This window comes from Cydia amplana, chromosome Z, assembly GCF_948474715.1.
Source record: "Cydia amplana chromosome Z, ilCydAmpl1.1, whole genome shotgun sequence".
In the NCBI taxonomy this organism is placed as follows: Eukaryota; Metazoa; Arthropoda; class Insecta; order Lepidoptera; family Tortricidae; genus Cydia; species Cydia amplana.
In genome coordinates, this window is record NC_086096.1 from 10,590,582 (window position 1) to 10,734,760 (window position 144,179).

A 144,179-nucleotide genomic window follows, 5' to 3' on the forward strand; every position below is an offset into this window, starting at 1 on the left:
TCACGTTTGGCGATTTGTCCTCTTCGTTATGTTTGTTAAGCAAGTTAAGTTTTTAAGCCACATTTTTGTCAAGCTCGAGTTCTGATGATGGGATCCATGAGGAATCGAGGGAACTCCTCAAATCTTAAAGGCGTGCGTATAGAGATTTTTGTATTTTCATCAGAAGATCAAGCATTTTTATTAAAAACTGTCGCATTTGATGAAGTGGAACTGCTGATGATGATCAGAACAGAACTCTTCAACGACCTATAGTTCACGTTTGGCGATTTGTCCTCTTCGTTATGTTTGTTAAGCAAGTTTAGTTTTTAAGCCACATTTCTGTCAAGCTCGAGTTCTGATGATGGGATCCATAAGTGGATTAGGTTAGGTTTGAACTGCTATCCTCACAGAACCGAACAAAAGTGGGTTAGGTTAGGTTAGAACTGCGAGCCTTACAGAAACGAAATGCTACTAGAAAAGTGGGTGGTTTTACCTCCTTTTCTACATAGCGCACCATCTACAATAATCTTTCACCGGGCCGCATAGAAGTCGGTTTTTTTTCTTAAAAATTATTAAAATGTGTTTTTCAATTAAAAGACACATCAAGATTGTTTAGTTATAGGTGGCGACAGCGCCACGCGCGGCTTATGGCTTTCCCCAAAATTGGTGTGGAACCATGAATCTAGTATTAAACTGGATTGGCCATGAGTGGTGGGGATAACTGACAGAACGGGATACTCTTATGTATCTTTCAGTAGGAGTAGCAGCGAAAGCGCTATTATTGTTTGTCCTTGTCACAGTATCACTTTTTTTTTAATTCCCCACCATAAATTATAGCTGGTCAACCAAATCTTGACAGTAAAAAAAGGCGCGAAATTCAAATTTTCTATGGGACGACATCCCTTCGCGCTTACATTTTTCAAATTTGCCGCCTTTTTCTACTGTCAAGATCTGGTTGACCAAGTTATAGTATGATGATTGGTCGAATTTATTTGTTGCCCACCATAACAAATAAATTCGACCAATCATATACTTGGTCAACCACATCTTGACAGTAGAAAAAGGCGGCAAATTTGAAAAATGTAGACGCGAAGGGATATCGTCCCATAGAAAATTTGAATTTCGCGCCTTTTTTTCTTACTGACAAGATTTGGTTGACCAGCTATAGCGTCGCACTGCGTATGTTTTGTCCCTCACGGAGGCACGCGTAGACCACTTCTATAGGATGCTACCTTCTATGTGTGGAACGGATGTACTTTTAGCTACCTGTACCAAAGCGACGAAATCGCGGAGTGAGCCACGCCTGATAAAACTTTTAAATCTTGAAGTCAACACATAGAAGGTAGCATCCTATAGAAGTGGTCTACGCGTGCCTCCGTGAGGGACAAAACATACGCAATGCAACGCTATGATTGGTCGAATTTATTTGTTGTCCACCAAAATCCATACTAATTTATGGCGGGGAATAAAAAAAAATGTGAGACTGACAAGGACAAACAATAATAGCGCTTTCGCTGCTACTCCTACTGAAAGATACATAAGACTATCCCGTTCTGTCAGTTATCCCCACCACTCATGCCCAATCCAGTTTAATACTAGATTCATGAGTCAACAGCATTACTTAGTCAAGCATATCATGTCAGTAGAAAAAGGCGCGAAATTCAAATTTTCTATGGGACGATATCCCTTCGCGCCTACATTTATCAAATTTGCCGCCTTTTTTTACTGACAAGATCTTCTTGACTATCTTTACTCTAAAATACCCCAATATAAGTCAGCTGTGTATGATTATTACGTTTTTCATCGTAACAGACTTGAACCCAACCCCAAAACCAACTTGAAACAAAGATGTTAACTTTAAGTTTCAATAAGCCTTTAGTTCACAGATTGACATCCATTTTGTTCAAATATAACAATTTAAACCCAAAGTAAACTCAAAACTCGGATCCGCCTCTCTTGACTTTGTTCATTGACTCAAGTTTTCTAAGTTGTAAAGTCGAATACATTAAGGAAAATATATTGCGAGGCGCGTCTTTACGGTAGCGCCTTTTATTTATAGGTAGGCTTCAACGCAATATTATACTCTCTTACCTATAAGTACATTAGTAATCTATAGATGGTCAACCAAATCTTGTCAGTAAAAAAGGCGCGAAATTCATATTTTCTATAGGACGATATGACGATATCCCTTCGCGTTTACATTTTTCAAATTTGCCGCCTTTTTCTACTGATAAGATCTGGTTGACCAAGTATAGGTGCTATACGTATAGTACGTACCGTATAGGCGTATATATTTTATTTATAGAGTGAGCACTTCATACGGGGCAGTAAGAGAAAACCTGTAAAACAGCTTCCTGCTGTGATAAGACCCTTCCACCATTTAATACAGTTAATGCCCTCTCCTTTCTTTTTTATAAAACTCCTAAACTCTAAAAAATGTAGGCACGAAGGGTTTATCGCCTGATAGAACATTTGAATTTCGGGCCTTTTACTACTGACAAACTTGTTTGACCGACTATAATAACCCCTACTATTATATACTTGGTCAACCAGATCTTGACAGTAGAAAAGGGCGGCAAATTTGAAAAATGTAGGCGCGAAGGGACATCGTCCCATAGAAAATTTGAATTTCGCGCCTTTTTTTACTGGTAAGATTTGGTTGACCAGCTATATTTAGCGGAAACATGAATCTAGTATTAAACTGGATTGGGCATGAGTGGTGGAGATAACTGACAGAATGGGATAGTCTTATGTATCTTTCAGTAGGAGTAGCAGCGAAAGCGCTATTATTGTTTGTCCTTGTCACAGTCTCACTTTTTTTTTATTCCGCACCGTAAATTAGTATGGATGATTGGTCGAATTGATTTGTTGCCCTCCATAACAAATAAATTCGACCAATCATAGCGTCGCATTGCGTATGTTTTGTCCCTCACGGAGCCACGCGTAGACCACTTCTATAGGATGCTATAGCTGGTCAAGCAGATCTTGTCAGTAGAAAAAGGCGGCAAATTTTAAAAATGTAGGCGCGAAGGAATATCGTCCCATAGAAAATTTAAATTTCCCGCCTTTTTTACTGACAAGATTTGCTTGACCAGCTATACCTTCTATGAGCGGAAAAGGTAAACCATAGACAACAGGTACCTGTTTAAATATAGAATTCATATGATAAAACCTATAATATTATTATCTGTGGGCTTGTAACCCCATTCAAGGTCATGTCAATGTCAGTCATGTTTCCTTTGATTATGAAACGTTGTGGACACAAGGACCCATAAATAAACAAACACTGTATCAACTAAACTGCAGATTCGAGAACGTCCTGTGACGGTCGAGGAACAGAGACGACACGTAAATAAGGGCAGGCTGGCAGCTATCAATATCTTTATTAAAATCAATAAGTTGAAAATCAATAACGTTTTGTAAACATTGCAGTGAAGTGTAGCCACAAAAGCGCATCTTGTGGAAAAAATGATTGTAAACATTAATATGCCGCCTCCTCAATCATGTGACACCTTTGTTGTGCTCCCGCCTCATACAAGTGATAATCAAGTGATATTTGGCAAAAACTCTGACCGACCTCGTCATGAGGTGCAGGAAGTCGTGCACTTTGCAGGAGGAATCAGACAGGGACCTTTAAAGGTAACAAAACAATATCGTAACTGAAACGCAAACATGATTAGTTTATTAGTGGTATCCGAATTTTATATACTGAATGTTGCATTTAAATTTATTGATGTAGTTTAAACACTAAATCGTATTGTGGATCATGTTATCAGTGCACATACATTAAGATTGAGGAGAGTTGCAAGCCACTGAATGCTGTCATACTGAGCAAGCCAGGCTGGATGTGGGGAGCGGAGATGGGAGCCAACGACAAGAGCGTGGTCATCGGCAATGAAGCGGTGTGGACTAAAAATGACAAGGGCCTTGGAAATGCACAGGAAAAACGCTTGCTGGGAATGGATCTTGTTCGGTAACTTGACTTGCTGCCAAGTGGGAATGATCATTGATTTATAATATAATTTCTCTTCGGGTTATTCCCACTAGTTACCACCAAGTTGTTACCAGTGGTAACTACTGGGAATTTTCTTCCCACCTTTTACCACTGAACCGAGTTGGTTGTAACTACTGGGAATTTTTTTCCCAGTAGTTACCACCAAAATTTTTGTAACACTAAACCGAGTTGGTGGTAACTACTGGGAATTATTTTTCCCAGTAGTTACCAGTGGTAATAGGTGGGAAAAAAATTCCCAGTAGACTTTGTGGTAACTAGTGGGAATAACCCTTTCTCTTCATATATTTTCTACCTGAATGGTTAATTGTTTGCTAGTAAATTAGATAAAGTGTCATTCAATAGAACTTGCTAACTATGTAAACAAACCGCCATACTAAAATTGACACTGAATGTCAAATTACTAGTAACTTTTGTTTACATAGTTAGCAAGTTCTATTGAATGACACTTTAATGGCCCATGCTCGACCCCTCCCTGAAAGGAATTATTTCATCCTACTGTGGCTACACAGCTTATCAATAATATTTTTAAATAAATATAACCTAATGAAAATATATAAACTGTTGTCAGTTTACTCTTTTTAACAGTATACATAGGTCTTAAATAACCTCTTGCCTAATATGCCATTAATCATTTTAAAAATATGATTTTATTTTGCAGCTTGGGCTTAGAACGAGGTAATACCGCAGAAGAGGCAATAGATGTTATAACAGCTCTCCTTGAAAAGTATGGACAAGGTGGTCCCTGCAGTGAACATGATGACAATCTCTTTTACCATAACTCGTTCCTTATTGCGGACCCCACTGGAGCATGGGTGCTTGAGACGAGCGGCAATCTGTGGGCTGCAGAGAAAGTGTTGACTTACAGGAACATCTCTAATGGGCTAACCATTACTACAAAGATTGACAAAATGTCTGATGGATTAAAAGAGAAAGCGATGGAGCTAGGACTTTGGGATGGACAGGTTACTTTATCTATTCTATCTATTACCTATCTATCTATTAAGCCCTTTTATTCTGAGTTAGAATATGTCTCTTAACTCGGTGTGCCGCTTGGCAAAGGCCTCCTTCAGCTCTTTCCATTGGGGTCTGTCGTGGGCCACTCTTCTAGTTTCTTCTTAATTCTAGTTTCTTCTTAAGAAACATTAAATAAATTATGTCTTAAATTTATGGCTAAAGTCCATGTAAATCAATGTCACAAATACCTTAATTAAATATGAAGTAATTTACACACTTACTCCACAACATACAGACAAGCAGAGTGACAGATTTAGCAATACGTCATGCATATCAAAGTACACAAGTGGTGAGCCTTTTTTCTGTTATAATTGTTTCCTCTATTTTAGGGTGAATTTAACTTCATGAAAACTTTTTCATCTGGCGGGGATCTCCAACGCCAACTCGACGGGGAAGCACTTCTCAGAAATGGTTGTAAGGATTCTCAATTCACCATAAATGACATGTTTTATGTCTTGCGGCACAAGAAAAGCCGAATATGCAGAGGATGCGATGATGGTTTTCCCACCCAAGGAAGTCAGGTAAATGGAATTGCTAGTCTGTTTCCACTGAGAAATTAAGTGAAGATGGAATTAAAACTCCTATTAGCTACCAAGGTACCAATATATATGTCATAACAAACTTTACCTTTTGGAATTCCATTTTAGTTTTCCTAGGGGTGTTCCATTTTAGATTCTAATGAATTCATTCAACAACGTCTCGTTTCTCGAATTCTGTGGAATTATCATTTACCAACTTTTTTTAGGTATCTATTTTAACGGAGAACGGAAGGAGTGTCCATTGGTTCACGGCTACACCAGACCCTAGTGTTTCTCTTTTCAAACCTTTTGTCTTTACTCCGAATTGCGAAACTTCGTGCTACACAGAGAGTCTCCAGGAAGTAAGTAAAAGTTTAGACCATTTTTGGTGCACAATTTAAGGGGCTTATTTTATGATTTGGCGCCTATGAAGGTATCGCCCCAAACATCCAGGTTCGTTTGAAGCACCCAAGCCCCTTTCGCCACCAAGATATATAAAATGTCCCCTAGAGGCACAGAATAAATAATAGTACTAAGTACAGAAGACTCACTCTAACAAAACGCGTCTGTTACGATCAGCACAGATATGGCCGCTAGGTGGCGACAGCGCCACGCGCGGCTTATGGCTTTCCCCAAAATTGGGGCCGGATGTACTTTTAGCTACCTGTAGCAAAGCGACGAAATCGCGGAGTGAGACACGCCTGCTAGAGGTTGATATTCCACCTGTCCAATTTCTTTGTGAGAGAGTGAGACGCATGAGATGCAGATTGGACAGGTGGAATGCCACCCTTATGGACGCCGAACTAAACTGACATATAAGACTACCGGGCATTGGTCACTGAATTGTTATTGTGAAGTAAATCATCATCGTTAACAGATAAGGGGATGGACACATACTTACATATGTAAAAGTCTGTATTAATAAAAACCGGCCAAGTGCGAATCGGACTCGCGCACGGAGGGTTCCGCACCATCAACAAAAAATAGAGCAAAACAAGCAAAAAAAACGGTCACCCATCCAAGTACTGACCCCGCCCGACGTTGCTTAACTTCGGTCAAAAATCACGTTTGTTGTATGGGAGCCCCACTTAAATCTTTATTTTGTAATGTTTCTAGTATTTGTTGTTATAGCGGCAACAGAAATACATCATCTGTGAAAATTTCAACTGTCTAGCTATCACGGTTCGTGAGATCACGGTATCACGGACGGACGGACAGCGGAGTCTTAGTAATAGGGTCCCGTTTTTACCCTTTGGGTACGGAACCCTAAAAAATAGACTTAAGTTGAACCAAAGCCGCGACACGTCTCGCCACACACGGTTGCCACGGGCACCTCAAGACTCACTCCTATACTATTAACTGCGTGTCGTTTTCTATTTAAATATATCATTGGATGCGTTAATGGCCATTGATAAAACAAAATGTTCGTTTTCAGCCTAAACATGAGAGTCGTCTATACAAGCTACATGCAGATCATATAATTCGAGGCACCAAAAGCCAAGAACTGATCAGACAGTTACAAATACTGGAAGCTGAGAGTATCCAGAGAGTGGAATCGACCCTGCGTCACTATGATGCTGGAGAAAATTTAAACATAGACAATCTGATGGAAGACTACGTTATGAAGGAAGTTAAACTTTACATCGTTGACACCGAAAATGAGTAGATTGTAAGAATAAATACGTGTTAAGAGTTAAAAACTATTTAAAGGGCCATTACGAAAAAATTAACCAAAGATTTTAGAAATGTTTCAAAGTACTATACATAGTTACAAATTTTTATTGTTTATGTTTTTGCTGTTTTCTTTTGTTGAATAATAGTAAATTTTATTATATTTGAATGAATATATAAGATCAAAGTACATACATGACGAAACCTTCATACCGTAATCACACTTTTTTTGAATGATCTCGATATCAGTAGTGTGTAGCGAATGCGTTATATATATATAACATAGTATATATATAAATATGTAGTGGATATAACAGAAGCATCTAAGATAACTTGTAATGATATGAATATTTCGATAAAGCTTGTTGCGAGAACACAATTCCGGTTTCATTTTAATCAAATCTCCACTACTTTTCATACCCAGTGCCATATTGACAGAAAGTAGTTGCCTCCATTTGATAATTGAGAAGGCTGTCAACATCCTTCCTCGAAATATAGCAAGATACGACATATATGGAGCATTCGGAATGCAGCCAACTCATCAGATAGCAAGAATGGCACTGTGCGAAGTGCATGGTGAGGGTAAATAAAGCGGCCATTCCCAGTAGTTTTAACAATTAACTTTACCAGTTGAACTACTGTGTATTTCCGTTCCCAATAGACTTAATGATAGTAACACTTCACGGCTGTCATTTTTATCCCATTAGGTTTACTTTTTCAAACATAGATCTCGTAATTAGTAGCATTCCGTTCGTACTCGTATAGATAGTTTATTTCGCAATAACTTCAGTAAATTGTCATAATGGTGGCGCCGCTGCAGAGTAACACACAAATGAAGAGGATAATTCGAATAAATTGACTTCATTAAAATAATGTATACTTCAAAGAGTGAAGGTTCTTTAATTCCATGTACTTATACAACTTAGTCTGAAGTATCACATGAATTCGTAAGATTAGGGAAAGATAAATATTTAAGCTACCTAATGCAATAGTATTACAAATAAACGGCTAAGTTGTACACTTAAACGTAGCACGTTCTTTGAGATTTAATAAATGCCATACTGTTATTATCTACATTAAGTTAAGTTTGTATTCATATGTTGCAACGCATAAACCAACTAACAACACTATTATGAGGTACCCCATAAGTTGCAGCCTAAATGTAGTGTAGCCTTGTAGGTATACAAACTTAGCTTGATAAAGTGTCTTAAATAAAGATAACATAGGTAATGTAGAGGAACAAATAATCCTCTTAAATTAATCCTTACGGCACTAACAGTAATTAGACAAAACGGCATTTTAGTTAAGTCACTTGATCATGCGAGCCTGTGCTTAATACAAACTTCCCAGTACTGTAGAAACCCAGGAAATGATATGTTTGTCCCGCAATGCTTCCTACGTCATGAGACGTTGCATTAACATTGTATAAATTGTACCTACTTATCGGGTGTGGCGCTTGAAAGTACACAAAATGACTATCTCTACTGTTTCATTATAGTATTCAATTATTAAGAATAATGAGATCCTTATTATTTATAAACCAGTGGCCAGTTCATTGGTGAAATCAAGGCCTATCCACCGACTAAGCGAGGCAACTGCTGCCTGCGATGGGAATCTACCGAGTGCAGAATGTGTTGCGCCGCGCAGCTTTTCAACAGGACGTACAGTTCGCAGCAGTATGTTCATTTGGACTTGGAATAAATGGAATAAGTTTAACTGTGCCATCGCACTTTTCTGACACTGTGACAGCGCTCAAGTCTGAACCAAACTTCAGTAAAATAAGACATCCGATCAGACGTGGACTTGAAGTTATAGTGCCTTACTTGAGCGCAGTTCGTTAATATGCGTTTTATTATTAACCTATAACTGTGGCTCGGACAGAAGTTTCTACCGACAATCTTACACCCGGCGAACAATTGGAATAAAAACACCAACATATATCACAATATACATATATTTCCTTTTTACCATACTTTTGAAAGATCTGCTTTTACGCACAAATGGATAAATGTATTTCAGGATGCAACACGGTGTACAGACGCATTAATTCGAGGTGCGTAAACTATTAGTAATGATTTAATGAAACAGACTAGAATGCTGGTAGTAAGTTCCGTAAGCCACTAGTACGTAGGCAACTCTGAAAGTTCTTAGAAAAGGCTACTTAGAGATCATATAACAAAAAGAGGCATATTATTTATGAAAATATAACTCTATACTTTTTTTTCTACTCCAGCACTTAAATGTGTCAATTAAATGACTGACAGTGATATCTAAAGCAATGTCATTTGAATGATTTGTCTATAGGCTCATAAGATGACTGCTAGCAGTCATCTTATGAGTATAATACAACTGCTTTATTTTTTTTAAAGATACAAGTTCCGATCATCTTGATTGAAAGAGGTATGTTTTCATTTACAATAATAACTCTTTTTTTTTTAAACAATAACTCAATTTTTTTTAAATAATAACTCTTTTTTTTTAATAATAACTCTTTTTTTTTTGCTGCAGCTGTCATAGAAAAAGTAATGTATGCAACAGCTCATAATTGGTTCTTAAAATTCTCGGGTCTTTTTTTACAAAACTCGACTACGTCTCGTTTTGTAACTTCGACCCTTGAATTTTAAGAACCCTTATTATATCACTGTTGCATAAACTACTATTTGAGGTATATGCAATTTGGTCGTTATCTGTGTTTCAGGATTGATGGCAATTTGGAAATTGTACGTCGAGCGTTATTCCAATTTCGACCTAAGAATGTTTTTGTATTACTATTTATAACGATTTTCATTGTGGGCTCAGCCAACAACAGAGTTACAGTAGGCTTCAGTTATAGTTTCATAATGAAGCCTAGTTCTTGTACGTCTGTTTATTTTTTAAATTACACATTTAATCGCTTTTGTAGTTATTCAACGGATGATCATAGAGAAGCATGTGATTCAAGAGTGACGTCAAAAGTTTACATCGCACAGTTGTGCGGTTAATAAAAAATACTGGCAAAAAATTGTATATCAGTAGTTTTTTATATCCCTCAGTATTCATATGACACTGTTAAAAAAATTTTGCTTAAATTATTTTGTGTCAAAAAAGCTTGAATCCCGATGGGTACCTCATGAATTTCATACAAAACCTCCGAGGACCTAAAATCGCCATACAAAAAAGGCATTGGAAGAGTGAGCTGTGTGCGCTTCAGGGTAATCCTATCCTAATGAAAATTGGTACGCGTGGTCAGAAAAAGATAAAGCACGCATTAAAATAAAGAGTAACGTCCTAATTACTTCAGCTTTTTCTATTCTAAACACTTTCAGTTTGCCCCTCGTACACCACTCACTACATTATTTCATTAAATAAATATTTACAACTACTTATTCCATATCTTGACGATGTCCTATCAGCGACGTTTATTTTATTTATAAACTACATAATTAAATGTTATTCATGAAATATGCCATAGGTATTATCAAACAACAGAGAGTAGAAACATGCTTGATAACATATTACCTACTCGTCTATACATTAACGGAAATCTCTAAGGATTAGATTAAACTAGGGCACCGTTTCATGAAAAATACATAGTGTTGTAATAGTATTAAATAAATCTTATTATGTACGCGTAGGTAAGGTACCACGGCTGCACGCTTGTAAAAGAGTTGCACGATTCCTGAAACGGGGCCTTGGGTGCTATGTACTTACAGGCGAGCTATGTACATAGATCAAATAACCTTATCTGAATACATTTCTATCACACAACAAGGTCGTATGAACTATTGAGTTCGACTGTTAAGGTACACTACTCAATTATTGGCACTTTAACACTTAACATTGATACTCGTCCTTAGACATATGGGTGAATCAACTTTTAGAACACTGATTTCGTGTCCCTAGACTTCCTTTTGTTCCCATATATTATGTCTAGCCTGCAATGTTTTAAAGATAGAAGTGTTTGTGCCAATATTACTGGGTGGCTAACAGAGCTGTTTACTTACAATTAATCATACTTAATGGCATAATTATTTGAGTACATAATGCAAAATAACGGGATAACATTATGTAGTTATATATAAAAAAATATCATTATTTAAATTATATGCGAAAATACAGTCGTCAAAATGCTAGGCAAAACTAATAACTAGTAAGTGTTACTTGTGGCCTTAATGATTCATTTTATAATTACAGAAAATATAATACTACGATTAGAAAATCAAAAACAAATTCTATAACTTAGTTACATCACTAACTTAGTTATATCACTAGGCACATAAAAATATTACATGTCGACCAATAAGATCTCGCAAGATAAAAGTAAAAACATTTTTATTTATATACAAACACCTAAATTCTCCAGAAATCTTACAGATTTGCAAAATTTACAAAAACATTAAATGAATTTCATTATAAATGGGGGGACGCCACATTACATTGCTTAATAAACACCAATAGACCTGAGAAAACGACCGGATAAACACCGTAAAAATACAACATTCCACGAACAAGACAAACAACCAAAACTTACGATCGGACAATTCAAGTACTAGTTATACTGCTTGCGGCAACTTTGCTTACGATAAAGGATAAAAACGTTAAACATTTACATCCCGTGTACATGGATAATAGTTTCAACGATGGTTTTAATTTTTATTTTGCTGCTTGCTTCTGAGTCATGAATGTAAAATATCCTTATTTTTAAGAAAAAATATTTGTTTAAAAAATGTCCTACGTACAACAGTAACTTTCCATCCCCCGTGCATACAAAATATTAGAATAACAGATCACAATAATTGGCTACTATATCATTGAATGTGTGCGACCGTATGATGATGATAGGTACCTGGCTAAATGTTCACGTCGTGCCGGAGGTGCAAGGGTTGAAACATGGGCCAGTCTCCGCTCATAAACGAATGCGATGCTTTATACATGTCGGTCAGAAGCCGGAGAACGTATTATCATACTTATTTGAATTATCATTATATTCTTAAATGTGCTTCACTACATGAACAATTGATAGTCAAACGCTCAAAAGCGACATGGATGGACTATGGAGGGTAATGTATGAACCTCGGTCTCGGGCGATTACTTCTATTAGTTCTATTATGTTTCGGGTGCCATCAATGTAGGTACAAACTAGCCACTTGGCTATATACACTGTTTTTTAATTATGTGTATATCGTACTTTTTGTATTTCGATAGGTATTATTACATTATCTGTAATTAAAACATATTATTTACAAATATTAATTTAAGTTTAAGTTACTTGTCATGTTTAAAACAACGATAACAAAGAGAAAATAACAACACGATAACTATGTACACACTCATAAACATTGATCGATTATTCCATCCTAAATAACAATTATTTTTTGGCAGAATAAATTAATTCAAATTATTTACCAGTCATTATTAGGCCGTGTACACTTGTAAGTTTTACTTGCGTAGATAAGTAAGTAGGGACACAGAGCTATTAGTTAAATGAGATAGTGATATTAATTTCTCATCTTGAACTATAGCTGTGGTCTTAAGTATTACATACAAGTGAAAACCGGCTTTACTGCTTACATTTTACTCTGCTGTTATCTAGCATAAATCAGCAATAATAGCTATGGATAGATCGCTATTTGGACATGAAGACTGATATAACAATATTCTCAGTAAGCGCACTTTATTCGACTTTATTAATAATGGAGTCAAAGAGCTGGCGCAAGATAGGGAATGCTGGAAGGTACTCCACCGACAAGAGAATAACTCTCAAGTTAATGATGATGATTAATAATGGAGTCGAGTATACTAAGATTACTAAGTCATTATTGCAGGTTTAATCATTAACATTTATATTTAGATGTAGTATATCACGTATAAAAAAAACGCAAATTAAGATGAAAAATATTACTACATATATGAAGGATGAAGGTATTTGAATCGGTATAGGTCTGTAAGTGTTAAGAATATTTTAATTAAGTATGTTCGTTTCGCATGGCCACACCACACACAACTATAAATGGATCTATTGGCATGTTAAGATCTCGTTTTAAAGCTACTTCAATATTTCAAAAGGAGGGTCTCAATTCCGTTGTATGTTTATTGTCTGGTCTCTTTTGAAATGTATGGGAAGATCCGCGGATCCGGATAATTTCATACTTTCAGATCCGGATTGCAACCCCTACTCAAGTATTTACAAAAGACTCAGGTCTCAAGAAGAACGATTCTACTCAATGACTAGTCTAAAAAACTGAGTTGAGTTTTAAAGCAAAGAACTCAAAGGACTTAGTCTTAACCAACACTACCTACGCTAGGTCATTAACCTTTTCGACGCCGTGTCAAACACAAAAGCTGTCACGCTGACGCCACGTCACCGAAGTGTCAAAACTGAAATTGAACTTTATGCATATGCACGTAGGTCTATGCTGTTCTGTGATATGTGACCGATTAATCGGTCTTTGACGTTGAACCTACGGTGCGGATATATCGGTCATTGGCGTCCAAAAGGTTAACCTTTTAACCGCCGTAGACTGATATATAAGACATACAAAATCGTGCTCATTTCGCCGCTGTCTGATAAATAAGACAAAACTTCGTACCCCCCGGCGACACGAGCACGCTCGATGACGTATTCTATGGCAGTTAAAAGGTTAAAAACTGAAGGGTTGATGTTGATCGAATGATTTAATGAGAACACCGAAGACTCGAAGAAGAAAAACAAAACTATAAAAGATACGAGGAAACCAATGTATTGTAGCATCAATTTTGATATTGTTATAATTTTTATTCAAATATTGAAATAAACTAAACTAATGATTTAAGATGGAAAACCAAACATATATTATACAACTTAAGTGAGATATCATATAAACGTAAAGCGAGTAGCGCGAGTCTTCTGTTTACAATGGCCATCAAATTGCCGCATGTTAGTTAACCTTTTGGATGCCAATGACCGATATATCCGCACCGTAGGTTCAACGCCAAAGACCGATTAATCGGTCACATACTACAGAGCAACATAGACCTACGTGCATATGCATTAAGTTCAATTTCAGTTTTGACACTTCGGTGACGTGGCGTCAGCGCAACAGCTTTTGTGTTTGACACGGCGTCGAAAAGGTTAAAACACTTAAAAGAACCTAAAAGGACCCCATCCCATAGACAGAAGAAGTATCGCGTCAGGCGCAGTATGAATGCAGTTTAAATGATGGAATAAAGCCCCGTCTCCATATTACGCGGCAAGCTATCGAACATTGGCTCGCGAGGCAGCCGCGCGCAATCGATACCGGGCTGGCTCGCGAGCCAACTCGATCATTCGCTCGCTCGAATGCGGCTCGCGACGAACCATTCATTGTCGGTGTTTCAGCGCGCGGCAAAGGAATGTTCGCGCGCAGTTGGGACGGATGTGTACATATTTCAGTTGGCTCGCGAGCGCGGCAGCAGACATGGATAATGAAAAGTGTCGTACTTTAATTAAATTATACGGAACTAAACAGTTTCTATGGAATAGTAAATGTAGTGATTATCGCAACAGATCATTAAGAAGTGATGCATGGAATTAATGCTTTTAAAAGTTTGTAATCTTCTGATGTCATTCTTGTAAAATTTTGTAATGTAAATAATTCTTGTGAAACCACAATAGAATACCTATTCATAAACATCTTTTTCATCCACCATAGAACTTTCCGTTTAGGTTTCTTGTGAATAATATGATAAATAATTATAAAAGCGGAAGCTGCACGACGACGTACGTCCAGGGTTCCCGAGTACAAACTGGTCGATCGTCGGATTCGTCGGATCGCCTGCCGCGCGAGGCCGCCGCGCTATAGTTCAAGATGGCGACGAACTTGGCTCGCGAGTCAAAATACAGGTTTGCCGCGGTCGAACATTGCTCGCGCGGCCACCGCGCGATATCGAGACGCGGCTTACAGATAAAGATACCGTAGCGCAGTTTGCTCATTGACCCCATGGCAGTCAAGAATTAACACAATCAGTGCCGAAAACCCGACTATCGGGTATTTTATGATTTCGTTCCCAGGCCGGACGACCCGATAGTCGAGATCGAGGTACTACAGCGAAATTTTTGTGGCCTGGTGCGGATGTCTTCTTTGGCTGGGTGGCAATGAATGTGTTAAAGTTTGATACATAGGTCCTTGGTTGGTTAACTATTTTTAGTAGATAATCTAGTATTATATCATCAAGTTACGCTGATAAAGACTCGTGCGCAGTGATAACTCTAAGCAGGGACGTTAACAAAATTAACATAATTTGAACTTGGCTTGTGCCTACATAACCTACCATTGAGGTACCTACTATTCAATATCGTTTCAGGATAATACTGTGTAATAACTCGACTTAGTAGGGTACTTACCATTAACCAAGATACATAATAGTAGTTTATGCAACAGTGATATAATAAGGGTTCTTAAAATTCAAGGGTCGAAGTTACAAAACGAGACGTAGTCGAGTTTTGTAAAAAAAGACCCGAGAATTTTAAGAACCAATTATGAGCTGTTGCATACATTACTTTTTCTATGACAGCTGCAGCAAAAAAAAGAGTTATTATTAAAAAAAAAGAGTTATTATTTAAAAAAAATTGAGTTATTATTTAAAAAAAAAAGAGTTATTATTGTAAATGAAAACATACCTCTTTCAATCAAGATGATCGGAACTTGTATCTTTAAAAAAAATAAAGCAGTTGTATTATACTCATAAGATGACTGCTAGCAGTCATCTTATGAGCCTATAGACAAATCATTCAAATGACATTGCTTTAGATATCACTGTCAGTCATTTAATTGACACATTTAAGTGCTGGAGTAGAAAAATTATTTTATTACAAACATGAATCGGAACATACCCACAAGACAAATTATTGTTTTTATTTATTTATAAAAAGAATGTTCCTAAGTGAAATGGCATCGTATTACTTATTTTCTTTGCAAACCTTATAGTAGGTAATAGTTGCATAATATAGGTATGGTTATTTTTTTACTTGTCATGACAGCCAGCCTATTATGGATAGCTTTATCCATCTTTATCCACGTGATAAAATAACTGTCACTGTTTAACACCGTGGGAAAGAAAGTGACGGACACCGTTTTATCACGCTGTCACGTAGACAAGAACGACCATCATATCCGTACAGTATCCCAACATACACCTCAAATGGAAACAGGCCTACACAACCCGGAAATACACTCACATCGCAACGTAAATCTTAACAAGAATGCAGTAAACGTGACAATACCAAGATATTCGTATCACATTGCAAATACAGGGACCCGAGAGGAACCTGAAAGATTTTAACCATGCATTTCTGAAGCCATAAGAAACAAAATATAAACACACCTAAAAAAGTCAAAACAATAAAGTGGCAAAATCACAAAAGTTATTCAATAAGTCATCATATAAATATATAAAAAAAGGCCCTACCTATGAAACTAAATTACCTACACGAGAGTCTCTAAATATGGTTACATCATTAAAATCATTCGGTTTCCTTTCGAGCACCGTATACAGGTACTCGATACACCCAATACCCTTTAACTAAGATCTACTTATTACTCAGTCCGTACCAAAATTAAAGCACTATTTCAGATAACTGTTTCGGTACAATAATAATCCTTATTGAAATTACGTCATGAAATAACTACAAGCGGACGATAACATTCAAACGCGTGGAGACTTTCCGTTATTGCGTTACCTAAGTATCGCGCCGCTTGTGTAGCTAGGCAAGCAAGTTATTAGAAAATTATTGTACCCAAAGACCTTATCTATATATATTTAAAACGCGAACATTGTACGCTTAACATCTTATCAATAAATACAGTGTCATATTGCAACATAATAAGTCGCTGTATTTAATGACAAAAACTGTGAACATACAAGATAAGTGACAAACCATCGTTATCGTGTTTAGATTTAGCGAACTCGCGCGAGTAACGAACTTGCTGCGCTGTTATCTTCACAACGACCCGTCACAGTGAGCTCTGATTAAATCATAACACTCCCATCATACATTGTATTGCTTAAGTGGGACTCCTTGTCGTTACCAATTCATATTGTAATAAAAGTTTTTAACACGCTTTAAAAGTCTGACACTTCAATGCAATGTTTTGGATCTTTTAGATCTCTTCAAAGCCTTTGAAGACCTCACCCATGGTAACACGAAGTCTCTGAAAAGTGGAAAAAAGTATATTTATAAATAGTATTGCATCAACAGTTTAACAGAGGAGGTAAGTATATAGAAGCCGAATGGACATTTTAAAGGGCTGGGAGTAGAAAAGAAAGGCATGCACTTACGCCGGAGGTATGGCGGGGAGTATCTCGCCGAAAGCCATGACGGGCAACGTGTCGGTGATCTCGATGAAGCGCACGTCGCGCTGCGTGTGCGGCCAGATGGTGAAGGTGGCGGGCGGCTGCGCGGGCGACGCGCTGCCCCACGGGTCGCGCTGCCGCTGCCGCAGCCGCTCCACGTGCCGCTGCTCGCGGATACGCCTCATGTGCCATCTGCGACATACAATAGGCTAGATGGTGCCGGCATCAGAAAAGAATAGCACCACCCCTTCTCGTCCCGTGGGTGTCGTATAAGGCGACTGAGGGAAAACTGGCGACAGATATGCATATGAGCAAGGCTCGCCCGTATCCTTAGCGGGGTCCTTGCTCACAAGAGCTGTGCGCGCGCCATATCGAAAAAAAAAAAAAAAAATAGGCTAGATGACAAATTTTCATTTATGGTATCAATCAATCAGGTTTGTTTTTAGGATCAAATGTCTATATGGGACCCATTGCATTAAAGCAATACAAAACTCAGAAATGATAGTCAAAGTCCGACAGTCGTACTTCACTCGCGAAACGCCCCTAAGAAATCGCTATGTGAACGTGACGTCAAGGTCACTGAGATCGCATCTTGAAATATGAACAAAACAAGAAAATTGCATTTTTGTCGGTGAAATGTTGCGTTTATGTATATACATAGATGCTATACAATCTTTTTTGGGATAAAATGTGAGGAATCAAATGGTATCCTTACTTATTTCATTTTTGAAAGTTAAAAAAAACTTAAATTTTGAAACTTTCAGGTGCTGTATTTTTCTATTAATTCAATATATTTTTTTAATAATTACAATATTGTGATAAATTGCTGATCTATCTATTTTACTAGTTAGCTATCTATTTTGCTGGTTAAAGAGTCGAGTACAAGGGATGCCACTATTGTAAATAAAAGTGTGAACCACTGTTTACCTGAGCTGCCGCCTCTCCTCGGCTTCTAATTTCTGGTGTCGTTTTTCAAAAACCTTGTCATCTAAATTCTCCGTCCCCTCTAAGGTATACGTGCTCGTGTAGGGCTTCTCTCTCCATCGCGGCACCTACAATGTACAATGAAAGTCAAATGATAAAAGGTACCGGCATTAACCCGACCTATGAAGAAATCGAAGTCAAATCCGGGTAAGGGACAATATTTGCTCTAAAGCGGTAAAGTTAGTATGAGGAATACCGGTAATACTTGTTTACCGGTAATTTCTATACATTTTACTTTACTAAGACCTAAATAAAAAACCACGTTTATCGTACCATAATGTTATTCGAAACACCTAAACAAGGTTGATTTTTGATTACCTAATATTTATTTTGCAATAATGTAGTGAGTGTTGGCTGTCACCTGACGATATCATTGGCCGGATTTACCAAATCAACTGCTTTTTTGTGTTTTCATTAATTAAGCGATATGAGTAGACCAAGTATATATTTATATATTGTATGTATTACGTCGTCGCTTAAGAGTGATAGTGGCGCCATCTAAAAAATTACCTCTACAGTGGAAACTTTGCTGTCAGGAGGAGGATCCACGTCCTCAGGTTTGACCTCGGGGTCCAACCCGAGGTACCACGAGATATCCGGGTCGCCCACGAGCGTATGGTACGGTTTCTTGGTCACCATGCCTGGCAGCGGCGATTTCTTACCACGGCAAGCGGCTGGAAATGTAAATTAAATACTTTATCGGACTTCCGGTTCGAGCGCCATCTTGATAGTCACGCCTCAAGTCTTTCAGAGGGCCTACCGCGAACCACGTTCGACGTGTTGCCTCTCTATCGCACTTGTGAATTCGTACGTAAGTGTGACAGGGAGGCAACACGTCGAACGTGGTTCGCGGTAGGCGCTCAGATATCAATTATAAAAACCAAAAAGTATTAAGGAGTTATAAAATTGATTACTTACATTTTCCCTTAACTAACTTTGGTTTGGAGGCTGTACTGGTCGGTGGGAGTATGGCGGGACCTTTCGGTGGATTTTCACGTTTCGTTTTGAGTAGTCCGGTGGAGAGGGCTCGTTTTCTGCCACGTTTGCTGTCCCCTCCACGTTTACTCGCAACCGTTACTTCTTCCTACAATGCATTAACAAACATTTATAATTAGTTTTAGTATAAGTAAGAATTACAATAACAGCTGGTTATGCACCGATCAGCCGAAGCGCGGTACAAATAAGGAGGTGTTGGGAGCACTGGATCTTAGGAGTGGAGCTCGAAGGATACCGAGTGGGTTTGGAAAATTAAAATTCGCGGAGCAATTGACGTTGAAAACAGATTCGCGTCGAATACTTCTGATACTGTGCGCTGTCAATCGCAATGGCCTAGTGGGACTAGTTTTGCGTAGCTTGAGCCTAGCCGTTTAGAGGTAAAACGGTATTAGAGTGGCAAAAAAAAAAGTAGGAAATAACGAAGGTTCTAGTGAAAATGTAATAATATAATTGATACACACCACTGAAGTATTAGGTCCCACGAGACTAGTAGTTCGACCCGCTCGTCGTTTTGACTTATCGGGTGAGCTCTTGTCGGTAGTAGAAGTTGTAGGGCTAAAGTCTATCGGGTTCAGACTGTCCAAATTCAAAGATGGATCCGATGAAAATAAATCTTGAAATTCAACAGCGTCCAACGTGGGCAAAATATTAGATGCTAAATTATTGGAATTCTCGCCATAGGAAAAATCACACAGGCTCGTCTCGTTTCCGGGCTTGTTGGGGTTATACATCCGCCAATCGATCTCCGGCTCCGTTTTAACTATATCTAAATCTGGTTCGACCACGATGAGCGTCTTCGGCGACGTTTCCGCTTTCAATTCGGAGGGGTGCATGTAGTTGGTGTTGGCGAGGTTGTACCGGTTGTCCAGCTTCAGCTTGTTGGTGAGCTTGGCGGCGTGGGGCGGCGGCTCGTAGATGCGGCGCGCGGGCGCGGCGCCGGCCACGGTCTCGGTGCAGATCTTGATGCGGCCGTGGTTGGTCTTCTGCAGCATGAGCTTGGGGATGGGCGACTGCTCGCGCATGTCCGCCTCGCCCAGCTGGTACGGGTCCTCGCCGGTGGGCGTGGTGTCGATCAGCTGCAGCCGGTCCGACAGGGATCCGAATTGATTGGCTCTCTTAAAGTTACTTTTGGATTTCCCGTATGTGTTGATCATTTTCGATTTTTTATTTACACTAAAATTACGCTCGAATGGCTTTTCTTCTTCCAATACTTTTGCTAGAAAATATACAAAGTGTTGAATAGTGTGGAAACAAAAATTACAATAAATAACACAATGTCAGTATTACAAACGTACCACTTTCTACAGGCTCTACTTTAGCTCCAGGACTTTTCATTCGATTTAAGCTGCTAATTCCAGAAGTAGTTCTTCTTCTATTCCTCTGTATTCTTTGTATAACCGGATTTCCACTGTGGAATACAATGAGGTATTTAAAAATAGTACAAACGGTGACTTTGAAACTATGAGAAATGGGGAAAAATGTAATCTTGATAAGTAGAATTTAAACACGCAATGTGATCAATGATAATCCAAACAATACAATGTCTCTTCTTACATTTGTTACTTTCTAAAGTAAAATAAGTATATTATTTAGAAATAATTCCAGTGTATGTAAAAGTGTAACCAAATTATCATTGCATATTTCAATTTTGGCGCGAATTCCACTATAAGTTCTTCTATTAACACATACAAACATAACTTGCCAAGTTTTGTATCTACACCAACTATCTATCTATTTATCTATACTCACCTATTTGATGTAACTGTGTACAGTGGTTCAGGCCGGTTTTCAGTCTTGATTTCTTTTTTGACAAACGAACGCTTACTTTCAATCATTGTGAAGTTTTCGCAGCCGAGGTTTGCATCCAGGAGTGTTGGGACGCCCAAATTATCTGGCAAATAGCTAATTACATCTGTAAAAAGTGTTAGTCAGCCTAAGAAATGTTTGTGAAATAAATCAATATCAAACAGTGATCTTTAAATAAAAGAACGTGCGTATCTATCATGAATGAATACGATATGATTGATATAAATATTTTTTTAATTTACAGTTGAAGAGTTACATTTTAATACAAAAGGCCTAAGTATAAAAGCACTTACATTATAAAGGTATCGGCACCAGAGTTTAGGTAACATATACAACACTATGCCATAAGTAATTTTAAAACATAACTATTTATTATAATTTATAATATTAAAATTAGGTATTTTATTTGTTTACCTCTTCTGCCGTTTTTAGTTACCAAGCTCAAATATATCTATCGTAAACAGAATAGTAGGTACCTTACCTGCTTCTGAAGTCCTCGCAATTTCAAAAGGCTCCTGGGCAAAAGGTTTTGCTTTGTTAATATCACTCTCAAATATAAACGAATTTGTTCTACTATCTGTCAACAGGAGCTCCGTAAAACTATTGAGCATTATCTGAAAATACACATCATAATTATTAAATAGAGGTTACTGCTTCAACATGCAAGAACTTCATGTAAAATATAATTACAACAACTATTTACAACTCATATTTCATTTGTTAATTACGTCAAAATACAAATGAATTACAATTTTGCATAAGGTAGAGAGATCAATAAGTACAGTCAGCAGCAGAAGTTGCTAAGCGGGCCAGGTGTTCAAAATGATCTTGACGAAACTTTATTGTTAAGATAATAAGAGCGTGTACAGGTAATTTTGAACACCTCGCCCGCTTAGTAACTTCTGCTGCTGACTGTACATTAAATAACTAAAAAAATTGTTGGCATCAGAATACCTATACCATTATTATTATTGCAAAAATAAATTGAAATAGCGTTGGCTTATTGAAATTAACGGACTTTTAAAAAACACCGTGTACAATCTGATTCTTAAGTTTATAAACAATGTCCATTATACTAAACTATTCTCTAAATATTTAGCTTAAAATTATGTTTGATATGATCAACATGACAATTTGTCAAATTTCAAACTTTAAGGCTCCGTCACACAGGCGCGTTTTGCTGGCGGGGTGTGAGCGGGGCGCGACGCGACCGCTACGCGCGCGCGATTTGCGGGTGGCCGCAGCGCCCCGCCGGCGCGCCGCGCGCTTCCCCCGCTTTGATCACGCCCGCGCAGTCACACACAACACAGCGCGCGTTGCGAACGGTTTGGGTTGTGAGCGCAGCGCTGGCGGGCCGCGAGCGTGACGTTAGCGCGACGCGCGCGTTCTGCCGGCGTCCTCAAGGCGCGATGCGGGCGGGAAGCGCCGCGCGCCGCTCTCATCGCGCCCCGCTCACGCCGCGCTCGCAAAACGCACCTGTGTGACGGAGCCTTAATTGCCAGTTTATCTGCTGTTACGACTTTTATATAAATTAAAAAGATTATATGAATGGAGCTAATACCTGCGATGGTGGGCTGGGTTCACTTTTGACAATGGTTGAGGTCACACTGGTCACGCTGGAAGATGGCACATGCACCAGAGGCGGGGGGTTAGCAAAGTGTCTCTGATTAACCGTCAGCCGCCTGTCCATGCGACTCAGCTTGGACTTAAGCTGGAAATTATTTAATACAATTTATTTGTACACATATTTAATTTTTATTGAGGTCAATAAAAAAAACCTGATATTCACACAGTGGATCAGACCAGCAAATTTGTAAAAATTTTTTGGTATTCTGTCAATGTGGCCAAGTTATTCCCACTAGTTACCACCAAGTTGTTACCAGTGGTAACTACTGGGAAATTTTTTCCCACCTTCTACCACTGGCAACTACTGGGAAAAATTATTCCCAGTAGTTACCACCAAAATTTTGTTACAGTTAAATACTAATAAAAACAGTATAAATAGTATAGTATAAATATAGAGTGATTTTGAATTACCTAATAAAATCACTTGAAAAATTATTTGAATGGATTATTACATTTATCCTTACATATATTATAGTTTTTGTACTAGTACCGGTTAAACTGTTTCAATAATTTTGGTCACTTTTAAGGCAGTTTACTAAAACACTAATCAACTTATAATTATTTATTAAATCACTCTATATTTATACTATACTATTTATATTGTTTTTATTAGTATTTAACTCTAACAAAATTTTGGTGGTAACTACTGAGAATAAAAATTCCCAGTAGTTACCACTGGTAACAACTTGGTGGTAACTAGTGGGAATAACCCGTCAATGTTGTGTACTAACCATCTCATCTCATAAATTTTCTCAGAGAGAGAGAGAGAGAGAGAGAGAGAGAGAGGCAAGATTGAGAATGCAAGAAATTAAGGTTTAATGCCAAAAACAACATATTGCAATAGCAGTCTAGTGCGTTGGAGCAAAGCTATTTGAGTTAATTTTAACTACCAGCAGTTTTGCTTAAAGCGGAACTGATATAATGTGCCAAGTCCATGTTTGTGTTCTTTTGCATGATAAAAGCTAATGCTTCATAAGACAATACATTAGGGACACACAATGTTTTCCCATTTCAGAATCTGTGTGTATATCTGAATTCTTCTATTATATATTTTCAAAGAATGCATTTTTAAATTCTAGATAAATATGAAGTACAGTAATGTACATACCATCAGTTATCCCACATTTCAATCAATTAATTAAAAATCTGGCTTATTGCATCCATAACAAGTAAGACAGTAAAGTGAAGTTCAATAGAAAAGACAAATAATGTAAACAAACCAATTTAAAATAATTTCTTCATATTTCACTTATTGTGGACAACCATGATTTTATCAACAGTTTATATACTTAACCTTTTATGTATATCAATTTCAAGTTAAAATATATGTTTATTATTAATATTTCAATGAAAACAAGCACCGTAAAACTTTTAGGTTATACGTCAATTGCTAACAAAATATGCCATATTTGTTTACATTATTCCTCTTTTCTATTGAACTCCACTTTACAAAAGTCCATCAGATTCATGTAAATTAGTATTGTCATCTCTCTCTTTTACATAGAAAATAGTTGAGATAATAAATCTGAAGAACATAGACATCTCATATTTTGTATAAAATAGTTTATGCATATAAACACATTCACTGCAGCATAAAAAAGAAAATTCAAAATGAACGAAAGGAAGTATAAATGGTAATTGAGTTAACTATATTTCTTTAGTGAAGGTGCCAAATGTGTGTCTTAATCATGAAGTGTTTATTTATGTATATCAAATCCCTCTGCACATTATCATTCATACATATAGGTATTATAGACAAATCTGATTATTCTGCAACCTCAGATATTATTAACATATGAAGAAAAATAAAATTTTAAATTGTAGTAAATAAAAAGTTATTTTATACATTTTATAAACAGAAAATTACATCATTAGTATAGAATAAGCAATAATTCATTAAAGCTTATTGCTTATTATATGAAATTAAGTAGCAATGTAAAAAAGTGCTTTGCAGGTGGTTAATCAATAACTAACTAGTGCACAGCGCCATCTATTAATTACACTTAAAATTACATAGCTATAGTTTGTTTGCAAACAAGTTGATAATGTTTGCCACTGTGACAATATTCATTTGTCAAGATTAACATTAATCTTATTACATCATTTAATAATGTAAAAAAATGTCATGTGTATGGATTATAGAATGCTAACCGAATATATCTAATGTATTTATTGGTGTTATTTAGCTACATGTATAATTATTATTTAGTATAACAAAAACATATAACCTAGCAGTTTAGCTGTCAACATTATTCTTCACATGATATTTTTTATGAATAGGCAAATTGAATGAAGATTATAACTACGATCTAGCAAAAACACCTATTTTTACACGACTGCCCAAACAAAAAGAGTGTATTGTTTTCAGCGTTCATGTTTGTATGTATATATTTATTTATCTACATTTATAAGTACAATATCTCACAGGCACGCCGCACAAACATGAATCATTCGCACAGCACATTAAAACTAACAATTTTAACACTGTTCATGTTGTAACAATATGAACCTGGCCAGTATTTGATAATATTCATATCATTAATTCAACTTGACAGCTACTGGGAACCAGTATAAGATGGTAAGTTAATAAGCAGCGCCAGTAGGGTACTCACTGTTTCATTCTCTTGTTTTAAAGCCTGGTATAACTTGTCCCTTTTAGTGATCAGCTCGTTCTGTTGTTGTATGAGATCCAAGTGGTATACAAGGAGGTCTTTGAGTCTCTTGTTTTGGCCCTCAGAAGCTGACAGCTGCTCAGTGAGTCTGGTCACATCTGGGCTTCTACTGTCGACCAGTTCTTTTTCTTCAGCAACCACACAATGTGTCGTGATTTCGACCTCCTTGTCGAGCGTAAGGGTCGATCTGCGATCCGAACTTTCAGAGTGACATGCGTATATATGATCAAAAGGAAAACTCAGCAGGCCGTCTTTAGTTTCCAATTGATTCAATGTTGAAAGATCCGCCGAGAAATTCACCAAATTCGTTTCATTTACACTACTACGACTGTTCATTTTTATAGGAAGCCAACCGTAAGTCACTCTCGACGAGCCTGCCGGCTGTCAAAACCTACCTACCGACACTACACTTTTGTTCGTTTCATTACAACTGAATTGCAAGTTTGCTTCGCGGTGATGTAAAACTAAATCTTCGCGTTGACGCGGCATTACATGGTCAAAACAGTAAGAAATCTAAGTAAACGCGTAATATTTCTGACATTTCATTCACGCACATGTAAAATTATAAAAGACGCACATAATTGGTATGCTTCTGCTCCGATCACTATCTTCATGCTCTAAATTGATTACGAGGTAAAGCATTTGTACAATTCATTCAGAAATAAATTATAATAGTTGAAACATCGATCATAATTAGTTTGAATGGTTACTAAAACGATATAAAACCGTAAATCTTAAGAAAAATCTACAACTAGCGTCAATCAAGGCGTCAACCATAGACAGTTATTTTTTTTTCTTGTTTTTAACCTCTGACGTAGTGTAGACATGACATTAGTTGCCAGTTGTAAAAATGTAAACTATACTTGGTCAACCAGATCTTGACAGTAGAATAAGGCGGCAAATTTGAAAAATGTAGGCGCGAAGGGATATCGTCCCATAGAAAATTTGAATTTCGCGCCTTTTTTTACTGACAAGATTTGGTTGACCAGTTATACTTTTCTGCGTTTCTGAGCAAGCACCAAAGAGTCGCACCTATACGTGAGAGCAAGAAAAAGATATCTCTGTGGCTCTCCGTGACCTTGAACGGTGCGGTAGTGTGTTATAGCCGGTTTAAACTCTCGCGCGAGCCACGAGATGAGACGCGAGTGTAAGCGGTGGGCTCGCGGCTCGTCTCGTGGCTCGCAAGCTCGTCGAGCTAATATAATTTAAACACTAACGGCACGGCATAAGGTTTATAACCGAATGACAAGCCAAACGCGAGTGTAAGCGGTGGACTCGAGTCTCGTGGCGCGGCTCGCGGCTCGTCTTGTGGCTCACGCGAGAGTCTAAATTAGCTATTACGGGTTTAATCTTTGGCCACGACTCCAAGCCACGCCCACAACTTGGATACGATTTAAACGTTTCGTTTCACGACGTTTTCAGCCGGCAACGATATTTTTGTTAGTAATTTATAAATAAAATTGTATGTTTAAAGTGGTAACACACTATCGCACTGCACCGGGGACTTGGTGCGTCGCACCCATAAGTGACAGCGAGAAAGAGATATCTTATGGGTGCGACGCACCAAGGTCGCGGTGCGGTGCGATAGTTCGTTAAACTATACTTGGTCAACCAGATCTTGACAGTAGAAAAAGGCGGCAAATTTGAAATTTGTAGGCGCGAAGGGATATCGTCCCATAGAAAATTTGAATTTCGCGCCGTTTTTTACTGACAAGAATTGGTTGACCAGCTATACCACTTTTAGTTGCAAACTCAAATAGGTATATAAAATATAGCTGGTCAACCAAATCTTGTCAGTAAAAAAAGGCGCGAAATTCAAATTTTCTATGGGACGAGATCCCTTCGCGCCTACATTTTTCAAATTTGCCGCCTTTTTCTACTATCAATATCTGGTTGACCAAGTATACTTTGTTAGTAGAAAATAATAGATGGTAGGATCCTAATAGATGTGGTATACGCGTGCGTCCGTGAGGGACAAAACATAGGCAATGGGACACTATGATTGGTCGAATTTATTTGTTGCCCACCATAATCCATACTAATTTATGGTGGGGAATAAAAAAAAAGTGAGACTGTGACAAGGACAAACAATAATAGCGCTTTCGCTGCTACTCCTACTGAAAGATACATAAGACTATCCTGTTCGGTCATTTCCCCCACCCCTCATGCTTGATCCTGTTAAAATACTAGATTCATGAGAAAAAGGCACGAAATTCAAATTTTCACTCAAACTCTACGCGCCTATATTTGCCGCCGTTTTCTACTGATTAAGTGAGTGAACCAGAGGTATTTCTGGAAAAAGATTTATTGCGAGTAAAAAGTTTTTTTTTATTCCTAAAGTAATAATACTTAAGTATTTCACTAAAACATTGCAATCCGTTCTAGGGGCTCAATACAATTTGATTGCCATTCACCTACTACATAACTACACGGTCGGTCGGTGACTCGGTACACAAAGCTCGCAGTGGTCGGAACTCGGAAAGCCTCGTTGACGACCGTGAAGTACGGGCTTGGTTGCCAAACAAATAAATGAGTAAGTTAACGCGGATATAAGTAAAGTGCGAAAATGGAAATTAGAATATATGTAGGTTACGAGTATTTGCTTCAACAAGGGTGCAAAGTTGTTGTTTACCCCTCCTGCTAGTATTGTGGCCCGAGGAAGCAAAAGATCCCAACATTAAAAACCACGAGTGTAGCAAATGGTTGAAAAAGTGGAATCTTGAGCTTGCCGAGGGTTTCAAGGCACGAAGAGGTGAACATACTTTGGGGATAAGTATGTAGATATACTTATCTCCAAAGTTTTTATCCATTTCTAACGTGTAGCTGTGTCGTGCCCTGTCGTCAGTTACTGAATTAATTAATGCCCATCCTCATGTTGCCCCAGCTATTAAATACCTGATCCAATTTTGAGGAATTGTGTCGTTGGATTTGTCTTTTCCACCGATTTTCGAGTGACGAAATCGAGCGATCAAAATTCAAAAATCGGCCCCCTGGTCTCCACAAGTTCATAGCCATAGTGAACCATATTAGTACGAAAAGAAGGTTGATTTTTGTTTAAATATTTTATAGTAATTAGTGACTTTTGCTTGTCACCTGACGATATATTCAAATTATAATATATATTAAAAATGTATAAATATTGGTCCCCGCCTCATGTATGGCGGCTCGGTCACGTGGGGCGGGGACGGGGACATATGGGAATACACCGAATTTTGGCGACAAAAAATCTAGAGCACTAGTAGGGTTACCAATTTAAAATAGAATTGTTTTTAACTCGGTACCTACCCTCGGGGCGAAGGCGAAACCTACCATTAGGTAATCATAAAACCTAGTACATCAAGTAGGATCATTTATAAATAAGTAAATTTTATTAAAACTACTTGGGTAACACCCCTTTCACCTTCACGTCTCTACAGCAGAATGTTAGTGCCGTGAGCGCCATTCGTACTAGTAGGTTGTCACTAGACCGGGCAGGTTGACCTGATTTTGCACACAGTAAAGTTCTAACAAAATCAAATTTTACTCAACTCACAGGTCACTTATGTTTAATACCCGATGTTTGTCCTTGAATCTAACATTCGGTTACTTTGCCTCGATCGTAAGATTTCGGCGGCGACGTGTTTTGGACCGTTGCCAATACAGTTTCATATAGAACTTCACTGCACATAACCATGAAAATAAACATCTATGAATAAATTCTTACGGTTTATAGATACGCGATTCAGTCAACTCCGTGGATTGACCATAGAGCCACTGCAGAGTGTTTTGGTGTCAACTATTCGTGGGACAATTGTGTAAAACTGGCTCACCAATTTTGGATTTCGTATCATCCGCCTACCGGTAAGAATAAGTTTAGATGTTGGTTTCGATGATGTTTCGGTGAAAGTGTGTATTTTAATGAGAAAAGAAAACTCATTATTTTGGACTTTCGAAGCTATTATTTCCAAAAGTATTCGTTAATACAATGAAAAACCGGCCAAGTGCGTGTCTGACCACGCATTATGAAAGGTTTCCGTACTTTCATACTTACGATTTAAAAAAATAATCAAATGAGCGTCGACAGCTTTGAAGCACACGTACGTGCTTTCTGTAAAAAAGAGAAGTTTACATGTTCCAAATAATGCAGTCATATTTGTCCGACTCGACCATACTATACGTTCTAAGATACGAGATTTAAATTTCATTAAAATATACCTAGCTTAAAATACCTAGTTTTCGAGTAAAATAGCGTGACTTACGGACGGACATGGCAAAACTTTATGGGTTCCGTTTTATCCATTTAAGCTATAAAATGGAACCCTTAAAATAGATTACTTCAGCTAAGAATCTTAGCTTCTCTCTAAGTAGCAATACCTGGTCTAACTGAATTGATCGTAGCCTATAAGATGCAACTTTTAAACCTCATAATAGATGACATAGCCACAAATGGGATGCAGAGTTATTCTAAGGTATCATAGTCCACTCTACCTTACACTGACCTTACATATCTCCATTCTAAGATACGAGATTTTAGTACGATTTTTTGTTTGTTTTTCTGATTGCCATGTGATATACTTATAAAGCCTAGTGTATTTTTTTTCATACTAACCTCATTTAGTTACTTTGACATAGTTCTATAGCGTCACATAATGGTCCCACAGTGGTAACCCATAGTACCATTTTGTTTAAGTTAGGTACAGTCACCACACTGGATTGTGGCGCCATTTGTGGTCCTAGCTAAATTGGTTATTCCATACTTACGCTATGGAAGGTCCAATTCCCTAAATGGCGTAACAATCACGGAGCGTGACAGTACATAAAATTTTATTTAAGTTAGTTGTAATTTATGAGTCGCGGGTTCAAATCCTGGCTCGTACCAATGAGTTTTTCGGAACTTATGTACGAAATATCATTTGATATTTACCACTACCTTTTCGGTGAAGGAAAACATCGTGAGGAAACCTGCATACATCTGCGAAGAAATTCAAAGGTGTATGTGAAGTCCCCAATCCACATTGGGCTAGCGTGGGGACTATAGCCCAAGCCTGCCCAGCAGTGGGACGTATATAGGCTCAAATTATTATTATTAGTTATAATGATATGGGCGGGTTGTATATCCTGGGTTTTTAATTTTTGTAAACACCTGTCTGGAATTAATAAATGCTCCGTAATTATTAAGTATTTTCCTCTTCCAGGGGCGAAGCATACATCTAGCGGTGATGAGACTCCGCCAATACCAGAAGAGGAATTGGAGCAGCAGAAGATTGAACACGAACGTCAAATGCAGAAGGTTATCCATAGATTTCGTACATTTCGTCCATACATTTGAATTTAAGTACAGTCAACGTCAAAAATATATTTTCATTTTTCGCCTAGGAGTAAGGTGCAAAAGTGTAAACATATTATTTTTTAATTTCCAAACAACGAATGGACAGCTTTCTTTCTTTCTTATCGAACCGAGCCAGGTCGGCATTAAGTTCGACAGTGTGTTGACGCTTTTAAGATTCGGCTTGGCACCGACTTCAAACATATCCGTTGCTAGTGCATATATACTTGGTCAACCAGATCTTGACAGTAGAAAAAGGCGCTAATTTGAAAAATGTAGGCGCGAAGGGATATCTGACAAGATTTGGTTGACCAGCTATAAATGGGATGCAATTTTATTTTATTCTTTTTTTTTAAAGGTTGTTTTAGTTGCATAACTTTTTTTGATCAGGAAAAGGAATGCCAAGCACGGGAGGCTGAGGAGGACCGGAAGCTGGACATAGAGTTACTGCACCAGCGGGCCATTGAAGCGGAGGCAGAACAAAAGAGGGAGGTGAGTTGTTTTCCTCTATCCTTTTCCATTTTCTAAATACTTACGTATTTGCACCATAGGAAAAAAGAGCTTTAGCCTTACACAGGAAGTAAAAAGGGCTGTTTTAAGTAGTTGTAAAGCTTTAAATGTTTAGTATAGGTACACTTGTACGTATTCATTTCATTAAAATGAGCACCTGCTTATCAATGTAAGGGCTGCGTCTACCCTTGCAGTCTTGCTTTTAGTATTGTATGTGTTAAGGATTAATTATTTAGATCGCCGACGCGTCAGGGGCGGTGCGTGGCATGAACACATCGTGGTCGCACCACGGCCTGTGTGAGCTGCCGCGCATGGCGACTAGGTGGCGTCACAGTAGACCGTCCATACCGGACACCCATTATAGAGTAAGTACCTACCCTTAAGTGAGTGTGTTTCTTGGTATCTCTGAACTTAATTATTGGGAGTGATGCATAGATCTAGAATGTACAAGATTGCCTGTCAAATATCAAAAGTGCGACTAAAATCGGTATTACCTAATATACTTAAGTATAGCTGGTCAAGCAAATCTTGTCAGTAAAAAAATGCGCGAAATTAAAATTTTCTATGGGTAGATGTCCCTTCTCGCCTACATTTTTCAAATTTGCCGCCTTTTTCTACTGACAAGATCTGCTTGACCAAGTATACTTTAGTATTTGATCGGAATTAGTGTTTTGAGTGTCATTGGAAGTATTGAATTCCGGAATAATAAATATGATTGCGTAATTTATAAAATTTGCTGTATCTCCTGAATACAGAATTTCGTATTTTCCAGTCCGCTAACCTTACGTTGTGGTACATTCTAGCTGCAGATATGACGCTTAAAAAGTGGAACTCCTTACGTTTTTTCATTTGTCGGAGGCCCTTTTCGCAGTTTATGAAATATTCATATTCGCGATGGCTTCCCTTTTGCGCACTTTAATTAAATACGTTTCATTCTATATCTGTGCGGCTCCTTCTTTCTCTCTCGCCGTTGTGTTAACACCTGTCTTGCATCAGCTACTTAGTTGGAGACCAGAGTCTATATACTTTTTTATTTTATTTACCTACTCGGCACATAATTGTCCTTAATGCTGGCTACACACGTAACTATAAATCGTAGCGATTAATCTGTGTATGACTATACTTTTAACTACATGTATATGTGGTGTGTTGTATATGTGTAGGTAGGTATTCAACTATATCTACATAAATTACGTGACCTATACTATATACGTGTCATATACTGTAGATTTAGTATTTTTATTCCCGATAATATGAAGAAATAGACACTTTTTCATCCGTCGGGCCCTAGTTAAGCCTAGTTAGGCCGAAAGCCTCAAGCGCCGCAAATATGCCGCCCTAGAAACGAGCTACGTATTCGCGGCGTTTGGCGTCGAAACCTTGGGGCCATGGGGGCCAAGCGCGCGTTGGCTGTATAAAGATTTGTCGACGCGCCTAATAGAGGCTTCGGGCGACCAGAGGGCTGGCCACTATTTCGCACAGCAATTAGTATCGCTATACAGCGAGGAAATACTACCAGCCTTCTGGACACCCTGCCCGTTGACGGCAATTTAAGCCAAATTTTTTACCTGTAAATTTCCCGAGAGTTGATTATACTCCGTTATTATATCTTCGGGAGATTACGTCCTGATCAGTGTTTGGAATGCAATTCAAATCCAGAAACTAAGTTTTCCTACCTTTAACTTTCGAGTAAAAAATAAACATTTTTGTTTATTTCCGTATGATCCATTGATTCCAAAAGAATAATGATGAAAATTTGATGGTTTTTGGGCATTTTTAGTTTCTTTCACAGAATATAATTGCGCAGAATATGCTGAAAAAGGCGTGCAGTGCACAGTTGACCACGCCTCACTCTATACAAAGCATCACGGAATGTGACAACTGGATCAACCTATCCCGCCTAGGAACTCGTAGAGGTTAGTATTATCCGTTTGTATCTCACTGCATATACGAGGGCTGTTTAATAAGTACCCGTTTTCCAAATGTATTAATATCACGGGCCGAAAATATGTATACAATCGTTTTAAGCCATTTTTCAGAGGTGGGAAAATTTAAAAAAAAAACAGCATTCTTTTGTTTTTTTCTCATTTGACAGCGATTCAGTGAAAGCGTGAACTTAAAATTGTGAAAATAGAGAAAGAGCAGTATCGGTCTGTAATTAGATTCTTGTTTTTGGAAGGAAAAACATGTGATGAAATAAAAGTAAGAATGCAAGCGGTTTACCATGAATGTGCTCCTTCTATGACAACCGTCAGATACTGGTTTAACGAGTTTAAGCGGGGGAGAACAACCGTCTTTGATGAGGATCGCCCAGGCCGCCCAATTGAGGTGACTACAGACGATATGGTTAAGAAAATTGAAAATATCGTTTTAGCCGACCGCCGAATTGAACTTCGAGAAATCGTTGATGCTGTAAATGTTCCAATCGAGCGGGTACAAAACATATTAGAAGAAAAATTGGGTATGAAGACAGTATCGGCGAGGTGGGTGCCGCGTTTACTCACGGAGGAGCAAAAACGGAACCGACTGACTACTTCGGAGCAGTGTTTGGCCGTGTTCAAACGTAACCCGAAGGAGTTTCTGCGTCGTTTCGTGACCGTAGACGAAACGTGGGTCACCACTATCCCCCGGAAATGAAAGGGCAGTCGAAGCAGTGGATTTTACCGGGTGAACCTGCGCGAAAGATAGCAAAAATCGTTCCATCGGCTGGAAAGGTCATGGCGACCGTTTTTTGAGATTCGCAGGGTATTATACATATTGAGTTCTTAGAAAAGGGGAAAACGATAACAGGGCAGTACTATGCCAATTTATTGGATGAATTTGACGCTGGGTTGAAGGACAAACGACCCCATTTTAAAAATAAAAAAGTACTGTCTCATCACGACAACGCACCAGCTCATTCGTCTAGAGTTGTGATGGCTAAATTAACACAATTACGCTACGCCCTATTGCCTTACCCCCCGTATTCTCCAGATTTGACCCCATGCGATTTATTTTTGTTTCCCAACCTGAAAAAATGGCTCGGTGGTAAGCGATTTGGATCAAATGACGAAGTCATTGCCGCCACAGAGGCCTATTTTAATGACTTTCCGAAATCATACTTTTTGGATGGTTTATTGAAGCTTGAATATAGGTGGAACAAGTGTATAGAGTTAAAAGGAGACTATGAAGAAAAATAAATGCATATAAACAAAAACAACTGATTATTTTTTTCATAAACGGGTACTTATCAAACAGCCCTCGTACCTATGTCACGCGCGACGCGCGACTTGAAGGGCTCGCATGCGACAACGCAAACCTTACTAAGCGGTCGATCTGGTTTGTGTTTTTTAACCCTTTTTCAAGCATAGTACAATACAACATAAGTGTTCAGTAATAGAATTTCAACCGTTGTAATCCAATGTACGGTTCAAACTAAATACCTACCCGGAATGAACTTGCGCAAAAATTTACTTAGTTATGTAACATATGTATCTTCAAATGTCTAATCTAAACCTATCTACTTATTTCGAGTAGATCTTAATATTTGGACTTTATTGGTAATAATAATTGGTGCGCCCAGGAAAAGGGCTAACCATGAAATATACCTACCAATATGTATACATATTAAGCTGCACTGAGCATTAGCTAACTCAATGCTTAATTAAATTAAAGGTGAGGTAGGACCAAGCCGATTTGTTCATTTTTTTTTGTCTTTAGTTATAATATTTATAATATATGTAGGCACTTATCTAATCTTATTCGCTGTTAGAGTCTGTGGGAACCAATAGGTACAATCTATGACTCTTCTCTTTCCGCACAGACTCTATTGAAATAACCAAGACAATAAATAATATAACTTTTTTACTTGATTAAGATACGATTAAAACAAAAGCTTAATATGTACAGGTATCAATGTTCAGTAAAAAGTTTTTCTGATATAGCTATCGAATGTTCCATAGATGACTCCATAGACAGTGACGTGTGCTGCGAAGGAGCGGCGTGCGAGGCAAGCGCGGACGCTCGCGCCTGGCGGTCCTCGGCAAGCGACGTCTGCCCTCAAATGCGAATCGACAGGGATCGAGCACCCTCATGTCCAGGGCAAGTTAACCTGTACATATTCTTCTCTTATACATAATTAATGTAGACATATACAGCAACTACAGGGCCGAATAGGTTGTGACGACTATGCTGTCGCCCACGCCGGGGCTGGGTATGTGAGTGGACGCTCTACGCTACACGTCCCGTCGAACACTCCGCTACGCGCTCGCTACGAGGTCGTCAACTTAGCCAGCGGCATAGTCTGTTCCCAAATGCGCGTCGACATTGAGCCAGCATTATAAAGTCTAGGGCAATTTTTATTTATTTACACATTCAGTGACAACCACGTTGTCGTTTCGCATCTGCAAATCAATTTCGATTCGTATCAGCAAACTCATTATGCGACTGCGACTGCTTAGCAGTGAATGGGGTTCAACACAAATAAACAACAGCAACATTTACGAAGTGCAGACGGTCAATTTCCGTCAGAAAAGTTGGCTCCTTTCTAATCATTTGACGACATGTCTCCGGCCATATTATTGAAGTGAAAACTTCTTTAGCGGCACTGGGCACTTTTTGAGGTGGGGAAAAAATGATAAACTCGAGACAGCGTAAGGCGATCACGTGACCATAAGGGGCGTAAGGCGATCACGTGACCGTAAGCCCCATAAGGTGGCCACTCGTAATTTAAACTTTGAGTATATGGGGCATTATCTATGAAAAGGGACCTTATTGTCGATGGCGCTTACGCCGCACAGCGTCGCGCGTAGTGATGGGTGGGACATCAATTTAAAATGAGTTTGTATGAGTACCTCATTTTCTAAAATGAAGTACTACAATGTCTTACTTCAAATGAGGTGAGGTACTACAATTTTTTTGCATCGACCGTTCCTCCGGCTTCAAAAAACTCCAACGGCAACAAAAAATATTTAATGTATAGACATATTTATGAAAGACATATTTAAGATGTATGAAAGCCTGCAGCGCTTACGCTTGTTGTCCTTCGTGTGTCATTTTCGGCGAGGCGACATTGAAGTTGGGCGTGTGTCTGTCTCACTCCCTCTTTGGATAAATATAATTCATTGTTTCATTTTGAAAGGATTTTTGAGGGAATGTCCCAGTCAATGACGCGTGAGGCGGTGAGCGAAACTTCAACGAATTTCTCGGTGGACCTTTTGTCTTTGCAATAAGGTTTGTAGTTCGGCAGTTAACACACTCATTTGAGACTCAAATGAGGATTTGAATGTCGGCGAGTACCGAGCTTGTGAGTACTTGTGCGCATCGCGCGCTCGCGCGCCTCAGCCGCGAGTGGTTTTTTCAAATGAAGTGTTTGAATGATTTGTGTGGTAAGACCTGTTGTGATGCGCGCGAGTAAATGAGTTAAATGAATAGAGGAGTGAAGTAAGACATTTTTGCGGTGTGAAGTACTGCGACGATTTAACAAAATGAGTGGTACAAAAGAGGTGCCTCACGAGTGAGCAACTCAACACTAGTCGCGCGGCATTGTATTTATATCGGAGCATCGTTAATAATGGCGTAAGCGCCATCGACAATAAGGTCCCTTTTCATAGATAACGTCACATATAGCCTAAGGAGATGTGATAACGTAAACTCTTCGAACAAATTTTTTCGCCACTTTTAGCGGGGGGCGAGGTAAACACCTACAGCACACCACCAAAAGATAAGTAACTCAACAGACACAGATTATGCTGTTGCGACAAACGCACACTACAAACAAATTCAACACATCAAAAATTACACGCACACAAACAGAGTTTTCACATAACTATGCAGCATACATACGAACATGATAGTGATGGGACACATCTGAAGAATGAGTCAAATCAGTTTGATGAATGAACTGAATTGTCTTATACTACTACTATTTATTATAAAATTGTAAAAGTGAAAATTCTGTACATTGAAGATATTAGGTAGCCAATAAAATGATTGTTTGTATGTATGGCTGTCTGTATTTATGTGTCTTTGTGTCTTAGCCAGCACGCACAGCTAAACTGTGGAATGAACTGTCGCCCGCAGGTTTTCCGGGCTGATACATAGGTAAAGATATCGTCCCATAGAAAATTTGAATATCGCGTCTTTTTTTACTGACATTATTTGCTTGATCAGCTATATTAAACAATATATTCAAACCAGTAATTAACTAGCAATTTGCTTGAACAAAACTCTCTATAGAAGTGAGAGCGTTTTGTCACTTTTCAGTACCGTAAAATGGGGTGAGTAGGTTTCGCGGGGAGAGGTGGGTTATGAATGGGGAGAGAAGGTTTGAGAGGGGGGTGAGAAGGGATTTTAAGGCTACTGCTACAAAAAAAATGTATTCCAATTTAAAATGGAGCTATAGTAATAAGCATAATAAAAAAAAATGGATCCAACATTCTTCCAAAATCACCTTTGTATGAAAAGCCCTCTCACCTCAAATACGAGGCACTACGGGGTGAGGTGGGTTTTCCTCTTTATCGTCAAAGTTATGAAATGGAACTACCCAAAATAAGATAAAAACTAAAATACAAACGTCCGGAACACTTATTATATACACCATTCAGTTTGCATATGTAAAAATAAAATGTTATCGAGGTTGATTGAATGAATGAATGATTCATTCAATCATTCAAATGTAGAGTCGCTTTTTTGACTTTGTCACATCCCTTAAGACCGATTCGTTCCCGTACCACTGTATTTATGTTTACATTTTTCTGTCGTTTATGTATCGCAACGGTTTTTTCTTTAAATGGAGATTGTACTTCAATATACATTTAATAGTTAGTATAAATACTTATATATGATAGGAAACGCGATCTTGTTGCGAATTTGAGCTATCAGATCGCCTTTTACACGATAATACTGCACAAGTCATCATTTTTTAAGAGAAACGTCTCGCGACACGGAACGATGTAAAATGGCGGTGAAGCGACTTCAAGTAGTTTTATATAACGTGTTTGAACAGTTGACCAATGTACTTTGCCGGAGGGGGTCGCCCGTGTATCACATCTCCTTAGGCTATATACTCAACGAATTTAAATGGCATTTAAATCAATAAATAAAAACCACGGATTTAGAGTTAATAAACTGGATCGAGTACATTGACCAAAAAGTGTGTCCACATGAGAAGTCAAACTAGAGCCCTGCATCTCGTTCTAATTAGGGTGACCATAAGACATCTGTATGTGGGATATTAGGATAACATGAAATATATCAGTAGGGTGTGACATTTTCTAAATAAAGTGAAATTTTAAGTAGTCGGGTTTTTTCTTTCATTTGTAGTCGGCCTCTTTAGCACTCACTCATGGTATGTTCATAAAGGTAGGCTTCCCTTTTGTCCACTTCAGCTTTTTTTAAGTGTAAGCGTCATTGAAGATCTGTTTAGCAAATATGACGTTTTTTTTAAAGGTGGTGCCTTTTTTCTATTGACGGAAATGTGTCCTACCTATAAAGAATCGATTGCATATATATAAACAGTTTGACACACCTTTTCCGTAACAAAATATTATGTATAAATGAGAGTCTGTAATGTTTAAGGAGTTAAGCACTTTGGTTTTTAATTTTGGCAATTGAAGGGATGTTTACAAAAACAACATAACTGACTACACTGGTTGACACCTGAAACGATTAACATGTTCTTAAAAAAAAATGACAACCGCTCTAATCAGTTATGTTGTCTTTGTAAACATCCCTTCAATTAGGTATTCTATAACAAATCTTAAATTAAACATGCCGAAATAAAGACATACCTATTAAGTTAAACTTACTTTTATACTGGATCAACCAAATCTTGTCAGTAGTAAAAGGCGGCAAATTTGAAAAATCGCGGGTTAGCAACACTGTGTTCGAATAATTCCAAAATCGCGTGTCATCTGTGTGTTATCTGTGGAATGTGGATCGTGAATGACAGCCATCATCTTATTGTTTACATTCTGAATCGTTTCTATTTCAAGAGAAATTTCTGCTGTCACCATTAAATACCAAGATTATGCATGACCTCAAGCAAAGCTAAGGTGCCTGCAATGTACAATCATACTCGTTGACGGTAAACATTACTAAAATTTGAGGTTATGATAATTCCATAGATGGTAGTATTAAGGGCGGAAAATAAACACGTTTTGGTTCGATGTACATTGCTGCTATTCCTAGCGCAATTCTGCTCTTTGAGTGTTACATGGTGTTACCCTACTTTAATTTGCAGTACATTGCTACTGACAAGATTTGCTTGATGCACTATACATTACCTACGTTAATAATAAGAATTCTGTGAGACCGATTCACAACGTGCCGACATCATAGTCACCCTAATGAGTTTGACAATGTTGTCTTGTATTTTTATAGTAAAATGTAATAATTGTGGCTTTCTTGTGAAACAATATTCCACAATTAGCAATTATTTCACTCCAACAACCTTTAACATAACATTTCTTCACAATTTTTAAGAAATTTCGCATTCACGTGTTTTGAAGAAATGTCATCAAGTTGGGGATACCAATTAATATTTAAAGTTACTACAAATCCTACCATACTAAAATTTAGGTTTTTTTTGCTGTGTATGCATGTATGTATGTATGGTTTAATCAGTTAATAATATTGGCATCATAATTATTTACAAATTACTTAAAATATATCAGAACTGTAATCTGAATATAGCACTAAAATTGTATAAGAAGGTAATTAAATTCAGTAGTTTAATGATATAATTTCTACCACAATGGTATCTTTTTAACATTGGCAACATGTGCGAGTGAGACACAGGGCTCGGGTTTTTCTATCTCAAGTGGACCGTTTTCTCTAGTCTGGTACGAACAACTTTCTGTCTCGGTGATAAGGTTCAAATTAGTATGGCAAAAAAAGTGACAACTCGCTCCAGTTTAAAAAATATAACTTCATGATAAAAACTCAATGTTATTTGACATTTATGTTGCGGACTCCTTTTCAAAACTCTTTACTTATTTTCAAATAATTTGACGTTGTCATGGCAGTATGTAAATAAACATATCAATGAAAAAGTGTGATCTTATTTGAGAATGATAATAACATATAATTAATAAATAGAATACCTCCGCTAAACGTATGTATCGTGTTACCGTGCGTCGGTAACATAGTGAGGTGAGTATTCACTTCTATCGGCACTCCCGGAGTGCAACCGTTGTTGCTTGTTTTTTCGTAAATAAATATTTAGTAGGCACACACTGGCTATGTTAACCATGTTTCTGCCGGATAGAATCGTATCAGTACCTGACAGGAACGCTTACTATCAGGTATGATCGTAGTTCGCAGTAGGTGACAGTATTTTGCACTTAGCTGACTTCTGTTGCTGAACTAATTGGCATTCATGGCGTGAATTCATAATTGCATTAACACTGTTCGCCTGTAACGTAATTTTGTATCCGTAGGTGGTTTATGGATAAGTTTTGATTACAATATACTTAACTTTGGTGAGCAAGTTCTAGTAGGTACTGTAACTAAATAGTTGAAGGGCAATCAGTTGTTATTGTTACGAAACTTTTAAAGCAAATAAACGGTTTTCATTTATTCTTGTAAGTTATTCTTATTGGTTATTCTGCTTTGCAAGTTAAGTTATAAAAGTAAGTTGAGATGATTGCGGAGATTTACATATGCATCACAAATAATGCGAGCGTTGATATCCGGGCCGAATGTCGAAATGGGTCAGTAAAGCGGGTTATCTTGCAAGTGACAAAGGCTGTATATGCCGTTGTTGGTAAGTTTGCACGCGTCTTTTACCGAGCTGTCGGTGAGACAGTGCGCGCATGTGCGGAGAGTAGAGCTCGTAGAGCGCAGGGGTTGTGCCCCGCCCCGCGCGACCCCCGCCCTCCCCGCGCCGCAATACAGTCAGACCGCTGCTCGACGGCTCGTCGCAGCAATAACTAATGTTCAGTACGTAGACCACCAACCGCTGCTCCGGTGAGTGCACCCACAGTGACCCGCCGATTGAACCCTTACGTGTCAACCACTAATAACTTAATACCTACTTTTCCTACTTCATGATCTTAATTGTGGATTTTGAGAGTGCTTAGATGTAAACGATGTGACGTCACTCGAATTCGTGTACCCTTAGCGGACTAGCGTTAGATGTTAGCGGTAGGGCATGCATGCTTCTCTATGTTTACCTTACTATCCTTGAGTGTTAAGAAAATCGTGCCCACTACGTCCTTTCCGAGGGTCGGTTCGAGGCTGCCGTGGGAGTCGTATGACGTTTCATTACAGATAAGACGTTTGTAGGGTGTTGAGATGCTGTTGCTAAGCGTAGGAGCAGAATGAGGCGGCACGAGATGCAGTACAAGGGGGCGGACGGCGGCGGCGGCAAAGAAGGCTCGCAGATGTCACGCAGCGAGTCCAGCTGCACGCCGCACACGCCGCTCGGCCCGCCCGACAGCGCCTCCGTCGACTCCAGCCACATGCCCACCATCTATCGGTAACTCCACACCACACCAGACCGCGACGCTGCCCCGCACGGGAGAAGACATACCCTTCCGACAAACACCTAACAAGAAAACTCGTCAGGGTGTAGCGGAAAAACCGCCAAGTTGCACACGGCAATACAAACAAAACACCATTTGTTTACTCATTTTACGACACACGACGAATTTTCTTTTGTGCATTTATACAATCGATTCAGTCACTAGCCTTTTCCGGGCTGCAACGTTTACAGTGCAACTAGGTAAAGGTAATGCAATTTTCGCCTGCTGCATGCCTAATGAGCGCACGGCACGGCTGATATTGGATTGGGACGGCAAACGTTGATGCTAATGTTTCCATTGCCTCGTTTTCATTACGACCACGGGAGCTAAAGCAATGTTCGAGCCTTTGTTATATATTCTCGTAGGATTTGTATGCAGTATAATTTGGAAGCGTATTCAGATTCGTATTTCAGGAATATTATTTATTTAAATCTTATTATTGCATTCGACATGACAATACCTATCTACTCTATCTAATCTATCTATCTATCTAATCTAATACCTTTAAACGAGCAAATCTTGTTTATTTACTTATTTATATGTATATATATTTTGAGGATCTCGTAAACGGCTGTAACGATTTCAATGAAATTTCCTATATGGGGGTTTTCGGGGGCGAAAAGTCGATCTAGCTAGGTCTTACCTCTGAGAAAACGAGGATTTTTGAGTTTTTGTATGTTTTCCGAGCAAAGCTCGTTCTCCCAGATATTTTGGTTAAAGTGGGGCTTACTAAAAACAAAATATAGTTGGTGTCATAATAATATTATAATTTGTTTACAGTGCCCTACATTTTAAACTCTTGCGGAATATTTAAAACCTCTTTAAAACTTATGTTGGTAAACGGTAATATTTATTATGCTTTTACCCTATCAGATAAAAAATAATATAAAACTGATCTGTACTTATTATTCAAAGTTAGTTAAAACAAAATTGAAATGGTAATACAAAAATACAACAAAATGTATTTCCTACAATTGTAAAGCAGCTTTACTTCCTGCGTAGCTGCGCTGCTAAGTGCTACACCAATCTTAGCAAATAACTAATCTTAAAGATACATTGATTGAGTGAGATGTACCTACATATGTATATTATTAAGTCAGACAATATCATTAGGTAACAACCAAAAGTCACTAATTGCTAAAAATAATAAAACGAAAATCAACGTTGTGTTGTTACTAGTAAATTACTAGTAGTAATACTAGTACCGTTTACTATGGCTCTGAACTTGTGATAGTAAATTAGTAATTTAGTGAATTGTGGTTGTCACTTGACGATGTTGCGCAGTACTTACAGCCCCATCTGTTTCTGTCAGACTAGAGGGCACGTTTTTTTATTCGATTTTATCATTCATATCAATAACTCCTTGCTCGTATGTTGTATGCATGCATACTACGGGTTCGTATTATACGTTTTTTTTAATTTATTTTAGAGGTCGTAGGACTCTGAACGGAACAGTCCTTTTTATCTAGGGCTAAAAAACTGAGAACTGCCTACAATAATTCTTTATTAAGTATACTGTCTTCGTCAGTGCGTCGGTCAGACCAAAAATCACAAATAACCAAAAAATCATTAAACAAAAATCAACCTTATGTTTGCACTTTTACGGTTGACTATGGCTATGAACTATGTGGTGGTAGTGAGTTTTGGTTATCACCCGACGATATATACTCATTTAAATAAAACAATAGGAAGTTATGTCTTCTCCTACACGTAAGAGGCCCGTAAAGCTGACAGCGCACTCCGCCACATCGCGCACCGCGATCGTCGCATGCCTCTAGGTACCTTCCAAAACGCAGTATCTTTAATCATGTCGCATACTACAATTTAACCATGTGTCAGGAAAACTGTTAAACGCGCAGTTTTCAGTAATGTAAAGACAGAAGAGATCGCAGATTAATAGATACTGTTGTTTAGATAAATGATGATGGCTTGGCTTGACTCATGCTGTTCATTGGGGAAGTTGTCAACCACAACACAGGTAAGGTGATCTCCTGTACTCTTCGCACTGATGCATCGACACCGTTTCTTACTTCCTCCTCGCTATCTGTGACTGCAAGCTTCTTGTGTCCGACTTGCGGCTGCCATCTACTTTACTTATGTAAACTGCTTCTTAGCTTTTTAAAAGCGCGAAATAACATCCGTTTTATTCAAATCTAAGTGCTGTTAAGTATATTTAACAATTCCTCATGATACTAAATTAGAAAATCGACTAATTGTTAATGTACGAACTAGATAATTAGATTTAAAAGTCAATGTACCTAACTCGCTCTCTAAACGCCATAGTACCTACTTCACTCCCGGCCGGAACAGAAAATACTGAAGATGTAATTTTAATATTTTAAAACATACGCACGCGAAGTGAGTAATAACTAATAACAACAACCTACCCTTTTTCAATTAAATTTTTAAATAAATATCGCAACAATGCTACGTTGTAAATTTAGTAATTCATAACTTGATCTAATGTTTAAACAAAAAAATCGTTATATTTTGCGTTTAAATAATTGCTACGTGTCATTTTACCATGGTGCATAGTGAGCGTTATACATATATGTAGAAATAGAAATTAGTAATTAAAAATTAGGGGCAGATTAGGAGTAGATAACTGCCTTTAGCACTAGAAACAGTAGGTAACTAATGTCAGTAGAAACATATCGACATCATCATAGTTATAGCGTAGTTCTGAATAGTTCTGATCACGACTTACATTTTAAATTGCAAACAGCGAGTGTACCATTTAATTATTTAGGCTTATTACCAATTTATGTAGGTATGTATTTTAACAGACGTCCACGTGTTACGAAATAATGTAATGTAGTTAATTCGTAGTATTCGTACATAACTATTTCAATGTACTAACGCTGTTTTGTTTGGATTGTTCAGATGTCGTGCTCCGATTGCCTCCCTGGATTGCATGGATGATTTCAGCGCAAATTCTCAGCAGATGCTAGATCAAGGCAAGCAAATTTAAAAAAAAAACCTCTACCGTCGAATTTCATTTACAAGTACATAGTTATTTATGCGAATTATCTGAAATATTTTGCAGCTGGAGAAATCAGTGTGTCTCGGCATATGTCAACGTATATGGGAATTCACGCCAACATGCCTTCGGTGGTAACTCCCGGATTAAGGTACAAAAACCTAGGCAAATCCGGTCTCCGCGTGCCCAATATTGGCGTAGGCATCTGGACTATGCTTAATGAAGATTACGCGGAGGACATTATACTGACTGCTCTGGAGAACGGTATAAATCTGTTCGACTTGTCGGAGGCTCATTGTGGTAAGTTAGAATAACCTACGACTACTTGATTCTTTTGTAAGCTCCAAAAAAGTTATTCACGGATAGGGTTACCAGATGACAGGAATTTTCCTGACATGTCAGGAATACGAAAATGTCAGGATTTTTTTGAATTGATGGACTTTTTATATAAGTACCTTTTTCTTCATCTTCCTCGCGTTGTCTCGGCATTTTGCCACGGCTCATGGGAGCCTGGGGTCCGTTTGGCAACTAATCCCAGGAATTGGCGTGGGCACTAGTAATAAAGTACCTTTTTATTAACTTAAATTAACGGAACGGATAACTTAAAAATTACATAAATTTATTCGTTTTTAACCAACGTTAAATATAGCCAGTAGGTAATTATCGATACTTCTGTGACTCTTTTTAAAATGAATATTTGTTAAAATAAAACTTTACTTTAACCTTACATTAATAGCAAAAGGCGAAGCTGAACTGGGGAGGATTCTAAAGAAAATAAACGTTAGACGAACGAGTATTATTATTACGACAAAGATTTACTGGAGTACCAAGTAAGTGTTGCATGTAGTGGTATACCTACTTTCAAATGGTATCATGGTTGGAATGTATGTTGGATGTTTAGGTAACGTTTTGGCAGTTAGGTATTGAATTGTTTGAGTAAATGGCATCTGTGATTTAAGTAGTAGTAGGTACCTGTATACCTGTGTGTGTAATATAATATGGTTCTAAATATCTTGATCTTGCCCCCAACAGGCTATAGTAGTACCTACTTAAACAAAGTGTTCTATCACACTACTACACTTGAGAACAATGTAAATGGGTCGGTTGCTACTGAAGTTTACATACTTAAAACGTGTTCCGTTTTCATTGTTCTCTGCCTAAATATGGATGATATTCACCACCTGTTTATCGATAACGACACAACCAACCCAGGGACCACTATCGGTAACTGTAATTTAAAGAGATAAATTCACTCACAGATTCCTTAAGATGGAGAGAAGGGAAACTTAATTATCTTTGCTTAAGATAAGCACTTTTGATTTGTCACCCAAAAGCAATGAAAGCCCTAAGGTGGTCTTCACATTGGATGCGGACTCGCACACCGCCGCTCCGGTGTGCTAGCGGGACACCGCTATTTAAGTGCACAACGTTGTCTCGCTCACACACAGGAGCGGCGTGCTGTTTAAGGTACATCAGTGTGATAAGTGATAACCGCGTAAAATCACGTACCTACTTACAAACACACCTGTTTCAATTTCTTACTTACACAGGGCTGCCAGATCGTAGAATTGGATACGAAATTCGTATAATGGAAATTTTTTCTTATCCATTACGTATAGGTGGTCAATCGGTATAATTGGATACGAAAAAAAACACCGATGTCAAACTACTGACAATAATTTCAAAAAACAGTGTGTCAATATTTTTAAACCATTTAATGGAACCGTACGTCAACGGCTATAATTGCGAAAATCGAAGATCGTAAATTGCGGGCGTCCCTCTCTGTCACTCTTATTACGCCTTCATAGGAGTAAAAGATAAAGACCCCCGCAATTTGCGAATTTCGGTCTTTGCGGTAAGACCCCCGTTTTTAAAATATCGACTTAATAATAATAGTTTTTTTTTATTGTGTTCTCGTATAATGCAATCGAATTTCGTATAATTGCAGGCACTGGATCGTATAATAAAAAATTATGTACTGGCAGCCCTGTACTTACACAGTAGGTACAGTAAAGGAAATTAATTTCCGTACCTTTTACTAGGGACGTCATACTATTATCACTGTGACAAGGTACGACATGGCACTGAAATTAAATTCCTTGACTGTATCTACTGACAGGGCATAATCTGAAAAAAATAAATTAAGTAGGTAATTGAAACTAAGACAGTTGATAGTATTACCGATAAAGTCCCTGCGTTGATCTTCTGGCAAAAATCTACCCCAGGAATGCCTCCACCCTGCACGCGTCCAGTATTCCTATAAACGTACCTATATTTATGATCTGCAATATATTCTATGTATTTTGCAAATTTTTTTTCAAGCGTAATTCGTAAATAAAAATAAAATTCACGACTTAGGTCTTAATAATCATATATACATCTTGGGGCACGTCCTAGGGATTATCGATAAATAAGATGTATATTTATATTATTTATACATGTGCTCATTTTAAATCCTCTACATTTTTAAGTCGTAAAATATTTTGCTGCATCACAAGTACTCGTGCCCCAGTTAGCACTCGTATGTTTACAATAAATAGCCACAATTAGACCCACAGTCAGTTCAAAACCTGGACTGAAAACTGCAAATTTATCCGCAAGTCAATACTCGTAGTTTGAAACTGGATTAAATTAATAATTATGTATAATTTCACTTTTTTCCCGTTTACTCGTTGGGAAGGCTTGGGTGTGTAGTTATTTTAGTCCTTAATATGGTTATGTGTACCTATACATCGTGTTTTTTTTACTTTGACAAATTTAGGAATTGAATTATGTCCATTTGATTTGTACTGAATTAATATATTGATTACTCAATAAGTTATGGACACTTAATAATTTCGACAAGTTTTTTATAAAAATGTACTACATACATTGACAAAATGTTGAAATGCAGAAAGCCAGATTAATCAATTATCGTTAATTAATAAATAGGTGATTTTCTTTGGTATAACGTGCCATAGGCTCGTCATTGAGTCGTTGCGCTAGATGTACATCATATTATGACGTATATCTAGCTTCGGGCTTCTAAATATCTTTGTTATAATTTTATAGAGTCTGTGTTGAAAGAGAAGTGTCTTAGAATGTATTGATCCCATACATTTCACGACTCTTCCCGCACAAACTTGATTAAAAAGTTTCTTACACAAAATACAATAAAATTAAATAGAAACGAACTAAATTAAAACGAACTTTATTTTCTATCAAGTAAAATTAACCACGTCGCTGAGGCTTGTCCTCTGCGCAAGGGTGCCCATGAGGCTGGCTATATTCCACCCTGAATGGCAATCCTTTTCATTGGCCGAGAAATGAGCCAGCCCGACGGTCACCCGATGTCTCGAGTAGTCTTTTTTAGAATTATTGAATTATTTTATACATAATATTGAAATCGTGAAAAAACACGGTGTATACGAATTTATCGATATATTATGTATATATGTATTGACAACTTAATTATATATGTATGTACCGGTATATGTAACTGTTTGCATTTATTTCAATTGCATGTCACCTATGCTAATGAGTGTCATGTGTTTCAATAGCTTCCACGGATTTGAATTATTTCTTAAGTACAGATGAGTGATTAACGCTTTAACTAGCTCTTCAACAGACTTGCTATCACTTATTACACTCGCTTTTATGTGCTTTTTGCTTAATTGTTGATGTGTTACCAACTGTTTATTCATTAGGTTTGGTAATGACAGGTCGGATGAGAGAGGTCTATCTCGTAAGCATATAATCGAAAGCATCAAGGCCTCGCTGGCGAGACTACAGGTGGAATATATCGACGTGGTACTCTTGCATAAGGTCGATCCTGTTTGCCCGATGGAAGGTTAGTATTTAATGAAATTTTGTTATATTTTTTAGAACGAGGACATTCGTGAAGTGACTGTTTATTATTTACAGAATTGGTACGTGCTATGAATTTTGTTATAAACCAAGGATGGGTCATGTATTGGGGGACGGCTCGTTGGTCACCTGCTGAGGTAAGACTAATTGGAAAGTTGTCGTACAGTAAGTAAAATCCGCATAAGCGCGTTTTCGTAGTTATTTGTGCGCTTTTCCCTATCAGCCGGCCTAGCCAAGGTGACAATCGCTATCGCTTCGACAACGAAACGCTTGGTGTCTCTCTATCACTCTTCCATATTAGTGCGACAGTGACAGTTGCGTTTCGATCGCTACGGAGCGTAAGCGATTGTCATTTTGGCTACGTGGCCTGGTGCATAAAACCCTTACCTATCTTTAAAAACTATCTTTCCCTACAGCGTGCACAAAACCTAGATGAACAATATGCAAGATTTTTTTCCTCTTGGAGTTTAAAGAACCTTTGTTATATAACTGTTTCATAAAATAATATTCAATCATGACAATCGATATGTCGGAAGTCTATTAGAATAGCGTAGAATATAAAGTAAGAGATGCAAGAAGAATATGAAAGCCAACTTCATCTGGAGTTGGTTAAAGCCTCAACGTAAACGGTCGTAAATCGAACTAATTTCTTCCACTTTTGTAACTTTTAGATAATGGACGCCTACACAAATTGCAGACAGTTTAACTGTATTACTCCGATAGTAGAACAAACAGAATACCACATGTTCTGCAGGGAGAAACCAGAATTATACATGCCTGAGTTATATCATAAAATAGGAGTAGGTGAGTAGACATTATTGTGATGATTTTACTTCAATGTACATTTTAGTTTTTAGTATGTAACAAATGTGTCAAATACGTTCAGGAAAACGGACGTCTTTTCTAAACGACTTGGATGGGTTTTTTTTTAAGGCTTATGCGTGTTTCAGGTATGATGGCGTGGTCGGCCATAACGACTGGCAAGGGGCTGGGCCGCGAGGAGATCACGGGGCTCTTCGCCAAGTCCCGGTTCAACAGGAAGTACAGCACGTTCAGTTGGTGCGAGGAGGACCTGGCGGTACCAGACGTAAGTTTTACCTGCATTTATTTGCATTCTTAACGTGTTATTCGTCATTTAGAGACGTACACATCTCTATAATAAATTTTCTAATATTTAATTGATTCGCTATTTGTAATTGTATTATTATTATAATTTTGTTTATTTTTATTGCTTGTAAAAATTGTCATGTTAAAGTGCCCCTGTGGCCTGTTTGCTGAATAAATGTTTGAGTTTTGAGTTATGGTTGAGTTGTGAAAAAAATTTTACGCACACTCCCAGCTTATAGGTACTCGTAATAAACTCATTGCTTAAAAGCTGTTAACTATTGTTCAATATGTGACAACTTTTGTTGACCATTACGCAATAAAAATAAACATTTATAATTTTAATGATTAATTGTAAAGAATTCTTATATTCTAAAAAATATATTATTTTATAAACAGAAATGTGCGTTTTTTAAATAAAGGAAATAGTGTTCCCAAACGGTCTGCCATTTGGGATATGAATATATGCCACTCGTATCATCCCGCTATTTGGGAGAGCTTTTATTATTTATTCTGTCTCTATGTGGTCTCTACAACAATTTCTAAAAGTGCTGTAATACTGTTGCCAGATGAGAAGCTCCGGAAGTAAGGAGCAGGTGACAGGTGAAGAACCTCGGACATACGGAGACAAGTTACGTGACCTATCGAATCTCGCAAATTCACTGAGTATGTAACACTATGTTGATTAACTAATCCTTGGTAAATGAACGGTCTGATCTCGTATCAGACTGTCAAAGATGTGTCATATCTTAAAACACATTTAAATGATCACAATTTTTTAGATTGCTCGATGAGTCAACTGGCTGTGGCGTGGTGCTTGAAAAATGAATCAGTCAATTGCCTGCTTTTAGGCGCCACCAGCGTTGAACAATTTAAAGAAAACATTCACGCGTTACAGGTACGATAACTATGAGACTTAGAACTTTCAATAGTTTTATTGTTTAGAGTCTAGTTTTTTGTAAAATTCGTACAACTATATACGTACTACAGATTTTTGATTAAATTTTAGGAATTTGGCGTAGGTATCCTTTAACGTTTCTTTGATAATTTTAGGTTGTCTAATTGTCTATACCTCTTAGGTGATTTGAGTTTCTAGATAACACATATATGCGAACATATTTAAAAGTACTCCAGCTTCGTCTTTTATTAACTAGACTCGAGCTTAAGCTAATACAAAGACTATGCCTCTCGCGCCGAATGATGGTCTCTAGCTCTAAGGCAGATCATTCATAACTAATTTGGTTGGGTTTAATTTAAAAAATAATCTAAGAAATATGTTTTTATCATATCTTTATTACTTAAATGTTACATATCTAAATAAATAAATATGCTAAACTCCAAAAAAAAACAACAAAGGTTTTACGTGGCAGCTACTCCATTTTAAAATGAACTGTCATAGGTACAAACCTTCGACGCCAAAGGTATAGTCGTGTGAGTGCTAGTTAATGTCAAATGTTTGTTTCCACTTTTGGTACAGATTGTCCCGCAATTAACACCCTTAGTAATGGCTGAGATCGAAAGGTTGTTAGCGAACAAGCCACAACGGCCCCCCATGGTGTCTACGCTGGCCATGCGGAACCAACAGAACAATAACACTGTGCGAGTAGATATGACGTAAGTACTAAAAACTCTTCTAATAATAAATTACTGATTTAATGAAACCGAATTATCCAACATTATATTGTGTACCTATATTAAAACATTTTAATGGAAAATACAAAATTGTTTTGATTAGCGGCGCAACGTCTGGAACGGGCTCGCCTAAGCCCGAGGGCGAGACGATCGAGGGCGAAGCCTCCACCCCCGGCAAGGAGCCCGGGAGGGGCTTTTGTGAGATTCAGTGACCGTGGTGGCGCGGAAGCACTGACTCTGCTTCCAAATCTAGTAAATCAAAGGTACACGTCAAAAACTTATTTCTTTACGTACCTACCTAGTAGGTAGGTAGGTACCTACTACCTACCATACATGTTGTTACTTCTATTTTTTCTAAACTATTCTACTAATTATACAGGAATCGCTTAAGGAATCGAAGCCAAAGTTCTTTTTGAATAATGCGGGCGAAGTCATCAAGCGAACAGGTCGGTACCTAGAAGCAGCCTTACATTTAACATATCATATATACATATGTATCTAAAACTGTAACACGTGTAAAATGGAAAAACGAATGTTTGTGTTTCAGAACAAGACGGTATATCAACTGACGTGGTTGTGTCGGTGTCATCGCTGAAAGGCAAGCAACCAGCGAGCGGCGGCAGCAAGGTGAAGAAGTCCAAGTCGGAGCCGGCGCGCGCCCGCTCCTCGTCTCTGCAGCGCTCGTCCTCGGGCCAGCTGGCGGGCGCGCGCGACCGACGCCGCTCCCGGCTCGACCTCTCCTCCCCGGCGGACATATAACACGAGGTGAACATGGCCTGCATCACCTCTAACATGCCTGGCTTATTCTATGAAAACGAAAGAGAAACTGTTGCGAAACCACCCCGCCGGCATTACCTGTTCGAGAGCGACACCCAGGCCCCGGCGACCTCCCAACAGATGGGGTGTGCGTGCGGCCAGTGCGAATCGACCTCAGAAACATATACGAAAATTTAAACTGGAAGTGATTTAATAGATCTGTGATGAAGTTAACCAATAATGCAAATCTTGTACGGGATATAAACAATCGATGGATATATTATCTAGTAAAGTGAGTGTTACCAAAATCTTTATTGTAGAGCCTACCTTGTTTCGAATCGACAGATTCGAATCGAATCTACTTGATAATTAGATAGTATACGTAAGGATGTAAACATCTAGATTTGTAAAAAAGGATTGTCACTCTTGCACATGTAGGTAGTTGTTTATATATGACCAGCCAAATAGGGAAGTAAGGCAAATAAATACTTTTCGTACTGTTTTCGTAGTGGGTACGACTCGAAGTCCTAATTAGATGGAATTTCAAGAAAGTAAGCGATTAATCCAGTGCATTTTAGAAGTGTCTTTTAATACTACAATGTAATTTAATATACAGAAATTGTGATCCAGGTGTCTCGAAAGCGACACGATCGTCAAATTCAGTAGATTCCTTTGAAAATACTAGGTTAGGAAGATTATTTAAAAAAAGTCATAACCTATAAATGCTTTTTCTGATACGCAAATATTAACTTGGTCCGTCTGGCTTAAACAATTTGAGAACTTAATTGGTCATATATGCAAGCCACTCACACCACCTGCTCGAAAGTTAAGCCTTCTAGTGTGCATACCAGCATATTTGTCATGCTTCCGCCGAGTATTTAAATTCGCACCTCCGTTCTATAGAGTCCACTTTATAAGCAGGCATCGTATCTTATAACGTGATACGATAGTAGGGCCAGAGCTGTGCCCTGGTTTCAACAGAGTACCTAATAATAGTTTACTATTATCGTCCTATCCGGCAAATCACTGCCGAATTTAGTGCGCGGTCCTTAAGAAACCTAGATGTACATTCTTTGTCGGTATAGATACAAATTTGGTAAAATCCTATATAAATAGGTGATTGAATTTAGAATTAATAGGATCACGTAATTGTACATGAAACAACTGTAAAATCTCTTTTGTAATGTAAATTTAAAAACATGTAAGACGGATCCATTAGCTCGTTTCCGGAACCGTACAAATGATGTACTACAATATTACAAGTGTTTTCATCGTTGTGTTGTAAGGTTACCATGGCAACACACTCGTAATACAAGACTGGTAGGTACTGTTTCTGAAATGGATCCCAAGTATATTAAGATAAGTAGATATTTCCCCGTCTAACGTGTCGTTTCTTTATACGAGCCGTAGGCAGGCGCAGGTGTGTATTGGATTGGGTCTACGTAATGCATGCCCAGTTAAACTTTTTAGACAATATTATTGTTAATTGCAATCAGCGAGTAAATCAATTAGTTATTAATAAGTGTAGAGGTAGCTCAAAAATATAAAGGGGGCGAAAACCGGAATAATTATATATTGATTGTATATTAAATTAATATGAGTTTCGAAAACTCTGTTTTAGGTTAGTGGGGATAACTTTCAGATTTATTGCTAGACTTTTTTATTAAAATTAAAATGGTAGATTCAATAGAGTCATGTACCTGTTACAATAACTAATCGAGAAGTGAAGGTAATGAGTAAATAACAATAATTCTTGGTAATAATAAGTTTAGATTGGTGATTAAAGTTATTTTTACAGAACTATAACTAAAAGGGTTGGTTCCTGAATTCATCTGTATGTCTTCGATTGGGCCTTATGATTGTCTACAATGTACCTTAGTAAGTGGAAATGTAGCATGGTACAACTTCTTTCATTTCATATCACTAGGCATAGGGTCACACAATTTTCGTACCTATTGTTATTAGTCATTGAAAGTTTATTACGAGCATACATCAAGCGCAGCTTGTATATATTTATATTATATGTGTTATTAATTTTTAAGCCAGATTATTGTACTTAAATCATCCTCATGATTAAAACTGCTATAAACAATATCATGTATTATTGAGACGGAAATATTATTTACCTATATGCTATAAAAAAAAATTACATGTACGTATTACAATTCTGATTACAATTTATACGGGTAACGGTTCCAGCATGGTGGCAGACTTTAATGACCGTCCATGTACGTGTGGGACCACTCAAAATGAAGGGTTCTGTGACATTACATACATACCCTTGGTCAGATCTGTGTTTAACTACTACATATGTATAATCCGCTAACAGAAAACGCCTACCTTCACCTTAGCATAGCGGCTATCACGGTTCAGAAAATACAACCCGGTAGACACACGGACAGCGGAGTCATTGGGTACCGATCCCTGAAAAATCAGACACATACGTCAGTGGATAACGTTCATATGTGACGGGGATACCTCAGGTAGGTGCCAGGCAACGTTCACTGCGCGATCCGAGAGACGTGCGCGCGGGTCGCATAGCGGCCGCCGACCGCCGCGACACCGGTAACTAGCCAATTAACATCCTCATCCCTCCGTGCCTGTCCGAGATCCTTCCAAGTATAAATATAGCTCGTCCAAGCTGTAAGATCCGCTCGGTAAATACCCATTCTACTCTGAGATGTAGTTTAAGTGCCCCGCTGATCAGACGTGCCACTGCCGGAACGAGATCTGTGCAATATGTCGTCGGTGGTATACTTCGACTGGCTGGACTATCTGGTGTTCGGGGCCATGTTGTTACTTTCAGCACTAATCGGCATTTACTTCGCTTGCTTTGCTAGCAAGAAACAAAATACCACGGCCGAGTACCTGATGGGAGGCAAAACTATGGGCATGTTCCCAATTTCTATGTCGCTGATAGCCAGGTAAAATAGTGTTTTTAAATAAGTTCACTAGTTTTATATTATACTGATTTATAGGTTATACTTGGAAGTTTTTTATTGCAGTTATGTATCCGGCATCTCCCTGTTGGGACTGCCTGCAGAAATGTACACATACGGAACACAGTTATGGGCTGTAGTGTTTTCAGAATGGGCAGTATCTGTTGCCATTGCTTTCATTTATCTGCCTGTTTTCTACAATCTTCAAATAACATCTACCTATGAGGTCAGTTATGTCGGGTACACATTACTAAATAATATATAAGAGAGAAATTCCAGTTTGGCAATATTAAAGCAATTTTACCATGCACGCAATTGCGTTTTTAATCAGTACATGATTTATGTAGATATTTAATACAATACAGTGTTTTTGTTATGAAGTATTTATGCGTGAAAATAAATAAACACTCAATGTAACTGCAGTTTCCAAGTCTCCTTTGTTTTCAGTACTTACGTCTGCGATTTTGCCACAACGTTAGGCTGCTGGGATCAATAATTTTCATTGTGAAAATGATGCTTTACATTCCAATAGTAATATATGTTCCGGCTCTGGCATTTAGTCAAGGTATCCATCAATTGTTTTATTTTTGGCAAAAAAAAGCAAATATAGTTTGTCAAAGAACTGTCCCATTTCAAACAGCCAGATAGAATCATACTATCTTTGTTTTACACTAGAGTACTAGCACCCAAAAGGAAAGGATGAGTAAACTATTTTTGTTCTTATTTATTGACAAATTGGTTTGACCAACTATAGTTGGGGATTAGCAACAGAGACTTCAAAAGTAAAAGCATACCTAGTTAGAATGCGCATTCCTATACACATGTGCCTATGTAAGGATTGTTTTTTTTTCAGTTACAGGAATCAATCTTCACTTAATTACACCGATCGTATGCATCGTTTGCATATTTTACACCACTGTAGTAAGTATACCGCACAATCTCACGTTCGATCCCTCTACAATGTCCTTTATTCAGCGGTAACAAGTCAATGCGAATATCATTCAAATTTACTGGTTTGTTCGTTCACATCGTTTAGTTTTCGCAGGCTTGCGCTAAAAACGAGCGAGTGCATGCAATCAATACGTTTTCACTGGAAAATACTCTCAGTAACAAAGAAGGGCGGGCGCTAGAAGCATAGGGTCGTCCTCGCATAGGTATCTTCCTGCTTGTAATAAAATAACTACGACTGTATATATATTACAAAAATGTAAGCATATTTTGTAGATATATATTTATTACATAAATAAAAATAAAATGTGGAATAAAAATAGCCTTTATTCCACCATAATTACATTTTTTTCCTTTGCATGCATAATTACATTTTTTTTTTCTTTTTTTTCTTTTTATTACATACATCCTATGTTATTTTAAATGAACTTTTATCATTTAAATCACCCTGTAGAGAAATGAGTAAGCTTAGAGTAGGTACTCACTCCAGACATAGATAAAACTCATTTATAATAAGTTTTAAGCAAGCTTTATGGAAACTTATATATGTAGTTTGAAACGTATTATTAATAACTTTTACCATACATACCTACCTCCCATCCTACTTACTATTAATAAGTAAGGATACCCATGTAGCTTACTTATTTCTCAATGTCTAAGAGCAGCGCAGTACATAGGTAACAAAGATATTAAATATATAATAGATAGGTCTGTGATTAAATACGAGTGCAAGTTCGTGGACGAAGACGCGGACAGCTAAATAGCATGTGATAAAACTGATAAATAAAATTGTTGCACGTTTTATAAGTAAGACCCATTTATTACTTATTGGATGATTTCAGGGGGGACTTAAAGCAGTCGTGTGGACGGACACCTTTCAAACGGTACTCATGTATTTTGGCGTCATATTCGTGTTGATATACGGAACATGGAGACTCGGCGGGGTGAAGAATGTCATTGCTATAAACGAGGAAGGGGATCGACTGGAGTTTTTCAAGTAACTAATATTATATTAGTACGTCTGCTGTTGCTGCTAACTTATCGATGAAAAACACTGATCCAGAAAGGCCGGTCTTTTAATATATCCTAAACATATCAATGTGATTACCTAATTCTGTTTGTGTGTGGAGCGGCCGCTCTAGGCGCCGGATGGCAAGGGGGCACAAAATTGGCAAATGAGAAAAAAAAAAGTTTTGAAAGACGCGAGTGTGGCGAGGGAGGGGGGGGGGGGGGAAATACGCTTGAAAACTTCAACGCAGGGCGCCAAAACCCGATTTCGCTCTACCCTGATCAAGGGCTCGGGCCGGCACTGGTAACAGTTATACTATTCACACAAAATAAAGCGATCACCTACCTAAACTTTTGTCAGAAAATCAAATCTTTACATGAACATTACCTTGTTTTAGTATGGATCCCGACCCAACTATAAGGCACACATTCTGGACAACGGTATTCGGCAATTTCTTCAGTTGGCTCGCCTCATGTTCTGTCAATCAGGCAATGATGCAGAGATGTCTGGCTTTATCGTCATTGAAAAGGGCGCGAATGTAAGTTACCTTTAAAAATTCAACACATGTTCGATACTCGAACTTTGTGCATTTTTAATCAGTTAGAAGGAGTTAGGTAATGAAGAGAAGAAGATTAGGATGCCTGTCTACAAAAATATTCGACAAATTCTCTACTGTATATTATGAATTATCTCAGATGATATTTTCGGACTCGAGCACTAATCTGTTAAACAAAAGCCTTTGTTTCTTTTAAGAGCGGTCTTCAGCACGTGTCAAAGTAACCATGTCGTTTAAAAAGCAACTATCGTGATAGTATTAAGGTTCAAATTTATGTGACAGCTCATTCTGAGAACAATCAGGGTGGTCTTTTCTTTGGAGATAACAAAACATGTTATCTCCAAATGTGTAATAAATAATATCATAATATTTACTTATATACATAACTAGCATGTAATATTAATAGCGAATATTTATAACACTAAACATAAATAATAAAGATACACATACAGTAAATATAAATAAATAAATACAATATATATAAATATAAATACATAAATAAATATATAATAAACATTCACTTTCACTATAGTAATTGGAGATAACAAAACATGTTATCTCCAAATGGGTTGTTTCATGAATTTGAACCATATAAATAAAATGATAAATTTGCTTTTTAAACGGGTTTGTTCCCGTTACTTAAGTAGGGTCTATTAGCAGTAAACAGGTGTAAGCACTGCATAAAGGAAACAATACCTTTTGTTTCATAGACTAGGGCCCGAGCCCGAAAAAATCATCTCAGATAATTCATACTACATATAACTAAATAGCTTCAGTCTCTTGTATTAATTATTTTAATCGATACTGAAATGGAGTATAGGTAAATTGTGTATAATGAGTTTAAAAATACATCCTGAACCGTTACAATCCTTCGTGGTCAACGGGAGACTGTATTTTATATTCAACCCGATATGTTTCAATGGTTTTCTTTCACGAGTACCTCGCGGTAACCGATGAAAATATAATCTATCCGTATTTTCGTGCAGAACTATATTCATAATGGCCGCTGGTATCTACATGATTGTGAGCCTCTGTTGTTACACCGGGCTAGTGATTTACGCCACGTTCGCGAGCTGCGACCCGCTGCAGACCGGCGCGATCAGGAAGAGCGACCAGCTGCTCCCATACTTCGTGATGCAGCTCACTGGAACAATACCGGCGCTGCCAGGAATTTTTATGAGTGGGGTATTTAGCGCAGCTTTAAGGTATGTATTTTTTTTACTATTTTTACTACATACCGGAAACCTTTAGCTATATGTAGTACTACGACCTTACCCTAGGTAACGGTATGTTAAAATTTTGATGTTGTTATGATACGACCTTGACCTTGACGACGAAATAATGTTTAAATTTTAATGCTATCCCTGTAAAGATAAAAAGCCTTTGCAAGTATTTATTATTATTGTAATTATATTTTAGTTCAATGTCAACTGGATTAAACTCACTCTGCGGTGTAATTTTTGAGGATCTTATCAGACCCACCTACAACAAGCCAATATCAGAAAAAACTGCAAGCTTCATCATGAAAATCATCGTTGTAGTAATTGGTAAAAAACTATTTCACTATTTTTGAAGATTGTAGAAGAAAATTATAAGAAACAAAATAAACGGTGTTTAATTATTTGACAGGTGCCATTTGTGTCGTGCTCGTGTTTTTGGTAGAACACATGGGTGCTTTGATTCAGGCTGGTAAGAGCTTGGCTGGAATCACTGCAGGCAGTCTACTGGGACTGTTTTCTATGGGTCTGTTTTTACCCTGGACTAACTCAACGGTACGATACCTTTTAATGTTAAATTATCATTAGTCGCCAGGTCAGGTGTGTTTCACTCCGCGATTTCGTCGCTTTGCTACAGGTAGCTAAAAGTACATCCGTTCGGCCCCAATTTTGGGGAAAGCCATAAGCCGCACGTGGCGCTGTCGCCACCTAGCGGCCATATCTGTACTGATCGTAACAGACGCGTTTTGTTAGAGAGTGAGTCTTCTGTACTTAGTACTATTATTTATACTGTGGCCAGGTCTGAATTCCCTCATTTCTCAATTATTTGAACGTTACAGGGGGCCCTTGCAGGTGGGCTAGTCTCTACTATGTTTGTCGGTTGGATGTCCATCGGCACGCAGGCCGCGATGATTAGAGGAGACATCGTGTTTCCAACAAAGCCCGTGTCGGTCGCTGGGTGCGAGGCAAACGTCACACTGCCGATATCACCTGTATCGATGGCGCACACCGTGGAATTTGACCGGTAGATACCCACTTTAACTTACCTCGTATTCTAGGAGCATTTTGTAACAGTAGGTGGCGAAATGGCGATAAATAATAACACGACCGAAGGGAGTGTTTTAAATTGACACGAGTTTTAAAGTAGGTACATACATATGACCCTTAAAATTTTCGACATAGTCATGTAATGTGCTAATTATCGCACTAGTGCGGTAAAGTAGCACCATATGTATGTACTGTAAGTAAACAAATTGATGAACTTAGTGTGTCACTGAACTTATTGTTGCCAACAGGTCGGGGACATTCTTCCTGTACAGATTGAGCTATTTATACTACACGTTCGTTGGGATGATTGTCTGCGTAATGGTGGGCGTCGTGGTATCATATTTCACGCAACCAAATGATCCGGCGATGGCAAGTGTCTTCAGACGTTTATCCTATTTAGTTAATGCAAGTGTAGCATCCAGAAATATAAGTTTAGATTTTGACTATTTAAGGACTAGGACTGAAGTAGAGTAGGGGAATGCGAACAAAGGCATACAAAAAATATTTCAGTTCCAAATGACACAAATATAAATCGATTCTCAAAGATATTGCCTATGCTATCCTAGGAAACCAGAGCTTAAGAATAATGTCCACCCATGGTTACTTAAGAGGGCGTAAAGCCAATAAATTAAAAAGTAACAAAAGATATGGCGTACCGCGCCAAACTTGCGACGGAAGATATGGCTATCGTGCAAGTTTTTACCATTTATCTCGTACTACTCTCAAAGTATGATACGAGGGGCGACTGAAAAGTTCGCAGCCGAAAAATGAAAGAGAATATTAAAGTAATATTTCAGCCTCCCCTCGTAGGTATGCAGGGTATACAACGATATACAATTTTTTGAAAAGAAATGAAAAGTAGACATGTCTTCCTGATTTATTTTTATCGAGCCAACCCTTTAAAGTTTTGATTGGAGTCTGTTCTTTCCGGGTGTTTTTTTCTTCATGGTATTTCCCGTTGATTAAAATGTGTAAAAATTAAATATAAGATTTTTCCTTTCTTATAAGTGTTGCTACGAGTATCATTAGGTTATTTTGATGTTATAAATAATTAGGTATGTTATCATTAGGGAATGAATTGTTTCCCCGTTGTAGGTTCACCGGGACCTCCTGACGCCGCTCGTCCACCGCTGGCTGCCGCCGCAGCACCCGTGCTGCCGGCGGCCGCGCCTCACGCAGCACGACATCGAACTCAACGCCCGAGAGATGTCTCACCTGCGTGCACACGCTTTTCCGGTGAGTTCTTCTGGAATTCTTATAGAGGCTGTGCGGAAAGAGAAGAGTCGTGGAATGTATTGAGCCCCATACATTCCATGACTCTTCTCTTTCCGCATTTCTATACTTAATTGCTAGTATTGACAGGTATTATTTATCCTTATATCCTAAAATAAATGGATCTTGTCTTATTTTATAAAATAGTACTTTAAAGGGGCCCACTGATTACCAGTCCGCCGGACCGGACGATATCGGCCTGTCAGTTAGAACAAAAAGTTGACAGCTCCAAACAACTGACAGGCCGATACCGTCCGGCGGACTGGTAATCAGTGGGCCCCTTTATTCTGATCAAGGACTCGTAATATTGGAAGAGCAGTTGATAAATATCATCAAATTAAAAGCTTTTTAAATAATGTATTGTATTTTATTGAAGATATTTGTTACAGAAGGCGACTGATGTTCGAGATCCGGGGTTTTTCTCCAACAACAACTCGGACCCAGCTAGGTTACGCCCTTCTTAACTCATACTTACTTAGATTCATTTAAGTATATTAGTAATATGTAATGTAGTAATAAGATTCATTGTACCGTACCTACTGTATGTAAGTAAAATTTAACATTCCATGTTTATTTATTATTGGCGTACCTATGTTTCTTGAGCATCTAACAGATCAATTTGTTACTTACCTAATTATTTCCGCGAATTGTGGAGAGTCAGTTATATGTACCGCCAATTTAATCCTTCAACATCTAGATTTCCCATTAAACAACATGTTTTATTTACATATTACCCGCAACAATCTAATCAGGGTGCGTAGCCAACATGCCTATCGTGTTTTATGCCCCGTAGCGAACGAAACGCTCTGTCCCACTAATATGGAAAAGTGATAGAGACACAAAGCGTTTCGTTGTCTTAGCGCAAACGATTGTCCCCTAGGCACCCAGAAATTTTATCCGGCTAAAAATGAAAGAAAGAGGATAAATGTGATAAATGTGATAAGTTGTAACAATATAACTTGTGATATCCATTAGTATTTATATCATACAAATTTTAGGAATTAAACTTATTAATTCAGTTGCGCTCACAGAAATAGCTAGTTTAAGTATGTAAGTTTTAAATTGCGTAACTTATATCGCGGTAGACCCGTTTGTGTAATTAAATATGTGTACAAAACGCGAGAGTTTAAAGTGTTATAACTTAACGCGACGTTAAATTAATGAAATTTAAATTTTACCCTAGTTATCCTAATGTTAAAGCTGTTTGCAAAGTAACACAAAAGAAAAAAAATAGGACGCCGGGTAGGTGTCCCATTTATGTTACTCGTATAAGCAATTTTCTGCAGCTTGTAACCCACAGTTACCATAGCGGAGAATTCCGAAAAATAGTCAATTGCAGCACTAACATTTTGAACAGAGAGTCTTCTGCCATGATTTATGAAAAATAAATAGTCAAGAAACGTATACCTCCTTTTTTCACGCTTCCCAGATATAAATAATAGTAGTTGCTTTCGGAAGATCTGAAGACTATTGCAACACCGCATATTAGTTAACTAACCATGATGCTAGCTAATTATCTCCTAGCACAAGGGTAAGTTAACTAGACGGGGTCGCAACTGGTACTGAAGAGGCACGACTGACGAGTATCGCTGCAGGCAACTAGGCCGCTGCTGCTATTTCCACGCGAACATTGCATTAAATACCTAACTACTACTCGTAGCACTTACTTCCTTTACCTGTCACATCGCTCAATAATCTTCAATCGATATCAAACCGCAGCCCAGGTTAATAATAAAATTTCCACGTATTCGATACACATGACAATAAAACAATGCTGTAAAATGATAAACTATATATTTAGTTACTCTAAAACTGTTATAATTACGTCGCATAATTATTTACAACATCTTGCTTGCCAAGGTTTATTAAATAAAGTGCATTATTATATTAAACTTAGTGATTTATAAGTAACACGAAACTAATTCGCCAGTAACGAATTAAGTTAATGAGATTCGATAATGTTGAAGAATATTATCATAATGTCTTGTGTTAGTCAAACTATTTCGATTGATTGAGATTCTGATTTAAGATATTTATTTACTTAGTTGATATAATGCAGAAACTTGCAACAATTAACACTAATTTCTTGTAGCAATAATATTCATCATAGGCAAATCTTAATTCGTAATTCACAATTCTCAAGGAGAATGTTGGAATGAGTCTATCTAGGCAATTAAAATATTTGCACTTAGCAATAAAAATGATGACCCGGCGATTTGACTTCTCGAGTGTTTAGCGAAAGAACTCCCGTAGTCGGTCGGCACGCATGATATGTTACTTAGAATAGTACAGTACAACACACTTGTTAATTATCGTTCGGTTCGGATTCCGACACTGGTCTAGGACTTGAGTTCCGCTCTCCTGCAGGTCCGCACGTTGACCGGGAAGAAGACATTCAGCTCGATGAGAGTGGCCAACACAAGGAACATGGCGTACATGGCCAGACAGGCGCGCCCCACCGCCGCGTCGAGCTTAAACTTGTTGAACCAAAACGTCAAGTACAGCATCAGCAGCGTTGAAAGCAATGATATGGCAGAGTACTCCAGCCCCATTGAGTTAATTTTTACCTGGTAACAATAGCCAATTTTAAGATACATATTTTCTGATAATCAAAGAAATAACAAAGAAATCGCTTCGCAATACTAGAATTGACGCTGACGCATAGCTACTTTCGCACAGACAATATTTAAATAAATTCAAATAATCGCTTTTAAATTGACTTTCGCCTTAGCAAAAATATTTTAAAATTCTGACCAGATAGAGTCCAGGTTCGGCAGGTGTGAGCGACGCCTTAATGAGCCACGGAAGCCCCAGGCACAGAAGGATGTCGAACGTGTTCGAACCAATCGAATTGCTGATCCCCATTGAACCGTGACCTGCGTAAATTAGATCTTCGTTGTATTGTATAGTACAATTAATGGTAGCAATTTCGTAACAGCGTTGGTATACGAATGATATATTATGAGTTATTCGAAAGACTTATAGTTTCTAGTTTTACTTTCTGTCCCAGAAATGATTTAAGATCATTTAAGGGTAAAAGTTAGTACATACTGCAGCACTAATAGGGTTGAGGAGGCGGACGAGAAGCAGCTAATATATTACAATATTATTGCTTACATACCTATCTATTATGTTTAGGTATTTGAAAAACTTAACTATCATCAAAAAGGTATACGTCCTATGGCTCCTATTCGTGGTGTACCTAACTGTTATGCAGTATTAAAATTTAAAGTATTTAACACCTAATAAATCACATACATATTAACATAAACATTATTAATTGAAGTAGATACACCCCTTATGTTTTTTACTTTTTAGAATGAATTTTCTGAACAAAATGCAGAAAGTAATAGATAATAATATTAATCGACCGAGCGTTAGCGAAGTTCTCCTTTTCAGCTTGAACAAAAATGCTTTCGTATGTCCGGATCCGGTAGTTCTTTCATAATTTTTTTATTCGGTAGACTGAAATGACAGTTAATAGTATGAACATGAAATGTCATTTCATACTATTAACTGTCATTTCAGTCTACCGAATAAAAAAATAGACTTTAGGTCCGGTAGTTTTAATTGTGCCAGTTTTATCCTTCAGTGTGCAATTGCGCATTTAGGGATAAACGATTCGCTAAATTCAGATAAATTTACTAAATTCAGATAATGGACTTTTATAATGGACATTCATTAAATGACGAAACAAATGCAGTAATGTTGCCTGTACAATTGGATGTACGTAGGTACAAGTTGGAGCTAAGTAGTTAGCTCTTCGAAGTTTTTAACACACCATATTAAGTAGATTGTTAACCAATGGAATAAAAGGCGCCCATTATACTTTAGCGCTCGAAGCAAGTGAGAGTTAAAACATTCTACTTTTCATCTCGAATACAAGGATAGTATTTTACAAAACATGAATGATTATATATTGTTTTCAGAATTTGTTGAGAGTACATTCAATAAACAATATAGGTAAAGGGATAGTTGTTTATGGAATCGAGGGTTAAATATTAGAATAGAAATTATACAAAAAACCCATTTAGAACCGAATTTTCATTGCTTATCGTATTATCAGTAAAAATGAAGAAAAAAACGTAGGTACTTGGGAAGTAAAACTTCCTAGGGCCGAAACGTATTATCACTCACGTTACATAGATAAACAATGACTCCCTTACAGAGCTTGGGAAATGAAAAATCATTAATTACCTTGCTTAGCGACAATAACACTCGACACGGCCTCAGGCACTGAGGTCCCAGCAGCGAGGAACGTTATACCCATCACGGAATCAGGTATCATTAATGTATCCCCTAAATATTAATAAAAAAAACGTAATTATTTTACATTATGTCCATATTTACGTTAAATAAAATAGCATATTATGAATGAAATGAATGAAATGAATGAAATGAATGAAATGAATGAAATGAATGAAATGAATGAAATGAATGAAATGAATGAAATGAATGAAATGAATGAAATGAATGAAATGAATGAAATGACTGAAATGACTGAAATGACTGAAATGACTGAAATGAACGGAATGAACGGAATGAACGGAATGAACGGAATGAACGGAATGAACGGAATGAACGGAATGAACGGAATGAACGGAATGAACGGAATGAACGGAATGAACGGAATGAACGGAATGAACGGAATGAACGGAATGAACGGAATGAACGGAATGAACGGAATGAACGGAATGAACGGAATGAACGGAATGAACGGAATGAACGGAATGAACGGAATGAACGGAATGAACGGAATGAACGGAATGAACGGAATGAACGGAATGAACGGAAAGAACGGAATGAACGGAATGAACGGAATGAATGGAATGAATGGAATGAATGGAATGAATGGAATGAATGGAATGAATGGAATGAATGAAATGAATGAAATCGTTTATTTATATTATGTGCGAAGTTGGTGTTGGGAGAAATACATAAGCGTTTTCTCATACAACGAATAAAAGTTGTTCTCTTTTTGTGCTTATTTATTTTTACGCGAACAACGGAATATACCAAATATTAATCAAAAAGTGAAGTTTCAAACTTTTGCTGTGGAGTATAACACAAAACTGTGTGTTTCCAAATTAAAGCTAATAAAAAGAGGTCTTTATTATTCCATTCAAAATCATTCGTTTAAAGTCCAGCTATCATGAAGAAGCAACTCAAGCTTTACGTGCTGGCGGCGATAAGAGCCTAAATAACTTTTAAATACAAGATGACGAACTATACCCTCTCACATATTAAGTTTGACAATTTTGACATACGCACCTACTATAGTTATCATCCAAGCGACTACGTAGGACAGTGATCCAATCCAAACGATACACATAATGAACGTTAAAGGAAACCAATTTTTGAAACGTGGCTTTTCACAATCTGGAATTGTGAATAAAAACACCAAGTAGATCGGCCACGTGACGAACCATGTTGTCTGAAAGGATAAAGAGCCTTTAATCTTAACGTCCTGACACAATACTATTCATCATAATCCTGTTGGGCCAATGATATATGATAATAAGTTTCGAATATTTACATTTTGGCTGTCTTAATCAGTAACATTATAATTATTATGAATAATTGCAGCGAATGTGCTATGGACAAATGTATTCCAAGTACTAAATTGAGAACTGTAACTTGTAATTACCTGCGTAAACCAGCTCCTTTTGAATGGGAATTTCCATAAAGAGTGTTCATATTCATCAGAGACGGATTTTGCTGTATCCGGGGGCACGTGGTGCGGGCTATCATCCGCGTAAGCAATATCATCACTTGCTTTCTCAATCTCTACGCTGATTACTTTATTCTGTTCATCAACTTCTAGTGGGTTTCCACTCTCTTTATCGTTATTGTAAAGTGGTATTATTGTTTTGACATTCCCATTGTGCTGGCAGTGCTCAGGTGATTCAATTTTGGTCGAACTTGCCGTTTTGGAATCTTTTATTTCTAAAAATGAACAAATATGTTCAATAACCCGCTTACTCTTGGTAATAACATTTCCTAACAGTCCAAATTACTTTTTATTTCATATCATTCAATTATTTCCTATATTCGTTTACAGCTTACAACAATTACATTGAATATATATAATTACATTTTCAAGAATATGCCAGCAAACCTAAACCGATATTATATTTGATGACGTCTGATTTTATTCTTATAATTATTAAAATATTAAAATATTACCTATAATATTATCGGACTTTTCATCAGTTTTATTCATAAAATTCTTCAAACACTTCCAGCTACCTGGAATAATAACATTATCGCAATGTAAATAAATACAGATGAATGTACCTATTTATATTTCAAATGCAATCGTATACGAGAGGGTAACTTTGTAACGTACTTGACTTTGAATAGCACTTTATCATAAATACAACTAAGATTCACGCTATCTGTTGGCCTCACCTTTAGCAAAGTTCTGTATGGATTTGTCGTAATACATAATACAGATGTAGACTCCATACAAGAGAACGAGGAGGAAGGCCTCGTACCAGAGGACGTACTCGTCGTGCATGATGCAAATGAGGATGGACACCGTGATGCCGTACGCGAGGCAGTCTCTCGTCAGCGGCCACCAGTCGAGAGGCACAACCTGCAATTCAATTATGTAGCCTTTCAAATACGGTTACTCCATGCGTCGAAAAAAAAGGCAATTTGCTGGGCCCTATTACGAAGAACGAAAGTACGGAATACGGGGAATACCTGTAGTGTGTTCTCGCTTTATCAATATCAGCAAACAAAAGTCATATTGTATGTATAAAGTAAGGCAATGAAAATAATAACAGATTACAATTTTAACTTTGGGCAAAATCTCAGTAAACGTAATTATTATTGCACTAGTATATAGAAATACATTTCTCGCTACAGTGGTGAACAATATACTTATTATTATAAATATAGTTCATTAAAATAAATGCAAAAACCAGTTTTCTACTTTCGGAGTCAAGAAGGAAAGGCATTTTCAGCGCATGTCAAATAAGTCTTCCTTACTCGATGGGTGCGATTCCAAAAAATCCAAAGTCATGCGACTTGACATAACAAGTACCTACATTATGCTAGACGTGCTGTATAATTTTACTGTTCGAATTTATACGGAGAATGCAATTTAACTGGAGCTGGCCGAAGAACGCATATTTCGCAGTTACTGACGACCACACTGTCACCATAAAGGTTAAACTGTGAATAATCAGACCATTCCAGCCCCGATGCCGCAGCAGGCGGCGACGGCGAGGATGTTGAAGACGGCGGAGCCGACGATGGTGCCGACGCCGATGTCGCCCTCCGTGATGAAGGTGCCGATCACGTTGACGAACAGCTCCGGCGCCGACGTGGCCGCCGCCATGAACGTAGCGCCCGCCACGTCGTTGCTCATGTTTAGTGCTGAAAAACAACAACGCCAGAGATTATTTTCGATTATAGAGACAGTATTCCATAGGTAACAAAAATTATAGCTACCCCTTTTGGCCTGACAAAATTCGGAGCGTACCGTACGACAATTATTAAAATATTATTTCGTTATCAATATTTTTATTTCATCTCCGCTACATGTGAGAATAAAAAGAAAACCGACTTCATTAGGGGTAAAATAATAGGGGCATTTCACGTGAAGCGGACAGGGTAAAATGGTTGAGGTTTCCGATTTCGATTATATTCGAGTATGTTACACATGTATGAATTCTCGACACAACCACAAAATATTTGTACAATTGGAAGCCTATTTCATAAATTATGGGTCTTAGAAGATTTGACTTAAGGCGAGATTTACACTTTTTTAAATGCCACGACTCAGTTAGAGGAAGTATAGTGAACCAAACTAACTGCTACATTTAATTAACCCTTAAATTGCCTTTATTACCTCATATTTAGATTTCGTTAAAATATTTTTTTTTTTTACTTTTTTACTAAGTTCGCTTTTTTTAATTTTTGCTTGTTATTTTGAAAGCCTATATTAGTCGGAAATCACCCAAATAATAAGACATAGCCATTAATAACAGTATTTAAAATGTATGTGAAACGAAAATGTGTAGTCGTAACTATGGACGGAGTGATGCTACTATGGGGCTGACGCCGCACTTTGGTATTGTTATTCGTATAGCTCCTAAACTACTTTGCAGCTCACTATAAAATTTTGTGTAGAGTATAAACATAATATAAGCTTTCAAAATAATAAGCAAAAAAAAATTTTTTTAATGCTAAATTTTGTTAAAAAAGTAAAAAATATATATTTTACATTTTTTTCAATAAAAAAAAGTTATAAACGAAATCGAAATATGAGGTAATAAAGGCAATTTAAGGGTTAATTAAATGTAGCAGTTAGTTTGGTTCACTATACTTCCTCTGAGTCGTCGCATTTAAAGAAATGTAAATCTCGCCTTAAGTCACCCTTCTAAGACCCATAATTTATGAAATAGGCTTCCAATTGTAAAAATATTTTATAGTTGTGTCCAGAGCTCATACATGTGTAACATACTCGAATATTACCGAAATCGGAAACCTCAACCATTTTACCCTGTCCGCTTCACGTGAAATGCCCCAATATGCCCCCCCAATATATATCATAAAAATAAATTCTAATATAAATAGGTACCTACAATCTCGATTCATATTTTTTGATAGGTTTATTGACATTTGTATAAATTACTTTTTAATTTAGTGTAAGTTATGTAATTTTAATTTTATTTTGGTATGGTTAATTTGGCATTAAAGAATGAATTGAATATATTTTGAATCAATGTAGCCAAATTTGTAACGAGAATAACCATAATACGATACTGACCGTGACATATCCTGCCGACAGCAGGCACGAAGAACTTTTCGCAAACGACCGCGAGCGCGATGAAAAGGTACAGCGATATGAGGATGTGTATGACGACGGCGCCGTGTTGCCGCTGCGACTCCGTGAACAGCTCGGCGGGGAAGTCATCGATAGCCGGCGGCGTGCAGTTGCGCCCCTGGAGGTACCCGTCTATAAAACATTAGGTAGTACGTTAGAGTAGACAATATCGGTGTTTTATAAATATAGGCTGTAAATATCGTCAAGCGCATACTTGTTTTTATTAAATTTCTGCACTGCGCGACATAAATGTACAGTAAGCTGCAGAGATAACTGACCCTTCCTGCAAACATGTTTCTATATAAGGGGAGTCAGTTATTTCTGCAGTTTCTGCAGCTTACCTACTGTATAGTTGACGAAATATAATTTGCACCGATTGGTCATCAACATCATAAAAATGTATCTTAACGAATACAAAAGGTCAAACAAAAGAGGTGTGAAGATCTTTGCCGCACGCCGCATGGAAACAAAGGTAATTTGAAATAGAGGCGGTTTGTGAAAGTAAACTTTGTAGCCACACACTCCACAGTAAATTAACTGCCATCTTTCGACACATGATTAAAACTTTTAGAACGCCATTTGACTTTGATATTTCACTGATATTGTGTTAAATTTGTTAAATATCAAAAAGTAGCGCCATCTTTTCGAGCGATGGACTTCCTTGGGCTCATTCTATTCAGAATCGTCCGCATTCTCCATCCTACCATAAAAAGAATTACCCAAAATGTCCGTTCTATTACCTACGTCACGTTAAAGTGAAAAACTTTTTCACTTGTATGTGCATGACGTGGTGGAAACAAAAATTTACATAACACATTTTTAGGACATTTTTTAGAAAAAAAAATACTTATAAAAATTCGGATCTGTGAGAATCGGGTTTGCAATACATTTTTTGAAAACGCTCAGATACAAAATTTATTTTGAATATTTATTTTTTAAATTACCTATCGTTGATACTCACATAGGTACGAGTATTTATCCGAAAACCGTATCGTTTGAATCCTTTACCTGTAGGTACTTAAATGTAATTATGTACTTCTATAAAACAATGGTTACATTTAACAAAACTTACTGTGAGTTAACACTTGTTGGTTACGGTTCTTGACTAAGCAACGTCACACTTATTAGTAACTGGAATGGATGTAAGTACTTGACCCGAGATCGTCAACTGATTGACTTTATCAAATAGAATCATAAATTACTTTATTTCATACACATCGCAAATTAACTGTTTTTATTTCTATGACCTACTTATAGACATATAGATGTATTATTATATTTATTATAATAATGTAACATTCGAAATCTACTGACATTTTTAATAACTACACCTTGTGGAAATAAAATTAAGTGGTAATTTTCTATACACAAATTTACCACTTGATTAATCAATTAATACTGATTAATTGATTAGGCAGCAAATATAATGTTTTGACATTGAGATCTGCTGGAGGCAAGTACGCACTTTAACAGACTGACAGTCTTAAAGATACAATGAACAGTAGTAGCATGTGTACGGACAATTCATGTTGCTCATAGTCGAGTTTACCATCAATAACACTTCCTGCTGTTAAGAACCGACTCCAGCGAAGAGCAAACGAGCCAATCGTGGACAAATTGTCTCAAATTACCACTGCACTATCCTGCTTAACCGAATTAACTGATTTTAGGATTCTTCGTGCGAGTCCTTATTTCCACGAGGTAAATACCTTTTATCTCATTTAACACAGTCAATGTAGGTTGTAATTGTAATAGGCAGTAGGTATGTACGGTCAGCCTCAAAAACAGTGTTAGGTACGATCAAACTGATATACTTCCCTAACTTCAGTGACAATACAATAATATTTAATAAAGAGCCCGTTAACGATTTTAGAGCCAAAATGTAAAATTGATAGATTTCGTCGTTGAAATTATACTCCTTTTGTTGCGTAATATCTAAATAACAACGTATTGGTTTCTATTAGCACGTCTTCTCATCTTGCCTTTTAATAATCAGGTCCCAAGCGTGCGTCACCGGCAATATATAAAGAGAAAGTGCAGTTTTTAAAAATTAATCAAAAAATTATAGTGGTACAATTATACAAAATGATGTATAAGAACAGTTTCAGGAAATGATATAGATTGTTTAAGTATCAAAATAACGTTGAAATTAAGTCGATTTTCACGAATAATTGTCACTATTTTGAAGTATTTTCTGGTGAAAATTGATTTCGTCTAACTTTCATTTACTCTTGTTCAATATCATATAACAAAAATGTAGTCTATTAAAGGTGAAGTACAGGATATACTGTGTAATACAAAATTATAATTTTTAGCAGTCCAAACTTTACGAAATTTATAAATAAAAGATCGACAAAATCAGTACTTTACGCGCGTTAACCTAAACGCCCATCAGAAAAAAAATCATTACTAATTTAGTGAGTCTGTTTTCAAAAAAATAATCTGTAAAAGTGCAAGATAAGAAGACGTGTGCTAATAGATATCAGTACTTTTTATTTCTATTACGTAACAAAAGGTGTACAATTTCATTGACTAAATCTATCAATTTTACGTTTTTGCGACTAAAATCGATACGGGCCTCTTCATGTTAAAGTCGGAAGGCAGTCATAGGAACTTTAACACCTAGCTACGATAAAGACAACCATAATTATCGTGTTGGCTCTTTAGAATGTCTCGCTTGAGGATTTATTGACAAATGTAATGTGCAAGTTACGGCAAATTGGCAATAGAAGAGTAATACATATTATACATACATATTTGACATATTGTAATTAACAACATAATATTTATGTATAATGGCTTCGTACATGCTACGGTCACTAGTAATAATGTATTAAATTGTATATTGGCTTCCAAGGCGCGGTCCGTGGCGTGCTTGAAACACGGTGTTTACGGGGAATGGGGATTGTATTTTAAGTTGTTTAATATTAAATCTGAGGGATAGTAATGCAATAATTTAGTTTGCAAATTAATTCAACTCTTATACCTAACGGGTTGGATGACTTACCTACTTAAAAGATTCCATAAAATTATTTTGCAACTTTATCTAGAACGAATAAAACAGTTTATAATAAGTAGTATTCAGAATTAGGTAACTTAATTTAACGGAAATAACGGAATGGCGGTAAAGTTGCTGTTTAACCGCTCGTGCTAATATTGATACACGAGCAAGCAAATTCCAAAACTGAACCACGAGCGTAGCGAGTGGATCGAAAAATTTAATCTTGAGCGTTGCGAGGGTTTCATTGCACGAGGGTTAAACAAATTTTGCTCCCGAGTGAAACACAACATTTTTCACCACACCAACCCGAAGAAAATATAAACTGTAAGATATCGAACAATATCAAATCCAAATGAACGTCAATAAATATTTATCATTCAAAATCATCATTTTAAATATCAATTCTACCTGCTTACACCACACCAGCTGGGGCTCTCTTGACTGTTCAAAAAGTGATAAGAAAGTTTTATCCACATGCGGTGAAATAAGTACCTAATCAGATTTTGAGTTGTTTCCTTATATGACTTAAAAATTATGTTTTGAATGATAAATATTTAATAACATTCATTTCGAATGCATGAATGAATTAGTATTTTCCTTGCGTAGGTGTGGAAAATTTTGTGTTCACTCGGGTACAACATTTTTTAACCCTCATGCCTTAAACCCTCGCAACGTTCAAGATTCCACTGTTCGAACCACTCGACGCTACGCTGGTGGTTACATTTTTGAATCTTCCTGTTGCTCGGTTATCAATATCAGCACGAGAGGTTAACTGGTGCAACTTCTTTAGGTGACGGTTTCATATTAATTGACCGAAGCGTAGCGAAGGTCTACGTTTTGACTCGGGCATTTTGCTTTTGTAGGTATGTCCGGATGTTCTCCTATACAGGTCGCAATTCTTAACCGATTCTCGTGAAATTTTGTGACCGAATTCTATGACTAAATTTTTTTTTGTCAATCCGGTTTTTGGAAATTTTCCAAAATGGCGGAGTCGTGATAGCTCCCGCCTAAACAAATAGTCGTATCGGTATCATAAGAGTTTTTTCTTTTGAGATATGTTTATAGATTAAATGGCCAAAAATTCAGAAAATTTGTATCGCTGACTTTGGCGGTATTTAGATATTTACTTGAGAATGAGTAGCTAAATTTCGTCAGCTTTAGTAAGAACTATAACATAATTATATATATACCTATATATTCTCAACGGTCAAAAGTAGGTACTTACTCTTAATTCTAAGCAAATAAACTAGTGGCTCTGTGAGCCACCTCACACCTCCTTGGTGTAGACCTCGCGAGCAAAGCTTAAAACTGAATAAATGTATGGCTCCGTTGTTTAGAAGAATTTAGAGAATCTAATTTGACAATAAAAACTTAACTATCGAACAAATTTCGGGAATTGGTTTAGAAATGCGACCTGTAGAGTAGAACAGATGGACATACGAAACAATTTTTGGCTAACAGGCCAATTCAAACGTACACTGATATCAGAAAGACATCTGACTGATGTCATTTAGTTATCGTGCATTTCGCTCGTTCTTGTCCGTACATGTATTGGTGCAACCGAAACGCACGATGACTACTAAATAACATGATAAAAATATCATTTCGATGTCAGTGTACGGTCGGTGCCCCAACTTAAGTATCCACGTCGCCATAGTAAAAGTATAGAATTAGAACAAGAAAAGTCTGCAGAGATTTTGACAGCACACGCACGCGCGCATGGTCCCTATAGGGGGCGTGCGTGAACTACAGGGGGCAGTATAGGAGCAGTCAGATTTCAATAAATGTATACATGTATTTTTGTTTATGTACTCAGTGAGAATAAAGTTTATGTATGGATAAATGATTTTAAATTTATTTTTAGAATGCCATATGACTTTGACCCATGTTCTTTCACTGATATGAGTAAAAATTGTTAAATATAAAATGGTGTCGCCATCTAGACGAGCATAGGCCAAAGGTATGGCGGCGTATGTTTTCTTTAAGGCGCAAAAAGCCATCATCTCTTGCAAAAATATTTATTAAAATATAGGTATAGTACATGTAATATAAACAAAAAATTATAAACTAAAATTAAAAACTAGGTACATAAAGCTACAAACAAAAATTAAACGAATACGCTTAACCCGCGCTTGATAAATAAAAAATACGATTTTTTTAATTTTTTCAAAATAAAAAAATAAATAAAAACAACTCTACGAAATATAAGTATTAAACAAATACAAAAAGTTATGCAGCTATACAAATACTGGGGATGGAACCAGAGACCTCCCGATGCAAAGAAAAAAAGCGAACGTTTGCAAAATACGCCATTATAGTTCTTACTAAAGCTGACGAAATTTAGCTACTCATTATCAAGTAAAAACTAAATATCTAAATACCGCCAAAACCAGCGATACAATTTTTCTGAATTTTTGGCCATTTAATCTATAAACATATTTCAAAAGAAAAAACTCTTATGATACCGATACGACTATTTGTTTAGGTGGGAGCTATCACGACTCCGCCATTTTGAAAAATTTCCAAAAACCGGATTGACAAAAAAAAATTATTTAGTCATAGAATTCGGTCACAAAATTTCACGAGAATCGGTTAAGAATTGCGACCTGTAGAGGAGAACATCCGGACATACAAAAGCAAAATGCCCGAGTCAAAACGTAGACCTTCGCTACGCTTCGGTCAATTAATTCATACTGTACATTGTACATGATTTTGAATATAAATCTCGAGCTGAGATACCTATACAGCCAAAGGGTAGAAACAAAGAAACTATTTAAGGGTTTCGTTTTCGACTTTTTGGCTACGGAACCCCTCAAACCGAAACTGCCTACTTATGTAGTAAGGACAATTCCATACGGAGCCAACATATGGCACCTACATATACATTGTTATGAACCCAATTTTATATTCGAACTTTAACCCTTTATAAGACATAAGAGTGTATGCAAAATTGAACCCTATCACATTGTATTAAAGTTCTAAATCATGTGGGGAAAATGTTGATATACATATGACATATTCATATCATTATTGAATTGAGATCAAAATAATACTCGCAGTGCATTTTGTTCCAAGCGCAGGCAAGCAAGATCAAGTCAATGTCAAATTAGGATATTATTTTCAAACCGAATGATTCCTCCTGTTTAGTCATTTACAAAGATTTTTTTATTGTATAAGATGTGTAATGTCTAAGGGAAAAACGTGCCCCCGAATTTGACAGCTGAAAAACATGGCGCTGTACGGCGTCATATGTTTTGCAGTCAATGGAATTGTCAAACTGACTTTTGACAACTTTTGGAGCAAACATAAACATAAATATCTGGGTGACCGAACTTCGCTCGGATAACATATAAAAACTCGAAAATGCGCGTTTTCCCAGAGATAAGACCTAGCTAGATCGATTTTTCGCCCCCGAAAACCCCCATATAGCAAATTTCATCGAAATCGTTAGAGCCGTTTCCGAGATCCCCGAAATATATATATAAATAAATAAATAAATATATAAATAAACAAGAATTGCTCGTTTAAAGGTATAAGATAGATAGATTAGATAAAAATAGCCCCGTGCGGTACAGTCAGCAGCCGAAGTTGCTAAGCGGGCCAGGTGTTCAAAATGATCTTGACGCGACTTTATTGTTAAAAGAATAAGAGCGTGTCAAGGTAATTTTAAACATTTCGCCCGCTTTTCAACTTCTGCTGCTGACTGCATCTTCAACTGTAAAGGGGCCCACTGATTAACAGTCCGCCGGACGGTATCGGCCTGTCAGTTGTTCGGAACTGTCAAATTTTTGTTCTAATTGACAGGCCGATACCGTCCGGCGGACTGTTAATCAGTGGGCCCCTTAAAAGGTGGCTAAGCTCCTAGTCCTACCAAGAACAAATAAATTGATGTTCAGGAAACTAGCGGAAGTTGGCATTAAGACCGCGTAAGGCATAATTCGATTGGATGCTCTTTATATTGCTTACACTTCAACTAATGCTCGATCGAGTCAGCATCCTTAGAACCTTGTCATTTTAAATTGAAACGTCACCTCAGTGAATGCCATTGGAGGACACTATAATGTGCCGTTAGTGTCAGACCGTGAGTAGTGAACTGTCTTAATTTGATGTGAAGTTGTTGTAAAACAAACTGTTGTGAATAACAACGGGAAGAACGACTGATCATTAAAGGTATGACAGTATGTAGGTATTTTCAGTGCAATTTTGGTCTGGGTAAGTTTGTGAAATATGTTTCTAGTCAACTGCTTTATATGAGTATAGAGCAGTAGTGGGTGGTCTCCGTGGTCTTTAACGGTGCTACTGGCATGTAAATTCTGGATTTTGATGTTTGATCTTTCTAAATCTTGAGCAGGTCACGTGAGGACAGCGGAGCTCAGCATTGCGCGCTGACAGCCCTGAGGCGGCGATGGCCAATTGACAATTTGCGCGAGTACCGACCGGATGAGGCTCCCCTTCTGACTTTAGGAGCGTCGGCCTAATCGCGCCAAATACATTTACCTTACTGAGACATTTACCACCTCAGACACGTCTTCGAGTTAAACTTAACAAACATAATTATGTTATATCTCGCTCTCCATCCATGCCCGAAATCCTTAATTCATTTTTATGTAAAATAATTGCTCCCGTTAGATATTTCCAGTGAAGAATTCTGTATATTTCTTGTATTGAAAACATATAATTAATAATTAATACGACCTATTTACCATAGCCCGGAAATTTGGATCTTGAAACCTAAATCGTAAAAGATAATATACTTAAACCGCAAATGTAAGTACGTTAAGGTATGCGGTAATTAACGTAACATAGGTCCCTATTTAAGAATGAAAAGTTATGAGAGTTTTTACAATAAAAATTCAATTTACCGCATGGAAATTCCGTTTAATTGTTTGTGATGTAATTGATATTGGGTCACGGTCGGCCCCAAGAACCACTAATGGAAGATATTAATGACTATTAGAGGTATAATTGGAGAAGTCAGTCATCATCGATAACTACTCGAAGCGAGCCTGGTCTAGAAATAGCGGCGGCGGCGGCGGCGGTCCCCGACGCGGCGGGGCAATTAGGAGCTGGAGCAGGACGCCAGGCTGCGGTCTGCTCGCGTGTCAGTGATTGGGAAAACAAGAACTGCTCCAAAGTAGGAAACAAGTAATCTAATCATAATCAACTTTATACAGTTAAGATGATGGATGGTCAACAAACGATGCTTCTGTTCAGTGTTTACCAATGCTGCAATGTTAACGCTTATTTTTTGGGCGCTCCTCTTTATCATCACAATAAATAAAGCAAGTACGCTGTTAAAAAAAGGTGCGCCGGTAGACCTACGGTAATGTGTTGATTTGGCTGCCACGCGATCGTCAGCGCTAATTCGTTTACAAAAAGGCCAACCCGCATGGCCGCATACGATAGTAGTTGCCCCACCCTTAGGTAGATACTTAAGATACCTACACCAGATCAAATTGCAAATAGATCTATTGCACATCTTTGTTATTATTAATAATCTTCTCGTAATAACAATATTTACTTCAATTCGCCAACTTCGTATTGGACAATGTAAACAAATAGGTCGCTTGAGATAGGTTGATTATAACGTTTACATTTATTTTTAAGGAACATCAACCTAGTCCGTAGTAGCGTGGCCCTTAGTTTTTTGTACTTACTATCATCAAAAGAGCATCAGTACCCTCGAATCCCCTACATACCAGCCGCAAAAGGCGACGGCGATTGCCCTCAGCAGGAGCCGGCAGGAGTCACGCACGAACCACTATATACACTTTCAATAACCGCCACTCGGACAGCAGGTGATATATGCTTCTCCAGCTTCATTTAAGTAATTCACTCCTCTGTAGTAAGTGCCCTAGCTATTCACGAGGAATTGGACGCACTTCCGACCTCCTTCCATATAACCTTGTATGCGAAGTAGAAGAACATATGACCGGCTGGTGCTAGCCACACAAGATGCCGTCGCTGTCGAAGTCACCCCTCGATGATAAGATAAGAGTCGTACCTCGATCGGAGGTATTCATGTTGACGTGGTGTGGAGCGCGGCGCAGGCGACCGAGGGCGTCGCCACTAGCGTCCGAATGCCGGCGCTCACGTTCGAACGGACATAATGGTCCCGCCGCCGGAGAGCTCGTCAAAAGAAGAATACGGGGGCCAATTATTTATTTCCATACAATACACGTACGTCGGCCGGCGTTCGGGCGCAGTCCGGGAGTGACTCCCTGCGCGAGCGTGAGCTGGACGCGCGGCTGTATCCGCAGCCACGCTGACACCACGCTCCTATCCGCTCTTCACACCACAAACTTACTCTCATTAACATTATAGTCGTGAATGAAACATGTATGTATTTAAAATTATTGTATTTTTATTTCGCGTCAAGATATTTCGTTACTCTTTATTCTAAAATCTAAAGCAGTCAGGAAACTCGAGCTAATTTAACACAATTAAGTCCGCCGGAGCAGTGATACCAATAATCCAGTAGGTCAAATGTCAATTTGATCGGCCCTTTTTCTTTGTTGTCGGGTCATGTCTTGTGTCGTGCTGACACGCACCTTTAAGTAGGTATTGGTATAATGATTAAACTCACTTATGACATATGAGAACAGGTACGATTTCGCACGCATGTAAAGGAATAGTTATTTGTGTGACGAGGGGGCAAAGTTGTTGTTCAATATTGATACCCGAGCAAGAGAAAGATTTCAAAATCGAACCATGAGCGTAGCGAGTTGTTCGAAAGTGGAATCTTTAGCGTTGCGAAGGATTTCAAGGCTTTCACCACACCAATGATTTGTAATGTTTTACAGTTAGTATTTTCGTCGCATTAGGATTGCCCAATGAATGCTGTTAAATATTGTAACATTCAAAATCATCACTTAAAAACCTTAATATAGCTGTGTCCTAGCGGTAAGAGCGTGCGATTTTCAATTCGGAGGTCACGGGTTCAAACCCAGGCATGAGTTACCCGAGCAAGAGAAAGATTTCAAAATTGAACCACGAGCGTAGCGAATTGTTCGAAAGTGGAATCTTTAGCGTTGCGAAGAGTTTCAAGGCAAATCTCACCACACCAACGCGATGAGAATACTAACTGTAAAACATTACAAATCTAATCCAAATGAATGCTGTTTAATATTGTAACATTCAAAATCATCACTTAAAAACCTTAATATAGCTGTGGCCCAGAGATGGGCAAAATTTATTCGAATGACGAATAACGAATAAGAATAACAAAATTTATCGCGAATGACGAATAAAAATGTCGGCTGATTATTCTTATTTGAATAAATTATTCGTCGAATAATTTATCCGCGAATAATTTATTCGTCGAATGAATTGCCACGAATAATTTGTTTATTCGAATACCTTATTAACTTTTCACGGTTTAGAAAGATTGGCAGCTGTAATGTGCAATGCAACTACCTAAATAGTAACTGTAAAAATAAATGCGTTGTGAGATTCGCTCTGAAGCAAACAACTGCTAAGAAAATTTGGTGTTCTCACTCTTTTATTATACAGCTATCTCTTTCTAGGTCAGGCCAGAAAGTTACTAACTTTGTGTGTGAGTAATTGATTGTTCACGCTAGTCCTTTTTTATTATACTAACTTTTAACCCTTAACAATCAATAACTTCTGAACAAATATACAGTAAAAGAACAAGTCATATGAAACGTGCTATTATTATTCGTGTTGTTTATTTGAATGGAATAAGCCAAAAAACTTAAATATTCATCGTGGATTTATTCGAATAAAATAACGAATAAATCATTCGTCATTTGAAAAGTGTTCGAATGATTCATCCGCGGATGAATTATTCGCGAATGAATCGTCCGCGAATAAAAAGGTCGTGAATTATTGTTTATTCGAATGATTATTCCGATAAAAGTTTATTCGAATGATGCCCATCTCTGCTGTGGCCTAGCGGTAAGAGCGTGCGATTTTTAATCCGGAGGTCACGTGTTCAAACCCCGGCATGAGTTTTTCGGAACTTAATGTACGAAATATCATTTTATATTTACCAGTCTCTTTTCGGTGAAGGAAAACATCGTGAGGAAACCGGACCCCAATAAGGCCTAGTTTCCCCTCTGGGTTTTGGAGGTCAAATGGTAGTCGCTTTCGTAAAAACTAGTGCCTACGCCAATTCTTAGGATTAGTTGTCAAGCGGACCCCAAGGCTACCGAGCCGTGGAGAAATGCCGGAATAACGCGAGGAAGATGAAGATGATGAAAATCATCACTAAAAGTCAATTCTACCTGCCAAAATGAGGACGCAACTTAAAATTCTTATCTAAGTAGTAACTGCACTCTTGTGGATAAAGTTCAACTTTCTCTGATCTGTACATGTACAGTGTGTCTGTCAGTTTCAGTACTTTTTTTATATTCTTCTCATGCCGTTCTAAATGGACTTGTTTGATTTCCAATCTGGTATTTAACTCCCGGTTCCATAAATAAATCACGGGAACCCGGTTATTGCTGTTTAAAAAAAAACTAAAAGCCGTTGTTTTGCGATCCCTATAGTTCGTTTTTTTTAGCATTAGAAAGAACTTGAAAGAAGGTAAGCGATTTTGACATGTCTTTTAATTGAAAAACACTTTTTAAAAATCAATAACTATTACTTATGAAAGCAGAAGACTATAAAAGATCGTATTAGATTCATAATTGTTACATATTTACTGTAACTTATTTTTAAAATGTGTTTTTATGTTTATGCTAAAAAAAACGAACTATAGCTAAGTACAGTACCTAAGCAGCCATTATGGTACCTACGTGCGCCTAAGAAGGACAGATTCTTAAGCCTGCCTACTTTCAAAATTACATACTTTTATAAGTAAGAACGGATTTTTACGTGCGTCTACTCTTGCCATAGACAAAACGGAAAATTCAAATTAAACAAGAAAAAAGAAACCGGTCAAGTGCGAGTTCGTTTAACTCGTCAATATCCACTGCATAGCTCACTATCTTACCGTGGGATGAAAACTCCGAATCCTATAAGATTGTTTAGATAAGAAATACAAAATTACCAGACCAGTATTTCCGAAAAGCGACTGCTATTGTAATTATAACTAAACAGTGAATGGGTATCGTGTAATGTGTTACTAACTACATGAGTAAACTTTTCAATCAGCGGAAAGTTCCTTGCCCACTTCAAGTTTAATCTACAGATAAGCTTCAATGTTTTGAGTGGAATTTTTCATGTAACTGATAATTACACTTACAGCGTGTCTTTTAAACAGGATTTAAGTTCATCCTTGACACCATCAATTAAAAATGTCAAATAACGCAGTGGATTAATGAGATTATTTTATAGGTAACATCTAATCAAACGTAATATTAGTATTTGGTCAATGAAAATATATATTGGATTAGCAGCGAAAGTGACATCAATCGTGACTCAATCTAATGTGCAATTAATAAATTAGCACACTAGTTTGCTTGATATATTTGTGCAGAAATGATATATATATGAACTGCATTAAGTGAAACACGATTATGATTAATTTTGGTGACAAAACAAGAAAAGCTTTTTAATAGGTTCGTATCCGACTCGGGCGATAGGGGGAGTTAGGTTCTAAACACGTTTATATTAACTTTACTTAAAGGTAACTAAAATTCAATCTTGCATGTGGATTTCAACCAACTTTGAAATGAAACTTACAGATACAGATATATAGGTATATAAATACACCATTGGGTTTTTAGGATTTGGTACTATCGAGCTGATCTGACATTTTTCGGTGGCTACTAGTAAATACAAATACATGTCGACACTAGGTTTAACCGCCTACCTATATATCTGTACATAGGTATTTCTTAACTGTCATCTAGTTTTTCACTGTCAATGAGGTTGTGTTGCTTTATCAGTTTTATCTCCTAACTCCTGTGATCATAAGATCGGTAATTATGTTTATTTTCACCGGTATTTCATAAATAACATATCAAATTTCCCACGCTTCTAAAGTTGAAGACTACTCTTACATACCTAATCAGTAACATATTTCGTATGTTTTAGTTTTAGTATTTACACTGCCTATTATTTAAATTAATTAATTAATTATTGTTAGGTATATACCTAAGTCTGACGCATCTAGATACGAACAACGTAACAGGTAGCTATTAACCAGCAACATTGCTCTTACCTAAATCGACTATTTAAGTAAGTAAGTACCTACTTATTTACCTGTATGAGAATATCCTCGGTTCTATTGACTTTGGAACCGATAACTACGATAGGGATACGTGAATCAAACTTGTAATAATACTGATGTTATCGATATCAACACTTGTTTACTCGTTCGGTGGCTTGAAGAAATTGTTCTCAGTAACACTTCGCCTCCAGTGACAGTCACACATCAAAATTAGTAAATACATTTTAACCCTTTCCTTACCAATGCAGTTGCGCTGTAAATGCAACAAACTCTTTGAATTCTTTATTTGACAAAAGCTACAAACTAAATAATTTATTGGATCGTGACGTGATCACCAAAATTTTTATCTAGTCGAAGATCTAATTTTATATTAAGATTAAATGGCAAACATGTTAATAAGGACTAGACAAGTGCGTAAATTTAGAGTTGCAATAATTATAAGAGTGGTTCTGTTCTTTGGTTTGCCGTCCTGTTATTTCCTGGCTCGCAATGTTACGGGCACTTCACCAGAACTTTCCATTAAACAATTCAGCGTAACTTCAGGTAATATTAGTTCATTTTAGCACAATACTTATTTCTTGATAACCTATAGGTAGCTTACTTAAATGTATTTTGGGTAAGTAATTTAATTTCATGTAATGATGGAGTACATTGAAAACAGGGGTAAGACAAATAAGTCTTCCGTAACTCCGATTCACTTGTCATATTATTTTCCCCACAGCAGCTCGCGAAGGCTCTCCATATCTATATTCTTAAAACTGATGAGTAATTTGCATTATATCCACAAGAGGAGTTGTTTCTTCATGTTGGCTGGGTTGACCTTTAAATGATGATTTTGAAAGATAAATATTTAAAAGCGTTTTCATTCAGATTTTAACGTTGCTTTTTCCCTCTATATTGTGAAACGTATTATAATAAGTAAGTAATCTAAGTATGTTGTATATGACTCGATGTACCAGCTAAGTTGTTTACAGGGTCCATCAGCAGCTACTCGTCCCGCCACTTGCTGGCGGTGGCCGAACCGCAAAAGAACTGCACGCGTGCTGCCATTTTGGAGTTCCCACCAGACGGGTTCACCCGACCTCAAAGGCAACATGTATGTGTGTGTTCACGATTAAGTTACCTACCTACAAAATAAGTAGGTATCTGTGACTACAATATTGACCAAGGAAATTCTTTTTATTTTACAGTTCGGAAAGTTCACTTTTTAGGGTTCCGTAGTCAACTTATAGTTTCGCCATGTCCGTCTATCTGTCTGTCTGTCCATTCGAGGCTTTGCTCCGTGATCGTCAGTGCTCGGAAAGCTGCAATTTAGCATAGTTCAATTAATCATGCGGACGAAACGTAAAGCGGGACTGTTTTTTTTTTTACTTTAACCCCATGGTGGTGATGTGTGAGGCCAATCAAATTAGATAAAAAAAACGTTTTCATGAATTAATTCCCAGCAAGCTGGAAATCAATTTATATCAATTTTTATCTTAGGTAGGTAAAGCAAATTTTCCGTCGGACGTACCGTTAAATTGTTGTAGCTACCTACAACAATTTGGTTTTATAATTATACATTATGCTACCTAGAACTGGTATTTCCTCGATTTCAATGTTTTAGGCCTCTAATAATTCATAATTGCATTTAATAAACAACATTACTACAAAGTAAGTTTATTGACGCATAACACACAATTTCCATTAAATCAATGTAATCTTTACTTGCAAGACTTTAGTGTATTTGTACATAATATATTACGGCTCGGTCTAAGTCCGAATAAATAAACCGGCTTGGCGGTTGTTTACGTATGATGTGTTGTAGATTAGTTCTCATTGTAACCATTGTAGGTGTTTCTACTTTACCTACCAAATACATAGTATGATGCCATATTAAAATAATATTGACATACCTAGTCATCGTAAAATATCGTACTAGATTCAGATTATTACAATTATGTTACAGGGTTTTATAGCAATACATTGTGTTCTGGCGATCTATTGCTTTCTCCTGCTGGGCGCGGTGTGTGAACAATACTTCGTGCCAGCGATCGAGATCATATGCGAACGTGAGTACCGTCCACAAAAACGCCAGTTTAACAAACCTCGTTGAACTGTTGAACAATGACGTCGCTGTCACATGGCGCTTATATAACTTTACTTGTGCTCAGTTGCTGCACAGCACAGCTGCAAGCTTTTGTGTGGCCCACGAGTAGGTACAACTATGTACCTACTGTAGGTGTCTACCCATAGGTAAATCGACTGTTACTTTAAACCATCTTTAAACCGCTAATAACGCCAATAAGTAAAGCGCTCTAAGCAGAATAAAGAAACCGAAAATTCGGATTCAAAATCGCACACTGATCTTTCGCGTAGTAGGTAATTATTCCAATCCCTATATATATTACAATGACATACAATATTACAACATCGTCATATAAATAAATAAATGCTTATTTATCTACCTATCATTGATTACGTCCACAAATATATCGAAGGGGAAGTTAATATTTGACCAGTCATAAGTATAAGTATCTGCATACTGTTTACCTGATACCTAATGAGTATATTTTCCCACGCACGCCGCTAATTGCAAAGGGGCTGTCATAGGTACTTACAATTAGCTTTATTAAATCCAAACGCAAAATAAGATAAATAATACAAAAACTCTTAATTTAAGATTGAACTAAAATAAAATTGCGGTTTGGTACGAGACGTACAGCTACGAGTACTTAACTTAGGGCTCATTTAGACGATGCGAGAACTCGCATGCGAGTTTCATTACATTGCGGGTTTTGATCGGTCGGTTGAATTGGACGTAACCAACAGTCCGCAATGTAACTAAAATCGCATGCGAGTTCGCGCGCCATCTAAATCAGCCTTTAGTCTTGCCAGCTATATGGAAATTGGCATCGCTGCGCAATTGCGCCAACGCTTCGTCGAGCAGCAGCTATAGAGTTGACTAGAGGCCGACGCTATTATGAAGTTGCCTTATATGTACGTAACGTTTGTATGTCAGGACTGGAGATGGTGGAGGACGTGGCCGGCGCGACGTTCATGGCGGCGGCCAGCTCCAGCCCCGAGCTGTTCATCAACTGCGTGGGAACGTTCGTCACCGAGGGCGACCTGGGCGTGGGCGCCGTCGTCGGCTCCGCCGTCTTCAACGTGCTCGCGGTGCCCGCTTGTTGCGGCTTCATCGCCGGGAAGGTAGCACATCATTTTATAATGGTTGTGGTTCTTAATTCGATATCACCAAGCTTACTGTTTTCTTACTTACTGGAATAATCAAGCAGTTCTTATATTGTATTAGTTCCTGACTCGATGTCTGTACTTAATGAGGTTAAAACCCGCAGTTGGCACCATATCGCATGATGAAGGTGACCTGGGGAGCATTTTTTACTTATAAGTTTTGTTTAAGATAAATTTGTTTTATTTTAGTTTTAATTTTAACGTTTAGTTTCTTTTTTTCTCCATTGTTTGTAATTAATGTCAAATAAATAAACCCGCAGTTGATAAAATGTTTCCGACTGTCTTGGAACCACACAAAAGTTGATAGTACCTATCTATATATTTAAAAGATATCCTATGTCCATCCCTATCTCTACGCCAAATTTTAATTAATCGGCCAAATTTCCGAATTTCGCTAAATCGGTTCAGCGGTTTAAGCCTGTAGAGGCAACAGACAGACAGACAGACACACACACACTTTCGCATTTATAATTAACTTTCACATCAAAGTCACGCAGAAACATGCTTTAAAATCCTCGAAAAGGATCAAAACATAAAGTCTTAGCTATTGCCATAACAAATTACTTAAGGCCCAGAAAGTTCGTGTTCTCACTCTCACTGAGCGTAAGCGGGAGCGAGATGGAGATGCGAGCCCTGGAGCGCGGATGTCATGTTTATTTTATTTAATTTTTTTTACTCCGTTTTTTGAACCTATTTACTGCACCTTAACCTTTTCCACGCCGTGTCAAACACAAAAGCTGTCACTCAGACGCCACATCATTGAAGTGTCAAAACTCAAAACTGAAGTTGAACTTTATGTATATGCACGTAGGTCGATGTTGCTCTGTGGTCTGTGACCGATTAATCGGTCTTTAGCGTTGAACCTACGATGCGGATATATCGGTCATTGGCGTCCAAAAGATTAACAGTGCTTTTTTAATACTTGTAGGCTATCGAGCTAGACTGGTGGTCCGTGTCCCGCGACTGCCTCATGTACGCCGTGGCCGTGGTGGCGCTCATCCTCACACTGCTCGACAACAAGGTGATCTGGTACGAGGCGCTGATGCTCGTGCTCATGTACACTCTTTACATACTAGGTAAATAATATATTGCCTTTTTTACCGATTGCTATATTTCAAAAGGAAAAGGTGGCAAGGCAAGGCTATACGAGTATGTTTTTTAATTAGTATACTCGTTTTTAATTTTCTTTCTTAGGCTAGGTTATTTATAATGTTTATACCTACATTTAAAACACATACTTGCACATTATCAAACACTTAACCTAGGCTGCCGCCGGCACGGCCTCAAAGAGAGGAACCGACGCACTACACGCGCGCCGCGTCCAAGATTGACGCCTACTGCATCTGACCCTTGATCCAGCCACATAGCGAGAGTCTCTCTAGGTGTTTGTCGAGACTTTTTGCTATAAGACTGTCCGCTGACACGACTAAGTATCTGAATATTAACTGTCGTCGAATCAACGACAATGGCCCACATATGCCGATTTATTTTATTTTCTTCAACAAATCAAGCGTAATGCATTCAAAAAGTACTATTTGAGTGCTATGATGAATTCAGATCCAAAACTTGAAACTTGAAACGTAGGTACCCGAAGCGCGAAACTTTTTAATAACATGACTGTTTGGCCAGACATTAAACGAGTCTTGAAGAATGCTGCGTCACTTATATTTTAACAAAAACTTTAAACTAATAATCTTTAATAGAAAAAAACCGACTTCTCTAACTACTAACCTAATAACCCACTTAACGGCGCTTATACTTAATTTGGTAATATGCATACGTTTTATGGTAATGGTGGTTTATTTAGTTTTGGTATCATAGTGGTTTATTTCCGGGTCAAGGTCCGGTTTGGGTCCCAGTCCGAGTCCGGAGTCCGGGCCCCAGCCCAAGTCAAAATTGAAATTCAAAATCACAAAACGTGTACCATGCGTCGTTGAAGAGTTCTTTTCTGGTCATCATCAGCAGTTCCACTTCATCAAATGCGTCAGTTTTAACCTCCTAGGCCCAAGGTCCTACCCATAGTACTTATTAACTTCCTTATTCAGACCCAGCTCCTACAACAATTGTGTAGTCATAGCGTACCACGGTCCTACCAGTAGGACTTAATAGAAAACCCATCATTTTGTTTTCAAAATTTGCGCTTATCGAAATTGGCGTGTACGAACTTCTAAATGACTGTTTTGTTTTGTCTGTGAGCCCTTTAACAAGTTCGTAAAAAAAAAATCAAAGTGCTGTACAAGGTGCTGTATAAGTACAATAACATTTAAAAAAGTCTTTTAAGTACTTGGGTCTGAATGAGTATAAAACAATAGTACTCCTGGTAGGACTACGGGCCGTACAGAGGGCTAACGCGAACCACGTTCGACGTGTTGCCTCTCTGTCGCACTTGTAAATTCGTACGTAAGTGTGACAGGGAGGCAACACGTCGAACGTGGTTCGCGGTAGGCCCTCTGACTACATACTCAATTTTTCGTTGGGCCTTAGGAGGTTAATGTAAATGCTTGATTTTCTGATGAAAATACAAAAAAATATATACGTGTGCCTTTAAGATTTGAGGAGTTCTCTCGATTCCTCATGGATCCCATGTTCAAAACTTGAGATTGACAATAAATGTGCCTAAAAACCTAACTTGCTTAACAAACATAACGAAAAGGACAAATCGCCAAACGCGAGCTATGCGTCGTTGAAGAGTTTCGTTCTGATCATCATCAGCAGTTCCACTTCATCAAATGCCACTTTTTTGAATATATATGCTTAATTTGTTGGTAATAACACAAAACTCACCATACGTATGCTTTTAAGATTAGAGGAGTTCCCTCGATTCCTCATGGATTCCATCACCAGAACTGGGTCTTTAAAAAAACGGGACCAATCTGTATTTGCAGTTTGAAGTCAGAGCCTCACATTACACATATGTAGGATCTCCCTTTAAGACTTAAATATGAGTATTATACAATTAAATTATACAATAATTGCTTACAGCTATGGTATTCAACGGGCGTTTGGGATCCTTCGTGAGAAGTGGATGTTGCTATTTCAATAAGCCCAAAATGTATAGTGAAATAACCCCTCTTCTTGCTAAAGGTATGTTTCACAAATATTCATTAGTATATAGAGACAAAATGCTCATTTGTAACATATTTTATATACTTAAACTATTGCTTTTAATTTTTAAGGTGCAGAGAAAAGCTATTCAGTAGTTACAGACAACAATAACAACAACAACAATTCATTTAATAAAATAAATCATAGCCTCGACTTGGAAAACGGTATAGAAATGGCAAAAAGGCACAATTCAAGTGACTCAGGTACAAAAATTTTGGGTATTAATATATTTTAAGCATAATTTCAATTATTATTTTAAAATATAATTTAGGTATGGCTTTTTGAAATTTTGTGTCTAGGTACTTACTCCTTACTCGTATAATAGGTGATTTATTTACTGTACTAGAGGAAACGTTAAGTCACGTGTCGCATTGTATCCGCCTCGAATGCATAAAGCCCAAATCAGATACCAAAAAAATAGTAAGCGGCAGAATAGTCTCGATATTCCCCTCGTTCTTCCGTACCTAATCCTGTACCTACATAATTATGGTCAAGTCAAGTTAATTGAAACACGTACCTTTTTGTGTGTTCTAACATGACAATAAGGCTAAAACAGATAAATGTTTTCAATTGTATTGATTGTTCTTATGCAAGATACTTATGCCGAGGCCCAGGCCCATTCACTAACGAATGTGGAATGGGTAAGTAAGTATTCTAATTGTTTAAGGTGGTAAATTAGGTAAATATTTTCGATTCAAATACATGTGGTATATATAGGTACATTAGGTACCATTCTATATTTTCTCCACTACCGATAACTAATGAAATTACTGAACACCTTTTTATTGTCAGTCGGGTAATTCTACTCCAAAAAAGAAGTACGCTTCAGCTCCTAATTAAACCTGGCCTAAAATTGTTAAAAAGGCATATAGTGTGTCGCGTATTAACGGCAATCCATTTAAATAGATTAGTGCTAGCTAGTTCAAACGAAATTTCAAGTACATACCTATAATTCTGCATTCAGAGTCGAACTCCAGTGCCATATGGCCGTGGCCAGGGGAGAAGTCATCGAGGTGGCGCAAGGCGCTGTGGGTGGTGACGTGGCCCATCAGCCTGCTGCTGTGGCTGAGCGTCCCCGACTGCCGCCGCCGCCGCTCTCTTTATCCGCTCACCTTCCTCATGTGCATCGCATGGATCGGCGGAGTCTCTTATATAGTAGCTTGGATCATCACTATTATAGGTAGGTATAGTCTTTCGTTTTCAAGCTAAGTAGTAGCGGGTCTAATCAAATCCTATTCTTTAGTTCCTTATGCATCTACTGCCTAGGGCCGTAGAGATGATAACAAATAAACATTAAAAAGCGTTCTGATCTTTTTAATGGCGCCTCCAGTTTGCAGTTTCTGATACAGTACACAATAGGATCTCCAACTAGCTCAGCTTGAAAACCAAAGACTATATAATCAAAGATGCAGTACATTGAGCAATACATTGCAACTCTACGCGATAAAGTTTTCTGATTGGTTTCTTTGTGTTATTTTATATCATTACTCTCTATTAAGCAGGTAATACAATAAGTTGTTAGTCAGTTAGCCTCTAATAATTGGAATATTCGACGGTTGTTGACTCAGGCTAAACGATGGTTAAATTTGATAGAGATCAAAAGCCTGTCCTAATTATTGATTAAAATAAAAATAAGTCAGCTATTCTGTGCATCAGGTGACACTCTCGATGTTCCTGACAGCATCACCGGGCTGACGATCCTAGCGGCGGGCACCAGCCTCCCCGAAGCCGTGTCCAGCGTGCTCGTAACCAACCAAGGTAAACCACTGAATGAACTTCCTAGCGCTAGGAAAAAACAAAGTCCAATCAAGAAACTACGTCCCATGTCGTCATATCGAAGCCGTTTTCATTTCACTAGTTCAAAACACAAATATACCTACGGTTACACGATCACATAAAGTTTATTCGATAGAAAATCGAAGCGTAATCATTATGATGATAATCTTTATACGTCTCACCACACGGCACACCTTCGGCATGCTTAATTTTAAATAAACTACTACTATACTATCAGTTGATTTCTTATAGTAAATATTTAATTAATAATTAGTGTAATATGTATACCTAAACCTTCAAATTTATGTAGAAGTCAAACTTGCTCCAGACCGAATTTATTTTAATATGTCGATAATCCCATTGTATGAAGCAAGTATATATTTCCTATTTATCTTCTTCACCTAAGCACCAAGCAGCATGTGATGGGTCGCATTTATTGCGCAATTTAGATATGTGTATTGCACCTAGGTTGCATTAAATTCACGTCAGATATTTTCATATTTCTCACCGAATTTCTCACCATCTTTATAAGCATGTATTGTAAATTCATCCACTTTATATAAAGTAGGTATTTCTTTCACCTAGTATTGATTGGTAGGAAATTTCTTGAAGAATGATTAAGCCTACCTACCATTTAATTTTATTGTTATTGAGTAAGAATAGTTAACATTATAAATTACTTTCAGGACACGGCACCATGGGTATCAGCAACACGATCGGCTCGAACACGTTCGACATCCTTTTGTGTCTGGGGTTGCCGTGGCTCGTGAAGTCGCTATTCTACCCAGCTTCACCAAATAATCATTGGGTAAATATTTGGCGACTGATTTATAGATTAGATTCAGACTCCAGTGCACGAGCAGCACGACATATTGTCGTTACGCCTCTACGAAGCATATCGCTACATACCGGAAGAAACACAATATCGGCTACGACGTAGCGCTAAGAGTGCAACTTAGGATTGAATAAGTTTACCAATTAATGGTAGGATTGGCAGGGAGTTGCCATTGATTATGTTATCACCTGTTATGTAGTTGCAATGTTGAAATGAAAATTCAACATTATCGGTTCAAACATGATTTTTCCAGGTGGCAATAAACTCTAGCGGGTTGTCGTACAGCGCCGTCTCGCTGCTGTCCACACTGTTCGCCCTGTACGGGTCGCTGGCGCTGAACAAGTTCCGGCTCGACCGCAGGGTCGGCGCGGTCTGCGCGGCGCTGTACCTCGGCTACCTGGTGCTCGCTGCGCTCATCGAGCTCAACGTCTTCTTCCCAGTCAACCTGCCCGTCTGCCCGCATTGAATATTAGTCTGTTTTCTCCATTCTTTAAACTCCTCGTAACGTAGATAAGTAGTTTACTCGACGCACTTCTCCCAAAAAATACTAAGGCAAAATTGAACTGCTTATTCGACGATTTTTATTAAACGATAATTCAAATGCATATCTTTGGTAGAATGTACTGTCATCATTTTCCTCGTCTTATCTTGATCTGTTTCATGCAGGGGCCAAATACCGGTACGAGTATCGGTACCTGTTTATATTTTATTATAAGATTTTACAAATATCATTTTAGAAATCAAATAAAATGCGAATAGGGTGACTGCTATAGTTATTGGCCACTACATAGTAATTGGCCACTCTTAAGAATAAGGCTTCAAATGGCTTATTGTTTATTTCTGTAGGAGTGGCCAATTACTACGTAGTGGCCACAATAACTATAACAGTCACCGTATAACTATAAAATATAGACAAATAGACAAGACTGAAGATCTGTTAAATGCGACGTTGATTTTATAGTTCATATTGATTGTCCCTGGTAACTTACTATATCTACACTAAAGGGAGTGAATGTGGATAAATTATCTGCACCAAGTTTTTATAGGATTCCGATAACCACAATAGACAATTTCTTGTAAACCAAATTAATTTTGGAAATGTTTCTTATATTATAACTAACTTTCTCATCTATAGTTCGTTTTTTAGCATTAGAAAGAACTTGCGAGAAGGTAAGCGATCTTGATATGTCTTTTAATTGAAAAACGCTTTTTAAAAATCAAAAACGAGTACTTATGAAAGCAGAAGAATATAAATGATCGTATTAGATTCATAATTGTTACATATTTACAGTAACTTATTTTTAAAATGTGTTTTTCAATTAAAAGACACATCAAGATTGTTTACTTTATTTCTAATGCTAAAAAAACGAACTATAACTAAATAAATTGCTTAAAATATTAACGGAAATCATATCGAAGTATTATCCAATAAGCTGAACAAATACAGATATTTATTACTTACTTATTATCTTATTACTATTCATGAAATTTGTTCGTAAATTGTGTTTTACCGAGTATAATATTCACTGGCAAATTTGCATAGGTAGAGCTTATACTATATCTGCTTCCAAGGGAGTCACGGTTTTCATTTCTCATTAAGTCATGCTTTCTGAGGAGGCTATGTTTGTTGTTGAAAACTAACTATAACTTACACTATTGGCCATATCCTTATTGAAAAATGTTTATAACTTACTTATTTAGTATTAGGTAATTACAAATAAGGAATTTAAGATTTCAATAAAAATAAGACTTAAACTGTATTTGTTTTTTAATTAATCAATTTAATCATATACTACTTCAAACCTTAAAATTGTCAGAAAATTAATATGTACAAAATATTACGCGTAAAATGTATAATTATTGGTGCAGTAAACAATATTTACTTATTTATGCAAGTAAACAGGATAACTTCAAATAATTACCTAATATCAAAAATTTTACGGTGTTAATAATTAGTTTTATGAAACGCACTCACAAAATGTTTCATAGTGGTCATTACTTCTAAGACTTTACAAGATACATGTAGCGCACCATGTAGAAACCGATCAATAACACTCTGCATGGCTACTTACACTTACTTGCTTATTAACTCGTAACTCGTAATACTCATATTAACCGCGATGGTATGCAAGGCCCCGGACGATCTACGTACTAAACTCAGCCGGGAACAGCAGAATGACTTTCACTACCGCGCAGTGCGTCGCTAACGCTTCGCGTTTGTTTATTATTGCTTTATCAGATTAATTCCCAGTGAATGATTTCATTACCGCGTTAATAGTTATTTGTACAACAAGTGATCAAAGTTTGATATTTCTTCGAGTGCTTATTTTGAGTCCCGTGCAAGCGAAAGATTCTATAATAGATTCACGAGCGTAGCGAGTGAATCTAATTTAGAATCTTGAGCGTAGTAAGGGACTCAAAAGCGCACGAGATGTAAATAACTTTGATCTCGTGTGGTACACAACATTTTTCACCTCAGCGCAGTGAGAACATACCTAATAGACAACTTGAAAAATGTAATCCTTGTTCATCACTTAATACCTGCACTCATGTTTTCTTAAGATATACAAACAATTAAGTTTAATTACCGCAATGGAACACAAAAACAAAACGTAATAAATTCCATTAAAATAATATAGAAATAACAAACATTAACTGACACTTCAATCGACAACATTTTTGAAAAAAAAATCTTTGTAAGATACGGTCCGAATTGCGGATACGTACTATTTGTCAACTATGGTAGAAATTCTTAAAAGTAAAATAATTAATTTTGCGTGATGATCTGTGTATTTTTTGAGTTCGATATTTTAATTGTACAATAAAATACCTAAAATATAGTATTTTATCAGTTTTTATTAAATCTTAAACTTTATTTTTATTTATTAATTATTAAGAATTCATACTCGTACGTGGTTTGGAACGATGCGGTCTGAAGTTTTTCGGGGGTCTATTATAAACCGTGAATATACTGTTGAATGTCGTTTTAACTTCTTTTTGTCTGTTTCTTTTTGCTAACAGTGTGAAAGGGACAGAGATAATAGAACCCAAGTATTTCGAACTTTTATTAGACCCCGCATGTTGAAATGACATTTGACTATAAAGGTCACTTGAATGTCATTTTGTCTCACTCAGTGAGCAAAATCGCATTTTGCTCACTGTTTTTAAGAATCAAAGTACCCTTGTTCGAGCTGCTGAGGTGAAAAATAACTTAACTGAAGCATGTGCCATATTATTATGACTAATTATAAAACGTACAAGTTAATAGACCATGAGTCAGTTTAATTGTTCAGCGGTACGTTCTTTTCATTCATCGTGATCGTGAAAAAACGCAATAGTTGTTAAAATGGACTCCAGAAGGCCGCTGTGAAAATCGATACCAACCATTGAAAAGTCAGTTTCGTCACAACATATAAGACGTTCAACTTTTCCATTCCGACGCGTAAAAGTGTAAAAAATAGACAATACATAATCGGCATCTGTAATTAGAAGTGGCACACGCGATCGGCGACAACAATGTGCGGCGCGCACGGTGCGGTAACCGCCGGTACAGTCGATCCGTGCTGATTAAATAACGGAGGGAACCAGCACTTCCTATATCCCAACGCGACAAAAAAAACGATGGAATCCGTTCTGTTCATTTATTAATTACTGAATCACAATTATTCCAGCCATGTCATCGTAACGAAACGGTAACAAGTAGCGATGACCGGCCGCTAGCTTACTATAACATTAGGAATACGGGCAAAAATACATTTTTACATGCATATCTTACGGTATCTAATCTTAAATTAATGTTTAATAACTATCTGGGGATGATGGAGCGTAATAACCGCTCCCACAAAGTGGGTGGTCGGGGGGTGGTGTACATGGTAGGCATGGTGGACATGCACACTTTGAGAGGTCTCCGTGATGTATCTTGCATCACAAAAGGATAGGGGTGTTTTAATAATGGCGATACGGAAGTTCCAACCAAGCTTATAGATGTCTTAGGAAACTTGATCGGTTGACTTTTAACCACTTGCCGCTGATTACTCGCGCCTCCGAGGAGAACGATCGGGATGGAGCTGGCCTTTGTCGTCTTTGGGGGCGGTTTTGTTGTAGTAGTCGCCTTCGTCCTCGGCAACCGTGTAGTAGTTTCGATAATTTCATGGAAAATGGAATCTTCGTAGTCTCGGTTTTCGTCCGCGAAAGGGGACACAAATACGAGTTGTTTCAAGCTGTTTATATCTTGCACGAGTTTCGCGTGCTCCTTCACTATGTCGTCGGCTTCGGGCAGAAGTTGATCGATCCTAGGCGATATTTCGTTGATGTGTATCAGTGGTCTGCTAAGAAATGTAGCCGTAGTGGGCGGGACAAACATAGGGCCAACCTGTCGCGGAAGACGCCGTCCTAAGTATAAAAATATACATATGTACTAGTTTATTTACAATAAATATTCAAACGGATTGAATTAGTAAAAGCAGTACATTTACCTGTATTAAACGTCCGGGCTAAAGTGTCGGCACTATAATTTGGTAATTCCAAGCAATTGACCTAAAACAATAGAAATCTATGCTTAGATAAGTTATAATAAACAAAAGAAACATAGTATTAGAAACTACGAATAGAATAGATAGACGTGTCAAGCGTGTATTTCACTTCCTGTATGATGCACGCAGCTATATACTCGTACTAAATGATTTAGTTTACTTAGGTTTAAATAAATACACATAAACGAACCGTAAGGTTATTATAAGACTTATTAATTATGTAATGTTTCTGAACATCCTAATTAGTAGAATAATAAATGTTATATTTCGTGTATACTTTGCTGACATTTATTTTATGAAATCCAATATCGTTAACAAGAATTCTAATCGTCGTGGGAAGTGAATAAACTTTAGTTGATACCTTCTAATAAAGTAAAACTCCGCCCAGGTGCATGTCGAATCGCTCCCCGAGGATTCCGAATACATAATTATTCATAAGTTAAATCTCAGAGCACACAGTGGGAATGAATGACGCGACTACTCGAGCGAATTCAGTCACGTCAGAAGCAATTAACATGAAATACTCGCAAATTGGCAATTACCGTGCTGTTAACGACGCAAGAATTATTCGCAAGCACGAATGCTCGATTTTTTACCCCATCTATTATCCATATAGATCACAATGTTATCATTCACTTGCGATACTTTGCGCCATACTGATTTCCGTATCGAGTGTACGTGTAGATTAGGTACCTATAACATGTAGTAGACACGATATTTTACAGTAAATAACTGTACCTACTTACGAGTGTAACTATTTTTCATAAACGAACAAAGTTACGTAAATTAAAGACGCCGCTGCTTCTCTATCAGAGTTAATTTGGAACATGCATGATATTTTGGAAGATGTCGATCTTATAATTCCCGTGAAATTCAAATGTTTCTAATAAACTATGTTTTATTTATAAAATATATCTGGCACTAAAACGCAGCAGAAACAGCAATATTTCGCATATAGGTATAGTGTGTCAAAAGGACTGTCTCATTTCAAACATAGACAGAGAGAATCATACTATCTTTGTCTTACACTAGTACTAGCACCCAAAAGAAATGGATGAGTATAGTTTTTTTCTGTTCCTCTTTACTGACAAATTGGTTAGACCAACTATACCTACCGCGTTTGTATTTAGTGCAATTATAATATAATGTTACTATAATTCCTTTGACCGGGCTTTGTTCGGAAAACATGTAAAAACTCAAAAAAGTACGTTTTCCCAGAGATAAGACCTAGCTAGATAGATTTTCCGCCCCCGAAACCCCCCATATAGCAAATTTCATCGAAATCGTTAGAGCCGTTTCCGAGATCCACGAAATATATAAATATATATAGTATATTAAACAAGAATTACTTTTGTGAGAAGACAAAGATAAAAAGGTCACTGAACCCAATATTTGAAACAGTGTTCCTTTTTAACCGAAACATCTGTCCGGGACGCTTAGGTTTAGGTAACCTTTTCGCAGCATCATATTCCAGGATAAAAATTGGACATAATTCAATAAAGCTCATATACCTATACCGAGAACACGAGAATCTTTTATTGAGGCAACGTACTGGCTCACTGCATGCCAAGTTACTCGTATGATTTTGTACGTAAACGTTGCTTTGTTAAGTTACTGAAACCTTTAAAAGGATCAAAATTCCCTGAGGTGGTGGAAAACTAATTCTTGATTTTGAGGTGCTTCGCTCGTTCATTAAAAAGCATGTAACGCAAGGAATGACAATATCGCCTAATCATTAAGTAGGTATTTTTTATTCGTAATTAGTTTCTATAATAAGTTAATATGTATAAATTAATTAAATAACTAAGTATAAATTCGTAGTTGTTCTGTAGAGTTTTAACGGAATGACAATTTTGGCTTTACTAGGTACTTGGCTGTCTGTATTAATTGCATTTGCACTAGCGTGGAATTCATATCGAAAGTTCTCTTTTTACTTACATGTATAATGAAAAACGATGTTTTATGCAAACAAAAAACTAAAAATAATCGCAATGCGCACTCATACACTAAAGGTATTCATTAATTATGGAGCAATTTCGAAAAATGGACAGTTTTACGAAAGTCACGACTGTTAGTTTAATGGTAATCAATGTGACAATATCCATAGTTTTCACTGAAAAAGTGAACAGAAACATAATTTTTTTTTGGGGGCTGTCCGTTATTCGAAATTACCTCAAGACACCTTATATGAAATGTGTATTATACCTGTGGTGGTGGTAAAAAATGTCGGGATCGTGTGAAGAATCCAATATTGATCGTGGCTCCCACAAGCAGAAGCGTGGAGGCCTGCCACAGCGCCGCCCACCGCCACATGTTAGCGCACTGTACCTACTGGCGACAAAGTGAGCCGCCGGCGCCGCTAACACCTCCCTTCTCCAGTACGTTGGTAGGAAAAACGCTGTGACTTTTCTTCAACATTAACTTATGTTCCTTCCTTTGTAACTTTATGGCAAATATACTCGTATGTATAGTAAGTTACTTAGTACTTCGGTGTGAATCTTTTGTTTTGTACTTCTAGAAATTGCCCTAAATAAAAAACGTTACAAATCTACGCGACGGCCTTGGCCCAGCAGTGGGACTGATACCTTCCGAACTGTTCTTAACTGTCCCAACCCAAGCCGGCTGAATGGTAGTTAGTACGAGTATATTGTATAGAATCTGATTTTGCAAACGATAATCCGCCTGACGTAACTGTAGCGCAAGAAAATTCATAATTATGTGGCATCTTGATGAATGTTCTCACGTCATTACATAGATACTCCTAATTCAAATTGGCATAACGTATGTATATATATGCGTATAAGTTAATAACTTTAATGCTTTTTTATTTTTATGCCTGTTCAATGTTATGAACAAATGTTATGCCAAATCTGTTATGCGAATTCATATTATGACAGTTAATGTTGGGCGTATTAAGGGGCACCCTTTTTGTCAATGTCTAGTTTTGATGGGGGTTCTTTAGAGTAACTAAATGTATGGCCCTCCCTCCCCCTTCCCTTAGCCAACGGCCATATGAACTGCCCCACGGACACACAGATGGACGCACAGACGGACATGACGAAACTATGAGGGTTGCGATTTCTTTGTTATTCATTGTTTTGTTAATAAACCTTGTGAAATATGAATATGACAATAACAGACAAAATTATTAAAGTAAAAATTAAACATCAATATCATGGTAAGGTATCTTTATTACAAATATTTAAACCATACCTAATATTTACAGATAACAAAAGTGTTACAAATCTGAATCTTTCCTGTCGTTTACTATAATTATTATTGCCTAAATTAATTAGGGTCTCTACGAATCGCAATCATCAAACATGCAACGCACATAAAAATTAAAAAACACAATAGGACATTAATTATTAAATTATTTTTTAAACTTTCGTTTAAACTAGTAATTAATTTAAAAAGTCTTATTTATAAATAATAAATATTTTACCACGCACCTCCGATACTACACAGAGTACCTAATGTTAAATAATTAGGAATGCGTAATTATGAATACAATCACTCAATAAATGGTCTTCACGTTTTCCGAGACACATCTAACGACAATAAATTATATAATATTTATTTAAATCGTAGAAATTGGGTTGGGTGTTCAAACAATTACTTTAAATAAAAACCTTCAGAACCAAGCCACTGAGGAATCACAGTAAGGTCTTTCTGACTGGTAGCCGCAATGTCAAACGTACAATTACGTACCTATTCATCTAGGGATGACAAAAGTAATGGGAACGAAATACGAAAATTGGGACCCTTCATACGTTTAACTCTTTAAATATAATTTGTATATAAATTACAACGTAGTCCCTTAATAGGGCAACCATCATGGCTAAGGGCCGGTACAGACGGACTGCAACCCGCCTGCAACTTATATGGGAACTGCACGCCGACGTTGCAGTTGCTGTGCACTAGTGTGCAGTCGGCGAGCAATTCTCATACAAATTGCAGTCGGATTGCAGTTGTATATGTACCTGCCTGTATCGGCCCTTAGGCTTTATATAAAAACGATAGAGTTAAGTAATTACTGACTTGTTTCTGCCTTATTAAGGGTTAGTGATATATAAACTGTTCTGAGGCACACCAACGAAATAACCAGGAAATCAAATAAAATAACCAGGAAATCAAATGACATGCATGTCGAGATGGCCTATTTATAAAATGTTTTCCCAGTGTACTTAAAGAGTCCAAATTTTTCCCCCTAAGAGAATTTAGATGCATAATATGCGGAGTAGATTAATCTACGAACAGCGATAAAGACTGTCATTCTATTGTTTATATAAAAGAAGCAAATTTTTCATACTTATTGTGTTACAGACTGGGACAAAATTAAGTAAAATATTAAAATTCCTTAAAATACAGAATTAAATGATTGCGAGGCATGGGAGTTTGAGACAATACTATATGTACTTGCGTTTTATAAGGAATATTACGCAAGTCTGCGTAGATGGCGCCACTAACCCAAACAGCAAACAACCCGCCATCATGTTCATGTCATATTTATTCGTATCAAATAATCTGTGAAAACGTACTAAACTACAATAGTTTTATTATTATTCTGTGTATTTTTGTTACTTTTTAAAACGTTTTGCCACTTCCCACTTTTGTACATTTTTGTCTATCGGAAATTAATCACTCTTACAACTTAAGAGGCCGGTATCGATTTTAGGCGCAAAAATGTAAAATTGATAGATTTAGTCGATGAAATTGTGCACCTTCTGTTACGTAATAGAAATAACAAGTACTGGTATCTATTAGCACGTCTTCTTATCTTGCATTTGTACAGATCATTTTTTTGAGAACTGACTCACTAAATTAGTAATGATTTTTTTTCTGATGGACGTTTAGGTAAACGCGCGTAAAGCACTGATTTAGTCGATCTTATTTGTAAATTTCGTAAAGTTTGGACTGCTAAAAATGGTAATTTTGTATTACACATATCCTGTACTCCAACTTGCATAGACTACATTTTTGTTATATGATATTGAACAAGAGTAAATGAAAGTTAGACGAAATAAATTTTCACCAGAAATTACTTCAAAACAAGTGAATATTTTTCGTGAAAATCGACTTAATTTCAACGTAATTTTGATACTTAAACAATCTACAACATTTCCTGAAACTGTTCTTATACATCATTTTTTATAATTTATAACTATAATTTTTTGATGAATTTTTAAAAACTGCCCTTTCTCGTCATATATTGCCGGTGACGCAAGCTCGGGACCGTATCATTAAAAGGCAAGATGAGAAGACGTGTTAATAGAAACCAATACTTGTTATTTAGATATTACGTAACAAAAGGAGTATAATTTCAACGACTAAATCTATCAATTTTACATTTTGGCTCTAAAATCGTTAACGGAGCCTTAATAACTGATGGATTATTGTATTAAAATGTTCTCGTCTCTATTTTTTACTTAAATTATTATTTGTTCGTTTTTACCTATCACGGAACAATGCTATTACGAACATTTAGGAGGCGTACGCGGAGCCGAAACAAACACGTAGAGGTCTTTTGTATATTTTAATGAGAATGTAAGGGGTACACCGTAAATTATTAATTAGTATTATTATATTTTTGCAATTTTATCCTAACGTTGGACGACTAGTCAAGAAACTGTTTACGGTTTGTGCTTAGTGCTGCACTCTGGCGGCAGAACATTGAACTCCCTATTCGATTTCGTTCTGCAATATGTTCGTGTCTCAATAGGGAAAATTACTGCAATGTCCTGCCGCCAAACTACTGCACTAGCACAAAATGTAAACCATTAGAGTAATTTTTACTACGCCATAAACAGATGTTTGACGAGTTTTCACCGATTAAGTATTTGTTACGAGATATGAAATTAATGCATCAAGGAGGTTTGTTTAATGTTTGTGCTAGGGGCGCCCCCTAAGCAGTTTTGCGTAATTCCCTATGATACGTCCGGTCGTCCGGTACTCGATTTAGTGTCAATAAAAAAATATGTCAGATTTCTGCAGCAGTTGGATAAACCAGAACAAGGGTAAAATATTAAGGTAAAGTCAAAAAGTGCGCTCACGGTGCATACTAATCAGTGTTGGCCGAAAGTTAATGCGAATTGAAAATGTTGGCCATTAACCATTATAAATTGAACCTTAAACCGTATCGGACGATTATAGTTTACGATTCAATTTATAATGGTTAATGGCCAGCATTTTCAATTTGCATTAACTTTCGGCCAACACTGATACTAATACTAAAGCCTTTCTGGAGCAGACTTCACGTGTTCAACCATGCCTGTCGTATTTTTATCGCCGTTACATGCACAGAAATCAATAAGTTTTTAATTTGGACAACCAAATATATATTTATTTTTATAATCATACATTGTACATGAAAAAAATTATGTAGCAATCATTATTGTAGAGTTAAATCTTAATCAAAATTCACTAAAACTCCATAATCAAGACGTGACTATAGAACATTCATTTTTACCCTCTAGGGTACCTATTAATAATAATTGGTATTAAAAATCATTGACTGGTACTAAGTATATGTTGAAATATTGTTGTACAATTTGTTATAGTACCTACAACCAAGAAACGTCAGTAAGTAGTAACATACCTACCACTTACTGGTTTTAGCATTACTGTTTGATTACCTTTAAATCGGAACCCCAAACTTAGGAAACTGGTATAAACGAGAATCTTAGACCTTAAAAATACGTCAAGCACAATTTAGATCTCCTCATATACTATCCCACCTTGTAGTACATATTCACTTTGCGGCATCTACCTGAATACGCGTGTGGCATCTCTTCCCTTACAAATTAAGATGACGATGCAGAACAGTTCAAACTGCGAAGTGAACGGGCACCAATAATAGAACACTTCCCTCCACAAAATGTGTTTGTCTTCCAAAGGTGCTATTTAATAGAATGATTTAAGATATAGAAGGCACTTCGCGTAAACTTAAGAAGGTGGGTCCAGTCTTGTTAAGTACACATTAAAGGCAGTCTGTTGTCATATTTTACAGGAAAAAATGAACTTACAAGTATGTCGTTCGTATACATTTTACAAACCTGTAAACATAAATATCGGAAGTAACTAAAACGGGATTTATTCGCGTAAATAACTACAAGTTACATCCCACTTTTCGGCCCCATTGTGCCCGTGGTCCCGAAAAGACTACTAGAAAGAGGGCTGCCGGGAACATTGCCATTTGAATATCATCTACACTCTCGATATAGAAAAGAGATGGATATAAAGGAAATTCCTATTTCTACGTCCGTGAAACGTGCGTCGTGGGCGGTACCTACTTATTTTATACATGATTTAATCCCGTTTTATTTAATAGTGTGTGAACTTGGGTAGAAAACAAAACAGACGGATTATGACCAAAGTATTAGATACCATCCTCATCAAGAAAATGGTTTAATTATGCTACTTAATCATTTATCAACGTAAATATTTTATATTTGAAACAGTTATTTGGTTGCTGCAACTTTATTAGTAAATTGTAACCGTGAGTTACAATACTTCGATCACTGGCATTGATATAGTATAAAGAACTGGATACCCAATCAGCCGCCAAAAATGGCCCCACAAAAGTGATGTCAAAACAGATCATGCATTACTTTTTCGTTTAGTCTTGTTTGAAACGCTCAAATGTGAAGTTGTCAACAATTACGAAATGTGCCGTTAAAATATGTAAAAATAACAATGATAAAACAAGGAAAAAGGATGGAATGTATTTCTTTCGGTTAGTTCTTTGGATAGCATTACATAATTTATGTAATCTGGTGGTAATTTTATGGTTTTGAATAAATTAATTTGTTAGTACCAAAGAAGGGATGTCAAGGAACCAAATTCTATTGAGTCGATGTGAGGTCAATATTTTTTTTATATTTTTATATGGAATTCATAAGAAATAATATTATGTTTAAATTGAAGATTTCCAAGAAAACCTATGCGACGTGCAAAGTGGACTGCTATTTAATTATAGCAAGAGATAGGGGTGATGCAGTTTTAAACAAGGCAAAACGGCACTTGTGTGTTTGGCCCATTTCCCTGTTTCCGACATATACACCACCAATAAGGGCTTATATCGACTAACTGTAAATGCTAAACCTGTCGGAACACAATGACAACCACAGGATTTTTTTTTATAAAGTATAGGTAGACTTTATAAAAAAAATCCAATCAGTATCTAAATGTCCCCGTGCACCCGTGCTATGAGTAAATGTAGATCTTAAATACCCAGTTATTTAATAAGTAGAATTTATTTCAAGGAAATTAGTATTTAAAGACGTATACTTACGAATTAAAAATTTAATTTGTTTGAATTTGAACCACGAATTAATTTTATTTGAGCTCCCGATTAAATTAAATTTGTTTTATTTATTACTTCAATTTTAATATTTTCCTGTACAGTAATACATATTAAAGTGTACCAAAGTGACTCCATTCGTTCATTATTCTCGTTTGACGTTGTTTGACGTAAATACGTTACGTTTAGTGCCATCGGACTAAATTTTTTAACAGTGTTGGTACTTATGTTTGCAAATTTGACACTTAATGCTTACGACATTAAGCTCTTTTCTGTACGAAACATTTATCTTGACTCAAAATTTACGTAAGCGTTTTTATCATCAATGCAAATGGTGCGAAACGTCATTGGGATCCACATTTCTTGACGTTTTTGTTCTGCTTTGTGTGTCTATTTCTTTTATATTAAGTCAGTGATCACTGGGTTTCATTTTGGCCATTGATTCTCTGTTCAACCCAAACTGTACAAATATGTACAAACACGCACGAAAAGATGAACAAGTGTTATTAGAGAAGGTACAGATAACTTTTTACTATTTGCAAGACTATTGTAAGACTAACATGTCGGAGGCCTAGCCAGATGACAATCGCTTACAGAAAACGCCAATCAAAACTTGATTTATGGAAATGATCACGTTAAGTTTCGATCACATGTATCATCCCGTTACATTTTTACTTTACTATTGGCGTTTGTCGATAAACGATCGGCATCTCGGCTACGACGCCAAATCCGCTAAAAAACATTTAGCTGCGCATTTTCAAGTCCACCACAAGTCACGGTTTCGGCAATATGATGCATGTATTTGTATCTATAAGTAAATGTATATTGAACATAATTGAAACAGTAGGTAACATCCTATATCCCTATAGGTATAAGCCGTTCCAATGAAACTGAAAATCAGGACTTAGGAACGATACGAAGTCGAAAGTATTTTTGACCACTACCACAATTTTTTTTTATTCCACTATGAAAAAGTCTCTTTAATTTCTAACTAAAAATCGTAAAGGTGTTGAATTTTCTGTGTTCGGAATTCCTCCCAAGGCGTTAGTTCTCTAGTTTGAAATTTATTCGAATTATCAAGTGACATGTCCTTTAGTTGGAACGTGTACCTACGTATGAAGGGCTTGTGAAAATAGCTCGTGGCATTTTGCCACCAGTCAAAGCAAGGAAAGTAACGGAAACGTAATATCTTGGTCGTTTTAACTCAATGAATGTTTCAATAGCTAGATGATATATTACTGCATTTTTGCAAACATATAAATCGAGCTCCTGTAGCCAGCAAAGCTTAATGTTTAGCGTACCCAATGCTTTTAATTGTATTTGTGATTTATACAGTGACTTCAGGACGTAATACAAAACCATACTATGTGTACCTTTTTTCGACTAATCTCACGTTGTTAAAATAATCAGAAGTATATTTCATATCTTAGCATCCCGGTCGACAGGTTCTTTGACAGGCGACAGGCTTTATTGGGATTAGTGCAGTTTTCGTACAAACGACATTCCGTATGTGAGTTCCAATAAGTTTATTGAACTATATGTCAAACTCATGTCATATATTTTATGTATTATATGAACTAATGTACAAAAACGATTTGGATGTAGTAAATTTGTTTGCGTTAACATTTTAAATATTTAGTTAAAGGTAGAGGTCATAATTTTAACGGTAAATCAAACCATACAGTGTTTTTCTAGTCTTTAGATAAAATTACCATTAGGTATCCATTGTTTATAAAGGTGTATTTATGGAGCCAGAATCAAGTGTTTTATTGTATTTCGTCTATGAAGTCATCCTGTATGTTCTCCCGTAAAAATCCGTGAATTATAAAATCGTTATAAATCTGTAACACTGCATATAAAACTAGACAAAAGACATCTCATTAAAACGAGACACATACAGTTTTTTTTTACTTATTAATCTTATTATGTACATATAGATAACGACAATCAAACTGCGGACTGGTCTTATAAAGCACCTTCTATTAACGTTTAGACAAAAGGAATAATTATTACGTCACCCTAGGCCCGTAAGTGGTATTTTCTTCCCGCTACGCGAAGAGAAAAATCTCACTTCTAAAACTTTCGACAAACCACGGGCGGTAATTCGTAAAGCCCGAGATCGCATATTTATGGCTCTCACCTTCGGTTCGGGCCACAAACACCTGCGATCTGGAGCATTCACGAATTCACCTCCCTAGGTATGTAATGTACTATTCTGCCCTACTAAGCCAAACAGCGCTGTCTCAAAAGAAAATTTATAAGTTTCTATAGCTGACGCATGATTCCATTTTCATCACACTTGCTCGAAATAGATCTTATTTCATACAGGTGTACTGAAGGGTAAATATCATATATTGTACCCACGGGAGGTATGTAGGTATTGTAAAAAAAAAGCTATAACTCTAGATTTCTTTTTTAATTATGTCACAAATTCATACGAACTAAATACTTAGGTTGTAAGTAATATACTATTGTTTAAAGTCAAGGTAGGAGTTTTAAAATATTGACGTTTATAATTTAATATGCATTTTTGTTTATGTTTAAAAATATTTAATTTAATTAATAGCTGTTTCAAATAATTTTCGCACAATTTTCAATCGTGGCTGAATGCTATATGCTAATTCTTTCGCTTAAAATTTAGTTTTTTCTTTGCAAGTGTGATTAAAAACATATTGTATTCCGGGTTCCTGGGGTAAGAATATTGTAAACTAGTCTTTGATTCCTCTAACCTGCGGCTGTCGGGAATCATACACCTCGTTTACAAAATTTCGCTTAACCCCTTCGTTGCACAATGTACTATGTCAAAATAATTAGTTCTTGAGATAGCGCTATTTGGTTTAGGAGACCAGTATTGTGTAAACCAAACTACGGATCCAATATGCTATTGATTTGAAACCAACGAGTTGCAGTTCGTTATTTGACGATCAGATGCATCTGCGTCCAATTCGCACGTCGCTCCGAAGTTTGAGCGAGACAACGCTATGCGCGTATTATAGCGACATCCCGTTCGCACGTCGGAGCGACGTGCGAATCGGACGCAGTGTGCCATGCCCCTAACACCACCTTTAGAAGACCAGCCTTATCGCAGCCTTCAGGGGACGATGTATGTAAGTTGTGACGTTACCTGGCCTGCAGAGTGTGAGCTATGTCACAATACGAAGCTGTTGACCCGCAAAACAACTTTCATTTTTAAACTATTCTTTGCTTGGCATGGAGATCCCTTTACAGCTGCGGCAACTAAACCGTAAATTCGTTAATTTCGGTGCATTAAGATTCTAATATCAGATAAACCGTTCATCTAGCTTCAAAGATCAATTATACAAAAATGAGGCATATAACACAGCCTCTCATAATACATATATCATATATATATAAATCAAGTGTTCAGAACCAGCATTTGAAACTACAGAACACGATGTTGTAACAAAAGATATATTTCAAATCTATTATTTTCGACGATAAAAATCCTGAGGTATTTAGAGCCCACATTGAAAAATGCTCTAAGCGTTTAGTATACATTCCAATTTGTCAAAGGTTCACTAATGCCACGTTAGATCCTTTAATAACTAACGTGCACTTCAGTCACTAACACTGCGTCTTGTCTGCGGCAATACCGCACAACTAACTTAAGCCAAGAAATCTTAGTCTGTCAAACGGATTGTATAACAGTCGTTCAACATATCACTGGCTCAATTAGCCTAGGCAGTGCAAATTTCCTCAGTACCAAATAAAGTAACACAATACATACAATAAACACATTGCTACCAACAAGTCGAAGGATCTTCCACTCCTAAAAAGCAAAAAGGTCAAATTACACCTCGAGATATGCTCTTAATTTATTGCTCGTATGTATCAGTGATCTTATTGTTTTAAGTGACTTTAAATCTAGATAGTTAATTGTAGGATGTAATTGAAATGTATACTAATGGTTGACTGTTCGTCGAGTTCAGGCGACGCGGAGGCTACCTGGTGGCGAGAGGCGACGGCAAGCTGGCGGCGTCCCCGGCCGAGCCTGCAACAAGCGCGCTCTCAGTCAACTCGCCTAATGGTACAAATCACACATAGTACTGACACCAACTAAATTAACTGACCAAAGACAGATATTGTGTCAATAGGGATGTGGCATGAAAACATGACCGGCTGATTCTGACATAATTATACAAATTATACACATGATTCGCATTAGCATAGCATTGCATTTCATGAAACGCAGCATAAAAAGAGAACATGTGTTATACTTGCGCTATTTTAAAAATTCTTGCAATTCTTTTTGCCGCCTGTTTAGATATGTAATGGTGGCAAATAAGCTAATGGATTACTATAATAACTATATACCCTAAGACTATACCGCGATTACAATGTTATCTCAAGCTCTAAATCTAGTAAGTATAAATTTTTACCAATTACCGGTTGGTATTTATTAAATGAGTAAGTTTTTGTATATCTGATGACAAGGCATTAATGAAGTACTACCGACCAAAATAAGGATTGGATTTATGTGATGGCTCTAGCTATCATTAAATAGAGCAGAAGTAAATATTCACTTAAATTCGCTTTGCAAGAGTGCATTAGTAATTAATCATACCAAATAGTCACCTACTCGGGTGCAAATAACATTACTCATTTCTGCCAATTTCAATAATATGCTGAACAACTCACCGACATGCTAGTGCCTAGAAATATCTCAGTCGTTGTCGCGATCATGTTACAATGTAGGTAAAAATAGGCTTAGAAAAGGGCCAGTGCAGTGGGGATAATTTCAGGTTAGTCAGAAATTGTTGGATCATCAGATCATCACAGGGCCCTTTCGTACTTGCTAACCAGTAACAATATAAATATAAATATTAATGTTTGGAAAGCGATTCCCGCATCCTTTTATTGATTCTTTAGACTGCCACATCTTTTTGTGTATCAAAAAATATCTCACACACGCTAACACATCAATTTTACAAGAGTATATATATATTATTAAACACTCGCATATGCAGCCACAGCAAAGTAATTGTTCAATCAAATTCAGAATCAACATAAATATTAAGCATTTCTTACACAGAACTGTAAATGCTTATATCAGTTTACGTACAAGAAACATACCAACTGCATTATTTTTCAGTTGTAATATTGAAAAACCGTCACTGTCTTTGTAATAATAATCAGTTAAAATCTAGCAATTCCTCACCAGGACCTAGCAAGCCACTTTATTAGTTAATAACATAATCATTACTTTCGCCAAACAGCTTCATTAATATAAACCTTGATCTAATTCATGAGTACTAAACACAATTAAGCGAATATGATATTAACATTTTAGGATTTTTTTTTACCTTTTGTGTCAGTAAATAAATGTCTAGGTAAAATTAAAATCGGTATCGATTCTTAGTCTTCGTAATTGGAAACAAAATCAAGAAGCTTGCCTTTCCTATAATAGGCTTTTTAGATTTTTTTTATATATGAATGCAATTATGAATTAATTGAAAAGGTTTTTTTTGGTGTGGTGAAGTTACCTTATTATTTATCCTTCGCGGGCGTGGGGGTGGAGGCCTTGACCGGCTGCGGTATGATGGTGATTTCGTCGTTGATCTTGAGCGGCTTGAGCAGCGAGTCGTTGGGCTTGGCGGCGGGCGCGGCCGGCTTGCTCTTGTCCATCACGCGCTTGGCCACCACGCTGTGCGCCGAGTAAACGTGGTTCTCGAACTGTTTGTACATTCCAAAGGTAGCTGTGCACACTGTGCACTTGTATGATAGGTGCGCCGGCTTCAGCGTCAGATTATGGTCTCTAGCTACATGGTTGAGCAACTTCCACTGATATACCTGCAAAGATAACGACGTAAATTAGGACAACATTCTAGGGAGAGATACACCAGCATATTTGGCACATCCCATGATATATGAGCATATGAACGGAGTATTAGTTTAGTATGACATTCGTCGCGCAGTCCATTAATTACATGGTGAATTGTCTACTAGGTGGCATTAAGTAAATTTTACAAGTGAACGCGCGCCGGCATCGGAATCGATACAAACGCCACGCCCCCAGACTCGGCGTACGTGGCTCTGCACAATTGTACAAACTATCCTGCTTCCTCATTAAACAACTGTCAAACCCAATAGTCTTAATTGAATAAGGAGCAAGTGTGTAAACTCACCCTGCCACAGACAGGACACCGGCCAGCGTCCTTGCCCTTGTTGGCCGCCTCCTGCATGGAGCTCGTCACCAGGCCGTGCGACCCCAGCAGGTGCCGTTCTAGCCCTTGATCAGTGAAGAATCTGAAAACAACCACACGACTCGTTTTTTAATAAGATTTTTTTATAACTTGGTTGTGAATTTTGGTTGTAACATTTCATTACTATTTGATTTACTTAAAAAGACAAAAATCTGTTTTCTTTATATGAAAGTCCACTTGAAAAGTAGCTAACGAGCAAAGCAACGAACTACCAAAATAGGTTTATTGACACTAGTCTATAGTTGTATAAGTTTTAATCACCTGAATTGACACTTTTGGCAGTTGAGCGGCGGCCTATTGTATATCATTTTGGGGTGTATTTTGACTTTGTGTATCCACTGCATGTGGTTGCGGAGCTGCTCTAGGTCCTTGATGTAGCCGTCGCATATCTCGCAGATGACGAACGTGCTCTTGGTGTGCGCGGGCGCGGTCGCGGCGGCGGCCGCCGGCTGCGGGTGCCGCGGCAGCGGCGTGATCGAGATCGACGGCTGGTGCATCGACTTGCCCACCATGGCGTTCTTGTTGTTATTCTGAAAGGACATGTTACATTTAATTGTGCGCGATTCGTAGTGAATAATTATGGCAAATCTATAATAACCATTTTACTATGAAACTTTTTGACCTAATGTATTTGACATAGACATTGAAAAGGTATTCCGTAAGGTAACATATATTTTTGTAATTAGTGTAGTTTTACATGTAAGGAGAACGGTGTGAATTATTGATTAGTAAAATAAAAGTGGGTAACATTTGTAACCAGGGGCCTCCCTCTATTTGCTCTTGCACTTTCGAGTGATATATTACGTCAATTGATGAATTAATGTCTTCATTCCTAGTAGGTCCTGATTTATGTAACTCGTGTAAAATGGTAATGTTGCTATAACTATGTCATTATTATACAAAAGTCAGTATCTATAGAATGAAGATGTATAATCGCTCACTGATTGTAATTAAAGTAAATAAAGTTCGGTAGATATAGGTAAGGAAAAGATAATATACCAGAGCGGGCGTAGGTTGCCGCACCATGACGCCTCGAATCATGGTGGAGCCGAGCATGGCGGGGCGTGTCGGCGTGGCGAGGGGCGCGCGGCCCCGCGCCCGGAACGCCGCGCCCGCGCCCAGCACGCTCGACATGTTCGGCGCGCGGACCATGTTGTTGCCGAGCTGCGGCCGACCGAAACCGCTTTGGTACGATCCCAACATGTTATTCCGTGCTCTCGTTATCTGAAACATTTTGAACGCGAAATGAAAACATGATTCCGTCAATTTGTTTCATATTACGTTTAATACATAACACGATTAAAATAAATACAAATTTAATATTTACACAAAGTGCGGATTGGTTAAAATAGTTACTTGTTTAGAAGGGGCAAAGTTGTTATTTAACCACTCGTGCTAATATTAATATCCAAGCAAGGAGATTCCAAAATTGAACCACAAGCGTAGCGAGTGGTTTGAAAATGGAATATCTGCGCGAGTTTTAAGTCACGAGAACACATTTTTCACCATACCAACACGAAAAAATTTTTACTGTAAAACATTACAAATCACAACCAAATAAATGCTGTTAAATATCATTCAAATTCATCACTTAAAAGTCAATTCCACCAGTGAAAATGAGGAAACTACCTAAAATTTGCATCTATTTACTTTGCCACTTATGTGGATAAAATGCGCCATTTCATTCGTTTTTGAAATTATCAAGATTGGTTTTTGAGATTACGAGCTGGTGTGATGAAAAATGTATCAAAGATAAAATGAGATGTTGAATGTCTTCGTCACATTTAGGATACATAATAATTATAAAATAGAATGACCAGTAAAACATGTGGAAAAAAACAATAGTAAAACCATAGAAAGTACCTTTGGTATTTTGGCTGGAGGTTCCCACTCGACGGGAGGCGCCAGGTTTGTTTCCGGCTTGAATTTCTTAGCGCACGGGATGAGATGCCGGGCCAGCTTGCCCTTTCCGTTGTCCTCGAAGGGGCAGTTGGCGCACTGGTGGTAAGCTGGCGCTCGCTCCAACTTCCCCCGCGTATTATGCTCCGCTTCCATGTGGTAAAGAATATCATGAGGACTTCGAATTTCAAATGCACAGAAATTACATTTATAAACGTTATTTTTCATGTGCGGCGTTTCCAGGTGATGGGACATTACTAACATGGATTCGGTTTTGAAACTACAAAATTCACATTTAATTTGAGGATATCGGTAAGGTGCATTATTCTCTTTGCTAAACTCGAGATTTTTCATGAGCGACGCTATAGAAGACTCGGTCGCCTTTGTGCTGTGGCCGGCTTTCTTTTCCCTGTAAAGTTTTCGGTTCTGCTGCTTCAATAAATCATTTTGTACATATTCCTGCACAAAGTTCAGTCCAATGTTTATAAAGAACTTTCCGAGTGAGCAATCAAAATAATTGTCCGATTTGCCAGTGGTAACCTTATCCGCAATTAGTTCTGTTACGTCTTTAATTTCCTCTATAGAATCAGCTTTATCCTTAATGACAACAGTCTTATCTTCCTCGTCACTATTAATATCATCCTCTGAATCTGTGGAACTTTCACCGTCCCACGAGACATCATCTTCTTCTTCGTTTTTACGACGTCTCCTTTCTGAAAATTTTTATTAAATATTGGTTAGGTACCAAGACAACATTTTATTTCTTTAGTAAATAAAAATACTTTTTATGTATTGTTTACAGTGGGGCTTAGTCAATTTGTGTAAAAATGTACTATAATATTTATTTATTGTAATTCCTAGATCCCAATGCCCATAATTACTGCTTACAATTATGTCTGCGTGGAATGATGAAGATGATTTATAAAGACTACCATAGGGTAGACCCACGAGAGTAAGGTTGCGAACCCTCAATATATGGTCTAACATCACAGGAGCTCTTCACACAACATGCCTGGAAAAGGTATACAACGAATTTCCAGTGCTCACGGCAGGCACGGATCGAATTCACAAACAAGCCATCTTCGACAAAAGGTACAAAATACAATTATATGAGGACGACAACTACGAAGGACTCAATCCCCGGGAGCTGAGAATCTTCACTGATGGGTCCAAAACAGACAGCGGATCGGGCTCTGGAACCTTTTCAGAAGACCTGAACATGTCAATCACCACTCCGCTAGGATCCCATAGCTCGGTATTCCAAGCTGAGTGCATGGGTATCATAAACGCGGCGGCTGCCATCACTGCAAGGAAGGTAGTAGGATCCTCCATCCGCATACTCTCCGACAGTAGAGCAGTCTTAATGGCCCTAAAAAGCCATATAGTTACATCCAAACTCATACACGAATGCCACGAACGACTAATGGAGGTATGTCAGAACAACAAGATCACCTTACAATGGATCAAGGGACACAGTGGATCCCGAGGTAACGATGCTGCGGACGAGCTTGCCAGACAAGGATCGGGTGCGGGGGCGATTGGCCCGGAACCGACTCACCCGATACCGTTTAGCAAGGTACGCTCAATGCTGCTGGCACGCACAGGGAAACTACACACAGAACACTGGCTAAACCAGACTGGATGCAGACAGGCCAAACAAGCCATGCCTAGCATCAACGGTAAGCTCACAAGGGCACTCCTTCAACTAGGAAAAGTTCGTCTGAGTATGGTAACCAGTGTCATAACAGGTCATGGACTTTTTAACAAACATCTTTTTATAACAGGTGTCACAGACAGTCCCCTATGCCGTGGATGCATGGTGAAGGAAGAAACAGCCTCTCACGTGGTGTTGGAATGCAGCGGAGTGGCCCCATACAGGGCAAAACATCTCGGATCCCCGAGAGATCTCCCCGAGGTCCTACTCAACATCAAAGGTTTGATAGGATTCCTCGAGGAGCTGGGCTGGCAGGACTAGCCCCTATCACGCAAAATAGGCGCAGGACGTCGAGTTGCGGAAAATCGCCCGTACTACAATACAATACAATGTTCCACGAGCCTCATACTATCACCATATCAAATGTCATCTAAATCGGCTGAGCGGTTTAAGCTTGAAGACGGAAAAGACAGACAGACAGAGTTACATTCGCATTTTGTAATATCATCAGGTTGTCGAGTCTATGCATTTTCTCTTAATCAGCAAAATGTACTTGACGAAGTTACTTTTGCCAAAGTTCGTTATTTATTTTATAGCACTTAGATTTTTACGTTTCCCTTGTAAATGAAAAATTATATTGATATATATCTTGTTTATTAGATCATATGCAAGCTATTTTACAATAAAGTTTACTAAAACTCATGGAACTGGAGGTTTTTTTCTATACTAAGTGATCACATTTCGCTCAGAGGATTTTCTGCCAAAGTTACACCTTGAACCTTCCTGAATTTAGTAACTGACGAGAGGGACGCCGCAATACGTGAGACACGTTGAACATATCTCCATCTGACTACTACGTATCGGTGATAAATACATCAAGCTCTTTAAAGGGACACCATTTTGCAGAAATTACATTAAGGGATATTTCTTTTTACAAAAGGAATGGTCAGGTAAGGGAACTTAGGTCTTCAAATTGTTTAGGAAGTGGAAAATTACACGTTCTAAAGTTGTATAACAAATTCCATACACGAGTTATACATACAAGTAAGTCAACAACAGTATGGTCCTACCTTTTTTCTCAGCCTTTTTCTTCTTCTTCCCGTCTTCGTCATCACCCTTGGCGGTGTCCTTGTCCTTCTGCTGCTCGTCCTCGGAGTCTTCCACTTCTTCACCTCGCTCCCGTCTTTCTTTTTTCTCTTGCTCTCGTTTCTCTTTCTCCAGTTTTTCTTTTTCTAATCTTTCTTCCTCTTCTTTGGCTCTTTGTTCTTCTAATTCTTTACCTAATATGTCTACAAATTCTCTAAATGGCTTTATGGAAGGTTTTTCATAAACGTAAGGTACGATAAAAGAGGGTGCTTCTACGACGAACATATCGTCAGTCAAAGACGGCAGTATGTTCGGTTGCGCAGTCTGGGTTGCGTTTTGAGAAGTGGCAGTGTTAGTGCTGCTCACCGTTTTACTACTCACTGGGGTGACGGTCGTGCCACGGGCTACAATACTTTGATATAAATTCTCGGCCGTCATAGACGTTACGGACGACTTCGGGGGCGCTGGCGTGGAACTCTTCCCAGATATAATTGAATTTGTGTCTATAATAACAACTGTGGGTTCCTTTTTCTGATTAATAATAGTCATCTTAGATTGCTTCGCTGCCATCGCAACTAAGGCCTTAGTATCGTTTACGACTATAGGCTTGGATTTACGAGTTAATGGATCTTCCATCTCTACCTCTTCAATATCAGATCCGTCACCCCCGTTTTCCATTTCCTCGTCAACGTAAATTTTCCTTTTAATCGCTCTATTGCTGCGCCGCAGTTGTACTCTACTCTCACTAACACTTGAACTGGACTTTTCGTCGTTAGTCATGACACAATCGTCATTATCATTATCACTTATAATCTCGTGAACCTCAGCGGCTGCGGAATCGCGGGAGTTCCCATTCTGGTTGTCAGGTCCATTGTCGTTTTCTAAGATGATTATTTCGCTGCTGTTATTTCTTTGACTCTCTTGTGAGGTGTCGTCGCCGCGATCGGGCTCGGAGTCCGAATTAATACTGACGGTGTCCTCGGCTCTTGGCACGGCAGACAGCTCTGACCCTTCTTCAGATGAATCTTCTTCAGAGTCAATTTCCTCGTCAGATTCCTTGAAATAAATAAAAACATATAGTGGATGTTAGTGCATTTGACACAGCAATTTGTAATATTTATTTCGTCTTTAGTTCGATGTCAATGTCGCCATCAAATATCTATCAAGAGCACTATGACACTTCAAAAACCGTTAATAAATTGTTGCAAAGTGTAGCAATTATAAAACAGTGAACTAACATTATATGTGGCTTTCCATCGCAGAAGGGCATTGCATCCTTATGCTTTGAGTACAATAAGCTTGTTTCCATCTGAAATTCTAACATATTCTAATAGAAAGGTCCTTATTGCACATGACGTTAAGGACCCTGATCTTATGGAAAGCCACATATCCAAAAACAGTCATTTTTATCCGTTTCAGCATCAGCACACGGTATGAGATAGTTAGAAGGTATAGTTAATAATTTAAAAGATTTTGTCCATGATTACTTTATGGGCTGATTAAAAAAAATTACACTCTACTTTCATGATTTTTTTCTATATTTATCTTTAACACGTTAACTGTCTCAATCTGAATTGTTAATCTTACGGGTTCTTAATAGTGTGAATTTTATTTTTTGCTGAATACAATGCATAAAACCCTTACCTCAAAAACATTATTATTAATAAGTTTTAACGCTTAAAACTTAATATTATTAAGCTTAACACTGAAATAAATACGTTTTCGCAAAGCTCGCTTGACACTTATTATTACAAATGGGTTTTTATACTTTTTATCTAATATGCATGGAGTAAGTTCTCTAAACTTACTATGTACATACCTACTTAGCTTATTTCTCTATCTATGATATCGGTCTGCAAGTATTCCTTTCTAAATTTTAAGTTCGTTAAAGTGTCAGCAGTAACATGAAAAGAATTAGAAATACAATCTCAAACAATAATAAGGTCACTTCAGTTCAATAACACCACTACACGAAAATATAACAGTATTTTTTACTTCAATCTCATATTTCGTCAATGTTTCAAGTTTGCAATTCATTGTAACTAAATATCAACATAGACATAATGCAGATGCATATTCAAATAAAAAAATATTAATCACTAATTTCATTTTAATATCAGTGCGTTCCATTCGCAACTTAAACTGGTGCGAGAGGGACGTACGGGAATTGAAATCAAGTTAGTATTATATTTAAAAAATCTGAATATGTCCCCCGGAGTCTACGGGTTTTTAATTTCATACTATAGGGCGGGGCGAGTGTGAGGAGTGCAACCGACAGGCCCGTTAGTCACAACGCTACCCTATCTCTTAACCACAGGTGGGCCAATGTAAGTGTGGCCCCGAATTGCGCATATCTGTCGACTACTTAGGGATCATATTATATTGGCGCCGACTTTACAGTCAAGGTTTACACTTTGAAAACAGACCGCAAGCTCGACTGCTGTCGCACAACTAAGTAGGTAGGTAGGTGGCTTTGGACCGTGCGTATGGTTTACCCGTTTTACCGTGCCGTACCGTTTTATACAGGAAGCATAAGTTATAATATTGACACATGGATTGCATTTTATGTAGCGATTGTTGCTTTGACGTCCCTGTTTTAGATCCGTTTTTTTTATCGTTAGTGGTGTCATTGTTTTTTGACTCCCGTTAGGACACGTGGTACTCTATTTTCGACTGCCGACAACGCCATGCTGGTAATATTGAGCTCTATATGCTAAATATGACACCATGAAAATTATTCGAAACGTGATCCTCAATCGCATATTTTAAAACAAACAACTTCAGCATTGTGTAATCACGTTTTCAAATGGTAACTTTACAGAATGGTCAAAAATGCCAGGAATCATAACATACAGTCCGTGAGCAGCAGAAATGAAAAGTGAGTGGCAATCGCTACAGCCTACGGACGACATCAATGTAAGAGGTGTCATGGTTTCGTCTCAGTTGTGGCATTATTAAAATATCGAAACGGCGCATTTTGGCGCCAAAATGTATGTTTGATTACATATAAGTCTTTACCCAATAATTATCTAGTGGGGTATCAAAAGGAATAATAAAATTGTAAAAGACACACAACTTATTAAATTTCTTAAGGTCGCCGTAATTACTTTTATTAATAAAATAAAGTGTGACTCTTCATAGGCTAATATGAGTAAATAATTTATTCTGTTTATCTTTATAAACCGATTACGCAAAGCACAACGAAAATATATGAAAATCCGTCACGAGCCATCGCGAGCCGATGTTGCGCAACCGTAACGTTGGTCAAAGACCCTAAGCCTCAAAACTCACAACCTACTTTCGACATTGGCTAGATACGGACTCGGAGGTTACTGTACACTGACTGCTTGGTACAAGCGCACACTGATATTCCGAGTTAGAAAGCCTAATTTGACATTTGCGAGCGTGTATTATATGGGACTATAGCGACCCGCCCCGGCTTCGGACGGGTTACACAAACACAAAACCTTTACAAATTACACAACTAAACCTTAATCAAGAAACACTCTATTGATAGGTGAAAACCGCATGGAAATCAGTTCGTGAAAAATATGAATGTCAGGAAAAATATTCGGAAATCAGGAATTTTGACAGGAAATTCTAAATTTGTATCTGGTAACCCTACCAGCGAGTAAGTCGTGCAAGTGGTCGATTGTACCTAAGTATATTCACCCCGACTATATCGATCCGGCGCATATTCGATCCAGTGATACCTAGCCGAGCAAAGAATATTTTGACAGAATGAAGCTCTTACAGACTACAATACACGTAGACGTACAAGTTGCCCTTTAAACTCTAAAACGGCGGGATATCATAAAACTGCGTAAACTCGTAAGTGGCGATATCAATAGACGTCCGAAGTTACAACGTTATCTCTTTCACACTTGTTAAAGTCGTGTAAGTGTGAAAGAGATAAATAGCATTATAAACCCTGTTCCTACAGAGGTATCTGCATAGTCCCAACTAGAAACGCAACTGTCACTGTCGCACTAATATGGAAGAGTGATAGAGAGAGACTACCGTATTGTTCGGCTCGGAGGGAACGACTGTCATCTTGTGGCTACACGCCCAGGTATGGTTAGGAAGCCAATAATAATACATTAAAGTCTACCGAATAAAAGAATAGACTTTAGTTTGGTAAGGCTTAATGACTAAGACTTATATTTATTTATTATAATTCTAATTGGCTTAATTAAATAGTACGATCGGAGCCCCAACTTGAGTACCCACGTGGGTTGGGGCATCGCCGTGGGGCGCCATATACTAATTGTACTTATAGAAAAGTGGATACTTATGTTAGGGCACCGACTGTCTGTACATATAATTGTACGTCTAAACTGAAATAATACTTAGGCGCCATTCATTTATTACGTAAGACCATTTAGTGGGGAGGGGTCGACCACTTATTTTTTTTTATAAGTCCTTACGTAAGATCACAAAAATGCGAAAAATTAAGCTTATATACCTATATAAGCTACTCTCAAAAAGCGCAGGAATCCGCGCGACTACAGAGGCGCGCGCTCGGATGCGTAATTCGTATCGTATAGTATAGGTAAACGATTTGCATGGCAACGGCCGGAAAAATTAAAAAAACCGGCCAAGTGCGAGTCGGACTCGCGCACGGAGGGTTCCGCACCATCAACAAAAAATAGAGCAAAACAAGCAAAAAAACGATCACCCATCCAAGTACTGACCCCGCCCGACGTTGCTTAACTTCGGTCAAAAATCACGTTTGTTGTATGGGAGCCCCACTTAAATCTTTATTTTAGACAAGAACATGTGGAGTGTTGCACAAAGAGGGCTTGTCTGCTTTAGCGATTTTAACCATTTTCAGTAAACCTCACTTTTCTGTTTCTGAATATCACATACACATTTAAACGCAATATGTGAAGTACCTATCGCCCGGCTTAGCACAGTATCTCGCCCGCGAGATAAGACTACCCATCCTTCTCTAATTTATAAAAAACCGGCCAAGTGCGAGTCGGACTCGCGTTCCAAGGGTTCCGTACATTCAGGCCGACTCACGCTTGACTGCACATTTATAATAGGTTTTCCTGTCATCTATAGGTAAAGAAATATATTGTTTGTGTATTTTTTCAAAATTATAGACCCAGTAGTTTCGGAGATAAGGGGGGAATGGTCATTTTTTGCCTATTTTCTTGAATAACTGCTATTACTATTAATCCTACAATTAGAAAAAAAAATCTTTGAGATCCTTAAAATGAGCTCTTTCATTTAATATATAACACAATATAGTTAGAATAGTTATCTTCGATACAAGTGCGAAAAAGAGGAACACGACCGAAGGGAGCGTTTTAAATCGACACGAGTTGCGAATTACCTATTCGCACGTGTATCGAACAACGTTTTACAGCACATATGGCACTTTAAAGTTTCGACATACGCACGAAAAGTGCTATTTTACGCACTAGTGCGGAAAAGTAGCCCCATATGTACTGTAAAAACTTAATTTTTTAATTTTCTCATTTACCCCCCAAAAATGGCCTCCATATTTAAAATTCATTTATTTACGTTACACGTCCATCTTTGGGTCACAAACTTACATATGTGTGCCAAATTTCAACTTAATTGATCCAGTAGTTTCGGAGAAAATAGGCTGTAACAGACGGACGGACAGACAGACGAGTGATCCTATTAGGGTTCCGTTTTTTCCTTTTGAGGTACGGAACCCCAACAAGGGTTAGAAAAAGACACAACAGGCCCTATTGACCTAGCACTGCAGTTACTATGTTGGTTTTAGTGTTTCATTTTCTTTTTTTAATGAATATAAAATTTGTTGTAGCTGGACAGACTCATTTTGGTCTGCCCTGCTAGAATTCAGCTAAAATTTACTCAAGAAAATCTTATGTAATGTCAATATGGTAAATGGGTAAGTGTGGCATAGGGAAAGTGTAGCTGGCCTTCACATTGGGACCTGTTTACACATTGATTATTATTTATTGCAAGTTCATACATTTTCCACTATACGCAAAGTAGCAAATGTGATGAAATCCTTACATGATAAACATTGATAAACCACTTGTATTTTTTTAAAATTATAAATTTAAAATAAAATATTTCGTAAAATCATAATGCATAATTATTACTTTGGAAAAAGATGGAGGAGGCTTTTACCCTCAAGGGACCACACATTGTGGAAATATAACAAACTAAAAGTAATTTTTATAAAGGATGTGCGAGAAATAAAGCTTAAATAATAATAATTTATTAGGTGCATGTCCATGACATGACATGACATGAACAGAATGGATAATTTTTGTTCTCATAATAAATAAGTGATTTATTATGAGAACAAAAATTATCCATTCTGTTCTACTAACATAATATAAATTTAATCAATTAAGTATTGCATGCAATTTTTTTTACTTCATTATGTTATCATTGTTTTTAGGATTCAGTTTTGTTAATAGGTAAACAATAATTATTTTTATTTGTAAGAAGTATGATCTTTGAGAACACCTAAACCAAGTAATCCTGGTATACTTTTCATAGACTCAGATGTCTTAGTGCCACTTGCACCATTCCACTAAACCAGGGTTAACCGGTTAAACCTGGAGTTACCATGGTTACCAGTACAATATTATGAATAACATTCTATAGCAGGGGTCACCAAATGGCGGACCATGGTCCGCATCTGGACTGCCAACCTATTTATTTTTTTGCTTATTTAATAAACTCGATGAAAAATGGACCATGATGGTCATTTTATTTTAAGAACCGGACCCCTGAAGAAACTAATTGGTGACCCCTGTTCTATGAGGAATACCTAGATGATAAATACAACTCACCTCATCATTGACGGTCATAGCTGCACTGCAATTGTTCTCTGCCTCACCGTCTTTGCTCTTCTCATCTTCGCAACTTATTATCTTCTGCTCTACAAATATTGGCTTATCCTGATTGCTATTCAAGGACTCTGGATATGATTCATTACTATTGCCACAGTTATTTTCCAAAGGATTTTCAATAACACTATCACTAATTTCCTTAGTAGGTGCTAAATCAGAAGTTTGTTCCATACTTTCATCCTGATGATGGTTGTCTCCATCATTGGGCCCTGAGACCTTATCTTCAGGCTCTTTCTCATTATTTTCTAAATGATTATTAATTTCTGTACTCTCACTATCCTCCAATTTATTCTCAAGTTTACAGTCTTCAGAGGTAATTTTATTGCAGTGTAGTGAGTTGACAGGTGAAGCAGGAGCTATCTCCATAGGCTCCTCCATGGTTCCATTCACTTCTCCATTCATATTGAGCTAAAGCTACATTCCATGTGACAGTACCTGTCAAAACACAAACAATGTATAAGGTTAGGTTTATTATCCTCATGATCTTCAGAACTGATTCCAACTGAATGAGCGTCACATTTTTTTTAGTGTACACCGCCCCCTCCCGCCGACCCTCTCCCCCCTGGCAAGGCGCTAGCAATCAAAATGGCGGTTCCATGGTACAATTCCGTACAGCTAGCTACGTGTACATAATGTACTAGGATTTCAAAGGTCATAATTTCAAAGTAATTCGTATATATAATAAACAATTTTAACCTTCAGCATGTTGATGCATTATATAAATAAAAAAGTTACACATGCGATCGGCGGATTTCGCTCCAAAATCGAATACATACAAGACTTAAGTTTTCCGGTTAGCACATCATAAACAGAAAATCAAACACTCTGAACCAAAAGAATCGCTGATTTAAAAAACATCTGAATTGAAAAAATTATAATTTAACTATTCGAATAAGAACAAACATTTATTTACGATAACCAAAGTAAACAATCAATGCCGGTAAATAATTAACTAATAATGACACAAAAAAACGTATTTTTCTAACATTAACTTATTCATGCATTTGTAAGTACTTTACCTAGCACAGCCTTCGGTTCGCTTCTTCGAACCTTTCCTGATACTCGTTCACCACTTGGTTACTTCAATGGTGGAAACCCAGAACAATTTTCTTCTTTGAACTGACCGTTTACAAACAATATGTAATGAAGCGAGATGAATTAAAATGTATTTCAATACGTTTTGAGGTAAATTTCACTTGTACGCTCCACTATTTAACTGTAAAAGATAATTTTTAATAATTAAATACCAGTGACGGCAAAATGCTCTCACCATCGCACTAACGCAATATGGCGGCGGGAGTTGAGTCACGTGACAGCGCCAGTCGCGCCCTCTGACGGGAATTTCCGTTAACTCAAAAGTCCCGCTTCATTCTCCCGACCATCGCCAAGCGCGATGTAAGCTGGTAAGAGGTATAGCTGGTCAACCAAATCTTGTCAGTAAAAAAAGGCGCGAAATTCAAATTTTCTATGGGACGATATCCCTTTCGCACCTATATAAATTTTTCAAATTTGCCGCCTTTTTCTACTGTCAAGATCTGGTTGACCAAGTATATCAACCGCTACTATACTGGGTCAACCAAATCTTGTCAGTAAATAGGAACAAAAAAAACTATACTCATCCTTTTCTTCTGAGTGCTAGTACTAGTGTAAGACAAAGATACTATGATTCTCTCTGTTTGAATTCAAACAGACCTTTGACACACTATACTTTGTCATGTGGCAACACTGACAGCCAGAGTGACAATTCTGATGGCGGGAAATAAAAGCATGATGGGCATTGGGCGATTTGGGCGCCATTAGAGAAGAAATGAAGGTAAGTGCAATACGTGCATGAGGCGTTAAATAGGACGGCGCTGGGTGTACTGAGTCGGTACTAGAGATCGGTACATGGTGCGCCGCCACGCGGTAACAGGAGCCTGCCCCGATGAGTGTTTACACACATATTTATGCTTATATAATCGACATCCTAGCTACATGGGAGTGGAACAAGGGGTTAACCAACGGTCCTTGGTTAACGTAGTTTCACTAAGACGTAATAGTCCAATCTCGACATTGGACTGGGAAGCCCGGGGCTTCCTGGAGTGTGTATCGGAAGCACACAGGCAAAGCATGTAGTACGGTCGGTTATGAGTTGGGAGTATATGGAGGACCCTGTGGGGGCAACGCCCCCACGGCCAGGTGGTGTGTAGGACACCAGGGTACTAGACGGTAGTACCTAGTCTGGAGGCGAACCGATCGTACGGGACGGGAGAGTCACTCTGGATAGACCAGTAGACTGCACTCTCATAATGATACGAAACGTGCGATGCCAACTCTGAAGTAAATGTACTTGTACATGTAACAGTGTGGTCCTAGGTGACCCCTTCTCCTACTCTCATGTTGTATATGTATTTATGGTGATATTTTGTTGCCCATACGAATCTATACCCAATTGGATTACGGCCCGTGTATTATATACATAGCTGGGTATAGATGGCGCGACAAACTGTTCAAAAACAAGAGGTGCATGTTGTATACCCTTCGATCAACACGGGCTTCCGACACGTCGGAAGGGATAGGCCCAAGCGATATCTTAACTTAACAAATCATTCTGCCATTTTTCGCGGGGGGGGGGGGGGGGGAACGTGCACACAGTCGCACTTCTCACAGACTTACATCCAATCTGTAATGACGACACAAATATATCTGCTAACTTAATCAGTTGATGATCATCGTTTGTCCATCTCTATGGCATAACGACAGATAGGGACAAACGACGATCATCAACTGATTAAGTTAGCAGCCGTTTATGAATAACGCCATATAGAAAATAACACACTACACAGAAAAATCTTGCACACCTCGATCTGAGGGCCTACCGCGAACCACGTTCGACGCCTCCCTGTCACACTTACGTACGAATTTACAAGTGCGGCAGAGAGGCAACACATCGAACGTGGTTCGCGGTAGGCCCTCTGTTTTTGTGTACGGACGAGTCACAAGTGTCACAACACGCACACTAAGACATTTTCGTCAAAGAATTTTATTGTTTTCTGAGAGATGAGAAGTCGGATTTGTCGCTCGACCGATCCGCAATTTGCACTGGGCAAGCAAAATCGATAAATCCAGCAATTACATGAGACTAAAATATAATAATTGTGTTTAAATGCAATTAAATGTATGATATGTAAAAAAACCGGCCAAGTGCGAGTCGGACTCGCGCACGGAGGGTTCCGCACCATCAACAAAAAATAGAGCAAAAAAAATCGTGTTTGTTGTATGGGAGCCCCCCTTAAATATTTATTTTGTTTTATTTTTAGTATTTGTTGTTATAGCGGCAACAGAGATACATCATTTGTGAAAATTTCAACTGCCTAGCTATCGCGGTTCATGAGATACAGCCTGGTGACAGACGGACGGACGGACGGACAGACAGCGGAGTCTTAGTAATAGGGTCCCGTTTTTTACCCTTTGGGTACGGAACCCTAAAAATATTACATGTGAAATGTAACACCTTCTTATTGTAAATTTCATGTCCCCGTCGGGGACTCCCCGACCTCTTGTTACAACAAAAAACCGAGCAATTAGGCATTTTTTCTGCTGCTGTGTTCACTCGCACGACTGGACTCGGTCTAGTTAAAAATCCGAGCGCAACTAGTTTTATTACCCGCGCTAGATCAGTTGATCTTGTACCTAGGCAGAGGAGAAATAGTGCGAATGCCGCATCCCTTCGTATACCATTTACTCCGAATACAATGAAATCCCCATACAAAAGTAAAATGAAACCATGAGAGTAGCCATGAAACTAATATATTTTGATCTTTTTGTTAGTGTGCACCTTACCATCCTTACCAATTACCAACCGGTCTAACAATAAAACCATATTAATTAAAGTAGCGACCCGCCACGGCTACGCACGGGTGACACAAAATTTAAAATTATACCTAGCTATAACCTTCCACAAGAATCACTCTATGCATAGGTGACAACCGCATGAAAATCCGTTCAGTAATATTTGAGTTTATCGCGAACATACAAATAGACAAACACGGCGGGGGACTTTATTTTTATTTTTATAAGGTGTAGTGATTAGTCAAAGGTCAGATAGTTTTTAGGAAACATAATAAATAACAAGGGACTTTCCTCAAATATAATGTATATATACATTATGTATTAGTGTTGACGATGTATAAAGACTAATATCTGGGTGACCGAGCTTCGCTCGGAAAACATATAAAAACTCGAAAATGCGCGTTTTCTCAGAGATAAGACCTAGCTAGATCGATTTTTCCCCCCCGAAAACCCCCATATAGCAAATTTCATCGAAATCGTTATGGTCTAAGAGCTAGCCACGGCCATAGGTATGCAATTTATAGAGCAACGAAATCCCTCTAGTTAGTATGCCATACTATCATTATTAATTAATCCGGGCGCCTGGCAGCTGTTCAGCAGTGGGCGTGGGAGTGGATGGGCAACAAAGTGGTTGTAAAATCAATTGAAGGTGTGCAATTTATAGAGCTCTGTGTTTGGTGTGATATAATAGCTAATTATGTATTTAATTCAAATATAACAATGCCAGGCGTTTTATTTGGGGGAAAAGTAGTGCCAGATGATGAAAATACACAATCACTTGTGCGCCTGCAGGAAGATCACGAGCAAATTTCACCTGACTCACAATAGCTTTACGCATAGTGTTAGAAAAAAGGCGGCAAATTTTAAAATTACAATTCGCATTTTACACTTCACAGTGGTGGTAAATACGACTGACAAAAGTTTCCCTGCTGCCTTTGGCAAGGCGGAGAGGTAGTCTTTTGCCCATTTTGGCGCCCCCCCTTGGACTGCGCCCGGGGCACGTGCCCCCTCCAGCCCACCCCTAGTTACGCCACTGCTTCCCGATTGCCCACATTATATCTATGGTCGTTGTATACCATTGCCCCCTGTACACAATGGCAATGGCGTGGCACTGGCATGGCCCATCCTTCACCACTGTGTATTGGGGCCTTAATAGTATTAATCTAATACCTTTAAACGAGCAATTCTTGTTTATTTACATACATATATATATTTCGGGTATCTCGGAAACGGCTCTAACGATTTCGATGAAATTTACTATATGGGGGTTTTTGGGGGAGCAAAATCGATCTAGCTAGGTCTTATCTCTAGGAAAACGCGCATTTTCGAGTTTTTATATGTTTTCGCTCGGTCACCCAGATATTAGTATAATATATGAGGTGCATGCAGCCCAATGCAGCCTAATGCCCGCTACACACGTAACTATAAATCGTAGCGATTCATCTGTGCAGTCTGATTTGCGCAGTTTTATCTACCGTGTGTATGACAATTTTTTACGATCATCGACAATACGATTTATATACTGGGTCAAACAAATCTTGTCAGTAAATAGGAACAAAAAAAACTATACTCATCGTTTTCTTTTGGGTGCTAGTACTAGTGTAAGACAAAGATAGTATGATTCTCTGTCTATGCTTGAAATCAAACAGACCTTTGACACACTATAGTTATAATCTGGGGGCACGGTAGTGCCCCCGCCAAGACGAGCAAAGCGAAGCGCAAGGGCACTACCTACCTTTTCTCGAAGCGCTTCGTCGTTTTTTTGAACCCTCTTAACTTGGGTTTGGATTATACCAGATAAACAAAACTCTCGGGATATGATGTCAATAGTGGACTTATTAAGCATAAAAATTTTCAATTGCATAGCTCTTATACTTAAGATTTTATTAATGTCTAAAAAACCCCGATTTCGTCACTGACTCACTCACTCACTGTTGATCATCAAAACCTCTAGGGTACTTCCTGAAGTCCTAGGAAGCTGAAATTTGGTATGTGAGATAGTATTAGTCCACAAACAACATAACAATTCAAAAACTTTAAATTATTAGCCCCTAAGGGTGTGAAGAGGGGGGTGTAATTTTGTATGGGAAATCAATAACCGCGGAACCGATTTAGTTGAAATTTGGTATGTAGATAGTTATTGTTATGGAGAAGGATATAAAATAGTTTCAACCCCAAAATCACCCCGTAAGGAAATAGGCGTATTGAAATAGGCGTTAGGGGAAAAACGGGGGTTGAAGTTTGTATCGGGAATCAGTAAAAAGCAGATTGTATATAAAATATGCCCCCAGGTATGTATTTCAGGATTTTTAATAGTAAATCATCCGCAACCCTTTAAATCAGAAGATTGTCATAAGCAACTTACAAAAAGATGTGAAATCCCACCAAAAACATTTTCATGTAAAATGTTGCCACGACGAAACCATAAGGCTCGCACTGACAAAAAGTTATCAGATCTCTTGTAGAGCCAAGCTTCTAACTCTACAGGCCCTACCTTCACAGACTCTACACCTTAGTCAAAATATGTGGCTTGGCCGTTTCATTATTACAAGAACTATACTCGGTCAACCAGATCTTGACAGTAGAAAAAGGCGGCAAATTTGAAAAATGTAGGCGCGAAGGGATATCGTCCCATAGAAAATTTGAATTTCGCGCCTTTTTTTACTGACAAGATTTGGTTGACCATCTATATTTTATAATTAATAGTGAATACATTTTTCACTTAACGCCCATATGACGAAACGGTCAAGCCACATATTTGGACTAAGGTGTAGAGTCTGTGAAGCTAGGGCCTGTAGAGTTAGAAGCTTGGCTCTACAAGAGATCTGATAACTTTTTGTCAGTGCGAGCCTTATGGTTTCGTCTTGGCAACATTTTACATGAAAATGTTTTTGGTGGGATTCGTTTTTTTTTAGCATTAGAAATAAGGTAAACAATCATGATGTGTCTTTTAAATGAAAAATACATTTTAAAAATAAGTTACGGTAAATATGTAACAATTATGAATCTAATACGATCTTTTATAATCTTCTGCTTTCATAAGTAATAGTTATTGATTTTTAAAAAGTGTTTTTCAATTAAAAGACATGTCAAAATCGCTTACTTTCTTTGAAGTTCTTTCTAATACTAAAAAAAAACATATAACGTGTGTAGCATATATATTATACTACTCTTTGGTGTGTAGCCGGTTATTCGGTCTATGTTTTCATTTTGTGGTCTGTGGCATGACATTTACCCATAGACTAAATACACGTCAATTATTTAATAATCACTGTACAGTACACATCACAATCGTATCACAACTCGCGACACTGTAATATTTGAAGTCGCCTAATTTTTGACTGTAAACGATATATAAAATACACTACAACAATGTGAAAGTGATAAAAATGATTAAATTATAGCAGTAGCACTTTTTATGTTTTACTTTCTTCTTCGTTATTTCATGTTTTCTTTACAACTAATTATTAGTCATATTGTTACTGAAAATATTGTGTTATGATCATAATAATGGCTTACCGAATTTTATTAGTTGTTGTTCTTGCAATAATCAGTGTGAGTACTGAAGAAGAAACTTCTGCACCGATGACTAAAGCTGAAAGAATAAGTTTAAGGTAAAAACAATGGAAGTGTAATGGAATGTTATCTTTTATGATTACATTCAAATTTATAATATTGAATAATGCTCATAGTAAATAGTCGGGGTAAACGTGAAAATCAAAATGTTTAATGTCTAGTAAAAGTAATGTAAATTACAGATATAGGCATCTGTTTGACCTCTTGAATTGGGTTATCATTTAAGACTTGTGTTAACTAAAAGCTGTTGAATAAAATGCGATCTAACTAAGCTATTATATACTTAGAATGTTCTACCTTCCTATCTTTAACTTTTCAATGAATGTTTGTTCTTACATATATGATAAAAGTTTGGTGGGTAGAGGCAGTTCATGCTATTGTTGCGTCCACTATTGTGGCTACTATTGGTATAACTCGGCAAAACCCCATTCTCGAATTATATTCTCGATACACTATTTTTGTAAAACTATATACATATTCTTCAAAAATATATAATCAATTTTGTTGTGTTTCAGAAAGTCAAACTCTTTTACAACTTGGTTATAAGGTTTCATTTAACTTCTCATCTTCTTTAACGCTCCAACTCCTAGGATATGCCCGCCAAATGTTTTTAATTTGTCTGACTTGATATTGCATTGGTGGGAAGTGAGGGGTGAAGTTTGCTCATCTAATTTCTTGTACCTATACTCAAATGGGACTATTTAAAATAAACACATCTTACATATATCTTAGTTTAACCAAACCTATATTTAGGACTATGGTCATCTGTGTTAGATTGTCTTTATTATTCAGCTTACTGTAGGATTATGTAAATTTGGGTACAATATATGAGTTGCTTAACTTCATACTCGGGTAAATCAATCTGTCAGATTATGCGATTTTGGTATTAGGAAAAAGTTATAGGGTAGTTATTTGCTGAGAGGGTCGAAAATGGATTCACCGAAGTTTGAAGTTAAGCGACACATCTTTATTTAATTAATTATACCATATGTCGATTTTAATGTCTTTCAACTCTTTGTACAGAGAGGAGGCCCGGAAAATGTTTTACCATGCATACAATGCATATATGGACAATGCATATCCAGCGGATGAGTTGATGCCACTCAGCTGCAAGGGGAGATGGAAGGGCATCACACCGAGCCGGGGTGACATGGATGACGCTCTTGGAAAGTAAGAAAACTTTTATTTGTTTCTGGCTATCCTATACTATACAGCATTTTACTGATGCATGATGCATCCCTTATGCATTTTATTCATTTGTATTCTCATACTTCCATATATTATAGTAATAAATTCTTAGCTATAGAGTAAGTCCTCTGAAATCCTATTCATTATTGAACATACATTCCTTTGATTGTATGATTTTATTCCTATTCTGTTAAGGTGCATGACTTAAATCATGGTCAGACATTTTATTTATTACTTATCAATGATATTATATAACCATAGATAGGTTATACTACTACTTGAGGAGCACAAAAAATACTTCCATATTTATTTCTGTGCCTACGAAGAAATCTGTTATTTTTGATTAATTTTCTCATTCCATCCATCTTTCTCACACTCGTTGTTAAACATAAGGTCGTCTCTTTCTCTTTCGGTGTGCAAAGGCAACTTGTCCAATTTGTCACAAGGTGAGCGCTTCAATTTTGGAACGCCTATAACCTATCTTGAGTTATAAATCATTGTTTATTATGTACTGTGAGGTGGGGGAGTGGCTTCAGTGGTAGAACTTCAGTTAAACACCAGAATAGCTTTGAGGATACATTTTAATTTATAGGATCTCATCAATATAAATTAATTACATTGACTTTCTGTCACAGATTTAAATATCAATCACATTCAACACTAGCCAGAATGGTAGAGGTTTATAATAGGTATAAAAATAGCACTGAGTGTGAGTTAACCATATGAAATACAAAAAAATCTGCCTGCAATGTAGAAACCAATCATATTGTAATACTGATAACAATAATTGCATTCAAGGTCAATCGGCAATGTTTCTAGTTGCAGTATTGGCAGTACGACATAGGTACATGTTCATTTTAATTTCCAGCTTTTCTCTGACGCTAGTGGACAGCTTGGACACTCTGGTGGTGATGGGGGACTTCTCCGAGTTCAGCAGAGCCATCAAACTCGTCATCAAAGACGTCTCGTTCGATCACGACATCGTAGTTTCCGTGTTCGAAACTAACATCAGAATGCTGGGGTAAGTGTACTGTCTTAAAGTTCTTTACTCACTGCGCGGCGAGGCGAGCACACTTTTGCGAATCCATGTTTATATTAAAAGCACCAGTTACCTGAGCTGTTCCTCTATAGCCTGTTGTGATGTATAGTTGGTCAAACCAAATTGTCAGTAAATAAGAACAAAAAAAACTATACTCGTCCTTTTCTTTTGGGTGCTAGTACTAGTCAGGGTTGGGCAAAATACTGACTTCCACGTATTTGAAATACAAATTACAAAATACATTTTTAAAAGTATTTGAAATACAAAATACAAACTACTTTGGTGACGGGTATTTGAAATACAAAATACAAATTACAGTGTTTAAAATAATGTATTTCAATTACAAAATATACCTTTATTTATTTTTTTGTTTAGCATTTAGTTTTAACGTTAACGAATATCCTTTCATATAAACTTATAGGGTCATTGCGCTAGTTTTCGTCCAGCTCTAGTTTACGTCCATTTGATGAAATTTGAATATATACTCGTACCTACATTCCTGCACAAATTTGGACTGATTTCAATCCTTATGTCTAAGGCGTCTAAGCAATATATCTGTCTACATATAACAATGATATTTCGCAAAAAGGAAGCGCTGGTGGCCTAGCGGTAAGAGCGTGCGACTTGCAATCCGGAGGTCGCGAGTTCGAACCCCGGCTCGAACTAATGAGTTTTTCGGAACTATGTACGAAATATCATTTGATATTTACCAGTCGCTTTTCGGTGAAGGAAAACATCGTGAGGAAACCGGACTAATTCCAATTACGGCCCTAGTTTACCCTCTGGGTTTGAAGGTCAGATGGCAGTCGCTATCGTAAAAACTAGTGCCAACGCCAATTACTGGGATTAGTTTCCAAGCGGACCCCAGGCTCCCATGAGCCGTGGCAAAATGCCGGGACAACGCGAGGAAGATGAAGATTTCGCAAAAAGTAGTAAATTAAAAATGAAATATATATTTGATAATCCGTCAAGTCGTCGAAAACTAGTGCATGGACGGAAACTACTGCAATGACAATGACCCTATCCCCTAGATTTAAACGAAAAGTTCCACGCAGAAGTTGACCTAATATAGATCCAGTATCCAGCCAATGAAAATTGTATCTCGGCTGGATCGGAGGTTCGCGGTCGGCTCACAGCTTGTGCGAGAGATTAGACATTTTAGGATTATAGAAATTAATAAAATGTATTTATAGAAATGTATTTTGAAGCTTGAAGTATTTGAAATACAAAATACGAAATACATGTGAGTGCAGTATTTGAAATACCAAATACAAAATACTTTTGAGGTAGTATTTGAAATACAAATACAAAATACTAATTTGTATTTCAAATACGTATTTCAAATACATGTAATTGAAATACTGCCCAACCCTGGTACTAGTGTAAGACAAAGATAGTATGATTATCCTGTCTATGTTTGAAATGATTCAGTCCTTTGACAAACTATAATAGGCTAGATGACAAATTTTCATTTATGGTATCAATCAATCGGGTTTGTTTTTAGGATCAAACGTCTATATGGGACCCATTGCATTAAAGCAATACAAAAGTCAGAAATGATAGTCAAAGTCCGACAATCGTACTTCACTCGCGAAACGCCCCTAACAAATCGCTATGTGAACGTGACGTCAAGGTCACTGAAAGCGCATCTTGAAGTATGGACAAAACAAGAAAAATTCATTTTTGTCGGTGAAATATTGCGTTTATGTATATATACATAGTTGCTATACAATCTTGTTTTGGATAAAATATGAGGGATCGAATGGTATCCTTAGATATTTCGTTTTTGAAAGTTAAAAAAAACTTTAATTTTGTAACTTTCAGTTTCAGGTGCTGTATTTTTGTATTATTTCCATATATTTTTTTAATATCTACAATATTGTAATAAATTGCTCATTTGCTATCTGTTTCACTAGATTTTATTATAAAATTCCACATGTGTCATCATCCCTATTGCGTGTGATCGCAGGGGCCTGTTGTCCGCGCACGTGCTGGCGACGGCGCTGAAGCCGGAGGTGCCCGTGTTGCAGTGGTACGGCGGCGAGCTGCTGGCCCTAGCCGAGGACCTCGGCCGCCGCTTACTGCCCGCCTTCAACACGTCCACGGGCATCCCGCACGGAAAGGTACGAGGGGCGTTCAAAATATTCTCGGTATTGATATCTTACGACCTCTTCTAAAATTTCTTTCGTTACTGGCCGCTAAGGTTTATTCATTGACATTAAAAAAAAGTATAATTCGAACCGAGATGGTCTTTTGTTTTTCTGCAATTGCTGAACAAACATGAACATCATGTGCGAATTGACAATGTTAACTAAATTAGAACATCGATGCGTGATAAAATTCTTGACAAAACAGGGTAAAAATCAAAAAACCATAAAAGAGGAAATGGATTGTGTTTACCGTGAGTCTGCTCCTTCTTTATCTACCATTCAAAAGTGGTCAAGCGAGTTTAAACGCGGAAGGGAGAGTATTGAAGATGACCCTAGACCTGGCCGGCCTGTAGTAGCTACTTCACAAGAAAATATTGATAAAGTGGAAAAACTTATATTGGAAGATGGTCGAGTGAAGGTAGCACAAGTAACCAATCTCTCTATTGGTACCGTACATGATATTATACATGACCATCTTAATATGTCAAAAGTAAGTGCAAGATGGGTTCCGCGAATGCTGACTCGGCTTCAAAAAGACATGCGTGTAGCTTGTTGTTCCGATTTTATTGACCTGTGCGGTGAAAATCCTGATGAGGTGCTGCAAAGAATAGTTACTGGAGATGAAACCTGGGTTCATCATTATGACCCAGAGAGTAAACAAGAGTCCATGCAGTGGCACATTAAGGGTTCAGCTCATCCCAAGAAGTTCAAGGTCATCCCTTCAGCTGGCAAGGTCATGGCCACGATATTTTGGGATTGTGAAGGAGTATTACTAATCGATTATAAAGAAAAAGGTGTAAATATCACAGGACAGTACTACGCTAACATTCTACGTCAATTAAAGGATGTAATTAAAGAAAAGAGGCGAGGAAAGTTAACCAAAGGTATTCTGCTTCTGCATGACAACGCCCCCGTCCATACTGCTCATATTGCCAAGGCAGCTATTGTTGAATGTGAGTTTAAAACTGTTACTCACCCACCGTATAGTCCGGACTTAGCCCTCAGCGACTTCTTTTTGCTCCCCAATCTTAAAAAGGATCTGCGTGGAAATAAATTTTCTGACGATGAAGCATTGAAGGCGGCAGTGGAGGAGCATTTTTACACGAAAGATAAAATTTATTTTTACGAGGGATTAAAAAAAATAATTGATCGATCTTTTAAGTGTATGAACATAGGGGGGGAGTATATTGAAAAATAAAAATATCAAACTTTTCGTACTTGTTTGTTTTCATTCTCATACCGAGAATATTTTGAACACCCCTCGTACGTACCGTGCTGAGAGGAGCGCTGAGGGCTTACAACGAACGTACGCGGATCATATCGGAGCTGCAAGAGTCACTTGGCAGCAGAGCGCCTACCGCGAACTACGTTCGAAGTGTTGCCTCTCTCTGTTACACTTACGTACGAATTTACAAATGCGACAGAGAGGCAACACGTCGAACGTGATTCGCGGTATAAGCACATAATAAATAATAGTACTAAGTACAGAAGACTCACTCTCTAACAAAACGCGTCTGTTACGATCAGCACAGATATGGCCGCTAGGTGGCGACAGCGCCACGCGCGGCTTATAGCTTTCCCCAAAAGTGGGGCGGAACAGATGTACTTTTAGCTACCTGTAGCAAAGCGACGAAATCGCGGAGTGAGACACGCCTGGTATAAGCCCTCAGACATGGACTACGCCAGTATTATGCCATCTTCGTGTTTAAAAAGCAAGCGTACATTTAAACCCGATCGACGAACACATTTTAACTGGATTGTTAATATTTATTATAGTAAATATTTTAATACAATTTGATGTATACTAACCATAGCCAATGACCTTCAGAGGTATAGAGAGGTACCAAATCCGTACATGTGTGTTTAAACAGTTGGGTAGGTAATTAAATATATCTGAAGGTTCATTGTACCTAAACATTTCAGCGGATCTAGGTAATTGCTGCTATCCGTGCAAAGAAAACGCAGTCCGCAAGTACGTGTGAACATATTTGGCTGTTTCTGTAGGCATGTTGTTGTTTACAATTTTCCCGCGTCTGATCAGTGACGAAACTTAATTTGTTGAAATGTTAACTGGTGGCGAATACGCGATTCTCATATTTATGGAACAATAGAGCTGGCTTGAGAATGTGTGAATACGAGGTGCTCGTGGTTTTACAACACGGCAAAATTGTTGTTTAATCCCTCGTGATATTAATATCTGAGCGAACGAGAAACAAAACTAAACCACGAGCATAACGAGGGGTTCCAAAAGTGGAATCTTAAGCGTTGCGAGGACTTAAAGTCACGAGGGTTAAACAAACTTTGCTCGCGAGTGATACAAAAATGTTCACTACACCCATGCGAGGACAATACTAAAGTGTAAAACATTACACATCATTCATCAAATTCAAATGAACGTTTTTAAATATTTATCATTTAAAATGACCGCTTAAAACTCAATTCTATGAGCCAACATGAGAAAACAACTCGCGGTGAAAAGAAACTGAAAAGAAGAAAGGACAACAGAAAGATTGCCCATTGACAAACAATATAAAAGCGCTTCCCGTGGTTTCAGTTATGACAGATTTCACGTGTCGCTTGGATTACATTCTAAATTAAAATGTGCAAGTGAAAGTGTCCAATTTATTGTGGCAAATGATTCGATGTATATCTATTTAACTAGATTTTTTAAAATTCAACAAGTGTCATCAATGTCATCCCTATTCAACATAAAAACTACAATAAGCGTTAGCAATTCTTAAAAAAGAAATGCTTAAACAACTAAATTATTTTAACTAAAATGCATAATTATGTTATTCCATTTAGCATAAATGGAGCAGCCTGTACCGAGTATGCGCCGACCGGTTCTTGTCTTGCTCGGCCGGCCGGTGTAATTACAGATGCGCTCAGTTTGTATTTTTTTGCAATAGTTATATTCATTATGCTGTTTACGAATTAGATGTTTTTTTTAAGTGCCTATTGTATATTTAATTATTTAAGTACTGCGGAATGGAGTATCGAGACAAACCACTGTGGTTTAACGATGCTTTTGGATCTAAATATTATGTAATTGTGATTTATCTCTAATAAATAAAATAAATAAAAAATCTCAATGCATAATCGCGTTGCAGGTGAACCTGCGGCACGGCGTGCGCTACCTGCAGGAGTCGCGCGAGACGTGCACGGCGTGCGCGGGCACCATGATCCTGGAGATGGCGGCGCTGTCGAGGCTCACCGGCCGCGCCGTCTACGAGCAGAAGGCCCACAAGGCCATGGACAGGCTGTGGAAGATCAGGCACAGGTAAATAAATCACTGACAAACCCACTCGACCAATACGGATGATGACACATGTTGAATTTTATAACAAAATCTAGTAAAATAGATAGCAAACGAGCAATTTATCACAATAATGTGGATATTAAAATAAAATATTGAAAAATTACAAAATTACAGGACCTGAAAGTTTCAAAATTTAAGTTTTTTTTAACTTCCAAAAACGATAAAAGTAAGGGTACCATTCGATTCCTTACATTTCATCCAAAAAAATATTGTATAGCAACTATATACATAAACGCAATATTTCACCGACAAAAACGCAATTTTCTTGTTTTGTCCATACTACAAGATGGGCGATGACGTCACGGCCTCTGGCCGTTTTGTATAGGGCGTTTCGCGAGTGAAGTACGACTGTCGGACTTTGACTACAATTTCTGACTTTTGTGTTACTTTAATGCAATGGGTCCCATATAGACATTTGATCCTAAAAACAAACCCGATCGATTGATACCATAAAAAAAATTAGTCATGTAGCCTATTCTGTTCGTCCTTCAGGGACCAACACCAGTAGTGTAGTAGTATAGTGGGGGACCAGTGGTATCCCACAACTCCCGTGAGTCGTGCACCATGTCAACCGTGTACGCCTCTTCTGAACTGGCTCTGAGTGCATCCTATGACACGGGCAAGGGCAGCATCCACTCGCTGAACCTACGTACTCCACGCACGCCTCCCAAAGACCCGGAAAATCATTGTTCCGTGATGGGAAAGACATACAAAGGAAGAAATTGAAATTTTATACCGTATCACTGCCGGTTCTTTCTTTGTTTATTGCAGCTAGCGTAAGCGGCAACTTGAGTTCCATCCCTAAGAGAAATTTGTCTTATATGTAGTGTGAGCATATAGTACTTGCGTTTAGTAACGTATGTGAAAACATGCCATTACTTAGGACTTACAAGGTGTTATATTTAATCACGTTTAATTATCATTTATCACATTCCACTATACTGACGACTATTTATGTCTTCTGTTCGTAAAGTAGCTTAGTATGCGTAAATGAGTGATTTAAAAGCATTGTTCAACAATAATAAATTCACTTATCGGCGAAATACCATATGAATTCCCATAATAATGAGGTAAATACCTACGAATAAACTACACGAGTTTCCTTGTAGTACATAGACCACGTTTTCCTTTAGCTTCGCTTAGTGACATAAATGTCGGAGCAAGCATTCATTGTTTCATTGAATTGTGGCCCCCTTCCTTGTAATGGACTTTTTATGGCATGAGTGCAATGACTCCATCTGAGCACCTCAGTGCCCGTGATTCTTCTGGTCTTTTAGTCTACTAGACCTTTTTTTCTGTAGACTAAAAAACATTGCTAGATTCGCGACGATCATGCATTAGTATTTTTAGCCGCTGATCCAAACTTTCCGGGGTTCCGACCAGCAGCGTTTAGCGAGTAGCGATGGACGAGATTTTTCTTTGAAGCGAATGTCTTATGTTAAAATAAGTTTTATGTCGAAAACATTACTTAAAATTGGATGACTACCTACGAGTAGGTATCAGTTAGTTATTTTATGCAAGTAGTATGGGAGGGAGTCCTAAAACTGGTAAGCTAATGGAGAAGGCCTAAAAATATTAGTTTTTATTTGATTCTAACTAATTTTGGATACTTTATTTGCGTTTTATATTTATTCAAATATTATTATGTAAGACCTATTTTATCAGTCTGTATTAAATTAAGAGTTTTTCTATGGAAATTCACAATAACGTCTAAATCAAGACTGTTTTCAGTTTTTAGGATTCCGTAGTCAACTAGGAACCCTTATAGTTTCGCCATGTCCGTCTGTCTGTCCGTCCGCGGCTTTGCTGGGTGATCGTTATTGCTATTAAGCTACAATTTGGCATGGATATATAAATCAATTATGCCGACAAAGTCATAAAATAAAATAGGGGTCTGCAGACTTATTTATATCTGTGTATTATATCTGTATCTGGAATTAAACCTCACGATTTCATAGTGGTTTCATAGTTTTAAGCCGTGATTCAATAAGATCATTCAACCGTCGAATGCTCCCTTTCCTACCGTTTTTACAATTTGACTTAACATCTGTTATGGTGTAGGACGTCGGACCTAATGGGCACGGTGATAAACATTCACTCCGGCGACTGGGTCCGCAAGGACTCGGGCGTGGGCGCCGGCATCGACTCGTACTACGAGTACTGCCTCAAGGCGTACATCCTGCTCGGCGACGAGAAGTACCTGGCCAGGTTCAACCGCCACTACAACGCCGTCATGAAGTACATCAGCAGGGGGCCCGTCATGTTGGCCGTCCATATGCACAGGTAGACAGAAATAACTCATACATAATAATTAATACCCATAAAGTTAAGATGATTCGCCGTTACCACACATTTGAGCCGCTATACTAAATAGTACGAGAGCTAAATCGCTTACCGTAGTCGCGACCACGATTAAGTACTAACCGTATTCATGCGAATTACAAACTCAAAAAGGGTCATGTTACAGAGGAGATAAAAACCAAATATGTCTTTATACAATAGCTTATGTCTTATGTGAATTACATTAGAGTTTAATCGCATCATTCGCATCAAATATTAGAGAAGACCGTTTATGCTTAAACCAAAAAGAAATGGTTTTACAAAAGTCCTTAACTTTTTCCTTTGTGGTTAAGACGCGAACCTAAAACTTTGTATGACGACATATGATCGTGAATCTCTAAAATGGCGTCTGTGGAAGGAGATGTAAAGGTTGCGAGTATTGTGATCGGTTTGCCATTTCCAGGCCGCACCTCCAATCCCGCAACTTCATGGACGCGCTGCTGGCGTTCTGGCCGGGGCTGCAGGTGCTGCTGGGCGACGTGCGGCCCGCCGTCGAGACGCACGAGATGCTCTACCAGGTCATGCAGCGCCACACATTCATACCAGAGGCCTTCACCACCGACTTCCAGGTACACTGGACTTTCACCCAGATGGGACTCCACTCAGTGTCCCGATTACATTGATCCTTCATTTCACTGTTTAACCCCTCATTTCCCAGGACCTCTCAAATCCATACAATTCCGACTCATATTGGAGCCACTGGGAACTGAGAGGTTAAATATCATGTAATCGAGATTGGGGTCTGTGTGCGAGGAAAAAAGGCATCAAGAGCGATCGCTACGCACCACAGATTAACTTGGATAACTACAATATTTGTCATCTGTCGTGTAGTTACAAGTAAATGACATAAAGTAAGTGATACACCCCAAGTCAAGAAGTAATACATTGTAGTAGTAGTAGTAAATACATTGTCTGTTATGCAACTAAGCAATATTCATGGAAGGACGTATATGTATATACCTCATATATGTTTAACAGGTACACTGGGGGCAGCACCCCCTCCGACCCGAGTTCCTCGAGTCCACATACTTCCTCCACCGGGCCACCGAGGACGACCACTACCTGCACGTGGGCAAGATGGCCCTCAAAGCTTTACAGCAACACACCAAAGTGCCTTGCGGCTACGCCGCCGTCAACGACGTCAGGACCCGAATCCACGAGGACAGAATGGACTCGTTCGTCCTTGCGGAGACCTTCAAGTATCTATACATGCTGTTCGGTGACGATAAACATATGCCGGTCAAGTTGGAAGACTATGTGCTCACGACGGAAGCGCACTTCCTGCCGCTCTCCCTGGCGCATGCGGGGAAAAACACATCCTACTTCAGCTTGAAAATCGATGACGAAGACGAGGACAAGTACAGAAAGTAAGTCTTTTAGATCATGTTCGTATGCATGTTTTTTTTAAATATTAAAATCCTCCCTCGTCTGATAATCATTTCTTTTATTCTTATTCAGCGTACCGTGATACTTAACCCGCAGACAAGATTGGTTTTAATGATCCCTGACATGGGTCAGGTCAGAGACTTTTCTCTTGCAATATCTTTACCATTCTTTACGTCATGTACTATCTTATCTATAGCTGGTCAACCAAATCTTGTCAGTAAAAAAAGGCGCGAAATTCAAATTTTCTATGGGACGATATCCCTTCGCGCCTACATTTTTCAAATTTGCCGCCTTTTTCTACTGTCAAGATCTGGTTGACCGAGTATATCTTTTTATACTAATATTCTACTTTACGTGTACTATAATAACTGTTATTTACTTCATACCTAGTTTTTTCATATGATTACCATATATATGAATATATAAATACTTATTATACAAATTCAGGAGCAAAGAATACAATACTCACTAGGAGGTCCAGAGTCATTTCAAGCTATAGGATAGAGTGAGATAGGAAGATAAACTAACTTACATGTCTCGTTCTTACACGACCGTCGTGTATGATCATGCGAAAACTAAAAAATATATGATCACGCGCCATGTTGCGGAATTTACTAGAACAATATACTGTTTTATATATAATTATTGTCACCCTATACATGACCGACATGAGCATAACAGCGCCCTTTTAACAATGATCATATATGCCTATTATACTTACTTTTTGATTACTGGTCAAGTGGCCAGGCTCAGTCAGGCTTTACCTGACTTATATTTTTTTAAGGATCTCGGGGCTATTAGGCCTCATTCTCGTTCGTTGGAAAAGCGCTCGTGCGAATGGGGCCTTATACTTACTTTACTCTTTGTCTCAGGCGATCTACAGTTTATATTCCACAATTAAATTGAATGAACGATTTTTTTTATTGAATGGTACTGAATGGCAGTATGAGTTGTGCCTTATAATAATTAAAGAGGGAAATTGTTTTTGACGTTTTTGATGTGATGGTTCGAATTCAGTGATGCATGATACTTAACCCTTAAATGCATAGTGTTGCCAAATGTCTACAAAGCATTAGACAGCTCACAGATTAAGGGTTAAACAAATTCTATTTGTTCCTCTATATTATTTCAATAGTAAAACTAATAAATTTTCCGAATTATTAGTATTACATAAATTTACGCAGTATTTTAATTTATAAAAATTACATTTGTTTATAGACGAAATATCGGAAAACTTGGAAAAACCCGGAAGTTGATGATTTTTAGCATGTGATTTTGGGCAGATTTTTCGGGGTTTGTAATTATTTTATATTTACAAACTTTATCATAGGAACATCATAAATAGTGTACCCTTCTGATGGCAGTTAAGATTTTTCCTATACCCTTTACTAATAGTTATATATTTCCAAAAATATGATTTAGCCTATGCAACTTTTAACACTGATTTCGCAGTCAAAATAGATGATATATTTTTTTTACTATTTTTCCTAGAAACGGCAAACAATTATGTGATACATATATTAATTTCGGGCAAAAAGAAAAAATCATGCATTTAAGGGTTAAATAATGGTTATTTTACATTATTTCCTCGCATGTTTGGGGAAAAGCTCTTTTATATGCCTCGGCAGGAATTTCATAGCAATTCGTGGATTTGTCTTCCTTGGCGTTGAAAGAAGTGTTAAAATGGTCAGTTATCAATCTGCTCACTCACACTCCTTAGAAGCAACAATGAACTTCAGAACAAGAACAAAATAAAACTTTGTATTGAATGAGGTTGAAGATACGATATTTTCTTTTAAATAGCCGTAATCATTTTACAGAATAGTATAAATTGGTATAAATAGTAGGTACTTATACCAAAGAGTATCATAGTATGTATAAAACAAAGTCGCTTCCCTGTCTGTCTGTATGTACCTATGCTTAGATCTTTAAAACTACGCAACGGATTTTGATGCGTTTTTTTTAATAGATAGAGTGATTCAAGAGGAAGGTTTATGTATAATTTGTTAACCTGTGCGAAGCCGGGTCACTAGTAATAATATATTATACGCTTTTGCGTATAATAGTTATTTTCGATACAAGTGCGAAAAAGAGGAAATTACCTATTCGCACGTGTATCGAACAGCGTTACTACAGTACATATGGCACTTTAAAGTTTCGACATACGCACGAAAAGTGCTATTTTACGCACTAGTGCGGAAAAGTAGCCCCATATGTATAGTTATTTTCGATACAAATGCGAAAAAGAGGAAATTCGAAACGGGTGGCGATAAAGTAAAACACGACCGAACGGAGTGTTTTAAATCGACACGAGTTGCGAATTACCTATTCGCACGTGTATCGAACAACGTTTTACAGTACATATTTATGGCACTTTAAAGTTTCGAAATCGCACGAAAAGTGCTATTTTACGCACTAGTGCGGAAAAATATATGTACTGTAAAAGTTTTTCTTGACATGTTCAAGTTTTTATTGCAGGATTTCTCGAAATTCCCGTTATACAGTGTGTGGCCTATAACGCGGGCGAAAAATTAAAACGTAGATTCTACTCCTCAAACAATAAAACTTTTGTTCAACAACTTTTTGAAATTATGTACTCTTAAAATTGTCCCTTTTTCAAACAAACGAAATAATATTTTCAATGTACTTTAAATTCCGTCTA

At 37.6% G+C, this 144,179-nt stretch overlaps 9 protein-coding genes across 13 annotated transcripts in view; 5 read left to right on the forward strand and 4 right to left on the reverse strand.

Annotated features, from left to right (window-relative positions):
* The first annotated feature begins 3,425 nt into the window (after window positions 1-3,425).
* On the forward strand, window positions 3,426-7,284 carry LOC134660606 (secernin-3). Its single transcript, XM_063516372.1, has 6 exons — window positions 3,426-3,618; window positions 3,756-3,952; window positions 4,653-4,956; window positions 5,338-5,529; window positions 5,754-5,888; window positions 6,962-7,284. The coding sequence occupies exons 1-6, from the start codon at window positions 3,448-3,450 to the stop codon at window positions 7,190-7,192; spliced, it is 1,230 nt and encodes a 409-aa protein (XP_063372442.1). The 5' UTR covers window positions 3,426-3,447; the 3' UTR covers window positions 7,193-7,284.
* Window positions 7,285-17,108: 9,824 nt separating this feature from the next.
* Window positions 17,109-26,401, reverse strand: LOC134661844 (uncharacterized). Its single transcript, XM_063518054.1, has 11 exons — window positions 25,512-26,401; window positions 22,835-22,984; window positions 21,755-21,887; window positions 21,217-21,379; window positions 20,763-20,875; window positions 19,929-20,683; window positions 19,390-19,555; window positions 18,982-19,145; window positions 18,415-18,539; window positions 17,473-17,679; window positions 17,109-17,345 (listed from the first exon to the last, which is right to left on the reverse strand). Exons 1-11 carry the CDS (start codon window positions 25,905-25,907, stop codon window positions 17,273-17,275), a joined length of 2,445 nt encoding a protein of 814 aa, XP_063374124.1. The 5' UTR covers window positions 25,908-26,401; the 3' UTR covers window positions 17,109-17,272.
* A 2,879-nt stretch (window positions 26,402-29,280) lies between these two features.
* LOC134661333 (voltage-gated potassium channel subunit beta-2) lies at window positions 29,281-53,377 on the forward strand. Of its 5 annotated transcripts, XM_063517365.1 has the most exons (19): window positions 29,281-29,411; window positions 30,746-30,840; window positions 31,267-31,368; window positions 31,623-31,751; window positions 33,179-33,302; window positions 35,328-35,466; window positions 44,775-44,848; window positions 44,938-45,171; window positions 45,608-45,701; window positions 48,558-48,700; window positions 48,775-48,854; window positions 49,389-49,521; window positions 49,668-49,804; window positions 50,391-50,487; window positions 50,604-50,719; window positions 51,299-51,435; window positions 51,557-51,716; window positions 51,833-51,899; window positions 52,001-53,377. In XM_063517365.1, exons 2-17 carry the CDS (start codon window positions 30,832-30,834, stop codon window positions 51,663-51,665), a joined length of 1,857 nt encoding a protein of 618 aa, XP_063373435.1. In that variant the 5' UTR covers window positions 29,281-29,411; window positions 30,746-30,831; the 3' UTR covers window positions 51,666-51,716; window positions 51,833-51,899; window positions 52,001-53,377. The 5 variants fall into 5 exon arrangements, with proteins under 5 accessions (XP_063373435.1, XP_063373431.1, XP_063373432.1 ...); XM_063517361.1 differs by lacking the exons at window positions 29,281-29,411; window positions 30,746-30,840; window positions 31,267-31,368; ... (1 more) ...; window positions 33,179-33,302; window positions 35,328-35,466 and adding exons at window positions 41,244-41,334; window positions 41,653-41,845; window positions 48,411-48,437 and having other exon boundaries at window positions 48,573-48,700; window positions 52,001-53,374; XM_063517362.1 differs by lacking the exons at window positions 29,281-29,411; window positions 30,746-30,840; window positions 31,267-31,368; ... (1 more) ...; window positions 33,179-33,302; window positions 35,328-35,466 and adding exons at window positions 41,286-41,334; window positions 41,638-41,845; window positions 48,411-48,437 and having other exon boundaries at window positions 48,573-48,700; window positions 52,001-53,374.
* A 1,397-nt stretch (window positions 53,378-54,774) lies between these two features.
* Window positions 54,775-61,712, forward strand: LOC134660855 (sodium-coupled monocarboxylate transporter 1-like). Its single transcript, XM_063516697.1, has 13 exons — window positions 54,775-55,133; window positions 55,215-55,374; window positions 55,596-55,713; window positions 56,002-56,069; window positions 56,939-57,093; window positions 57,503-57,643; window positions 58,648-58,866; window positions 59,081-59,208; window positions 59,291-59,433; window positions 59,718-59,902; window positions 60,174-60,294; window positions 61,021-61,161; window positions 61,587-61,712. Exons 1-13 carry the CDS (start codon window positions 54,949-54,951, stop codon window positions 61,659-61,661), a joined length of 1,839 nt encoding a protein of 612 aa, XP_063372767.1. The 5' UTR covers window positions 54,775-54,948; the 3' UTR covers window positions 61,662-61,712.
* Window positions 61,713-62,974: 1,262 nt separating this feature from the next.
* On the reverse strand, window positions 62,975-79,257 carry LOC134661484 (sodium/potassium/calcium exchanger 3). Its single transcript, XM_063517592.1, has 10 exons — window positions 79,042-79,257; window positions 69,980-70,168; window positions 68,396-68,583; window positions 67,609-67,795; window positions 67,384-67,446; window positions 66,845-67,143; window positions 66,469-66,631; window positions 65,395-65,496; window positions 63,952-64,073; window positions 62,975-63,764 (listed from the first exon to the last, which is right to left on the reverse strand). Exons 1-10 carry the CDS (start codon window positions 79,058-79,060, stop codon window positions 63,537-63,539), a joined length of 1,560 nt encoding a protein of 519 aa, XP_063373662.1. The 5' UTR covers window positions 79,061-79,257; the 3' UTR covers window positions 62,975-63,536.
* A 3,995-nt stretch (window positions 79,258-83,252) lies between these two features.
* Window positions 83,253-92,611, forward strand: LOC134661483 (sodium/potassium/calcium exchanger 3-like). The gene is made up of 11 exons (XM_063517591.1): window positions 83,253-83,718; window positions 84,150-84,271; window positions 85,124-85,226; window positions 86,177-86,364; window positions 87,335-87,482; window positions 89,389-89,490; window positions 89,583-89,714; window positions 90,476-90,691; window positions 91,168-91,269; window positions 91,974-92,095; window positions 92,376-92,611. Exons 1-11 carry the CDS (start codon window positions 83,556-83,558, stop codon window positions 92,586-92,588), a joined length of 1,611 nt encoding a protein of 536 aa, XP_063373661.1. The 5' UTR covers window positions 83,253-83,555; the 3' UTR covers window positions 92,589-92,611.
* A 3,138-nt stretch (window positions 92,612-95,749) lies between these two features.
* LOC134661814 (uncharacterized) lies at window positions 95,750-99,018 on the reverse strand. The gene is made up of 3 exons (XM_063518008.1): window positions 98,860-99,018; window positions 96,598-96,658; window positions 95,750-96,514 (listed from the first exon to the last, which is right to left on the reverse strand). Exons 1-3 carry the CDS (start codon window positions 98,965-98,967, stop codon window positions 95,928-95,930), a joined length of 756 nt encoding a protein of 251 aa, XP_063374078.1. The 5' UTR covers window positions 98,968-99,018; the 3' UTR covers window positions 95,750-95,927.
* A 9,321-nt stretch (window positions 99,019-108,339) lies between these two features.
* On the reverse strand, window positions 108,340-123,984 carry LOC134661323 (phosphatidylinositol 4-phosphate 5-kinase-like). The gene is made up of 9 exons (XM_063517334.1): window positions 123,708-123,984; window positions 122,629-123,123; window positions 115,804-116,875; window positions 113,044-113,792; window positions 112,180-112,404; window positions 111,442-111,710; window positions 111,103-111,223; window positions 110,461-110,767; window positions 108,340-108,968 (listed from the first exon to the last, which is right to left on the reverse strand). The coding sequence occupies exons 2-8, from the start codon at window positions 123,088-123,090 to the stop codon at window positions 110,465-110,467; spliced, it is 3,201 nt and encodes a 1,066-aa protein (XP_063373404.1). The 5' UTR covers window positions 123,091-123,123; window positions 123,708-123,984; the 3' UTR covers window positions 108,340-108,968; window positions 110,461-110,464.
* Window positions 123,985-129,795: 5,811 nt separating this feature from the next.
* Window positions 129,796-144,179, forward strand: part of LOC134661325 (ER degradation-enhancing alpha-mannosidase-like protein 3) — a 16,016-nt gene continuing 1,632 nt past the window's right edge. The window contains exons 1-8 of the mRNA XM_063517337.1: window positions 129,796-130,133; window positions 131,119-131,265; window positions 132,152-132,304; window positions 134,292-134,445; window positions 137,583-137,752; window positions 139,853-140,074; window positions 140,535-140,700; window positions 141,110-141,498. Of these exons, the coding sequence (XP_063373407.1) occupies window positions 130,018-130,133; window positions 131,119-131,265; window positions 132,152-132,304; window positions 134,292-134,445; window positions 137,583-137,752; window positions 139,853-140,074; window positions 140,535-140,700; window positions 141,110-141,498 (1,517 nt within the window). The 5' untranslated portion in view covers window positions 129,796-130,017. The remainder of the gene's footprint in view (window positions 130,134-131,118; window positions 131,266-132,151; window positions 132,305-134,291; window positions 134,446-137,582; window positions 137,753-139,852; window positions 140,075-140,534; window positions 140,701-141,109; window positions 141,499-144,179) is intronic.

Coding starts and splice junctions, on each gene's coding strand:
- LOC134660606 (XM_063516372.1), top strand. CDS start 3,448: ATGATTGTAAACATTAATATGCCGCCTCCTCAATCATGTGACACCTTT. Junction 3,953..4,652: donor CTGGGAATGGATCTTGTTCG/GTAACTTGACTT, acceptor TTTATTTTGCAG/CTTGGGCTTAGAACGAGGTA. Junction 5,889..6,961: donor ACACAGAGAGTCTCCAGGAA/GTAAGTAAAAGT, acceptor GTTCGTTTTCAG/CCTAAACATGAGAGTCGTCT.
- LOC134661844 (XM_063518054.1), bottom strand. CDS start 25,907: ATGAACAGTCGTAGTAGTGTAAATGAAACGAATTTGGTGAATTTCTCG. Junction 22,985..25,511: donor TAAAACAAGAGAATGAAACA/GTGAGTACCCTA, acceptor AATAATTTCCAG/CTTAAGTCCAAGCTGAGTCG. Junction 19,146..19,389: donor AAAGTTAGTTAAGGGAAAAT/GTAAGTAATCAA, acceptor TTACATTTCCAG/CCGCTTGCCGTGGTAAGAAA.
- LOC134661333 (XM_063517365.1), top strand. Junction 35,467..44,774: donor CGAGCACCCTCATGTCCAGG/GCAAGTTAACCT, acceptor TGGATTGTTCAG/ATGTCGTGCTCCGATTGCCT. Junction 48,701..48,774: donor TCCTGTTTGCCCGATGGAAG/GTTAGTATTTAA, acceptor TATTATTTACAG/AATTGGTACGTGCTATGAAT.
- LOC134660855 (XM_063516697.1), top strand. CDS start 54,949: ATGTCGTCGGTGGTATACTTCGACTGGCTGGACTATCTGGTGTTCGGG. Junction 57,644..58,647: donor TCATTGAAAAGGGCGCGAAT/GTAAGTTACCTT, acceptor ATTTTCGTGCAG/AACTATATTCATAATGGCCG. Junction 59,434..59,717: donor TACCCTGGACTAACTCAACG/GTACGATACCTT, acceptor TGAACGTTACAG/GGGGCCCTTGCAGGTGGGCT.
- LOC134661484 (XM_063517592.1), bottom strand. Junction 67,796..68,395: donor GCGGCATCGGGGCTGGAATG/GTCTGATTATTC, acceptor ATTGAATTGCAG/GTTGTGCCTCTCGACTGGTG. Junction 63,765..63,951: donor CCGAACCTGGACTCTATCTG/GTCAGAATTTTA, acceptor TATTGTTACCAG/GTAAAAATTAACTCAATGGG.
- LOC134661483 (XM_063517591.1), top strand. CDS start 83,556: ATGGCAAACATGTTAATAAGGACTAGACAAGTGCGTAAATTTAGAGTT. Junction 83,719..84,149: donor ACAATTCAGCGTAACTTCAG/GTAATATTAGTT, acceptor AGTTGTTTACAG/GGTCCATCAGCAGCTACTCG. Junction 89,715..90,475: donor GCACAATTCAAGTGACTCAG/GTACAAAAATTT, acceptor TTCTGCATTCAG/AGTCGAACTCCAGTGCCATA.
- LOC134661814 (XM_063518008.1), bottom strand. CDS start 98,967: ATGTGGCGGTGGGCGGCGCTGTGGCAGGCCTCCACGCTTCTGCTTGTG. Junction 96,659..98,859: donor ATTTTTTACCACCACCACAG/GTATAATACACA, acceptor CTATTGTTTTAG/GTCAATTGCTTGGAATTACC. Junction 96,515..96,597: donor AGCCCGGACGTTTAATACAG/GTAAATGTACTG, acceptor TTTTATACTTAG/GACGGCGTCTTCCGCGACAG.
- LOC134661323 (XM_063517334.1), bottom strand. CDS start 123,090: ATGAATGGAGAAGTGAATGGAACCATGGAGGAGCCTATGGAGATAGCT. Junction 116,876..122,628: donor CTATGACCGTCAATGATGAG/GTGAGTTGTATT, acceptor ATTTATTTCAAG/GAATCTGACGAGGAAATTGA. Junction 111,711..112,179: donor GGCAACCTACGCCCGCTCTG/GTATATTATCTT, acceptor ATGTCCTTTCAG/AATAACAACAAGAACGCCAT.